Below are 144,179 nucleotides of genomic sequence, written 5' to 3'. Positions count from 1 at the left end.
GTGCATCTTCTTCTCTATTTTCTGGATCCATTTAGGATATCCAAGAGTGTAACAAAACCTAGCACCCTCAGTGGTGCCTTTCCTTGCCCTCTGGCCTAAAGAAATGCATTATCATGCTTCTTATTCATCTGGAGCCCTGTTGTCTTCCACCCCTGCAATCTCTGATCACAAAAAAACAACTTTAATTCACTTTACCCAACAGTGAACAGATCAGTTCCGAAGGACTCAGCTACTTCACATTTCAATCACATTGTCAGCTAGTATTGCAAACATGCTGAAAGATTTTTTGCTTAATTGGATGTGAGCTTTAAATACATCAGGGTTACATTGTACTGAGAGAAAAGTGTCCCTAAGAAACAACACTCAGGTTCTAAAGCATGTCAAATTTCTTGGCAGCGCTTGGCATCAGCAGCTTAAGAATGATCAATTGTTTGATGCTTTTTAGACAAACAAAACTTATTTAGGAAGAAAAACCTGCTGGAATCTCACATTTCTGTTGAGTTCTGGGATGCACCTGCTTCTTCTTCTTCTTCTTTACTTCATAGTTTTTTTAATGCAGCTACTATTTTTTATTGTGAAATAATTGGGCATTAACCTTGAACCCAGACAACTTCTTGGAAGCCAAAGAAACAATATAAAGTTGTTTGTACATGGAATAATAATGCAGAGAAGAGGAATAATACAAGTTGGTGCAAAGTAACAAGTAAACAAAGTTGTAGGTCCTTGAAAATGTGTCTATGTGATATGGTGCCTAATGTTGCCTATTTAAACAAAGTATATCATTCATCTCTTTCACTTTCACTACTTTTCTATCATATATGAACTCTCTTCCTTATGGCAAGTTGAGCCTTTGCCAACACCTGATGCCCTGCCTCCAATCTTTTTGTGATGTAGGCTTAAAAACACATAAAACGCAGCCTGAAATTTTCAAAAAAGCCAAAGATTTACACACTTCAAAAGGGTCTGAGGCCTAGAAAAATCTCAAATAGGAGAGGGGGGACTTCCAAACCCTTGACCCATTCAAATAAAATCTTATTATTTAAAAAAATGTAACAAAATTCAAATACAGTCGGGTCTCCATATTTACAGGATCTGTATTCGCAGATGGCATCATCACTTCCTCAGTCTTTAGATGACAACTTCCAAACCAAACAAAACTGTATGAAAAAGCCAGGAACAGGACACCAAAAAAAAACTATAATTATTTAGGATAGTGATAACTGTAATCCAAATGAACGGGTTTGCTGCAGCTGTGAAAGTGATATAGTAAAAGACACACACAATAAGCACAATCCTTCCGGCTTTTTACAGCTTCCTTTTTGAAGACAACACCTCGTCTTCTTTTTCCCAGAAGCCCCAGAGTGATTCTGAGGCTGCTGGGAACTTAAGTCCTCTTCATGTGCGCTGCTTCAGAATGAATTAAAATAAAAGAAGAGTCACCTTCTTAACACAATGTTTCTGCAATGTAAAAATACACCAACCTTACAAACAGAAATGTCAGCCTTGAAATCTTTCCTCATCTACAGGAACAGAAATACCTACAGTAAACAACTAACCTTGTGTTTTCCTCCATTTGTTTAAATTGCATATGTGTAATTATTAAGAGTATTAAGTTGCGCTTTTTTTTTTTTTGTAAAATCTATACAAGTATGTAAACTTACAAACCTAATAAAAATACCATACCAGTTTCTAAGGCTGCATAATCCTGTATAGGGTCGTGGGGGACTGAAGTCTATCCCACCAAACGTCGGGCACACCTATTAGAAATATTTATAAACAATTAATCTATTAACTATGAATTTAAATGTATTTTATATGACATTAAAGATCATGCTTGTCTTTTTTAAATACTTAACACTAGTTGGATTTGCTTTGTAATAAAAGCACTGGACACTTAAAAAGAATTTTGGCACCTTGAAGGCAAACCCCTTATATCTGAAGGTCAAAAATAAAGAAGGCAAAAAATGTATAGGGTCTTTTCAGACAGTAGTCAGAACATTGACTGGCACAACGATGGCAGTTCTGCCCCTTAAGAAGAAGTCAGTCTGGATGGGGTGGGGCCAGGAGACTACAACCCAGAAGTGGTGCCAGAAGGAGGGAAAGCATTAGGTGCCAGTGAAAACCCAGTGCTCGGGGTGGAATTACAACTACATGAGTTGTCTCCCAAACACAGGTGTATGACACCTTCTGTGAAAAACATTTAAAATTAAGTGACAATCATAATGTTTACAGATTTTAGTTTTCATTGACACATAATCCCCACAGATATGAAAAGTTTATTGTAATTAAAATATTAGTTTCAAGGAAAAAAAAAATACAGTATAAACACTAAAGAGAATTAGAAGGGGATCCAATGATAACCTAAACAAACCCACAAAAAACAAGAGCAAAAGGCAAGAATAAAAATTAAAAGGTTCAAACCAGAAAAATGGTTAAAAGAATTACTAGACCAGGGGCCTCATGCATAACGCCGAGTGTAGAATTCGCACTATAACATGGCGTAAGCACAAAAGCCGAAATGTGCTTACGTACAGAAATATCCACATGCAGGAATCTGTGCGTACTCCAAGTTCCACGTTCTTCGGCACCATAAATCCAGGTCAGCATGAAAAGTAACGCTTGTGCATGCGCGTGCTGTCCCGCACAAATTTCTCCCTTTGAATATGCAAATCAATATAAATAGCCCTTAAGCTCAGCGTTATGTGAAAAGACAATGGGAAAAGCACAGGGGAAAATATAAGAATTTCAGTGAATACCAACTGGAGGCAAAGGAAAAACATACTATTTGTTGATTTTAACAGTGGTATAATCAACAAAAGGAAGCTGATCAAGTGACATAGCATGTTGGAGAAACTCGAAAGTTCAAGTTCCTAAAGTCACACAGTGCCAAAATGAAAAAAAAGTCACATATCAAAGTCATCGTGGAAAGGCGAGTTGTAGCCCACCGTCTGAGCTTATTAGGGTACAGACAAAAAAAAAATAGGCACACAGTGGGAAAAAAGCACGAAATGTCAACTTTAATCTTGAAATTTCCACTTTAATCACGTAGTTTATTTTGTCATTAAAATAGAACATCATAAACTTCATCTTAAATTCATTTAATTTACTAGTTTCTCAAATCCCATCGTGACATAAAGTAGCACATTAAATGCTTTGTTTTGTATTTGATCTTCAATGTGCTCTATGTGTGTGAATCACTACGTGCTTCCGTTCTTTCTCTTTCTCCGACAGGACACAGAATCCATTACATTTGTGATATTACAGCTCTCTAAATAATTAAAATACTGAGATGTATATGTAATATATTTTTTATGATGATTGGAATGAAAGCATGTTATTAAACATGGGAACACGTTGGCGCAGCGATTGTTCGTGTCTCACACAAGATGCTGCTGCGTCATGCGCGACCTTCGATGAAATAATTTATTGTAGCAGTACTGTCTCTTTCAAATGTACTAACCTGCAATTCCTGTCCTTACTTTTCTTTCTCCAAATACCCAATCACCACTCAATCAGCTCTGTAATAGACTTTAAGCCATCTGTAAGCTTACAATGATGATTCTTCAAAACTTTTAAGGAACATTGAAATATCTTCATAGTACGTGTTTAATTATTCTATCCATCTATCCTTCCAGTATCGCACCAGCCTCAGCAAATATACAGCGCACAAGGCAGGAACAATACGTAAACTTGCTAGCGCTGCGGCACCGTGTCCTCAAATGTTTAATTATTAACAATACAGATTATTTAAATGAAGTTAAAGTTTTATCTGTATAATATAATCAACATATTTTGCTGCATTTCATCTTAAAAATGATATCGTCATCATATGTAAATACGCGCTTTATAAAGTGGCGCAGGTTGTGCAATATTATAACTGTAGTGCAAGTTTACAGCGGGGTAATTATACTTATAAGTACAAACAGGGATGAAACTGTTTCTGAACCGCGAGGTCCGTACAGGAAAGGCTTTGAAACGTTTTGCCATGGCTTTGGCAGTGTGTGCTTGATGCTGTATACCGATAATTCTCTTTCCGATCAGCTGCTGCTGTGATTCCCCACTCAGATACAGTCATATAAATACTCTGAGTGGTGCAGTAAGAGTAATATAGAAAAAGATTATCCGCTGTGGCAACCCTTAAAGGGAGCAGCTGAAAGAAGAAAAAGAAGATGGTGCAGTGAGAGTAACAACGCTAAAGCAGTTATGGTATTTGGAATACTATGGCTATTCCCTGGGCCAATATATTGTTACAGGTAATCTACAATCAGATGCATTACACTAATAAACAATAAGCAGGTAGGTCCAGTTTATTTATAAAGCCGCGTCAGAAATGTGGTTCTAAGAAATAAAGGGTAACCACACAGGAACAGTAGCACTGCTACTGCCGCCAGTCTGCAAAACCGAGCGGAGAACTTGAGTACGACAGGGTATGAGGTACTGTGGAAAAGTGCGTGGCTTTACGCCAAATATAGGTTTTATACATCGCGATTTGAATGTGGAAACGTTCTTATGCAACATTTCTATGCGTATGCACCGTTTATGCATGAGGCCCCAGGATAGGGAAGATGAATAACACAAGCAAAGGTTAGCTAATGACCCCACCATTAAATTGTGGCCAGTCAGGACATTACATAGTCCTTAGCTAAGGTCTGTGTTATGGTGCTGAGACCCTTGAGCTCAACTGACAGACTCGCAAAATAATAAATAAATAAGCAAATTTAAAAAGCAAAAGAAAAATTACAAAATGATTAATTAACAAGAAGTTTAATGAAAATCAATTACATAGAAAAATAAAGAAATTAACATTTTAATTAAACAAAATAAATAAATAATTTACAAAAATAAATAAATGAGCAGAAATAAAAGTAACTAACACATAGGATGTAGCTATCATAACAACATGATAAGGTCAGTTGTCCAAGGTGGACAGGAAAAATTAAACAAAGAAAAAACTCCAGATAAGCTTAAGAAGAAAAAAAATCTGTAGGGTTTCAATGCCAAAAGACCACCCAGCCCCAATATTCAGACTTACAAAAATGTTCTTAATTAGTTTGTTTACATTTTTTTTCAAGCTTAGTCTTAGAGGATTCAACGCATTGGGTGTCATGTCCGGTTAGGGTTTCATTCAAACATCAAGGTTGGCTGCGCAGTACTTTGATCAGAGAAAAGTAAAGATTAGTAAAGACTGCAAGTTCATTGAAGAGAATGATAATTCTATGCATATCGAGTTTATTAAGGGTAGGAATAAACTGTAGCTATTGTGGACTATGGCCGACAGCTTATCCCGGCCAATACCCCCAAGCCGCCAGGTGGAGCCCTTCCTGCAGTGTGGAGATGCCCCGAATTCCAGCAGGGCATCATAGACCTTGGAGTTTTCCTTCACAGCCCTGCTGGATACCATGGGGGCCACCAGAGGATGCTGCAGGGAGGCTCAAGGATTTGTATTCTCTGTATAGCCCGGAAGTACTTCCCTGTCATGAGGACAGAAGAAATACTTCCGGGCTGAAGACAAAGAGGAGTTTTCACCTGAACCGGAAGTGATGAGTAATAACATGGACTGAGGGATCAGAAGCACTTCCGGGTCAAGGACTATAAAGGACTGTGAGAAATCCCAGCGTGTTAAGCTGAGTTGGGAGGAAAGGTGACAACGCGTCTGGGAGTGAAGGATTGGATTATTAATTATTGTATTGTTATTGTTTATGAGTATTGTGGAATGGAGGGTGCTTTGTGCACTTTATTGCATTAATAAATCCAGCATTTTGACTTTTATCTGGTGTCTTGCATCTGGTTTGAGGGTTCAAGGGGAGGACAGCGCCCCCTATCTGTCACACTATGAAAAAGACAAATTAAAAAAGTGGTATTTAGGAGTTTTTTTTGTTTAATTATCTAACGTGGTAGCCTTGCATATCTTCATAGATAAAGTATTCCAGATTTTTGATGCATACCAGCAAAAGGCTGTCTCATAGCTTCTTTCATGCTTGGCTCTTGGAATAATAAGCAGACGGCTATTAGAAGATCTAAAGTTACGACTCAGAATGTAGGGCTAGGCACTCCAAAACATAGAAAGGAGCTAGATTATCTACTGTTAGTATTTACTAATAAATACTGTTATTAGTATTTTAAAATCAATTCTAAAAGACACAGGTAACCAATGTAACAATGCTAAAACTGGTGAGATGTGCTCAGATTTACATTTTCTGGCTGATTCATGCAGGTGCATTCTGGACTAACTGCTACTGATTGATATCTCTCTTAGATAGTCTAATTAGGAGAGTGTTACAGAAATCTAGCCAACTAATTTCTCAGCATCTTGGAATGTTACAGGAGGTCTAACTTTTGTAATGTCCTTTATATAGGAAAATGCAATCTTAGTAATATGGTTAATGTGTCTTAAAGTTTAGGTCAGAGTACTTGATTGCACCTAAATTCTCCATTTCCACCTTGAAGTTTATTTATAATACCCTAATTAATTCCATTTTTACTAACTATTAAGATTTCAGGTTTTTTTTTTTTCATTAATTTAACTTAAGGACATTACTACTCATCAATTTAGAAATTGGGCATTGGGGTCAGGCAGCACAGAGTGTCAGGGTCATTGAGTGCTAAAAATAGGCAAAGCTGTGTGTCCTCTGCATAGCTGTAGAAGTATGCCTGTTTTGACCTAATCTGATATAATGGGAGCATATACAGTAGATTAAAAACAACAGATGGCATAGAATAGATCCTTTGTGGTACTCCTTATACAATACGGTGGATCCTTGAACTACAATCACCACCACTAACAAAAAAATTCCTATCTGTTAAATAAGACTGAAGCCAATTTCAGACATTGACCAAGAGAACAGGCAGACATGGAGATCATAGCAGATGCTTTTTGCATAATATGCAAATGATTCTAAAAAGTGGTCACACACTAATGAAATTATGGGTCCGTCATTTAAAATGCATCGATAGCAGAAATCTTTAAGCAACTAAAGCATATTGCTTATGTAAATGATGATTCATCATGAAGGAAGTTGAAGAAAAACATGTTGGACTGTGATAGAAGGACTCTTTCCATGCTTATTGTCTGTGCAACCCACCAATTAATTTTTTCTCTGAACTTTTATTTACTTTATAGTACCAGAAAGACATGATCTACTCTAGTTATTGCATTTATGTGTGTGTGCGTGTTTCTTTTTATTGACTTTATAAAGGTTTGAGTGCTAGGTTGAAATTGTAGTTTGGGGTGAAACAAAGGGATTGATAAAAAAAGATTGACAGAGGACTGATATTCATTAGACTTTAGCACATTCTTCCTATACCAAAGCCTTAGTCGGAACAGTCAAAATCCTTATGACTATTGTGACCAACATCCACTGTTGTGTCTTCCATTTCAAGTCCAATGAGAGTATGGATCCCAAAAGTGTGAAGATTTCCACAACTGAAACATAAATATTAACTATTTGAGAGAAGACAGTATTAGGGGTCTCCTCCTAAAGTTCACTATAATTTCAAAGTTTGTAGTGAGTTTAGCTCCAGATTGTTCTTACCACACCAAAAGACCAGCTTCTCAACCTCCTGTCTATATGCAGACTCATCACCATTTCTGTTGAGTTCGATGATGGTTGTGTTATCCACATATTTGAGGAGGTTGACAGAGGGGTCCTTGGAGGTGTAGTCATTGGTGTAGCGGAAGAAGAGCATTGGGCAGAGCACACATCTCTGGGAGAAATAGTGCTGATTGTATGGGGGCTAGAGGTGAGATTCCCCTGTTTCATCTGCTGTTTCCTGTTTGCCAGGAAATTACTACTCAACTGAAGATTGAGTCAGGGACAGAATAAAGGGTCAGTTTAGAATGGAGGAGTTCCAGGATGACTGTGTAAAATTTTGAACTGAAGTCCATGTACAGAATTCTTGCATAGGCCTCTGGGTTGTCAAGGTTTTGCAGATTGTAGTGCAGTCCCACATTAACTGCATCACCCATTGACTTGTTTGCTCGGTAGTCAAACTGAAAGGGGTCCACAGTCCAAAAGAAGAACTATGATGTCCTTCAGGTAAGCTAACACCTGTCTCTCAAATATGTTGATGGTACTACTCTCAAAAAAACTAAATCTACAATTTTAGCAATGTGTGCTGTGATAGAAAGAGTGAAGTAACAATCTATAGAATTAAATAATGTGTTTCTTTAACAGTGAAAAATACCTTCTAATTAGGAAACTGGTGGCAGCAAAAGCATTGACCCAACAGGAACTTTCAATGAGTTTGAGAACTATGAGTTAGAGGGTCGTCTATTGCCTTTATTTGCATCTCCATATTGTATGGTTGCTGGTTAAGGACTACCAAACAATATGGGGATCCAGGCACTAAAAAGCAGATCAGTTAAAATTAAGGTAGAGGAAGGATTTTCCATCAGAGGCAGTAATTGGCTACTAATTAATAAAATGGCTAGAACAAAACCTGCAGCCACTATGGATCTGAAACTGAAACCTCTGGTCCAGAAAAAAAGAGAAATACACAAACTGACCTTAAGTTTTGGGTTTTATAGTGAGTCCAAATGGCTGCTGTAGGTGCTGCTTCCTATCAAGCATGCAATAATTAGCATTAAGATGAAACACTGTCCATGTTGACAGAATGCTCAGTGTATAACTCAGTTTGATTCATACCACTGTCCTTAAAGTCATTATTTACCAAAGGCATTTAAAATGAGACAAATTATTGAATGAATACCATATATGTGAACAACATATTTTTACATTACTTTGAGATTTTCATAAATAGCAAGCTACCTTCAAAATGCATGTGTTTGAAATTGGCTGTTTTAGGCGTGAGATTTATTCATCATAAAAGATATACTTGTAAATTTAAAGTTAGATCTGTGAACGGATGAATGACTGGAAATGGAAAGTTAGAACCACACATTTGATGAGATGCCAATCCACCACAAGCAGATAAAAAAAACAATCTGAAAGAGAACTTAGAGCAGCTAATAGCCTTAAACTGGAAATATGCAGAATAAAACATATGCAATCAAGGGGAAAACACATCCTGCCTTCATTTTCTGAGTTAAGGATGAAATTGTGGTGCACTGAGCCATACAGATGAACAAGTGCTTTAATATATTTACCAGTCAAATGAGTTTATTCCTAAATCACGTCTGTCCTAGCAGACCAATCATTAGAGGGGGCAGTTTTTATTACATGGGGAGACAATATCACTCTGAGAGCATGGAACTGAGAAAATTGAAGTGGTAGGTCAAAAAAAGCAATCCATAACACCTCCATAAAGTGTCCTGTAACATGCAGGTGGATGTCCAGCTCCCTGGCAATTGCCTGGCTGATTGACTGAAAGCTTGCAACAAGAAAAGACAACAAACAAGAAACACATTTGCATACAGCTGGCAACCATTGAGGACTAATACTCTTATTTCCAACTCCAAGCCTACTCTTTTATATAAAGGAGATACTTTTACATTTAATTTAATTGTATATTCTGTGATACATGTAGCATACTACAAAATCTAACGTGCTAAAGATCCCAGAAGATAAGCCCCTCAGGTTAGAAGGCACTCAAGACACAACTGGGGAGAGCTGCCTAATCAAAGTAGAGTCGACCATAATGATGGGAGTGGAGTAAAGCCTGATGCTTCAGGACCTTTATTTCGTGATGTGGTACAACTCGAAATGAGAAGAACCATGAAGTGCTGCCAACATTAATTAATAATTGGAACTTGGAATGTAAGAAGCATGAATTTGAGCAAACTGGAAATTGTCAAATGTGAAATTAAATGCATAAGTAAGCTGAGAGGACTGGTTTCAGCCATTTTGAATCTAATAATCATATGATCTATTATGGGAAATGGGGATTTGAAGAGGAATGGTGTAGCATTTAAAGTCAAAAAGAACATCACAAGATCTACCATGAAGTACAGTAATACAGTCAATGACAAGATTATATCCATACATCTACAAAGAAGACTGGTTAACACGACTATTATACAAATCTATGCACCAACCACTAAAGCCAAAGATAAAAAAATTAAAGATTTGCAGTCAGGATTTATTTTTTCATAATTAATGATGATAGGAATGCAAAAGTTGGAGATGAAGAAGAAGAATCAGTTGTTGGAAAATATGGACATGGAGACAGAAATGATGCAAACAAACAACGTATTCATTGCACGCATCTTTTTTCAACAACAAAAATGACTACTATACACATAGATTTCAAAGCATAGAAATCAGTTTGACTTCACCTATGGAAAGAAATGATGGAGAATCCCAATATCAAAAGACAGAATAAGACCAGGTGAAAATTGTGTTATAACTGCTCATATGCAAGTTCAAGTTAAAATTGCAGAAACTGAAAACAAATCCACAACAGCCAAAGTATGACCTTCAGCATATACCACCTGAATTCAGAGATCACTTTGAAAATAGATTTCATGCGTTGTACACAAACAATCGAAGACCAGACAAGTCATGGAATGACATGAAGGACATGACAGAAGCAAAAAGTCATTAAAAACAAAGACTGGAAGGGAATAAGAAAGAAAAGAGTAAAGTGGATATCAGTGGAGATCTTAACAATTGCTCTTGAATATAGGGAGGCTAAAGCAGAAGGAAGAAAGTAGAAAGTTAAAGACCTGAAAAGAATATTTCAAGAAGATAAAGTAAGGCATTACAACGAAATGTGTAAAGAATTGGAGTTGGAAAATAAGAAAGGAAGAACACACTCGTCATTTATCAAGCTAAAAGTACTTAAAAATAAATTCAAACGTCAAGCTGCAATAGCGAAGGGTTCCATGAAGGAAATAATAAATGATGCAGAAGGCATCAAAATAAGATGTAATGAATATAGAGAGCCATTATACCCAAAAGAATTGACTGATGTTCAACCATTTTAGGAGGTAGATTATGATCAGGGGCCTCATGCATAACATAGTGTGTAGAACTCACACTATAACATGACGTAAGCACAAAAGCCAAAATGTGCTTACACACAGAAAAATCCAGATGCAGGAATCTGTGCATTTGCCAACTTTCACGTTCTTCCGCTAAATAAATCCCGGTCAGCATGAAAAGTAACGCTCGTGCATGCGCGTGCTCTCCCGCCCCAACTCCTCCCAGAATTACACCTCTTTGAATATGCAAATCAATATAAATAGCCCTTAAGCTCAGCCTTCTGTGAAAAGACAATTGGAAAAGCACGGGGGAAAATATAAGAATATCAGCGAATACCAAGTGGTGGCAAAGGAAAAACATACTATTTGTTGATTTAAACCGTGGTATGATCAACAAAAGGAAGTTGATCGAGTGGCATAGCGTGTTGGATAAACTTCAAAGCTCAAGTTCACAAAGTCGCACAGTGCCGGAAATAAAAAAGAAGTTGTCAGATATCAAAGTCGCTGTGAAAAATCGAGTCGTAGCCCACCATCTGAGTGTCATATGAAAGCTTATTAGAGAACAGAGAAAAAAAAGTTACACAGTGGGAAAAAGCACAAAATGTCACTTCAATCTTGAAATTTCCACTTTAATCATGTAGTTTATTTTGTTATTAAAGTAGAACATCATAAACTTCATTTTAAAATCGTTTAATTAACCAGTTTCTCAAATCACTTCATAATTAAAGTAGGACGTTAAATGCTTTCTTTTATGTGTGATCTTCTATGTGCTCTATGTGTGTGAATCACTACGTGCATCTTAAACAGGCTCTTTTCCTCCGACAGGACACAGAATCCATTACATTAGTGATATTACAGCCCTCTGAATAACTAAAATACTTAGATGTAATCATTTTTATGATGATAGGAGTTAAAGCACATTACTAAACATGGGTTTCACGGCGCAGTGATTGTGCGCGACCTTCAATGAAATTATTTATTGCAGCAGTACTCATGGGCGGCTCTAGGCTCGTGGTGGCCCTGGGCAGAGAAAGAATCGGTGGCCCCTTTGCCCGCCAATGACAATATGGTATCTTATGCACGGCGGATGGCCACGTCCATTGCAGACACTGCATAGCCACCTCGTGCTCATGACACAAGTGTTTAAGTTTTGTCGAAATTTGCCGCTGCATTTTTAGCTGTGTCGTTATTTTCTCTTTCTGTTTTATATTCAATATATATTGGCGTGGCCGCCACTGCAGTACTGTCTCTTTCAAATGTACTAACCTCCAATTCCTGTCCTTTGTTTTCTTTCTCCAAGTAACCGATCACCATACAATCAGCTCTGTAATAGACATTAAGCCATCTGTAAGCTAAGAGCGCCGATTCTTCAAAATGTTTAAGGAACATTGAAATATCTTCGTAGTACATGTTTAATTATTCTATCCTTCATGCCAGTCCCAGTGAAGCATACAGTGCAAGGCAGGAACAACCTTTAATGATTAACAATATAGATTATTTAAATGAAGTTAGAGTTTTATCTGTATAATATAATAAACATATTTTGCTGCATTTCATCTTAAAAATGATATCGTCATCATATGTAAATACGCGCTTTATAAAGTGGCTCAGGTTGTGCAATATTATAACTGTAGTGCAAGTTTACAATGAGGTAATTCTACTTATAAGTACAGATAGTTCTACAAGGAGCACTTGATTGAGTGCGTTTAGAGCTCTTGGGATGAAACTCTTTCTGAACCGCGACGTCCATACAGGAAAGGTTTGAAGCATTTACCGTGTGAGAAACAGTTCAAATAGGAAGCATGGCTGAGGCAGCTTGTGCTTTATGCTGTATACCAATAATACTCTTTCCGATCAGCTGCTCCGAGTGGTGCAGTGAGAGTAATATGGAAAAAGATGATCTGCTGTGGCAACCCCTAACGGGAGCAGCTGAAAGAAGTAAAAGAATGTGCAGTGAGAGTAATAACGCTAAAGCAGCTATGGTATTTGGAATAGTTTGACCATTTCGTGGACCATTATTTTGTTACTGGTTAATTACAATCAGATGCACTAAACTAATAAACAATATGCATTTAATTTCAGTGTATTTATAAAACTGCATCAGGAAAAGAAAGGATAACCACACAGGAACAGTAGCACTGCTTTGACGCTGGGTGCCACCAGTCTGCAAAACCGAGCGGAGAACTTGCGTACGACAGGGTTGGAGCTACCATGAAAATGTACCTGGCTTTATGCCAAGTTTAGGTTTTATACATCGCGATATGAACGTGGAAACGTTCTTACACAACATTTCTGTGCGTACGCACCGTTTATACATGAGGCCCCAGGAGTCAATGGTACTGAAGACATTGTTCAAACCACACTGAAGACATTGGCGAAAAACAAGGCTGTGGGAATCAATGGAATATCAATTGAAATACTCCAACATACAGAAGGAGCTCTGGAAGTGCTTACTAATCTATGCCAAGAAATATGGAGAACAACTACCTGGCCAACCAACTGGAAGAGTTCCGTATTTGTGCCCATTCTAAACAAAGGTGATCCCATAGAATGTGAGAATTATCAAACAATACCTCTAATATCACATGCAAGTAGAATCTTGCTGCAGATAATTCAAATGCGGTTGCAGCAATACATTGACAGGGAGCTGCCATAGGTCCAGGTTGGTTTTAGAAGAGGACATGGAAGGAGAGATATCATTCCTGACATCAGATTGATCTTGTTGAAAAACAGAGAATATTGGAAAGATGTTCACCTGTGTTTTATTGACAATGCAAATGCATTTGATTGTGTAGATAATAACGAGTTATAGTCAACATTGAGAAAAATTGGAATTACAGAACATTTAACTATGCTCATGTGGACACTGAATATAGACCAAGAGGCAGCTGTCCAAACAGAACTGGAAAATACTGAATGGTTTAAAATCTGGAAAGGTGTGTGTCAAGGTTGTATCCTTTCACCATAATGGACTGCCAAGCGAACAAACAGGTCTGTCATGGAGGAAGTACAACTGGAATGCTCCTTAGAGGCAAGGATGGTGAGACTCAGTCTCATGTACTTTCGACATGTTGTCAGAAGGGATCACCCCCTAGAAAAGAACATCACGATTGATGAGTTGAAAGAACACCAAAAGAAAAGAAAGTCCTCTACGAGGGGTTCAAACGCCAGAAATTGGCACAGCAACGGGCAGTTTTTCATTCTATCATACATAGGGTTGCTATGAGTCTGAATCGACTCAATGGCACTTAACAGTAACAAATAAGTTCACATAATGACTAAATGTAATAAAGTATCATTTAGTACATGAAGGCTCACTCCCCATTGATTTTAATTGAATTAAAACAATCCACACCTGAAGAATCAATGAAAACCAATTCAAAATGAGAGTGAGTCTGTTTACACATCCAAGCTTCTGCGTGCTTGTTTCAAAGTAGATAAACTAAGTAAAGAAGCACATTTAATGGTTTTCTATGTGGGAGAAACAATTGGAACATTTTAAAATGATTTAATTAGTGGCTGTCATATGTTGTCACATATAGATTATCTTACATTTGGTTAATAAGGTCTGGCATAAAAAGGAGTGAGATATTAACTTTCTTTAAGATACAGAGTGCCCATTAAATCACTTGTCACTTAATAAGTTTAAATACAGGGTCATGAACAAAGCTGTAGAGTCCTCTAACTGAAGATTATAGAAAAACAAGGCCTTGACATTACAGTACTTATGGTATTTTTATCTCCTTGTACTCTTGATGCACTTTAGTTATCATTTAATTACTTATTCTAAAAAAATGTGCATCTGGCTTCCTTTTTAAAAAGATAAGCTGTTCTTCCCAGAGGCTAAATCAGTAGGTACTTAGATGTATTTTAACACTGCTGCTTCAATATTAATAATAAAAAAAAAATTGTAGAGAACTCTTTCTAATCACACATTAGCCAAAATGAAACTTTCTACACATCTGAATAGTACCAAGGATTCAAAGACCCAATGTGTGACATTTTACATCCCAGAATCACAAATAATTATATCAATTGAAAAATTGGTCACTAGACTTTTATTCATTAACTTAGTAAATAAAATTGTTTTTCGATTTTATTTAAAGTACACTTGTATCTCACCTTTTTGTCATTAATAGGTAATGTACAGTACTTGCAGTGTCTGTTTTTAGCAAGACAGTTTTTAAGTGGTAAACTCTACAATAGCCTGCGGAATGAACAATAATCACTTTGGGACGACAAGCTGCAATTTGCCTCATTTACCAGTTTGTGGCTCACATGGACTCTGGGATTGTCTTACACAGAACAGTCCCATGACATCCAGTGAAGAGTAATGTTGATAGACACTGCTTTAATCCTATTTATTTTGTATGTTTTCTGTTTGTATTTTATCTGAGTCTACACTCCTTTTTTCATTGTAATCTAAGTGTACACCTCATATTATAATCATAGATTAGAATAATCAGTAAGTCTGTAACTCAAAAATGAGAGTGCCATTTTTTCCAAGGGAACTGGAAAAAAGCAGATATGTTTCTTTAAGTACCTAGTGAATTAAGTGAATGTAACTTTATGAGTTATGGAGTTCCATATGTGCCTTTTGACATAAAGAATGGCCTGTCTGAGAGATAACAGAGACTTCAAATGGAGGGACTCCATTCCTTCTGGAAGACCATCAATGTGGACATTGAAGATGCTGTCCGTGCATTAGCCCCACTGCAGATCTAAAAGCTATTCAATGACACTTCTTCACTAGCACAAATGTTACCTTTATTTTTACAGAAAGTATTTTTTTTAGCTTTTTGTCTTTGAAGCAAGTGTGTATTTTTATTAGGGCTTTGTGTCTACACTAATATTTACTATTTCAATCATTTATTTAATTGATTTTTTTCTGCTGTTGTTATTCTGTTCTTAATAAATACTGTCTTACCTTTACATGTCTATAGTTTGCATGTTTTGTGTGTTTGAAGTAATAAAAGTGATCCACTTGGTGTGGAAAGATGACCACATTCATTCTGAGATGGTTAGCAAGCTGAGGCAGAGGGTAGACGTCCCCAACAGAGAGCAGCACTATGACCTAGCCCAGATTAAGGCAACCACAGGTTCCTAAGTGACATAATAAACAGAGCTCCATAACATGGAATTGAATATACTTTTAACAACACAGCATCGGATGTTTCATGCAGCACAGTAATTACCACTTTTGTTCTCTGCATTTGGATATTTGATTGCTTTGATAAGTGGGAAGGTGGGTCCCTGTGGAAAAATTTGCTGAGCAAACATTCAACCATTTGACTGTTTAATTAATTGCGGGATGGGGGTCATGTTGTGTCTGCTGAAAACGCCCCTTCCCAACTTGCTACCAAGGGCCCATATACATGCACTCAGAATGATCTGATGGTAGGGTCGTCCCTGGAACTATGGAAGTAGTGTATTGTTGGTTGGTAAAAGGCTTTAATCAAGATGAATCATTCTCCATGTGTCAAGGTTATCCTTGAAGGCCAAGTTATTCACCTTTAGCATTTAGGTTATATCTGGGACACCTGTGTGTTGTTTACACCAAAATTAGTAAGTCCTACTATGAAGTACTGAGGGGTGATAGGCAACATACATACATAGTGCTTAAGTGGATAAAGTCTGTGTGTGTGCATCATTCCGTGTGTTAATCTTAGGGTGTGAGTGTAGGCCAGTCCATAATCAACTTGGCGAGTTAGACAGACCCCACAATAATACAAACTTCCTAGCAATAAATAAGATACATTTTAGATATATCTGTAAAGCTAGCCAGCCTTAGAAAAAAAAAGGTGTGCTTGGTGAAGTTTTTTTTTGTGCATTTTTTTTATCAATACTCTGTAGAAGCCATTTTGTGTCTTGGTTTTAAATGTGGTCAGCATGATTTTCTGTCTATATTTTCTCATGTTGCTTATATTCCATTGGAATCACTGTGTCTTCAAGCAGCATGTTTCTGAGAACCGAATCAAAGATGTTAAAACATTTGCAATCGTTATTTTGACTAAGTCTCTTGGATCTGGTTGTTTTCACTCTGGCATATGATTTTGATTGCTCAAAAAACATTTCTATTTTGTTTCCTGTACCACATAATCAATGAGGGTTCCCAGACACACATTTGGTATTAGTCAAAGACTGAGTCTACATCACAATGAGAGGCCTACCTGCATATGCAATGGATGACACATATGCAGGAGCAGGAGCATAGTTACTGTTTTAAGATCACACAGAAAGGATGATCTGATACAAAATTCTGCTTATACATTTTGCTAATATGACTTGTAATATTTAAACTGTCTTTTATTTTAGCATGTTATTTTTGGATTATTTAGATATAGCTTTTAAATGATCAAACTGTGTGACCAGGGATTATAAGAGAAATTCAACATTGTCAGTATTGACACTGCTATTGTGGGCTGCATCAGGAGTGGGCAGGAGGAGGAGTACAGAAAGTTAATCAAAGACTTTGTTAAATGGTGCGACTCAAACCACTTACACCTTAACACCAGCAAGACCAAGGAGCTGGTGGTGGATTTTAGGAGGCCCAGGCCCCTCATGGACCCTGTGATCATCAGAGGTGACTGTGTGCAGAGGGTGCAGACCCATTAAATATCTGGGAGTGCAGCTGGATGACAAATTGGACTGGACTGCCAATACTGATGCTCTATGTAAGAAAGCTCAGAGCAGACTATACTTTCTGAGAAGGTTGGCATCCTTCAACATCTGCAGTAAAATGCTGCAGATGTTCTACCAGACGGTTGTGGCGAGTGCCCTCTTCTACGCGGTGGTGTGCTGGGGTGGCAGCATAAAGATGAAAGAAGACTCACGCCTGGACAAACTTGTTAAGAAGGCAGGCTCCATTGTAGGATTAAAGTTGGACAGTTTAACATCTGTGGCAGAGCGACGGGCACTAAGCAAACTCCTGTCAATCATGAAGAATCCACTGCATCCACTTAACAGTGTCATCTCCAGACAGAGGAGTAGCTTCAGTGACAGACTTTTGTCACTGTCCTGTTCCACTGACAGACTGAGGAGATCGTTCCTCCCCCACACTATGCGACTCTTCAATTCCACCCGGGGGAGTAAATGCGAACATTAAATTTATTTTAATTCTTTTCATTTTTATTTCTATTTAATTTAATATTGTTTCTTTGTATCAGTATACTGCTGCTGGATTATGTGAATTTCACCTTGGGATTAATAAAGTATCTATCTATCTATCTATCTATCTATCTATCTATCTATCTATCTATCTATCTATCTATCTATCTATCTATCTATCTATCTATCTATCTATCTATCTATCATAACCTGAACAGTAGGCAGGTGCAAATGAGCTCATTAGATCAAGAGGAGCAAAGAGGTGAAATAGCGGCTTGGGACATTGTTGTTAATTTGTCTGTTATTAGTAGATTAAAATAACCTAACTAAAAAGAAGCCAGACAATGGGAATTTATCTGTAATCCCATTTCGTCTGATGCAACATCTGACATAAAGTAGCCATCAAAGGTAAATTATAAAAGAAATAATTTTTCAAAGCATAGAGTGAGACATTACAACTGAAAAAGAAAACAACTTTATTTGCTATCTACCATCTCAGTGCTTGAAAGCATCACAGCTAGATTAGGAAGACAAAGCTATAAACACAGAGCTTGCTGCGGGACCATGATTTGAATCATTCAGTTTGCATGATTTTCATACCTAACATTTGCAAACAAACATAAGTACTGATTGAAATAAAATCTACATGCTACATTGCTGAAGTTGTCTTGTTGTTTACTGACATTTAGCAATGACTGATGAGTGTTAATATAATAAAATTTGTTAATCAAGGTTAAGTTCTTTCAGGGAAAGTTAGTGCAGACTGAAATAACTTGGTAAGGAAAGGTTTTCAAGCAAGCCTTTGGCTCCTGTTAGAGTATTTGCACATTATTTTCAAAGGTAGTTATCTGGAAATGGAGAATCACATCCGTGAATCCTGGTTAGGAGTGTAATTCTTGGCCTTTGCTAGAGTATGCTGAAGTGTAGCCTTTTCAGGGGACGCAATCTGAAAACTAACTGATACATCCATGAATACTGGCAGATATGTGGGTTGTGAGTTGAGTGGCTTCTGACCCCTGTGAAAGTAACAAAGGTGTAGTGTGTATCAAGCAAAAGGTCTATTAAGCAAAAGGTGTAGTGTGTTTGGTTAAGTTCACTGTGTCAGTGATGAGAACTGAATGACATGTCAGTTTTAAATAGGTTAAGGATTTAGGCATTTCCAGTACTGATTTGTCTACCAAAACAAAAAGAATCTTATAGGCTAATGTGCCTTTTGTGAATACTTTTTCATGATAAAACAAAGTGGAAATGTGTCATTAACATATACAGTATATTTACTGACACATACACACTGATTTTTAGATATCTTTTCAACATTCTTGATCACAGTTATACACGTTGTGGAAACCGTACCCCCAACACAGACAGACCGACACCAGGATGTACAAAACACGCTCCTTTATTTATTTTTCTTTATTGCACCACAATGCCTTCTCTCACCAACTCTTTCCTTTCTTCCTCTTTCACCAACTCTTTCCTTTCTTCTTCTTCTTTCTCTTCTTCTTTCCCTCTTTCTTTCTCTCTCTTTCTCTTTGACCTCCTCCTCCTCACAAGCTTCGTCTCCTTCCTCCCAACTCTGGCTCATTGTCTGGAAGGAGGCGGCCCCTTTTATCAGGACCCGGATGAGCCCCAGGTGCTCCCCTTGACATCACTTCCTGGTGTGGCGGAAGTGTCAGGAAAGCCCCTGGAAGCACTCCAGGTCTTCTTGGAACTGTTTCCGGGAGCACTTCCTGGTGTGGCGGAAATGCTGCCATCCAGGACTCCCCAACTGACCGGGCTCCCCCTGGCGGTGGCCACGTCCTCTCACGGGCATCCCAGCTCCGTCTCTGTGGCCCCCAAATAGACCCGGGCGGCTGCCCTCTCGTAGCCGAGGAGAAGTATTGTCCCCGTTGGGGACTGTCCAGGCGTCCCGGCCGGGCAGTGTCCCCGTACATCTGTGACAACGTCTATCCTTTCAATTGCTCAAAAAATAGAAGCTGAAGATGAAAGCTTTAGAATAGGGATGTAGAAAGCTGCCTGCCATTTTCAATATATAAGCAGCTACCCTTTATTCTCAGTTTCTATCAATTAACCATTGAATTGATTTAGACAAAACTTTCAACCATTTTTTAAGCAAAGTGGACATTGCTGCCATGTTTTTTTTGGCTACCAATTGTGTTTTTGCATCTGCATATGCTGGAATATTTCTTAACCAGCCAATCTACTTCTTCTTGTATGCTTTTAATTTGGAAAAACTGCAGAAGTATTGACACACTGATCTATTATGCCCAAATATATTTTTTTATATTTTTATATCATGGTTTATAAGCAGATAAATGCTGTATTTGTCTTAGTTTACTTCCTAGATGCTTAATTTTATTTAAATTTTCCACTATTATACTGACATTTTTAGGATGATGGCACCTTTTGTCAATTCAGTAAATCATTGACAAATTTTGTTGACATATTTCAGTAACTATAGTTTATCACAGAGGTAAGCAAATACAAAGACACAATATGATAGCATATTTAGCATTATATCTTTTATCATAAGTACCACCGTAAGTCAAACACCACATATTATTTTCTGTCTATCTGTCCACTTTCTGAACCTGCTTATCCAGAGCAGAGTCATGGAGAAGCTGGAGGCTGTTCTACAATCATCGGGTGCAAGGTGGGAACAATCACAGGACAAGGCATCAGCCCATCACAGATTACAGATTATATTATATTATATTATATCATAGGTTCCCAACCTTTCTTGGGTCAGAGCCCACTTTTTCAACAAATGATTCGATAGCAACGGGTGAACTATACTATTCTATATATTGAAAAACAAGGAGAGATTTTTAAAATTATTTTATTAGAAGATATTAACAATATTGGTGTATCGCTCAAAGTAAAATTAAACAATATATGTTATTAAAAAAATAAATATAATATTATTAGTGAGAGGGCTGAGCTTGGTGTGATGACACTAATTTTCAATGTTTGGTGCCATTTTTGTCATCAGCAATCTTAAATCACCGCATTCCACTATTGACAGTCTGTTTCTTTTCTTTGTTAATAGATCGTTGACCATACTAAATCCTCTGATAAATATGATGATGGGGGACTTGTAGATCGCCTAATTCGTGTTGCCGTCAAGGAAAAGTAGTGTTTCAACCCAATGAAGAGGCATATCTGCGAGAATTAAAAAAATGTTGTTTGGTGAAAGTTTAATCAACTTTCCTACTTTAGAAAACTACTCTTAACTTTACCAGGATTTAGGAGAGCTGCCAGACAGATGTGTTCAGGTAGAGATCAGCATGAACATTCCGGCAAAAGCAGAATGTTTTGGAAACATTGGTGAATAATGAACTCATAAAAAGATAGGGGCAGAACAATATTCATAACAAATCTTGTACATCATGTGATCACTCCAGCTACAAGAAGCAGCCACGCACCATCAGACAGAGTAGGTAATGTTACATTTTTTGGACATGGGGAAAATGCAGCTCTTGTAATAGTAATGAACTGCGTATGTCAATACCAACCATTTCTAGAATTTTGCATCAGACACTGATTGCTCATACAACACGTGGGGTTAATAGCAGATTTATATATTTCCCCACCATTCAACATGAGATAATGTTAACGCAAGCTTTATTCTTGCAAATCGTTGGTTTTTCTGGAGTTGTTGTTGTGGTACACACATAAAGATCATTGCCGTAAGTGTGAATGAGCACGTATATTTTAATTGCAAGTGATATCACAGTATCAACACAAAGGAGGTCATGGATTCAAACTGTATTATTCTTGACATTGTGAAGGAGCAACAATTACATGCAGCTTAACACAATATCCTACCTTACTATGTTTTACTTCTTCTTCTGCTTCTTCTTCCTCTCCTACTACTTCAAATATTACAAGGGAAAATCAAAAAGTAAAGGCAATTTGAACATTATACTGTAAACACAACAGATAGAAGCTGACACAATACAACATGCTTGTGATGACTTATGGATAGCTCAAACACACAGAGCAGCACTCTGCTGTTAGACTAGTCAAAGCCAAGGTCAAATTAACATAGACATTCAGCTATGGGATGACATCATTGTTGACCCAGTCCCATATCAAAAATGACTACAATGGGCATGTGATCGTCAGAACTGGACCATGGAACAATGGAAGAAGGTGGCCTGTTCTCATAGGTCATATTTTATTTTAGATCACGTGGATGGCTGGGAATTTAAAGTTGTTTATCTGGGGAAGAAATGGCAGCAGGATGCACTATGGGAAGTAGTTAATCTGGCAGAGACAGCATGATGGGCTGTGCAATGTTCTACTGGAAAACCTTGGGTCCTGGCATTATTGTTAATGATACTTTTTTATATACCACCTACCTAAAGATTGTTGGAGACCACATACACACCTTCATGACAATGGTATTCCCTGATGCCAAGGCCTTTTTTTGGCAGGGTTAGAGGAATGTAACAAGTACTTGAAGGTGTTGAAATGGTCTCCAAATTTCCCTGATCCCAATCCAATCGAGTATATGTGGAATGTGATGGAAAATAAGTCTGATCCATGGAGTCCCCACCTCACCACTTACAATTGAACTGATATGTTGCTAATGTCTTTGTGCCAGAAACTACAGGACACCTTTAGAGGTCTTGTGGAGTCCATGCCCTGTTGGGCCAAAGTTGTTCTGGTGGCACAAGGGGAAACTACACAATTTTAGGCAAGTGGGCTTAATGTTGTGGCAGATCAGTACAGTATGTTCCATTTCCAAAAAAGTTCAGACAATGTGTAAAATGTAAATCAGAACAGAATGTGATCATTTGCAAATAATTTATTGCTGATATCAAAATCAAAATAAGCTTGCATTTTTCATAAAACAATGAATTTTATCAATTTTAACATTTGACATGTTGCCTTTGTTCTGTTTTCAAAGAAATGTAGGGTTTACATGATTTGCAGATCATCACATTCTGTTTTGATTTACATTTTACACAGCAACCCAACTCTTTTGGCAATGGTCTACTAACGCTCTACTAAAGGTCTACTAAAACCATATTAAAATGCAATTGGTAAATATCCATCTTTCCATTATCCAACCCACTACATCCTAACTACAGGGTCGCGGGGGTCTGCCAGAGCCAAACCCAGCCAACACAGGGCGCAAGGCAGGACAATTGGTAAATAAGCATGTCAAAATCACAAATCTGTCTTAATGTCTTTAAATCATTGGACAGAAGTACAAGTCAATATTTAGCTGTTCTGCTCAGTGCTTTTTACATAAAATTCCACAAAGATGAGAAACACAATGATGTCGCGTGCGAAATGGCCCTGTCCCAACTTTATAATGGCCGACCCCTTACCCAGCCAGCAGCCACACTACCAGGACCTGTGGCCTGGATGAATTACAGAGAAACTTACCTATACCAAGCCGTACCTCTGACAATTCATATTTTCCCTCTTCCCCAATCGATGGTTTAAAGACTAGTAAACAAAGGCAGGTATGTAAAAAATGTAGAAATATACTAAATGAAGTGCAATGACAAAAACAATAATACAAATGCCCGACGTAAAATAAATCTATGTATATATATATATATACCTCCACCAAACCCGCAAAGTGAAAACACTACATATATAATAACAAAAAACCTCCCTTGCCCCTGCAAACGTATAACAAACACAAAACTCAAATAATACTGAATACTGAATAATTTGAATGTCGATGGTGTGTAATTGAGTCCAGTTAAATCACTGACCAGAATATGGATGACTGATCAAAAATAGATGCGTTCGAATCTCCCGGAAAAAATAGAACAACCTCACCGTGCTTCCTCGGTGAATGGCGGATAATAATGTCCAACCCCAGTTTTTCTGGCGATGATGGGCTATTGTGATTCCGGCTGAATGAAAAGCAACTGAAACAAGGCGCGATGTAAAGTGGCAGAAAATGATGAGCGGTTGTTGGAAAATGAAATCTCCATCTTTCTCCTTTGTCCTCTTCTTTCCCTCCTGATGGTTTAAATAATGATGAGCCAGATGGAACTGGTAAAATCCTGGTCCTGACGTGTCCAGGGGGTCGCTGCCTCCCCGCAACACCCTTCCCAGTTTCTTATTACGGGGATGACATTTAAACAGATACACATTAGTTTAAATGGGGTGCTGAGACGAGACGCGACTTGGTGCAAACACAAATCAACCAACAATACCTATGTGGCCCCGCTACAACTTTTTTGTGACGTGTTGCTGTCATCAAATTCAAAATAACCTTATCTTTTTCTTTAAATGGTACATTTTCTCAGTTTAAACATTTGATATGTTTTCAATGTTCTATTGTGAATAAAATATTCGTTTATGACATCTGCCAATCATTGTATTCTGTTTTTATTTACATTTTACTCAGCGTCCCAACTCTTTTGGAATTGGGGTTGTATTTTAATTATTAGGGATGTGCAGTTTGGGATCAAGAAGTATTTTAGTGCTTTGTTGTGGTGCACTATCTTGGTATTCTTCTTGTCTCTGACCTTCAAGTGTTGATCCCAAATTTCACATTTACAATTTTGACTTAGTATTGGAATTTTCATTAACTCAGGTACTATAAAAACCAGAAGTAAAGTCTAACTTAACTAATAGGTTAAGTCAAACTTAGTAAGGACACATACAGTATCTAAATTAGTAATCTTTCAAATTATTTTTTAATTATTTTCCCAGCTGAATCACGACACTGAGCTATACTATACTAACTGATTTTTCCAAAGCTACATGTCTTCAATTTAGAGTTTATCTTAACCCTCTACATTTTCATCCATCCATCCATTTTCTAACCAGCTATATCCTAACTGCAAGGTCATGGGGGTCTGCTGGAGCCAATCCCAGCCAGCACAGGGTGCAAGGCAGGAAATAAACCCTGGGCAGGGCGCCAGCCCACTGCAGTACATTTTTATTTACCTCTACATTTTTGTTTATTGTAATGGTCAGATTTCAAATTCTCCTTGAACCCATCACAGAGAAGCTGTACCTCAGCCATGGCAGAAAAGCAGGAGTTTACAGTCAGTTGAACATTATATGAAGCAATTGTATTTTTACCAGTGAATTTTCACTTCATTTACTTGAATCAACTGGTCTATAACCAATATGTAATGAGTGCTCTTTCTGGGTTACACTGACAATTTTTTCCATGCCATTACCTTGGTAATTTTACACTTCAGCAATGAAGCTGTGCTTAAACTAATCACTGTATGAGGATCCCATTTCATGTCTTTCTGATATTTCTACCTCACTAAGACTTTGTGCCACTGTCTTTTTCTTCTTTTTGTTTTTGGCAGATTTTTTTCATATTGGTTTGTATGTTCAGTTCTTGTGAATTTTGGTCAGTGATGACAGCAGTCATGGCATGAATGTTAGTAAGAATAAAGAGCACCCAGCAGACCCTGCTCTTTTTTACTTGTTTTGATACTTTGTGTATGTGTACATACTGTATACGTTTTAAGTAAATAATTGAAGCACTTGTATGTACTGTATACATTTTAAATATATTATTTAAACATCTTATACATGTCTCTACAAAAGGTTGCTATCTTTCACTGAAATCACCACTGCAGTGAAAGTCAGCTGCCTTAAGTAAAAGCATCAACTGGCCTTCCATTAGCTATAACAAGTCAATATGTCCAAAGAAAAGCTGCGCTTTACAATACTAGACCAATGGCATTGTTTGGGGTCTCTGTATTTTAGAGTACCACCAACCTTTCACCATTCCAAAGAATTCATTGTCAGGCATAGGTAACCAAGATTATACACAATAATAAATGGTTGAAACAATACATTTGGGCCATAAAGAAAGACGTAATTTACATTTAAGGGTAACATTACAGTGGATGCCTTAAATATCTTATTAACATTTAAACTTTTTAAAAAAGGGTTAAGTACACTAGTTGTTTTTTTTTAAATTGTATGAGAATTACATCTATAAAAAGAGGTATCGTGTTTCATGTGGACATTTTTAATCACCCCCGAAAAAGGCAGAATTCCCAACATCATTGTAACAAACTGCCTTTTTTGTAAATAAAAAAAAATGTTAAATTCATTTTTAAAGAGAAAAGGAAAAAACCAAATGAGAAAAGTGCAAAATCAGAAAGAGAGTTAGGTCCCCAGCCTGCCGGCACCCACCCAACCTCACCCGTACCCATCTGGAGAAGGCTCAAGAAAAAACTCTGCAAACGGCATGCCAACCTACGTAACCTGAATAGAACAAAATAAAGGATTTTTAATAAGTGCAATTCCTTTTTCTAAAGAAGATATAGTGGATGGAGAAGAGAAATTAATTTAAGCGGCCAAAAATTATGTAAGAAATACAGCAAGTTAAAAAATAAGTTCTTCCAGGCACTTATTTAATCAAACAGCCTTTTTAAAAACTGAGTTAGGTGGCTTCCATCTTTGTGAAATACAGGATTTGTTAATGATTAGATGTATGCTTCAGTCAGCTTTAACCAGCCAGATAAGTGACTTTCAGGTAGGGATGGTGACAGCTGGGGAGACAGCAGACAGCATGGAATAATATATGCAGGAAGTGTTGGCAGCCTGACCTGAATGCTTTGTGAACACAGACCCAAGCATGCTATGGAGATTCCAGAGTAATTATGGCTTGAAAATCAATCAATCAAAGATGAAATACCTGCAAAAGAAGCAATTGACATAATTGCTCAGTGATTTCGTTTAGTGAGGCAAATAAAAGCTTGGCCTAGAGCAACTCCACTGTGGCAAGAACCTCCAAGTGCCACATGCTCTTGTGCCAGGCAGGACATGTGAAGTTTACTGGGTGAAGTGGCATCAGTTTGATGAAGATGTAGATGAAATCCTGAAGATAACGTAATATCTGTCGGAGGTGTTGACAAATGGCTCCAGACCACATTAACAATAATAGTTAGCCTTTCTTCTGGGACATTTGAGGCCAAGAAGAGGAAAACAACCAGGACAGAATACGCCAGGAGTAGGACAGCCACAAAAATGTATCCGTTGAGTCAAGAACTGTGCCTAAAGCAGCATTTTAAAAGTGCAAATGCTGAGAGATAAATAGCTCTGGCTGAGCTCAGGAACATTTTAAGGAAGGAACTTGTTACACTTTGAAGAGTCTAGTGGTAGAAAAGGAGAAGGGAGGAGGGTGCTAGGAAGTGAGCTATTTTATGCCTCTAACTCCTTTGGATTTACAAAGAGGCTGCAGAGGACTAGTGGACAGTTGTTTTGCCCAAAGGAAGAAGCTGTTAAATATCTCCAGGCCAACTATTGTAACACAGAGAGATGAGAGTGACAGGTACTGCAGTGCTTTATTTACATCACCAAGTCCCACTGATAAGTTCAGTAACAAAGATCCCAATTGAAAGGAGGTTTAAGAAGTAGTCAGTGCAGCATTTTGCAGGCTCAGCTTCTGGACCAAACAGAGTGCCCTATAAAATGTAAGGAGGTGTCTAAGGGTTCACTGCCATCTCTGGAAGGTCTAAAAGTAATCTGGCACAGTGGCAAGTTGTCATACCAGTGAAGAGCTTCTGAAGGGGCCTTGACCCAGAAGGAGGAGGAAACCCACAACTTTGGTTAGATTGAAATCATCTCACTGTTCATTGTGAATGGTAAGACATTTTTTCAATATTGTTTCCCAGTATCTGACAGCATATCTCCTCAAAAATAAGTACATTGTTTTTTTGTGTAGAGTGCTGAACATAACAGGATGATTGGAAAATGCAAGAATTGTCACCCAGCTCATTGGAGAAGAAGGGGAAGAGCGAGACCTGAGGGTGCTTTGACTGGACCTTGTCAATACTTTAGGCTCAAAACCCCATAATCTACTGGAGGAAGCTTTAGACAAGCACAATGCTCCAAGTAGGATCAGGGATATACATATTTGGGAAGTTTCCATCACTGAGGGAATGGTTTTGGAGTGGCAGAGATGGAGAAGGGCATCATAATTGGCAGCACCATCTCTGTAACCCACATAATCTTATCCATAAATATGTCTGTGAAGACAGCAGAGGTGGAGTGTAAAAGCACCCTTTTGAAGTCAGGGTCCGGCAATCAACAATAACAGCATTCATGGATGACCTGGCTGTGATTATTACGTTATTGCCAGAGGTCTGATGGATTCAGCGGGGGTTTTTGAGCCTTGTTGTATGTGAAAGAATGAGATTCAAACCAGCTAAATCAATATCCCTGGTGTTGAAGAGAGGCAAGGTTAGAGATGCATTGTCCTTTGACATCAATGGAGCACCAATTCCATCAGTCACAGAGAAACCTCTGAAGAGCCTTGGAAAAGTGTATCCTTAGAAGACACAGTCTCTATCAGTGGTGGATAAGTCAGGTCTGTTGGGCAAGTTTAAAGCTTGGATTTATCAGCAAGGCATTTTACCATGCACCATCTGACTACTGCTGATATCTGAGGTTCGTTAGTGACTGTGGGGGGTTCAAGAGGAGGATAATCCAATAACTTTGCAGGTGGTTGGGTCTTTTCCAAGGCCTCAGCAGCATCAACTTGTACAGGAACATAGCCAAGCTCCCCTTCAGCAGCAGAAGTGATGAATTTATGGTGGCTTGTGCATGGGAGATGTTTCAGTACAATGACACCAGCAGTTCTAAAGGTTCTGATGACAGAATCAAGGTGAGAATGGGGAGTTAGTGAAGAATTCAGGAAACAGTGGAGCTCATTCTCCAAAGTTTAGAAAACAACACCCCAAGATATTTTGTTCCTGGCATGGTCTGTCTATGATGTTCTTTCTAGCCCATCCAACCTCTACATGTGGAGGGAGGCAGAAATACCAGCATGGCCATTGTGTCAAAGAAGAGGGGCACTAGAGCATATCCTTAGCAGATGCAAGCACTAGAAAATGGGTGCTATTAGTGACACCATGATGAGGTGCTCAAGGAGTCAGTTAAAACCATCTCTCCAGCCACTATTAACATCATGCTCCTCTATGCTCCAGATATGGTAAGTGCATGTCAGAAGACAATGTTAAAAAACTGGAAATCACCTCCACTAATGACATCACCCATTATATGCAGAAATGAAAGTTCAGTAAATCAGGAAGGGTAGTCGCTGTAAAGACCCGCACAAACCACTCCAGAAATGTCATTCTTTCCAGTGCTGTATGAATTTTTAATATAGAATATCACAGATAATAAAAATTCCAGAAGTGTAGAGTTTTTATATGTGTCATGTAAACATTTAGGTATTAAACTTCTAAAAGTAATTAGCAAGTTATCTGTTTTTCAAATGATGTAAATATTTTAGAATTTCAGTGCAGGTTTGTCTCTATTTGTTAGTTTTATATTCATTTCATTCTGTTATGGAATGAAACCGAAAAAGCAAATTTCATGTTATCCTACGCAAAACGACTAAATAAAAACCCTGAACCTAGAACTTTGGATAAAGAAATCTGCTAAGAAAATAAATGTAAAATACACTAAAAGGGGGTGTCACGCATGCATGTCTGTGGATCACCCTCAAGGCTCCTCTAAGGTTTGTGATACCGCACTGGGATGAGCAGGGGGCTGTTGCTAATCATGTCCTCTGCTATTCCTCATACAGCTGTGATAGAACACCCAGTGAGGACACCTCACCTATAAATCATGGGGTTGACCTCAGGAGGCATTACTCTGTGAACAGAGCATGACAGATCTCCTACGCAATTGACCTAACCAAAGAGCAACATGATGCCCAACTGGGACTAATTTTTGCTTAATTTGTTTTGTTGTCTCTACGCCATTGTATTTTTGTTCTTCATTTAAGAAGTAAACCGGGATGACAGAATTGGCACCCCAACATTTCTTTGTTTGGTACTTGGACTTTTTTACTCATCCACAAGGATGAGTAGCAACCAATGAGAAACTGAATTAGCAGGAACTGCAGCTGTAGATCTAAAATGGAACAATACCTTACTATTGCAGCTTTTTCTTCCTTTACTTAAAAGATACTCAGACAAATACGGGAATACATTAGCATTACCTGTTACAAAAGTCACCAACTAATAATTAATGATGAATTTGAAAATTAAATGTTTGAAATAACATCATTCTAGACAAAAATGTTTAAGTGCCTTTCAGACAACCTTGGTGTCACAATCCCTCCTAACTCATTAATAGCTGTGCTTGGTGTTCTTCCAGATGGGTTTAAAGCGGAGATGGACAAACTGTGATTGCCTTCACTACACTATTGGCACGCAGACTTATTTTGCTAAACTGGAAGAATCCTAACTCTCCTCTTTTAAGTCAGTGGGTAACTGTTGTTTTATACTATTTGAAATTGGAAAAAATTAAATTCTCAGTTAGAGTATCTGTGCAGAAATTTTTCAAAACCTGGCAAGATCTAATTAATAATATTTTAGAATAAGTTCCTAAAGCACTGAGGAAATAGATTCTCTTCCCATTTTCTTTCATTTTTTTTATTTGTCTATTAAGCTCATCAATTTATGTATTTTGATCAGCTTTAAGTTTTTCTCTGTTGGCCATGCTCACTTTCTCAGGGGTGGGGGTTGGGTTGATTTGTTTTCAATCCTATTTTTTGTAAAAATTGATTTATCTGTATAGAATGATTACAATTAAATCAATAAAATTAAAAAAATAAATAAATAACTGGAAGAAAAAAAATATTGTTCCTCTGCGTACGTTTTTCTGTTTTTTAAGGTAACACATTTTTTAACACAGTGTGTCTTTTGCTTAACTTTGAGAGTTTATTCTTATAATAAAGTTTTCTGTCTCTCCTCCTGTGCCAGTAGGAGTTTTCTTTACAAACAGCTATTTTTGGTAATTTCCATAATCTTCCTTTTAAAGTGTGGAGAGCGCGCTGGCAGGTTGTTCTGTGAAGTCATGCTGGGTATGCTTCTGCTTCTTCTTCTACCTCCACTCTCTTCCACACCTGCACTCTTTGCTCCACTATGCCAACCTTGCTGTTAGTACAGGCTATAGGGACCTTTGCCATCAGAATCAGCTGGCCTTTTGGCTGCAGTGAATGTCTTGTTTTTTTGGGATTGTTATTAGAAATATGTTTTACATTTGAGGCAGCTAATGATACTGCAAAATGTGCATGTTGTGAAGTGATAAGCAAATCCAACTGTTGTGTTGCTTCGGTCCACCTGCTGAGTCTTTTTCAGAATGTCACATTAGTCAGTGTGAGATGTGAAGAGAGAGACTGCTGTCAGAAAGGAGGAGCAGAACCTATCACAGATGCATGCGAGGCTCCAGCACTGACATCCCCACACCTTTGTGCCCTGACTTACAACACAGTTACTACATGACCATCGCCACATGACAAAAGAATAATTTTTTAAGAAACCAAGGATTACTTCAGCATGTGCGTGCATTTGCCTATGCATATTATTCTCTACACCCCATTTCCTTATTATGCGTGCTTTTGGGCTCTTGACAATAAAATATACAAGAGATCTGTTCACTTGACAGCCTCATGTTATAGAACGTGCAATGAAAAAACTTACAATACATTTTTACCTGTTTCTTAGAGATCTGTTTTTTCCCTACCTAGAATAACTTAAAATTTAAAGATATCAATAAAGTATGAAACTAAAACTCATCGTTAATAAATGATTCTTTTGTAACATATGCTAATTTTTATTAATAAATGTGTTATAAGCAATTCCAGTTAAATATTACCATATATACTTGCAGATAAGTTCTCCTGCGGATTAGTTGGGGCTTGATTTTACTGTATAATTTCTGGTATTTTATAATGTCGGTCGTATAAGTGGAATGTGGAAAACTCACACTATTGGTCCAAGAAATGATGATATGCTAACGCCCACCTGAGAGAGTTACTGCGGAGCACACTGCCTTTTTTTTCTATGTATTATGCCTATGTGGCCACACGGTATTACCCAAACTATTCTGAAATGACGTTTGCACTGATTTGTGTTTTTTGTATCTCACACCCTCATACACCTTTATCGTAAGACCATCCCTTATCTACAATGGAGCGTTCGATCAGAAGAAAATATGAAGCTTGTTTTAAATTAAAAGTTGTTGAAGTTGCAAAAGAAATTGGTAACTATGCTCGATTGTCTGAGAAACTGATGCGAGATTGGAGGAAACAAGAAATGTAAAAAAAGAAAAAAATTAAGTGTTGCATTTTTGAATGGTCGTAGAAGTTGAGTTCTGATTTTATGATCGATTTTTCGTGTTTCAAGACCCGACTTATAGGTGAATATATACGGCACTTTAGTTTTCCATGCAATGGATGTATACATTAGGTATGCTGTGAGGATATTTCCACTATTTTAGGGAACCTTCTAATGAAATCCTAACATACTCCACATGCTCTGCTGTAGAAGTTATGGTCCCCCAACCCTAGTTTGCTCCTTGGGAATGCACAATCAGTCAATGAAACAGGCAGGAGGAAGCTTGGTCTTTTATTCTTTGAAGAGGTAACAGCTCAAACACATATACACCAGAGTGGCAGTGAGTAAATGTTACCAAGAGGAACTAATGCTGTGTTCCTATAACACTTTATCTATTACATGATATTTCCAAAAAATTAATTGTATCAGCAAAAAACCTTTACTGTGATTGGTTACATTTTGTTGCTAACTGGATATGGCAGAATAGAATTAACTTGTATGGTCCTAACTGCCCCAGGTCCACTAAGTTTACTGGTAGTCCATCAGCTCCAAAGAACAAGATGTATGTAACTTTAAGCAGTTTGGCACAGACTGGCTTAATAGTTGTTGCACAGTTGGTTTATTTCAGGAGAACGCAGTTAACTACAAATTCCCTGTCTGTCTAGCAGAAAATTCACTAAACCACAAGTGTCACAACAAGTGCACTAGAGAACCACTTTTGCTACTTTAAACTATTTTAAAGCTGCTTAGTTTTGCCACATCCCTAAATCCTTAAAACATAACATTTAATGCAAACTTATTTGCTACAGCCAACTTAAATGTTCTTTGCTACTCTTATCCAAACATTTCTTTAATACTCAAGCTCAATTGCAACATAACATTCTTATATCTCATTAAAGGGTCATTATATTTCATACTTATTCATTAGTATATGCTTAGTAGGACAGAAGATTTGGCACTAATCCAGGAAATAATAAAGTCAGTTCAACCTTTAGACTCTACATCTTCATCTCATGCTGGATGCACACCAAGCCAGGGTTCAAATTATTTTCCACAGTACTAATTTGCTTAAACTATAGGAACAGATGTTTTAAGTTGATCTTCTAAGAGAGCAGAAGCTGTTGCTTTGGGTTCAGCTTAGAACAGGCTAGTATGGTGCTGCAGTCTAAGTTCAATGGCAAAGTTTGATGCAATTAAGCATTAATGCAGGAATCTGTACATTCAGAATCAAACCATTATTTCTATCATATAGCGACACTAACTAGTTGCATCAGCCTGGGGATGAGACACCAATAGTACAAGCTGGCATTATATCATTCAAATAAGCTAGTTGCTGAAGGTTGGGAGCATGTACCGATAGCATGTTGCCATACCCACCACACAACAAACCACCTGGATTGGGACCTGAGTGCAGCGGGTGACACCTCAGCACCCCACTGAAACAGTGTAAGGTTTTTTTTTTTTTACTGTGGCCAGAGTGCCAGTCCTGCCACCAACCCCCAAGTTTTCCCTGTAAGTTGGAGGACCTCCTTGCAGGGCTGGATGCAGGTTAACGTCATACCCAGGACAAAGCAACTGCAGGTAAAGGGCCTTGCTCAAGGGCCCAATGGAGTGGAATCATTTGTGGGGGGATTTGAACCGCCAGCCTTCTAATTGCCAATGCAGATTCCTAGCCTCAGAGCCACCATTCCACCCAGCTGCAGAAGAGCCTACAAAAATGACAAGCCTGCCAAAGTGATATATTAAATATTGCAATTAATGCGACAACAGTGAGCAGTCTTTCTAAGGACAGTAAGCTGCCTAAAAGAGCAATCAATGTAAAGGAGTGAGAATCCATTGCTTAAGCACTGGTGCAGCACTACAATGGTGTCAGGAACTGGGACGAGAAGAACAGCTACAGTCTGATTTAACAAGGCACCAAATGATGAGGAGAACAAAAATAGACTTGTTGGGCTCCTCTGAGCAGTTGCTGGTGAGTTTTGTGACTGACATCCAGGATCTGCAATGCCAGTTTCAACATCATGACAGGAAGGACAAAAAGATGAGAGACTGATAACTCTGCAGCTCCATCTTTGCTTCTATATCTGCTAAGGTCCATTGGTCTGGATGTGCAACTGCTGGCAGAGCTTCGGATTCATTGACCTGGGGAAAAGTATGGTAGATCAAGTTCACCTCAGGTGTGCACTATGAGGAAGGGCTGAAAAAAGGGAAAAAAATGAGGAAGATCATAAATGTGTTACAGAGCAGCCATGGAGGAGAGGCTCATAGCTGAGATTCTGTCCTGGAACCTCATTTGCAGAAACAGTTTAGTGAAGGATGACAGCTAAAGGATCTGCAGCTGTACACGGGTAGGTTCACCTGCCCACACATGATGGACAGATCACCTCACCAGAGTGCTGCAGTTACCAGCCCTGCTGCATCACAACTCAGTTCAGCACTTAACATCCCTGTTGCACTGCCTGACAACACAGCACTCAACAGTTCCAAAGACTACAGCGTGGAAGTAAACCTTGAGGAAGACATGAATAGTTCAATCAATCAGTCTTTATTCAGTCACAGATGAGTACATGGATTCATGCTTTGCAATTGGCTTTTAATATTCATTTTCTTCCATCCCCCTTACTTATGAAACAGCATCTAAGCATTTCATCAATTCGGCCAACCGTTTCTTTTTTGTGTACGTGTCAAGAGGGGCTCCAAAGAAGGAAAAGTCATCTTTCCAGGTGTCTAACAGATGCATTCCTTAAGAAGGAAGTTGTCTTATGTCAGTTTACTGCAACCCGTCTTATGGGAGACGTTTGTATGAATAACCTACCGTTATAGCAAAACAGCTTTTAACATTTAATAGCTTGCAAGCAGTTACATTTTCTTTCACAACAGCAACAACAAGCTGTAGTTCTAACAAAAATGACCTAACTAAAAGAGCAATGTAAAGAGAGAGAGAACCCATTGGGCCAGCTCCGGCAAAGATCAGCATGACATTATAATATTTTAATTATACTTATATCTCAGCTAGCTTATACTTTTTTTGTTTCCAAGGGGAAATTACAATTTTAAAGAATCTCAAAAAAAAAGAAAAATAAATGAATATAATAAAATCAATCATCAATCCCGCCTCCCTCCACTCCTAACATGCATAAAACCCTCTGGCATGGATAACAGTGAGCTGCTGCTATCAATAATGGGCTTGTAGGTGACAGCAACATGAGGTCAGACCTGTTCAGATTGTGCCACAGGTTTATATTTAAAGTCATTAATATTTGGATAGAGCGGGTCCAGCTTGTAGCGTCCACAAATGGAATTTGCTTAATAAACTCCTGATTCCTTTTTTGAACTCCCAGTGTTCAGAATGATTCATCATTAAAACATCAGCACAAAGTGAATCATTTTTGACTCAGCCAGGATGATGCAATTTTCTTTCTGGAGCAGTGACATGGACAAAAAGTCTTGATCATGCATTTTAGTTTGAATTGTAGTATGCTTCCTTTTTCAAAATTGCACATTAGCAAAAAGCTCCAGCCCCTCTCCTGCTTTATCCTCTCAGTCTGATGAAACCCATCCAGCATTAAAAAGATATCAGAAATAAAAGGTGTTAAGTGAGTTGTCCTCAGTACCCAAAATTTCACAGTACCTGAACTTGCAATAACTCAGTATGAGATATAACAGTTCAAACAATATATATGAAAACAATAGAACATTTCTCATCATATGAAGTCAGGCTAGGTCTAAATCCTTTCCTCCAGATGAGCTTGTTACTTGTATCCTTTACCTCTGGATATTTACCCTTTCACTGTTTTCATTTTTGGATGGGCAGAACCTCCGATAAGGTATTGTCACGCTTGGGTCACAGATTTGCACAGAGACACAGGAGGTCGTAGAAACAAGAAGGATTTTTTTTATTCAAACACTGCAAACAGACATTTGTCTCTTCAAACTTGCTCCTTGACAGAGGTGACAGTTTCGTCTATCAATTAAAGGTAAGCGTGCATATCTTCTTTTTCAAAGGAGTACGTGTCAGGAGCAGGGGCAGTCTAAGAGAGAGAGAAAGCAAAAACAAATCAATAGCAAAACTGACAGGCGCTGCACAAGGCTTTTAAGTAAGCGTACCGCGCGAGGGTTTTATTACACGTTATAGCGCAAGTGAGAAGGGTAAGGAGCAGTGTGAAGGTAGACTGTATTTCAGGGGTATTCCCAGGGGCATCTGTGTCCTCTTGAGGTGTGATCACCCCTCCAGCTCACACCCTCCCGCTCAGCTTTATTCACATTCTCGTGAATCAAGCGACTCTCTGTACCAGGTTCAGGTTCATGTAGTCGAGATAATGCGTCTGCGTTGACGTGTTCAGAACCTGGTCGATGTTTTACTGTGAAACTGTAAGGTTGTAAGCCCAGAAACCATCTCATGAGGCGAGAGTTTGTATCTTTCTGTCGGTATAACCATTGAAGTGGAGCATGATCAGTTACCAAAGTGAAGTTTCGTCCCCACAAGTAATAGCGAAGTACTTCTACAGCCCACCTAATTGCCAAGCATTCTTTCTCAATTGTAGAATAATTACGTTCCCTAGGAAGTAATTTCCTACTCAAATATGTGATTGGATGTTGTTCCTCATCAAAAATCTGTGACAGGACTGCACGAATACCAAATGCACTTGCCTCTGTTTGCAAGACAAAATCTTTTGTGAAATCTGGGTTCCTTAGAACCAGGTAAGAATACAATGCTTTTTTTAAATCGCTGAAAGAACGTTCGCAATTTTCCTGTCCACAAGATAGGTCGGCTTTTCCTGCCTCTAGTAAGTTCTGTAAGAGGAGCAGCTCTATGTGCAAAATTTGGAATGAACCTTCTGTAGTAACCAGCAAGCCCCAGAAAAGCGTGTACCTGTTTCTGTGTTTTTAGTTTCGGGTAAGCAAGCATTTCTTCTATTTTCCTTAATTGTGGCCTAAGTAAACCCTTGCCCATAGAATAACCTAAGTAATGAGTCTCAGACATGCCCAGTTTTCATTTCTTAGTGTTAGCAGTGAGGCCAGCCTGTCTCAAGCTTTCAAGAACAGCTTGAAGCCGCTCTGTGTATTTGCCAATCATTGCTGAAAATCACAACATCGTCAAGGTATGCCCCGGAATATTCAGAATGAGGACGCAGGATCTGATCCATCATACCCTGAAAAGTTAGAGGTGCACCGTGAAGACCAAACGGGAGTCTTGTGAATTCATAAAGTCCATCAGGAGTCGCGAATGCTGTTTTCTCACAACTGCTAGCCTCTAAAGGCACCTGCCAATAACCTTTCGTGAGATCTAGCGTGGAGATATAGCTCGCCTAACCCAGTTTTTCCAACAGTTCATCGAAATGGGGCATTGGATAAGCATTGAATTTAGAGACCTTATTCAAGCATCTGAAATCGATACAGAAGCAAACTGAACCATCTTGCTTTGGGACTAATACGACTGGGCTGCACCAGTCACTTTTAGTTTGACGAATTACACCTAATGTCAGCATCTTTTTTACCTCTTCGCATACAATATTTTGTCGCGCTTCCAGATTCTGGAACAGTCGCATCTGTACGCGAACACCAGGTTCAGTGGTAATTTTATGTTTTGTAATGTTAGTCTTGCCTGGTAAGTCTGAAAAGACATCAGTGTTCTGTTCTATCAAAGAGCGTGTCAGTAAGATCGTTACCAATGGCAACATTGGTCTGAGAAACAGCAGCCAAGTAAATGTTAACCTCTTGTCAGTCGTGCCATTCCTTCAAGAGATTAATGTGTAACACCTGGAATGGTTTGCGCCGGCCTGGTATTCTAACCTTGTAATTTACCAGACTCATATGCTCCTCAATAATGGCAGGGCCTTGCCATTCAGCTAAGAATTTGTGTGGGTCGAACGGAACCAATACCAAAACACGATCACCAGGTTTGAATTCACGGAGCTTACTGTGTAGTAAAGAGGCTTCTGAGTTTCCTGTTCTCGTTGTTGATGCTCCTCAGCAATAGAGGAAAGCATAGAAATTCTGTCTTGCAATTAAATTACGCGATCTGCAAAGCTTGCTCCTTGAGCTGTTGTCTCGTTTCCTATCCATTCCTCTCGTACAACATCCAGGATGCCTTGCAGCCACCTGCCAAATAACAACTCGAACGGACTCAAGCCAGTAGACGCCTGTGGTGATTCCCGCACCGCGTACAAAACAAAAGGCAGGACAGAGTCCCAGGTTGTGGGATCATTATGAGCAACTTGTCTGATCATCTGTTTCAAAGTTTTGTTAAATCGCTCAGTCAAACCATTCGTTTGTGGATGGTAAACAGTGGTATTCAATTTCTTAATAGCAAAGCTGTCACACAATTGTTTCATCACGCGAGAAGTAAAAGGTGTGCCTTGATCAGTTAAGATTCCTCTAGGGATACCAGCACGAGTAAAAATATCATACAGAGCTTTGGCTATAGCTGAGGAGTTGGCCTTTTTCGGGGCAATAACCTCAGGATATCGTGTTGCATAGTCAACCAACACCAGCAAATATTGGTACCCATTCTTAGTCTTAGGTAAAGGGGCCACCATATCTAATCCCACCCGCTGAAAGGGAACTTCGAAAATGGGCATAGGACAAAAGGGGGCCCCGAGGAGGCTTATGAGCGGAGACGATCTGGCAGTCAGGACATGAAGTACAAAACCGTTCAACATCTTTTCCTATATTCAGCCAATAAAATCGTTTTGATAACCTCTCCCTGGTTTTGTCAGCACTGAGGTGCCCTCCCAAGATGTGAGAGTGTGCCAGATGCAAAAGAGTTTCCCTATGTACTTCAGGTACAACCAGCTGTTCAATAAATTCTCCCTTTAAATGGTTTGAGATCACTCTGAAAAGGCAACCGCCCTTTTTTATAAAGTGTGGGGTTTTCACGTCCCCGGAATCACGCTCTTGGTAATAAGAGTCATTGGCAGAGCGAGCTTGTTTAAATGCATATTCTAATGAGCTATCAGTATGCTGCAAACACACAAAATCTGATTGTTCGTTAATGCTCGGTTTTTTTAGTTCGGAGGCATTTGCAATCAGAGAAGATGTAGAAGGACCAGCCTGCCATTCTGGAAAATTGTCGGGGATGACCTCCGTCTCACTGGAGAGATCGGGTTCAATATCTAAATTGGGCTCTAGATTTTCCCCAGCCGCTACCTGTTCTTCATCTTGGTTTTCTTCTTCTACACTAAGTTCAATAGTGGACTGAACTACTGGTCCCCGACATTTATTAAGTAGTCTAGGAAAAAGGGCATTTTCCGTCCTATGAGTAATAGCCATGGGCACAAGTCTGAAACGGCAGACCAAACTTTAAAGTGGTGACCCCTATAAGTTAAAGGAAGAAGTAATGTCTGATAATCTTTAACATCACCATGTACACAGCAGATTTTTACAGTCCCACAGTCTCTAAGGCATCGTTCATCAAGACAGTCTCGTCTCACGATACAAAGGTCACTTCCCAAGTCTAACAATGCTGAGATTTCTCTGCCCACCAATTTCACTGGGATTAACAATCCATCTTTTCCATCCGAAGAATATGTAATATTTGAGCAACAAACCTCGGCCAGCTAGAGACAAGTGACATTCTCTTGCCAAATGGCCTAGTTGATCACAACGGAAACATCTACGGTCGGCTCCACTTCCGAAATATCCTCTGTGACGTCCACGGTTTCCTTGGCCTGCTGTTGCCGTTTCCCCAGAGATAGGCATCTCTTTTAAGACTGGATTCCCCAGAGGCCTACCTGACTCCATTCGATTTTCCAGTCCTGCAGCTTGTCAGTGTTGTTGTCGTCGATCGAAGTGATGAGAATGTCCTGGACGTTCGTTCACAAGTTGTAAAGCAGCACCAAATCCACCACTCTTTCTTCAAGTGGATTGTAAACCCTCCATTCATCTGTACATAATCGTTAATGATTCAATATCATGACGCAGAAATTCATCTTGAATGACTGTAGGTATACCGTTCAGTAGTATATTCATTACTACTTTTCTACAACTCGTTCCATCACGTCTCCTTCAAACCAGCAGTGCACTTTATGTATTAAATCTTGAATTTGCGCACGGATTGGGCCATCCATGTTCAGTTTCCAGTCATTTAGTGTGAAACCTTTAGCCAAAAAAGTCACAGTCTTACGTAACACAACTTGTTCCTTCAGGAACACATAATCGGCAAGCTTATCTCTAGGCACATTTCTTAAAGAATAAAGAGCATCTCCAGATAAAAAGAGTGTGATTATAACGGCCCACTGTCGTTTGTCCCACCCCAGCACGGTTGCGAATTGCTCGAAGGCTATTAGGGACATCTCTGGGTCATCGTTAGGGCCCATCTTCGTCAGCACATTCTTTGCATTTTCAGGAAGTGGTGGTAGAGGGATGTAAAGTCGACGGTTATAAATTGGAACAGTCGAATCAGGAATATATCGTCAACGGTTATTCAGATCAGGAATAGAAGGCATGTCATCCTCCGGATCGTAAGTAAGTGGAACATTGAGCCAAACGAAATAACTCTTCTGCGAGCTTCTGTAAAGGCTTCTGCATTGTAGTAGCTAGGTGGTGATGGTAAGTGAAGCTATCCACTCACTTGTCAGCTAATCCCTTATCAGCTTTGACTTCAAAACTGGCTGAAAGGACAAAGAAGTATAAAGCTTGACATAAGATGCATGCATATTGACAACAGTCTGTTCTCCTGTTCAGTCGGTCTCTAAGGCTCCAGAAAGTGCCGCTGCTGAGGAGAAAATCCTGCATTGTCCATTTTTTAAAGAAGGCAGGCACCTCTTCACCTAATGACTACAGAGCAGTGACACATCTCACATCATGAAGACCTTTGAGAGATCCTAGTCTATATAAATCCTCTTGTGGTAGACCACCACACTGCAGTTTGCATATCAGACAAAGATTGGAGTGGATGATGCAATCATCTGTCTGCTCCACAAGGCTTACTCTCACCTGGACAAAGCTGGCAGAATTGTGAGGGCTATGTTTTTTGATCTCTCCAGCACCTTCAATGCCATCTTGCCATCCCTGTTAAGGGGAAACTCCAAGGTAGGTAGGTGAATGAGGCTATGGTGTCCTGAATAATGGACTATCTGTCAGGCTGACCACAGTTTGTGAGACTTAAGCACCGTGTTTCCGATGTGGACATGAGTAACAATGGAGCACCGCAAAGAACATTCCTGTCTCCTTTTCTCTTTACTCTGTACACTTCCAACTATAAATATAACACCATGCCATGTCACTTGCAGAAATTCTCAGACAATTCTGCACTTATGGGATGTATTTATAAATTGGATGAGATAGAGCATAGGAGTCAGGTGAAGATCTTTGCTTAATGGTGCAAAGAGAATTATTTGCACCTAACATCAGCAAAACCAAAGAACTGTTAATTGACTTTCAATGCTTTAAAGAGCATCTACGTCTGGTCACTATTCAAACAGATGATCTAGAGGTGAACCACTCCTACAAGTACTTGGGGGTCCAACAACAATATTTATGTATACAGCACATTTTCATACAAATGATGTAGCTGAAAGTGATTTACCAGGATGAAGAAAGAGAAACAAGACAAAATATAAAAATAAAATTACGCAATACGAATTAACATAGAATAACGGTAAAGACCAATGGCCAGGGAGGACAGAAAAAAAAAAAAACTCCAGATGGCTGGAGAAAAAAAAAAACAAAATCTGCAGGGGTTCCATTCCATCAATGTAGGGACAGCATGGTGCTTTGATTGGGTGGTGGCGGTGCAGATCGCCACCACAGAAAACTGGAAAAAGAACGGCAGAGAAAGCAGGGGTTAGTACAGATTTCATAGCCACCATGAATGATAATGATAATTAAATGCATACACAGAATATCAGGGTTAAACTAAAATGTAGCTATGAGAAAGCCATGTTAAATAGTATGTTTTTATAATACATTTTTAGCAATTTTTTTAAGTGCTCCAACATATTAGCCTGGCGAATTTCTGTTGGTAAGCTATTCCAGATTTTAGGTGCATAGGGACTGGGACTGGCAAGTCAGAAGTTTTCTTTTCTTTCTTTTTCTTTTTCTGGTGTGTGTTAAGAACATAGCATTGTGTATATTTATTTATTTACTTACTTATCTATCTATGTATGTATGTATTTATTGATTTAAAGTGCTTCCGTAAAAAGCCAAATTTATGCCTGGAGGCAAATAAAGTTCAAAAGTTCTAATTTTAAATCAGGTGGAAAACCTGCAAAACAAAGTCTGACTTTTTAAGCTTACAAAGGGAAACCATATTTCTTATATGCTGACATTAGGCAGACTTTTGTCAGGTTTTTCTAGCATATTATACGTTATGTTTCTGGTCTTTGTTGAGAAATTATTCCAACAGAACGTACAATAAAAGTCACATGCAAACAATTTATTGGGTAAATTTGCATTGACAATTGGCATTTTTGTGCAATATATTATTTACACAACAAAATTCCTTCAACATGTGTAAATTTGTAAATGAAGAAGAGCTTTATTTTTATCTTTATTTTGATGCATAGTAAAGGAATAAACAATAAAGCATGAGAAAATGACATTTAAGTACTGGAAAATGAACAACAGTTGAAGGGTGAGTAGAATGTGCTACTGAAAATGCTAAGTCTTAATGTGTTTATAACATCTGTTTATCTGTAAATATAGTTTCTTTATTGCTTCTCAACTTATTATCATAAAAACTTGTTTCATTCAGTTGCTGCACAGTACCTTAGAATGATGTCTCATTGACATCTAAGGTTATAGCTCAAATGTGTTTTTTTATTTCTTGAGTTAAGAAATAATAAAGTAAAACATTTCTTCATGCCATATCAATTTGTTAATATAAATGTTTGCGGGGGGGATTAAAGTCAGCAGGAATTCTTTAATTTTTGAAGGTTTGGCTCTATGTGCTTAATGCAAGCATCTGTTCTCCCAGTATTCAGTTTACATTTTTATTGCCTTCCTGCAGTCTTTTTTCTTATCTCTAAGCCTTGCTGATTTCATATATTACTAACTGAGCATTGGTGCCTTCCCCAGAATAAAAGAACACATAAGGATTTAAAAAAAAAGCTTATCAAAAATGTGAGCACAGAGAAGTCATTTAAATCTAAATGGAAATCACCAGTATCTATGTGAGTTACAGTGTATACAAATGGTTTTACATTAGATTCAATTTTTTTGTTGTATAATTTAATTTTCTTTTAACTATTAACTTCCCATGCTATCCAACTGGCAATTTTTCTCTACTGGTTTTACTGCTGGCTGTCAAGACAATGGATACAAATCCAGCTCACTGTGACTCTTCATTTTACTGGAAACCCAGTCTACATACAAAGGAGCATCACTAAGCGAGTGACACCCTGTTAATGAATGTTAAAAGGTTTGAATAGATTGTCATGCATGCGAATCGGAGGATCTTAATGGCTCTGTCTAGGTATGTAATAACCCGCCATGACAAGTGGGGGACACTAACGCTGTCTTCTTCTTCTCTCACTGCAGCACCAAAGAAAATGCCTAGTAAAGGCACCTGACTTTGTCCTTTCCAGTGCCCCATCCGTAAGAACTCAGAAGAAGGTGCTATTCTGGCAAGAGTGACCCACCGGACGAAGCTCAGGAGCAAACTGACCCTAATCCACAGCTAGAAGCCGAGCTTTACTTTTGTACCTGGAAGCCCAGAGGCAAGGGCAATAATGCTTAAGCAATGTATTCTTTTGTTTAATTTTGTTATTTATTAAACGGGACTACCTGAGAGACATCCCAAATTTTCTTTTGGCAGCCTGTCATTCCTACACTCAGCCACAATGAAGCTACAAAATTTTGTGTAAAAAGAACACAATGCTATAAGACACCTTAAGACAGAAAAAACAATTGCAAACAATTATCTGAATACAGTCTCCTTTATGATCAGTTAACAGCCTTTATGGCTGCTAAAAGAATTTGTGGTTTCCGTATATGCTTGTGGATAACTCAGGCTTGATTTTAACATATAATTTCCGGCATTTTATAACGTCGGTTATATAAGTCAAATGCGGAAAACTCACGCTATTGGTCCAAGAGATTATGATATTCTAACGTTCACCTGAGAGAGTAACCACAGAGCACACTACCTTTTTTTCTATATATTGTGCCTACGTGACCACACGGTAATACCTGAACTATTCCAAAGTGACGTTTGCACTGTTTTGTGTTTTTTTGCATCTCACACCCTCATACACCTTTATCGTAAGAGCATCTCTTATCTACGATAAAGCATTTGATCAGAAGAAATACTGAATGAAGTTGATTTTAAATTAAAAGTTGTTGAAGTAGCAAAAGAAATTGGTAACTGCGCTGCTGCAATAAAATTTGATCTGTCTGAGAAACTGGTGCAAGATTGGAAGAAGCAAAAAGATGTAAAAAAAAAAAAAAAATTACGTGTCATATTTTTGAACTGGTGTATAAGTTGTGGTCAGATTTTATGATCAATTTTTCAGGTTTCAAGACCCGACTTATATGCAAGTATACACAGTAAATACTAGGTTTATTGGTGATTTACCAAAATGACAAAAAACAAAAAACAATTGTGGTGGATGGCCGGGGCCCTGGTCCAGCCAGGATGCCCCTATAATGGAAGGTCCGGAGGGAGAGCATATCCAGACCATTAACTCCCCAAGAGCGCTAGAGGGAAGCCCACCTGGCATGCAGCAGTGCCACAAGTTTGGAGCATGATTTGGAGAACTGCTGAGCTCTTGTTTGCAGCACTTCCGCCACACCAGGAAGTTCTGCCGGAAGTAAGTCAACAAGCACCTGGAGCACCTACCGGGTGCCTTATAAAAAGAGCCAGCAGCCACTATTCCGAGGGCCAGGAGTGGAGGCAAAAAGGGCTATGCTTTGTTGATTTATACTGTGCTATTTGTTCTGGACATTGTGTTCTTGTGGAGAGCAAAGGAAGTGCCCCGACATTTAAATAGAGGTGTGTGCTGGGTGGGAATTTGTGTCTTAGTCTGTCTGTGTCTGGGTTAGGGCATCTGTACATGCCCTGAGCTTCACACCATTTAATAAACAGTTCACAATATATTCTTATGTACGTCTACCTTAATGGTCCTTCTCTCACTGTCGATCTTTCAGTTTATATTTCATCTGTTCATTTTCAGAATCTGCGCATTCTTTTACAGAGTGAAAGGGAACTTCAAAGAAAAGGCAGTAACTGAATAATCCACCATGGATGAGATATCAGCAGTGCCTGTGCACTCGGTGAGGTGACAAGGCAATCATCTCAGGTGGCAGTTTGTTAAAAGCTTTATTTTCGTGCACATTTTTTAATATTGTGAGATAACAATACAAATAAAGTTATTTGTGAACCTTAACAATTATGTATCTTGGAGCAAGGTAGAAAAAAGTGACGATGTTTGACTTTGCAATCCACTGCAATTAAGTGTGTCTGTATTCTATTTTGCAAGTGATTCAAAACCAATTATTACCGTGTACTGATATCTATCCTAAATCTGAAAAATGAATAGCAATTAGACAGATGGGGTCTAATAAACAAACATGAATGCTAACTACATGATGACATTAAATTCTTTACTGTGCGCAACATTTGTGAATTGCGCATGGAATCATCTCCGATGAAACTCTCTCTGAAAAATGCAAGTTTGAGGCGTGACATTGCAGAAAAAAATGGCAAGTGGGTTGTATTGGCCAGCTTTCTTTCTGTTTTTTCCCTTATGAATTTCACATTTCTGTAAAAACATCAAATCTAGTTTCTATTTCACATGATTGAAAATCCTGCCAGTAGCTTACAATTATGGTGCTGACAATAAATCTAATTTTATTAAGCAGCTCCATGTACTGTAACCATATAAATTATATTTATGCTCTTGAAATAATCTAAAATACTCCAATATAATTACTAAATTCAATTAAACCGAAGTATAAAGTTTATCACTAATCATTTACCCATGATACCTGTTTCCGTATCTTCACTTGTTTATGCAAATAAGGCATTATCACCAGCCAATCAATTCATCCCATCAGTTTTTACAGATAGGGAGAATTTTCTAGTGTGCCAGGAACAGAAGCAAATGTGACAAGCATAATTATCAAGTCTTTGATTTTGGTGCACTACAGGGGATAGGATTTGTGCAGTTTAACCAGGGGCAAAGCTATTGGGGGTTCCCCAGGGGAGTTTTAGGAACCACAGGTGCATTTCCCAAAGGGTGAAAGGCACAATAACAGCTGTGGGCACTTCCAAGGGGAGTGAGCGGTGCAATTCAAGTGCTGTACAGCACAGCCTTAAAAGGAATACAAGTTCTGTGTACAGTAACCTTTTTCACAAAATACGTCACCAGGTGGAGACTGAAATCCTGCTGCTGTTTGTTGTTGCGGTTGTTTAATAGCTGATACAGGTGTTCTGTTGGTGCTACTGTGAACAAAGTTATTTAAAATATTGAATAATTTTACCTTCAGGCTATGTGGAAAAGGTGTATATGAAACATAAATAAATATTGTGTTTAAACTTATGTTCCATCCCCAAGATATCTTATTATGTATACTGCATATGCACATATTCAAAAATCTGAATATATCCAAAATAGTTCTGGTCCCAGGCATTTTGGGATAGGGACACTCAACCCGTGCATATACAATATATTTACAGTGGAACCTCGGTTCACAACCATTATTCGTTCCAAAACTCTGGTCGTAAACTGATTTGGTCGTGAACCAAAGTAATTTCCCTCATAGGATTGTATGTAAATACAATTAATCCATTCTAGACCATACAAACTGTATGTAAATATATATTTTTAAAAGATTTTTAAGCACAAATATAGTTAATCATACCATAGAATGCACAGTGTAATAGTAAACTAAATGTAAAAACATCGAATAACACTGAGAAAGCCTTGAACAACAGAGAAAACTAACACTGTAAGAGTTTGCGCTATAGCGCTACGAAACGCTCACTAAAAACCACTTTTTTAAAGAGTTTTAAGCACAGGGGAAAAAATTATCATTTGAAAATAATTTAATAAACCACCATGAAAAGTAACATTGCAACAATGCACGCTATGAACCAATCGCTGTAAACAGAAGTGAAGTGGAGGTTAAAATCCAATAGAAAAAAGTCTTCATTAAATACGAGGTTAAAACAATGCTCGGATTTCTCTTTAAAAGCAAGCCTGGTGCATTCTTTAACTGCCTTCTCGGCCTTATGCGTCCAGCCGTCTCTCTCTCTCTCACGCGTGTCTGTGTGTGTATGTGTCTCTCTCACACGCGTCTGTGTGTGTGTCTCTCTCTCGCGAGCATCTGTATGTGTGTATCTCTCTCACGCTCATCTGTGTGTGTGTGTTTCTCTCGCACTCATGTCTGTGTGTGTGTATGTCTCTTGCACGCGTCTGTGTGTATGTATGTCTCTCGAACGTGTCTGTGTGTGTGTGTGTGTCTCTCTCGCTCATGCGTCTGTGTGTGTGCGTCTCTCTCGCACGCGCGTGTGTCTGTGTTTGTGTCTCTCTCTCTCTTTCTCTCTCTCTCTCTCTGCACAGGGAATGCACATAGAGAGACTGAACATGTGCGGAAATCATCAGCGCTTACAAACCGAAAGGGAAACTGGCTTGTTCGTATATCAAGTCTGTGGTCGTGAACAGATGCAAAAGTTTTACAAACTTTTTGGTCGTAAACCGATTTGGACATGTTCCGAGACGTTCGTGAACCGAGGTTCCACTGTATTATATATGGACTGTTAAAAAAGAATTAATGACGTAAAATGCGATTTATTATTAAAATATTTTACTCTTTATTATATGCATTATACATACAAATACTTTCATGACTTTCTAATCCTTATTTGTGCTGGTGGTTTAAAATCGCTATGTAGTATGTAAAGTCAGGAGCACACTATACCATACCATACCATACCATATTTATTTGTTGAGCGCTTAAAAACACAGCATTACAACTGACCAAAGCGCTGTACAGTTACAACAAGCAGGACTAAAAGCAAAATATTAAAAATAAACATTAAGAGAGAATTAAAACAGAGATACTAAAAACAGGTCAAGGGACCAAATAAAATAGAGAAAATAGCAAAAGGCAAGTGGAAAATGAAACAGGTTAAGAATTAAAAGCCAATGTGAAGAAGTGCGTTTTTAGGCGAGATTTGAATTTGGCGACTGAAGCGGCTTGCCTAACCACTAAGGGCAGGGAGTTCCAGAGCCTGGGTGCACAGACGGAGAAAGCCCTTTCACCACGAGCTTTAAAACGTGCCTTGGGAATGGTTAGGAGCAGCTGATCTGCGGATCTAAGAACACGAGGGGAATTGTGACAATGGAGCAAGACACTCAAATAGGCGGGGGCTAGACCGTTTAATGCCTTATAGGTTAGGAGGAGAATCTTAAAATCGATTCTGAATCTAACCGGCAGCCAGTGTAGGGTTTTCAAAATCGGTGAAATGTGTTGGATTCTGCTACTTCCAGTTAGAAGCCTATGGCTAAGTCTAGAAGGTTTTGCATATTTTCTTGCATTACTTTGAACATCTTTAATTTAGAACTGGCATTTTTTTTAACTGATGATTTTAACATTATGGAATACCCCTTTTTTAACCTATTTTTTTAATTACTACATCTTTTCCATTTTTCTCTTGCTGACAAAAAGAGCATGTGTCATGTGATTTGTCTACTTAAGATATCTATATCCTTAGTGAAAATATTATATATAATTTATTGTATATTCCATGATACCAGAGTATTATTTCAGTGTTCAGCCAAGTGTCCTACACTGTGAATTCAAAGCACCAGAGACCTAATAAATTTCAAAAGCACTTCCAAATATCCCATTAAAAATCCTGGCTAGACACAAAACTTCGCTTCACAGAATCTTTATAAAAAATAAAAAGGCCTATTCACACTCAGAAGTGCAAAAGAAAGCTCACTCTGTGAGAGTACAAAAAGAAAAATGGAAATACCTATAACACAAAAGTAATTCAAAGTGCGTTAGAGGTGAAGTAAAAAAACAGAGCAGTATGGTCAAAATCACAAAAATTCACATCAAGCACAGTAAAAGGTATAGGAACTCATCAACTCCAGTGCACTTTCACAATAAACCACTAGGAACTCTGGGAGACCCTTCAGATTTATGGAATGGAGGGCAGTTCATGGTGGTGGCCCCTGTGGTAATTTACTTGTGAGGCATTACCAATTTAAAGAAAACACTCCAATAATAGTACAAGAGCAACTTACACATAGTAAAAACAACTGCTTACCTTCTTAATTCATTGAAGTGTGGGGCGTGTTTCTATGAGGATTTTAACTTTGGCTTTGCCAGGTTCGCACTGTGAGGTGCAGGCCACATTGAAGAAAGCCTTCAAAACATCCATCCTCAAAGAGGGCGTCTGTTATATTGACATCTGTTTTAACATTTGGATAGTGAACTGTGTAACCCTTTTTCGATTAAAAAAATAAATGTAACTTTAAAGGAACTAAAGCAGTTATTCATAAACTACTGAACCTGTCCAAGAGCCTGCATTTGGTACTGAAGAGCCACTCACACATTTTCTTCTCACTGGTCTTCATGTGTCTTTATTTGTAATAGTTTTTTTTACCCCATTCTAGCCTGATTCCACTATCCTGACAATACCTCTTTAAATGTACTCTTTACCCTCACTTTCTTCCAAGAGTGATGCATGCCAGCTAGATCTTGTGTACCTGACTAAATCAGGACTTAATTTCTATTATTTTTTTTTAACTTGTTAATTTATTTGCTATTAACCCCAAGGCCCTTGGTTAAATATTTACTTACTTTCTCATGGAGTCTGTTTAATCTGCTTGCACTTCTTCTGTGCTCACTACACTAAAACCCCTTCTTCAAACACAAGCTTATTTGCGCCTGTTCAGGTGAATAATAGCAAAAAATTAACGCTCTCTAAAAGGACAACAGCTATAATAAATACTGCATTACCCCTTATTGGCAACACAAATTAAAGTTTTAGGAGGAAATGTTGTAAATTAGTTAAGCTTGCACAAGAAATAATACAGACAAAGTACTCAGCTCTCAACCCAGCACTTTGTTGACAGACCATAATGTCAGTAGGTTGCGGTCCATTCAGCAGGCTCCCATAAATCATATTTGGGATTTGTGAAGAAATTAAATTACCCAGAAAAAAAATCAGTAAGACATGGATAGAACATGAACACTTTCATGCATATTTTGATATAAACCCAGCTTGCTGGACCTGTATTACCTGTCCTTATATAATATATGACTGTTTCAACAACGTCCCACTATACATTTATTTGTTCAGGATAATCCCAATAGAACACATTTAAGAACACTTAATACATTTCAAACAACATCTAATGATGGAAACAACATGAATGGAATTGTACAGTTCAGAACAGTAAAATAAAAGACCTAATTGTATTCAGTGCACAATTTTAACTAGAGGTATGGAGTTACTGAAAAACATATTCTGACTTCCACGCTAGAAGCCGAAAAAATTTGACTCTGACTCCAACATTAGTACAATACAATACAATTTATTTTTGTATAGCCCAAAATCACACAAGAAGTGCCGAAATGGGCTTTAACAGGCCCTGCCACTTGACAGCCCCCCATGCCTCTATTCTCTAAGAAGACAAGGAAAAACTCCCAAAATAAACCCTTGTAGGGAAAAAATGGAAGAAACCTTGAGAAAGGCAGTTCAAAGAGAGACCCCTTTCCAGGTAGGTTGGTCGTGCAGTGGGTGTCAAAAAGAAGGGGGTTAATACAATACAATACACAGATCAGAACAAATCCTCAATACAGTATAAAAATAAAAATTTTACAAGTACAGACCAGAATTTAACAGTACATGATATCACATAATATGATTTGGATTTGTTTAGAGACCTGGGGCCTCATGCATAACGCCGTGCGTAGAATTCGCCCTATAACATGATGTAAGCATAAAAGCCGAAATGTGCTTGCGCACAGAAAAATCCAGATGCAGGAATCTGTGCATTCGCCAACTTTTGCGTTCTTCCGCTACATAAATCCTGGTCAGCATGAAAAGTAACGCTCGTGCACAGCAGGTTGGGCGTGCAATGGGTGTCAAAAAGAATAATAATTTTAATATAAGACAAAACAGATAGAGACAACTGGAAAACAGTGCAGTCAGACTGAGGACTGTTGTATACTATTTTTGTCTGTCAAAGTCAGCATGAAACTATATCCTCTTTGCCTTTTTTGGCATTGCATGATTCACCTGAGTGGGGGACCAGCACGTGGAGAAAACAGTATAAAGCCTTGGAAAGTGGACAAGTACCTTTGAAGCCAACAGACTGATGGGAGACCAGACCAGAATTTAACAGTAGATGATATCACATAATATGATTTGGATTTGTTTAGAGTCCTGGGGCCTCATGCATAACGCCGTGCGTAGAATTCACACTATAACATGACGTAAGCACAAAAGCTGAAATGTGCTTACGCACAGAAAAATCCAGATGCAAGATTCTGTGCGTTCGCCAACTTCCGCGTTCTTCCGCAACATAAATCCTGGTCAGTATGAAAAGTAACGCTTGTGCACGTGCCTCCTGTCCCACCCCAACTCCTCCCAGAATTATACCTCTTTGAATAAGCAAATCAATATAAATAGCCCTTAAGCTCAGCATTCTGTGAAAAGACAAAGGGAAAAGCAAGAGGGAAAATGGAAGAATTTCAGCAAATACCAAATGGAGGGAAGGAAAAACGTACTATTTGTTGGTTTAAACAGTGGTGTAAATAACAAAAGGAAGCTGATCGAGTGACATAGTGTGTCGAAGAATCTTGAAAGCTCAATTTCACAAAGTCGCACAGTGCCGAAATAAAAAAGAAGTTGTCAGATATCAAAGTCACCGTGAATAGGCGATTCGTAGCCCACCGTGTGAGTGTCATATGAAAGCTTATTAGGGTATAGAGAAAAAAAAGGCACACAGTTGGGAAAAAGCACGAAATGTCAACTTTAGAAAATTCTCTAGAAATTTCCACTTTAATCACGTAGTTTGTTTTGTCATTAAAGTAGAACATCATAAACTTCATCTTAAAATCATTTAATTAACTAATTTCTCAAATCACATCGTAAGTAAAGTAGCACGTTAAATGCTTTGTTTTGTATGTGTTCTTCTGTGTGCTCTATGTGTGAATCACTACATGCTTCTTAAACTGGCTTTCTCTACCTGTGACAGGACACAGAATCCATTACATTCGTGATATTACAGCTCTCTGAATAACTAAAATACTTAGATGTATACGTGATATCATTTTCATGATGATAGGAGTTAAAGCATGTTATTAAACATGGGTTACACGGCGCAGTGATTGTGCACAACCTTCGATGAAATAATTTGATTGCAGCAGTACTCAGGGGCGGCTATAGGCTCGTGGCAGCCCTGGGCAGAGAAAGAATCGGTGGCCCATTCGCCCGCCAATGTCAATATAGTATCTTATGGACGGCGGATGGCCACATCCGTTGCGGACACTGCATAGCCGCCTTGTGCTCATGACACAAGTGTTTAATTCTTGTCAAAATTTGCCGCTGCGTTTTTAGCTGTGTCGTTATTTTCTCTTTCTCTATTATATTCAATATATATTGGCGTGGCAGCCCCAGGGATTTGGCGGCCCTACAGTACTGTCTATTTCAAACGTACTAACCTCCAATTCCTGTCCTTCCTTTTCTTTCTCCTAGTAACCAATCGCCACACAATCAGCTCTGTAATAGACGTTAAGCCATTTGTAAGCTTAGAACGCCGATTCTTCAAAACTTTTAAGGAACATTTGAATATCTTCGTAGTACATGTTTAATTATTCTATCCAGTCCCAGTGATGCATTCAGTGCAAGGCAGGAACAACCTTTAATTATTAACAATATAGATTATTTAAATGAAGTTAAAGTTTTTTCTGTATAATATAATTATATCATAATCATATTTTGCTGCATTTCATCGTAAAAATTATATCGTCATCATATGTAAATATGCACTTTATAAAGTGGCTCAGGTTTTGCAATATTATAACTGTAGTGCAAGTTTACAGTGAGGCAATTCTACTTATAAGTACAAATAGTTCTAAAAGGAGCATTTGATTAAGTGCGTTTAGAGCTCTTGGGATGAAACTCTTTCTGAACTGCGAGGTCTGTACAGGAAAGGTTTGAAGCTTTTGCTGTGTGAGAAACAGTTCAAATAGGAAGCATGACTGAGGCAGCATGAGCTTGATGCTGTATACCAATAATTCTCTTTCCGATCAGCTGCTCCGAGTGGTGCATTGAGAGTAATATGGACAAAGATGATCTGCTGTGGCAACCCCTAATGGGAGCAGCTGAAAGAAGTAAAATAAGGTGCAGTGAGAGTAACAACACTAAAGCAGCTATGGTATTTGGAATAGTTTGATCATTCCGTGGACCATTATATTGTTACTGGTTAATTACAATCAGGTGCATTAAACTAATAAACAATATGCAGTTAATTTCAGTGTATTTATAAAGCCGTGTCAAGAAAAGAAAGGATAACCACACAGAAACAGTAGCACTGCTGACGCTGGGTGCTGCCAGTCTGCAAAACTGAGCAAAGAACTTGCGTACGACAGGGTATGAGGTACCATGGAAATGTGCGTGGCTTTACGGCAAGTTTAGGTTTTATACATCGCGATTTGAACGTGGAAACATTCTTACGCAACATTTCTGTGTGTACTCACCGTTTATACATGAGGCCCCTGGAGACCTCAGCCATCAAGATGCCTCCCCCATTTGGCCATTCCACAGCAGAAACATTGCTTGGCTAGCCAATCCGATGAAAGGACCTCTCTACCCCACGATTCCTGCGATCCTCCATCAGGGATGAGTTTACCTTTGGTAGGCAAAACAACTTGGCAGGTGGGCCGTGGCACTGAGTGCCACATTTGAGTACCAAGAAGAGAAACAGAATAGGTGAGGGTTAGTAACAAATTACAACTATCATGTTACTTATGTTTTAGTTCTAAAGACTAACAACAGAGATGCAGTCTGTACAGTTAATCAGCAGCTCTAGTCAGGATATTCTGAACTGAAGTAGTGAGTCTTCAGCCGGGATTTAAAAGCTGAGACTGAAGGGGCATCTCTTATAGTAGCTGGCAGACCATTCCACAGTTTAGGGGCCCTGTAACTAAAAGCTCGACCTCCCACTGTTATTTTATTAATCCTTGGAATCATAAGCAGACCGGCATCTTGAGATCTTAATGTGCGCTCAGGTTTGTAAGTTATGATAAGTTCAGACAAGTAAGCCGGACCTTGGCCATTTAATGCTTTATATGTTAACAGGAGGATTTTGAAATCTGCCCTAAGCTTCACCAGGAGCAAGTGTAAGGAGTTAAGAACTGAAGTTATATGTTCATAATTTTTTGTTCTTGTAATAATTCTTGCAGCAGCATTTTGGATTAACTGGAGGCTGTATAAAAAACAGTTTAAACATCCAGTGAACACCGCATTGCAGTAGTCAATACTACTAGAAATAAATGCATGAATTAATTTCTCAGAATCCTGTTTATTTAGGAAGCGCCTTAATTTCCCAAACTTTTTAAGATGGAAGAAACATGATTTGGACAACTTTGTAATATGCACTTTAAATGACATGCTAGTGTCAAAGATAATGCCTAGTTTGTGGACTGATTCAGTAAAATTAATAGTGATTCCAACTGAGTTAAATAATGACAAAATATTGTTGTGATCAGCGTTATTCCCTCCAACAATTAACATCTCTTTTTTAACTGTGTTTAAAGACAAGTAGTTCTCATCCATCCACTCATTTAATTGACTAATACAACTAATTAAAGACAAATCGGAGAGACTTCATTTGATCTAAATGAAAAGGTATAAATGGTTGTCATCTGCATACGAGTGAAAATTAACATTTTGTTTCCTAATGATAGATCCCAGTGGAAGCATGTAAAGTGAAAACTGTAAAGGTCCCAGTACTGAGTCTTGCGGGACACCATATCCCACTTCTGTGTATAATGATGGAGTACTGTCAGTACATTAGTACATTGTAAGTTTACCAATCTGTAATGGCTGGTTGGTAATTATTGATTTGTAGTATTGTAAATTATGATACATGCCCTCATCTTGGGTCCTGGCAAATGAAGACGTTTGTGTGTGTGTTATCATGTTATCAGATCACCTGTGACGTGCACCAAACACGAGAGGTACCAACTAACCTCTTAAGTTCTTTTCTTAATGATAGATAGGAAAAAATGTTAAAACCAGCTATGTAAGTGTTATTTGTAACCTCTTACCTATCTCCCTGTCTTTATTGTACCTCACTTATAAAACTCCCAGTACCTCTAATTGCAGGCTGCTCGCTGTCTGGGACTGTCTTTTATCTTCACTCCTTTATTCAACCCAGTTTAGCGCCAATAGAGAAGTTCACAAAGCATCCTACGAGCCCTTAAGGGAGCACAGCTAGACAATCAATGATCAATCCCGCACTAAGCAATACTAGTAATTAGTAATTGGGCAGAGACGTTGATTTTAAGCTTTTAATTAAAATTATATTTATTTACATAATAACTAATAAGCAAACAGTAATAAAATTAATTATACAAGCTGTGTGAGTCAATGCCATTTTCATTCAGTCCCAGATGACATTTTCCAGTTGGTATATCTTTATATATATAAAATCCAATGTCTGTCTGTCTGTATGTCTGTCCACTTTTCACGAGAGAACTACATAATGGATTTAGATCAGGTTTTTTTCTATAATTTGCTTGAACATTCCGGTTGATTTTGCAACTTCTCTCTTTGCGATGTGTGTCATAGTTTCCTTGCGTTACTGATTTATTTGAGTGAATCTGAGATACATGCAGCAGGCTGATGAGAGGGGGGCATGGCCCTCCTAACTCACGCTCCAGCCTCGGGGCATGTACCTTACCTAGCGAATGAGAGAACTACTTCATGGATTTAGATTGTTTCTATAATTTGCTTGAACATTCCAGTTGACTTTACGACTCTGTCATCACGTTATCTCTATATACAGTAATACCTCGCTATATCGCGCTTCGACTTTCGCGGCTTCACTCTATCTTTTATATGAAAGCATAACTAAATATATAACGCGGATTTTTCGCTGCTTCGGGTTCTGCAGACAATGTGTCTTTTTACTTCCTGTACATGCTTCCTCAGTTGGTTTGCCCAGTTGATTTCATACAAGGGACGCTATTGGCGGATGACTGAGAAGCTAACCAATCAGAGCACGCAGTTAAGTTCTCCTGACTGAGAAGCTAACCAATCAGAGCACGCAGTTAAGTTCCTGCGTGCTGAATGCAGTGTTAACCAGGAAGTCTCATCTCGCTTATTCAGCATTAACGTGTTTCGCTGTGTAAAGAGTTGTGCTCTTTTGTGTTTATCTTTGTGCATAGTCAAGCCCTTCATTATGGTTCCAAAACGATCTGCTACTGCTTCAGGGGCCGTGCCCAAGCACAAACGGAAGATGTTAACGATTGCCGAAAAGGTAAACGTTTTGGATTTGTTGAAGGCTACGATTCTTTTTATTTAAAAAGTAGGAAAGGAATATAAGATCAACGGCCGCAGTGTCCTTTTAACCATGGTGCAAAACGAGTTGTAAGTGGATGTAATAAGGCAGTAGTCTGGATGGAATCTGCTTTAGGGATTTGGATTGAAGACTGCCAGGAGAAGAACAACGGCAGTGCTACACAATCGCCTGAAGTGGCTCCTTTACAAGGGCTGTAACACTCTCCTTTGTTGTGCAGTAAAATTAAACTCATTGTTATCGGACAAGTCATCCTGTCATTGTTGGTGAGTAACCATAATTAATTTTCTACTTACAGGACTTAGTACATGTACGTACGTTTAGTGTCACTGGGCACACATTTACTGTATACTATTTTTCTTGCATTGTACGTATTTATTGCTGGTGGCCTGTCTATCATAATGGCTGTAACATATGCGATATCAGAGACACTCAATATCTTTAAAATAATATTTAGGTTTTACTGTATATAAACAGTGTGTTTATATACATAATTTCAATGAATCTTACCTAATATCTAAGAGAATACAAAGGGATTATGCTGTATAACTCTGCGGGGAATATTTATAAACAGTGTGGGAGAGTTTATAAGAGCTTAAAATATATAAAAATAACCATACAAACATATGGTTTCTACTTCACGGATTTTCACCTATCGCGGGGGGGTCTGGAACGAGGAGGGATTACTGTATAATCTTCATTTGGATCTTGATCTTTGTTTGTCTGCGAATGAATTAGAAGAATATGCACTAGATGGCAGTAGAGAGACAGCTAAAACATAGGCATTGCATTAAGAATCTCCTCCAGGCTTATACTACTGAAGTCTGTAATACTCCAGTCACACCTTAAAACACAGACATTCAAACTAAACAAATTGTTGTGCTTTAAATTAACTAAAGAGATCTTCATTTAGATCTTGATCTTTGTTTGTCCGCGAATTCCACGCATGCGTAGACCACCTTCCAGTTTAGTACGTTGTTGTTACTCACGGATGTCAATAATGTGCCAGAATAACGAAAGGGGTGGTGGGTAGTGTTACGCTGGTTAGCTCCTGAGGCCTGGTTAGAGAATGAGATTGCCGAAGATAAAAGGTCCGTGCCTGCGTAACATATGAATGACAGAAAGACAGTGGGTAAAATGAATGACAACGTAACAGCACGTTCCGGAAATTATTATTGTTACGTTGTAGTTGGCGAGTGCTGCACATCTCACAGTTCTGCTTACATGTCAGTGAAGTGATCCCTATTTATGCTTTAAAGAGCCTGGATACCTATGTGTCCCCCTTTTATAACCATTGCTTCCGTGTATATTGCCTTACTCTTTGGATTGCCACAAAGCAACCTGCGAGATTGGAGAAAGGTTGAGAAGACATCGTGAGAGGAAACGATAGCGTCATGAAAACAAGGCGGACTGTGAACGGACAGAAGCAGAAATGCTCCTATACCACCACATAATTACTATTTGGACAGCGATTCTGAGTAGGCCATTCCAATCGAATTAATATCCAAGGGTTTTTTTTTTTTAATTTTGTTTCCCTTATAAAAAATCATAATTCTGTGCGACAAAGGGCCCAGTTCACAACTGGCAGCCGCGTTTAAACAGGGAGCCCTTCACAGACAACTTTAACACGCACAACGTAGTTGGGGGCACATGGCTAGTGTATCATAGTTTGCTTGTGGTACCGATTTATTTGCGTGAATCCAAGAGACATGCATTGGACTGATGGGAGGTGGGCAGGACCCTAATCACTCATGCTCCAGCCTTGGAGGGTATCTTACATCCACTTAGTTAGTGAACGAGAGAACTACTTCATGGATTTAGATTTTTTCTGTAATTTCTTTGAACATTTTGGTTGATTTTGCAACTTCTCTCATCGAGCTAAGAATCATAGTTTGCTTGCAGGAGTGATATATTTGCGCTAATCTAAGACACAGGCTGGTGTCCTAGGGTAGGGGAAAGCATGACATCAGGAGTAGGGAGCTGGGCAAGGCCCTCCTCACTGTCGTTTTCCACTACTATGTTGGCGGAGCCATGGGGCACAGCTAGTCTTTCGTAAAAAGAGAAAAGAAAAATTTCTTCCCAGAAAAGAGCTCATTGGAAAGTGTCCAGCAGCTAAGCAGATAGCAAGCTCCATTTAACTACTTTTGGCTCCTCTCAAAGTGTCAAAAAGGCAGCAAATGAACCAAACACTTTATTTTTGCAACAAAGTACCAACTGAACTAAAGCTAAACTAAACATTGAACTGAAAACTGAATATTTTGGAAAAGGTTCTGATAAAAGACAGACCCTCTTTCCATAGCTTTCTCACCCAAATTAAATTCACACAGCTAGCTTACTGTCTTATAGCAAAGCAGCTAACATTTTTACAGTTTCTCAAAACACAAGAAAGTTATTGCACATGTCCAAAGTCGATTCTCATGTGAATTACAAGCTGTACTAGGCTTCCAACAGACTGGCTTTAAAGCTTTTCCAGAACACATTTCACTCCTGTCCATTTTGACAAGTCTTTCAGGCTTCAACCGATTACCTGAAATCCGTCAGATTAAAAGGTTAAAGCAACCCCCAGACAATGTGTTAGAGGCACTGGGATTGGGCCTGGGATCCTGTGGAGTTCATTGTAACATGTGTGTGTATCGGACTTTTTCACTCTCATGCAAGTGAGGAATTTGCAGTAAACATCAAGAAGGCCTACATATACAATAGGTTTTGTCAAATTTGCAATAAAACAGCAAAATCTAAATTTGTCACTTTGAATATGAACAAAACCCATTATATTATAAGAATTGTATCTTATGTGTATAAAATCCAGTTACAATGACATTCTTTTATACTATCATTTTCTGACCTTCTGATATTCAGAGCTTATTGAGAAAAATGATCTGGTACAACCAAAATAAGCCAGTAATAAAGATGATGAAATCAGTCATTTTGTCAATCAGGTTTTAAACTGTTTTAGATTCAAATGGAATAGAGGGGAGCTCTCTGAGCTCTGTTTCATACTCCCCAGCCAAACCAAACTGTATTTCAGAAAGAAGCAAGATGATAACATTAAGTAAAGAAAAAAACAGTAAATTGTGTTGAATTTTCATCTCTATGATTTTGTAGTTGGTGACAGCTATGTGCAACCTGCTTCATATTTGATTGACATGGCAGATTCATTTTAATTAAAATTAAAAGAGAAAGCATTTCTTAAAAGATTTTAAATCAGATTTTGTTTATTTGGGGGCTTCAGATGAGTTAATTAGAATACAAAGTAGTGGGTGGGAGCAGTCAAAGTATCTTTGGGATCTGTTTGTAATTTTGGACTCTCTTGCACTGCGGTCCTTAGGGTAATTAGAATGGAGTTACATAAGACTCTTACTTGCCACATGTCTTTTCGGTGCTGATAGGTAGTTTAGTTATGTGCCTTTGGCCTGCAGCTTACCTTGAGTTGGTTCTTTAGTATTTCTGAAATTCTAAAATGATATTGTTTAGTATGGATTAACTGGTCTTAGATTTTTGACATGGTTCTTGATTTTTGTAATAGCTCCATATAATATACTTGGAGCATTTGTTTTTTTTTCGATTTATAAGAGTTTCAAGATCTGTGGCTTTGACCTTCATTTCTCTTTGTTTGAGTTAATGTTTGGGATATCTTTTTGATTCAGCTAATTTCCTAATACCTTCTTCCTGCTTTGTTTGAGAGTTTTTTTTAAAGATATTTTTTCTTTTGTCGGTTCTTATTAATGTATATTCTTTGTTGATTCTGTTTGATAATTCTAATAGTTTCTGTTTATTCTATTACTGTCCAATAAATAGATTAGAATATGTAATCTTGGTTTTGGTGTTGGGGAGGAATTTCTTATAGTATTATCCTCCTACTTTTGCTAAAATCATAATAATTAAGAGGATCACAAAACAGATAAAATCATATGCTCAGAAACATGCATTGGTAAAGGTAAAAGCATGAGTAAGGCTGAGCCCAAGTTATGTAGAAAAAAACAAAAGTATATATTTGTCCATATGAATATTTTAGCATTACTTATTAAAATAAATAAAATGTTAATTTGGCTAGAAGTAGTGAGTATCAGTTTAACTAATCTCTGCCCTCTGGTGCTCAGACGCCTCAAGTCATCAGCTCTGCTCTGTCATCCTTCTCTCCCAAGACTGTAATTAACAGCCACTTTAAATTAACTTTAAGTCAATTAGCTAATTAAGTGCTGCTCCCAAATGGAGGCTGCGATCTCGCAGTTGCCACCATCGAACACTCACATATGGCCTTTCCATCAGGCGCAGATCTTACTTCTGTTTTTATTTCACACTACTCTAAGCAGAGGAACTATAGGATAGATATACAGCTAGATAGTAAAGCAAGTGGTGAAGATATCATCTTTAAAGGCGAAAGACTATGCATGTGCCATGGAATGCCCTGGACCCCACCAATGACCATATTTTTGCTTTTCTTTTCTGTTCAAATTTAAATGCAAATACATGTACAGAGTCAGGATATGGTATGAACTTTACCCATGACCATTCTTTTATGTTAAAAATTGGCCTGGGTTCCAGAAGATTTGGTTTAAACTCTCTTTTAAGTATAATTTTCACATGCACTAAAAGATTCATTCATATATATATATATATATATATATATATATTCATATATATATATATATATATATATATATATATATATATATATATATATATATATAGTAACAAAGGCGCTATACCAGCGCCTGACCTGATACAGACAGATGCAGGTGCCACACTAATAAAACAACAGCAAGCTTCATCCTCCTTCTCCTGACTCTGGCCACAGGAGTAGTGGCTGCTGGCTCCTTTTATAATGCACCCATAAGTGCTCCAGGTGCTTGATGAATTCATTTCCGGCAGCACTTCCGGGTGTGGCGGAAGGACTGTCCATAAGGGCTCAGCAACTCCAGCTGCAACACCCCCTGGTGGCGCCTACAGATCCCAACAGGGTTGCACCAAACTACAACTCCCATGAAACCCTGCGGGAGTCCTAGTCACCGCTGCAGTCCAGGGGGGTTGCCATCGGGAGATAACGTTCCAGTCATGCTTGTTTCCCTGGTCCTCCCAGTATGGAGGCATCTCAGCCGGGCAAGGGCCAAGGCCACAAGCTACAATATATATATATAGATAGATAGTACTTAGATGGACTTGAAAAGAGGCAGGAAGTCCCCTGCCTGTACAGAGATCGGGGCACAAGATGCTGTATAAGGAAAGGGTATGCTGGCATCCTGGCAGGATCCATTGAAGGAACACTACCTGGCTGGGAGGCCAACTTAAAGGAAGAACAGGTTCCCCTGAACTGCCAGATGCAACATCCCTGGGGACTAGTACACCCATGGACAACCGTAGGACATGCTGAGAGTTGTAGTGTCATGGAGAAGCTTTGTGGGTGCTCCTCGGTGCCACCAGGGGGTGTTATTGCGAACTATGCTTTGTGGCCATTGGGACTTCTGACTGACACAGAAGTGCTTCCAGCAGGCTATGCCCTGGCAATGGAACTACTCCCGGGTTCAAGATAAAAGGGATAAAATAAAATTCAAGTGAACCTGATTTGGGATGAAGGAGGTCAAATCTTGCTGGAAGGAGCTAAGGAGGCAGTGAAAAATATATAGAGAGAAGAAAACAGAGAGACAAAGTATTGCACTGTGCTGCCTTGGACTATGATTGTGGTTATTCCCACGAATAAAACTGTTTTGTTCATTTTTATACTTATGTCCGAGCCTTCACTCTCCGTACACTTTATTGTGTTTTACATTTCATTTTAAATACATAAAGTTGCCATGTTTACCCATCAAACTACACTGAATAACCCATAATGACAATAAGAAAACATGTTTTCAAAAGGTTTGTAGATCTATCAAAAACCAAAAACTGAAATCTCTCATTCATATAAGCATTTAGTACTTTGTAGAAGCCCCTTTTTGTGGATAAGTCTCCACAAGCTTTGCACACCTGGATTTGGGCAGTTTATCTCATTCTTCCTGGCAGATCCTCCCAAGCTCCTTTAAACTGGATTGAAAACTTTCGCAAGTATCTCCCAAAGTCACTTCAGCATTGTACTGACTGTATGCTTCAATCATTGTCATGATGAAATATGAACTGTCACCCTAGTTTGAGGTCACATGCTGTATGGCTCAGTTTTCGTGAAGGACCTCTCTGTATTTGACTGCTTTTATTCTTCCCTCAACTCTGTCCTGTCTTCCGTTCCCTGCCCCTGAGTAGCACCCCCATAGCACAATGCTGCTGCCATCACCCTGATCACCATAGGGATGGCTTTAGGCAAGTGATGAGCAGTGCCTTCACCAGATATAGAGTTCTTAGAGTTCTACAGAAAAGGTAAAATTTTGTCTAATCAGAGCAGAGAATCTTTTTCCTCATTTTTTCAGAGTCCTTTAAGTGCCGTTTGGCAAACTGCAAGCTGGAGTTACCCGATGTACCATAATATCTGATTAATTTGTATACACAGGTATATGTGTGCCTTTCTAAACTATGTCCAATTAATTCACTTTCACATAGGCGGACTCCAATCGGAGTCTAGACATGTCTCAAGGATGATTAAAGCATATAGAAAGCACCAGAGCACAATTTGGAGAGCCACAGCAAATGGCCGATTACAGTGGAACCTCGGTTTGCGAGCATAATTTGTTCCGGAAACGTGCTCGCAGTCCAAAGCACTTGTATATCAAAGTGAATTTCCCCATAAGAAATAATGTAAACTCAGATGATTCGTTCCACAACCCAAAACTATTCATATAAAAATGATAAATACAAAATATAAAGTAAAAATACATAAAACTTTATTTATAAAAATTAACCTGCACTTTACCTTTGAAAAGAATCATGGCTGGTGTGAGTGAGTTTCCAAATTCTTGTAGGATTTCACCCAACGGGACGACATGCGGAAGAGCGCCCCAAATCAATCGCAGTCTCCTAGCGCTGTAGCACTTCGCTGTAAAAAGCAAATCCAGAAAGATCGCAGACATGCTATAAGCGCCTGCCGTCAGTGGGTGATACAAAGAACAAGGAACATTATAAATGCGCAGGACACAGTACTACTTGGCCATGACCCTGCCTGACTGCTGTGTCTGTGTATAGGAGAGTGGCAGATCCTGCTACAATAAAAAACCGCGCTGTTGCTGTTTCAAGCTGAATAAAGCTGGTGGTGCAAGACGGGGACTCGCATGTCACAGCACACACACACACACACACACACACACACAGTCACAACGCTGTAATAAACAGTATATGCTCGTACGGATGTTGACCATATGAGTGAGGCATGCTGACTCAGACGGAAAATAGGAGACGATTGCCCACAATCCTGCAGCGAGAGAGAGAGAGAGAGAGAGAAGTACCATGAGCTCAGTTGTGATTACATGACGCTCAGCAGACAAAACATATACATACTACTCGTATTGCAAGACGTCGCTCGTTTATCAAGTCAAAAGTTATTAAAAATTTTAGCTCATCTTGCAAAACACTCGTAAACCAAGTTACTCACAAACCGAGGCTCCACTGTACTTATATAAATAAGAGTTTCCAGTTTTTGATGTCCAATAAATTTATGGGTTATTAAGTGTATAATGCTGGGGAAAAACGGAATATTGATTGATTTAAAGCAATACTCACGTAGGCTTTGGCATTTAAACAATACTCAATTGGTACATATTACCCAAAGTTGCCAAAAAAGTATCACCACATCATTACACCACCACCAGCCTGAATAGTTGCTATAAGGCAGGATGGATCCATTGGCTTCACGTTGTTGACACCAAATTCTTTGCAGACAAGAATAGCACATGGTGTGGTCTCCTGCTGCTGTAGCCCATCTGTTTTGTGCATTCAAAGATGCTCTTCTGCATACCTCGGTTGTAACAAGTGGTTATTTGAGTTACTGTTGCCTTTCTATCATCTCAAACCTGTTTGGCCATTCTTCTCTGACCTCTGATATCAACAAGGCATTTTCACTCAGAGAACTGCCACTCACTGGATATTTTTCAGACCATTCTCTGTAAAACATGGCGATGGTTGTGCATGAAAATCCCAGCAGAACAGCAGTTTCTTGAATAATTTGACCAGCCTGTCTGGTAACAACAATCACGTCATGTTCAAAGTCACTCCTTTCTTCCCCATTCTGATGCTTGTTTTGAACTTCAGCAGGATGTCTTGACAATGCCTATATACCTAAATGTGTTGAGTTTCTGCCATGTGATTTAGTCAGTCAGTCAGTCAGTCTTCCAATCTTCCAACCTGCTATATCCTAACACAGGATCATGGGGGTCTGCTGGAGCCAATTCCAGCCAGCACAGGGCACAAGGCAGGAACAAATTCCCAGGGAGGGCACCAGTCCACTGCAGGGCACACACACACACACACCCACACACCAAGCACACACTAGGGACAATTTAGGATCGCTAATGCACCTAACCTGCATGTCTTTGGACTGTGGGAGGAAACTGGAGCACCCGGAGGAAACCCACGCAGACACGGGAAGAACATGCAAACTCCACGCAGGGAGAACCTGGGAAGCGAACCTGGGTCTCCTAACTGCGAGGCAGCAGTGCTACCACTGCTCCACCGTGCTGCCTGCCATGTGATTTAGCAGCCACAAATCCTCAACTCCCTCTGTTAATCAGGGTATTCATCAGGGCTCATTTCTTGGCCTGTTGCTTTTATCTCTTTGCAGTGAGATTATTAAACAGTATGGTCTAGGATTTCATTGCTATATGGGTAATACTCAAATCTATGTGCATAGATTGGTTATAATGTTTATGTATCTTCTTATATAATATGCTACCGTGGCTGTCCATTTGTTTGTCCAGGATTTTAAATCACCTGTAGCTGACAAACTGTTTGACCTACTGATTTGAAATTTGTACAGATATACTATGTGACCTCTTTTGTCTTTCGGGGTGATGATTTTTATTACTCTTTTTATTTTATTTTATTATAGAATTAACTCTCAGCAATGGGTGTACGGGCGCCGTTCTCATTCCCTATCACCTTTGCCATCACTTCCCCTACCTCTTCATACCTTAAATCATTCTTAATGCAGATTGAACTTTTAAGTGCCAGCTTAAGTGAAAAATTAAGAAATACGTACTAAGTAATTGCAACACAAACATGACTTAATCAGTTTAAACGTGAAAAGATGATAGCGGAAGAACAAAAAAAGCGGGCTGCTAGAGTGGAGAAAACAAGAGCTGCAGCGAGCACATCAACCTCTGAGCAAACAAATTCTAAATGTACAGAGTATGAAAACTATAGTCAGGTGTATTCACCTCAAGTTATTGTGCAGTATATCATTGCTGGTATATATATATATATATATATATAAAATCCAACATCTGTCTGACTGTCTGTCCGCTTTTCAAGAGAGAATAACTTAACAGATTTAGATCTGGTTTTTTTTGCATAATTTACTTGAACATTCCAGTTGATTTTGCGACATATCTCATTGCGCTAAGTGTCATAGTTTGCTTGCGGTAACTATTTATTTGTGCAAATCTGAGAGACATGGAACGTGCTGAGGGGAGGGGTCAGGGCCCTCTTCACTCATGTGCCAGCCTCAGGCGTAGCTTACTTCCGCTTAGCTAGCGAAAGAGAGAACTACTTAACGGATTTAGACCGGATTTTTTTGTATAATTTGTTTGAACATTCCAGTTGATTTTGCGACTTCTCTCATCATGCTAAGAATCACAATTCACTTGCAGGAGTTATATATTCGTGCTAATCAGAGGCTGCGTGCTGAGGGGAGGGGGGTGCGTGACGTCAGGAGTGGGGAGCCTGGCAGGGCCCTCCTCACTTTCCTGTTTCACTACTATATATATATAAAATGTGCATGTGGCTGTGAAACAATTTTAATATTTTGGTAACAGGAAATGCCCTGCTTGCTATTACACTGCTGGAAATCCATTGCTTTCATAGCACATGTGCAATTAACCCTCAAAGTTGTTTTACCATGGCCACTTCTTCAAATTAATATTGAAGTAAACACTCAATTTTGACATAAAGGTTTGGCTATGGCTAAGTGTTGTGATGAACAGATACATAAACTAGGAAAATGTACATAACAATACACAAGCCCCAGTGAGCACTGTTGGTGGCATTATCATTAAATGGAAGCCACATTAGATAATCAGACACTCCCTAGAAAAGTTCAAAACAATCTGCACAGACAAGACGGAAGCTTGTCTAATAATCCAAATGGAGGCAAAAAATCACGTTAAAGGGGCTACAGAGTTCAGTAGCTGAGACTGGTGTAAAAGTGTGATAGTCAGTTGATGACACTGAAGAAGTAAGCATTCAAAAAACACCATGGGAAAGCAAAAAAGCATGAGAGTGACTTATTTGCAATGTGAAAAAAGATTCTGTGGTTAGACAGGACTAAGATAAAGCTTTTTTGGCCAAGGCTCATAGTGATAGGTATGGTGCAATGTGGCACTGTCCACATCTTAAAAAAAAGACCATACCTACAGTAGGCGGTTTTTCATCAGTCAGGACTGTGCATCTCATTAAAACAGAAGAAGGAATAGTGAATATAATCAAATACTGCAAGAGAACCTGTTTGAGTCTTCTAAAAACTGAAGCGTGGGTAAAAGTTTCTCTTTCAAAAGGACAATGAACCTAAACACAAGACCACAGTAACCACAGACGGGCTTAAGTACAAAAAGATGATTGTCCTACAATAGCCCATTAAAGCCCTGATCTCAGTTCAACGAAGTACTTGTGGCACTATTTAAGATATGGAGTCCAAAAGAAACATCTGACCATATCTAAACAAAGTGGAGCAACAGTCTCCAGAAGAATGGGCCAAAATCGCTCGAAAGCACTGAGCAAAGCTGGGACCGTTTTAATCCAAAAGATTTAAAGCTGAAAAAGAGAGGACAAGAAAATATTAAAGTGTGGGGATTAAATATTTGTACAACACAATATTTCATTTTTTCCTGAAGATTAGTTTCTAATGTAAGAATTATCACATTGAAAATCAAACATTGCATATCATTGCATGGAAATAAAAATACCGCAGAGAACAAACTAAGCATAGGATTTGTTATGCAGTAAAATTAGAAAATCAGAGAAATGGAACATTATGTTGATTTCTTTGTTTCTTTATGCATAAATACATGGTGTTTTGAGAATAATGTTTTTTTATAAACACAATGTAACTCATGTGAGTGTAGTTAAGTTTAGGACTATATTGTCTCATGAAATAGAAATCAAATTTCTAAAACTCAGACACACTAGCTATTAAATCCTATATTGTAAGCAGGTGCGTTTCATTTTTGCTTTTCACACTGTTGCCTGATAAAGACTCCACAGGAACAGAATTTGACTACTGGAAATTGCAAAGCAGATAAATCACAGAATAACCCCAAGCACTGAATATGACATTCCACAAAAGCTTAGTAATGCATTCTAATCTAAACCTTAAAAAGCATTTCGCAGCAAAATATCCAAATGCCCACTTATAAAAAGTTGACATCCATACAAAAAAAGCTACTGCAGCACAAAATATATCCTCCATTTTAATGTACCTAAACAAAATCCCCATTTGATATTTTGGACTTACAAGAAAACTTACCCTTTAATCTAATGTTATTAGTTATAAGTAAAAGGTGCATATCATTTCAGTTACATTGAAATAATGCCTATCAATCTCATGATTGTCACTTCCTAACTGTGCAACAAAAATAAAAAAAATACTTTTTTTCTTGCCTGTTAGATCACCGGGTGCTTCTGCTGAACACCAGAGATGACAAAACAAAGCCCATAAAATCAGAATTCTTTGTCATAAATAAGCAAAAGTCCAAATCCATAGTTCACAGAGAAAACATTGGGTCTCAAGACAAAGACGATGATTGCAATACCCAGCAGGACAATTGGGCAAACAAACAGACAAAGGCAGCACTTGGATGGTGATCTGCATGAATTGTCACACTTGAGTCACAGATTTGCACAGAAAACAGAGGAGGTTGTAGAGACAGGAACCTTATCAAACACTGCAAACAAACATATGTCTCTTTCAAAAGTTTAAACGTGCTCCTTGACAGGTGAGACAGTTCCGTCTCACAATTAAAAGTATGCAAACATATCTTCCTCTTCAAAGGAGTGTGCATCAGGAGCAGGGAATGTCAGAGAGAGAGAGAGAGAAGCAAAACAATTCAAAACAAGCAAGTAAGGGAGCAATGTAAAGGTAGTCTGTCAGCATTTTAGGAGGGGTTTTCCCAGGAGCGTCTGTATCCTCTAGGGGTGCAATCAGCCCCTCAGCTCACAGAATAAACAAATGAAAGATCTCAGAGACAGATATTTCCCAGGTTCTCTACTCAGCCCAGGGGTTTTGATCTACTAAGATTAAAAAGAATAACAGTATTCTTTGTTTGACTTTTCTTTTTAAAATGTTGTTATGTGAAGTTTTTATTCTTTAGTTTCTTCTTCTTCATTCTCTTTTCAGAGTGACAAAGTTTCTTCTATTCTCTTCTGGAGCTCTGGCTTGAACAAATAATACAGAGATGTAACTCTTTGCAAATGTTTGATTCGGCAGAAGACGTGCAGACTTTCCACAACAGCTTAACACTAGAATTCCTGAAGCCTACGAAAAAACTCATAATTCCAGCCCACCTTAAATCCTTTCGCACCTCTCCATCAGCGTCTTTTGTTTTGTAACACAAGCAGCAAGCAGACTGCTGTCCCATCACCCGCCTTGACGGAGCTCAACTCATGGGCAAAAATTTGTCCCAGATCAAGCCAAGTCTCCTTATCTGTATGTGATGTGCCTGGAGTTGTATACAGTAAATAATACCGTATATCATTATTTGGAATACATGCATTTCATGTCTACAAAGATCTGGGTAAATGTAGGATAAAAGGAAACGTGAGAAACGTGTTCATTTGATATTAGGACTAAAGTCACACATTATACACTTCATGTCATTATTAGTATAACATGGAAAAGGTTTCTGCTTTAGATATGTGTTCAGAGTTTTTGCATTTCTCACATTTCCTTTTATCCTACACTTACCCTGACCTTTGTAGACACGGAACACACATGAAATGCGTGTATTCCAAATAACGTTATACTGTATTATTTACCCTGTACAACTCCAGGCACCACACCTCACACGCAGATAAGGAACCTTGGGCTGAGCTCCATCAAGGCGGGTGATGGGACAGCAGGCTGCTTGTGCTGATCGACACATTTACAAAACCAAAGATGCTGATAGAGAGGTGTGAAGGGATTTAAGGTGGGCCAGGACTACAAGTTTTTTTCGCAGGCTTCAGGAATCCTAGTGATAAAGGCATAAATGACCACTTGGAAATTATTCTGGAAAATGTTTTGTTCTTCTCACAAAATGAAACATAATGAATAATTCAATAAAGATATCACCAACTGCTGTCTTGCAGCATGATGGGAAGGCTCTGTCTGCCCACTACAGAATAAAAGACATAAAACCCCAGGCAGGGAAAGACCTCATTTGTTGGAGAAGCAATGACTTATTAATATTTATATTAATGTGAGACATCAGACTTCAATCAGTTGATTCAGCAACAAATTAAGATAAATTCAGAAGTTTCTTTCTTTCTAGGTAAATGAGCCAACCAAAACCAAGCTGGCATCCTTGCTGTCACACTTTCTACACAAGTCAAAGTTCTTTATTAACAAATCCATTATCATCCATGATCATTATTGTCTCGAGGCTCATTATGACCTAACATGGTTTTCTTGTGATGGAGAAAAAAATCTGAAGTCATAAGCACAATTGTAGAATAAATGTCAGAAATACACATCTCGACCAACTCAGCGCAATGCCACTCCGTGGACTGATTAACAAGACTATAGGCATGTGATACCTAGCATCATAGTTGACAACTACACCCTACTCCCATGCTACAGACCAATTTTAGGAATTTTTGGGACCCCCCCCCATATACTGCACATTAAAAAAGAGTCTCACAGTATCCTGTTTTGACTTTGAGACACTCCCAGTACATTAGTGGAAGTGCCCTACTGCCAATTGAAAGATTTGGTCTCATAGTGGGTCTCAAATTCAAGTTGCCATGCCCCTTTTTGGTTAAAACCTTGGTTGCCACCTACAGTATGTCGATATAACAATACATATATTTGATTTTGCATAAATAAATTAAAGTAACAGGTAAGCAGTGGTAGGCATGGACCTGCAATGATATAAAAAAATAAATAAATAAGAGAAATCTTTTTCTTGCCTCTGCAAGTAAGAAGTCCCAAAGTTTCTAAAGCTGCAGTGCTTCTTAACTGGATTTACAGCTAAGCTGCACAAGTTAAGTAAGCAAATCCTTTTTAGAAATGCATATCAGCAATCAATCCAAGTTTGTTTAGCAATCAGTCCTCATTGTTGCCAAGTGAAGCCGCTTTTCATTTCAAGTTGAAACTTCTGGATCTTTTGGTAGAAAAAAATTGTTTAATGAGAAAGTTAATCGATGAAGGTTAATTAAGTGCTTCTTTGTAAAATTTGATGTTCGTGGTAACAGTAGGCTATTATGTGGAAATACAATAGGTTTTTGGATTGTACATAATGAAAACTGGTTTTCTTCAGTTAAACTTTCTGGCAAAAGTTGGAAGCAACCCCATCTCAGACTGAAAGACACTTGATGTGAATAACAATCCAGAGCCCCACTGTCAAAAGGTACTGCAACAATGTCAATCAAATTCAAAGTACTTCTTATATAGCACTTTTTATAGAGAGGCCTGGGTTAAGGTGCATTCTACTAATTCAGAAACAAGAAACTGTGAAAAACTATTATGATTTATTTCAGAGCCGCAGAGATGCAAGCAAAGTCAAGGAGATGAACTTTAGAACAGTACAACATATCGAGGAGATGAACACAAAAAGGTTATTTAAATAGCATGTCAAAGCCAAAATAAGAACTTGAAATCAAAGGGTAAATGAATGCTTTTGCTAGAAGACCATCTTTGGATTAAATTTGTATCTTCAAATGCCTCATTAAGTAGGCTGTCATCTTTTAATAGTGGAAATGTTATTATGACATGCTCAGCAAAACATTAGCACCGCTTGACTGTCAATGAAAGCCGATTCTGCAAACAATGTAGTGGTGCCAATGTCAAAAAAGGCACAAATTGGCAGCAGTCTGGGAAAATTATAAACAAAATAGCACTGCAATGACTTCATCAGCACAACTTGAAAATAAAATCACATGCACAAATAATCAACTATTTTACTTAAAAAAAAAAAAAACTACCATGAGAGGATTAAAAATTAATTCCTAGCAGAATTCATCTACTCATTCTCTTAAGGCCATCTCAGAATAGCTGAAAGTGAAGTCTATCCAAGGACTATCTGGTGTAATGCACAAAATACTATAGGTCTGGCTGATGCAGATGCCCCAGAGGACAGTTGGACTCAAGTGCCGGAATGAGTTAATCATAACATAAAAGTTGTAAATATTTTATAGGGATAAAAAAAACAGTAATTTCCAAAATACAGAATTTGTCTCTGCAGGTTTTCCTGATAATGAAAAAAGCTCCTTATTATTTGCTGTAATTATGTATTACTTCCTAAATTAAGCATAGAAAGATTAAGTATTTCTGAGCACAAAAAAACAAATAGTAATTTTTTTAATTTAGATAACATAATTACAGAAGCTACTTCATTATCCCCTGGCTTCAGCTTTTGAGTGTTTTCCATACAATGGACTTAAAGTGCAGAACATAAAAATCTATATATATATAATTCATTAAGGCAAGACACCCATGGAAAGCACGGCGGAAGGGGCGTGGATTCACTAAGCTGCCGACAAGTAAGACGCCCATTGCGTACTCAGGAAGGAGCCACGCCCACCAACTCTAAGACCATTGGATACGACGACAACTCGCAGAACCACGCCCACCAACTCGGACGCGATGACACAGGAATAACTGCGTCATTTATGTTCGTCTGTTGTAGAGTCCACATGTACCTCTGAGCGACGTTGACTGTTCATAGAGGCATGTTTCTCGCGGAAGTGAATCGCTATATGTAGCGTGTAAAACAGTTTGCGAGGGGTATCCCATGGGATCCTTAAAACAATCCTTTAAAACTGCGGTTATAACACAATGAAGGAAGCAGTCTTTAAAAACCAATAAGCTCTGTGCCTCTGTTTCATTACCGTCTCACCTGCTTCACCAATGCAGGCCCTGCGACAGTCGAGACGCTCTCTCAGCAGCTGACCTTTTCTGTGCCTGACCGGTTCACACAGAGGCAAAACAAGAGAAAGCCGCACACACACACAGGCAGCGCCAGAGACAGACAGAGGCACACACACAGGCAGCTGGTGGGTGGCTCTCCGTGAGTTTCTCTTGCGAGCGGACACATGACCAGGCGATGTGTATGCTTCGAGAACAATGGTGGACGCGGCACGACTATCTAAGAACAGGCATGTTTGTCACGGATGTATATCGCTGTATGCGCCGTGTAAAACAGTTTGTTTGTCGCGGATGTGAATCGCTGTATGCAGCGTGTAAAACAGTTTCCGAGGGGTTTCCCATGGTCTTACAGTTGGTGGGCGGGTCTCTGTTGGTTGCTCTTGCGAGCAGGCACATGACCAGGCAGTGTGTATGCTTCGAGAGCGTGGGTGGACGCGACAGCACCATCTAAGAAGACTCATATTTGTCGCGGATGTGAATTGCTGTATGCAGCGTGTAAAACAGTTTGTCGCTAATGTGAATCGCTGTATGCAGCGTGTAAAATACTGTATTGTATGTTGCCCTCTCCAGAGTTACATCTTTTCATTCACCTACAGTCGTATCCTCAAAACCAACCCCATTTGGACAACTGTGTTTTTCAGGAGGTGTTCACCCATCAATACATAATTATGCGGCGTATGCTACACCGCGGTTGGCTAGTCTTTTAAAATCTGCAAAAATAAATTTTAAAAACATAATAACAAATTGAAAATGCAAAAACAAAAAGAAATGTCTAAGAAAATAAACAAGTATCAATACAAATTTGACCACAATTTTTTTTTAAATTCTAAAACACAAAATAAATTTAAAGTATAAGAACAGGTCATAAAACAGTAAAAACAAATTAAAAATGCAAAAAAATAGTTGGAAAACATGAAAATAAATTGAAAACGCAAATGCAAATCAGAGACAACAAACAGAAACAAAGGGAGCAGGAAACAAATAAATCAACAAGTGTGGCAAAAAAAATTGTAAGCGAAAAGAGGAGCACACAAACCAATTCAAAGAGGGGGAAAAAACAAGAGCTGAAAGTGCATCACGATTCAATCACAGGTTTTCAACAAGTAATGTGGTGGAAGCAAGAGCATTGACAGATAAGAGAAATCTCTTGTATTTTTAGGTATTTTTTATATCATTTGACAAAAAATATAATGTTTCTTAACTCTGAGCATTCTCAGCAGCAGACCCATCTTGGGTTTCATTAGTAAAGGGGTTTACATCCAGTAGAAATTTGATACTTCTAACTTAAGTATGGCAGAATGAATATGGTGCCACAAAAGTGTCAAAATCTTACGATCTGGTGCTAAAATAAAAAGTTGCAAATTTAAGTCCCAAAATTTGTAGTAATGTTACAACTCTTCCTCCTTTCAGTCTAAAATCTGGCAGTAAACAATAAACCACATTTTTAAAAAATCTGTTTTGACACGGGTCACTGATGATTGCTTTTGGTTGGCTGTATGAGTGTCCTGCAACACTCTGGCATCACATCAATAGCAGCTTGCCAACACGCTGTCAGCGTTACATTATGGTGTTCTACTAGTCAGTACAGAATTTATAAACTTATATTGGCAATACTTTAAACTCTTCTATGGCAGAGAATTCTAAGAATTATGCAAAAATTGTCTGTTTATGTCAAAGCATAAAAAATACTTAAAAAGACAGAAGAGTGATTTAATCTTCTTCGGCCTCACCACTTCAACACACCACACATTAAGACCCTATAATTGATTTGTAACATATTGCCACCTTAGTTCTTTTTTGTTTTCATCTTAAAGCTTTGCTGGCATTTCTGGTAGTTTTTAAAAACTGGTAAAACTGTGAAGAGCAGACCTTAAAGACTTGTGATATAAAAAAAAAACCTGTCACACAGTAAAGCCAATATCTGGCTTGTTTCTTAAACTTCTATCACATTCTAAATATGAAAATGAAATATGGCCATGTATAGGAGCAAAGTACCAGAACCACACTGGATCTAGAACCGAGAAAATTAGAAGTGTTGCATCAGACTGTTAAGGGAGACTTCACAAAGTTAACAGTTGTTCCCTGTTTCATTCGCACATAAAACACAGTAAGCACGATACATTTCAGGTCCTCACCTGTACACACTAAATGGTGTGATATAAATCCATCCATCAAGTTCATTTCCTGAACACCTTAATCATAATCTGATTGTAGAAAGTCAGATCTCCATCATCATTCATTGGAAGGCCAGGACCAGTTCTTGTGAGGAATAACTCGCTCTCAAATGCACATCCATTCAAACCTGACTAAAGGTCACCAATTCAACAATGTTAATGTGAACAGTGAATAATAAAAGTAATAAAAATGCCAAACTACTTAAAGGATTTTCCAATGAACTCTACATTGTGCATATTATATCAGTAGCATATATACTAGTGCAATAAAAAGAATGCTAAAATCAGGCATTTTTTAACAAAGTGCTTCAGGATTAAGTTGAAGCTTCGCCACCAAGTGAAAATATTGACAGACAAATGTTTGTAACAGTTTTCCAGAAGAGTGTTCAAAGTGAAGAAAACGTTTTTTTGTCAAAATACCATCCATCTATCTTGTGAACCCGCTTTATCTGGAGCAGTGTTGCCTTTTTATCTATTTTTTGGAGTTCTTGCTTTTATCACACCATTTGTTGAAAAGCTGAGACTGATTTGTGATGTGCCTTCAGCTCTTACATTTTTCCCACTTCAATTTGATTTGTGCACTGCTCTTTTCGTTTGCATGCTTCCCAATTTATTTGTACTTTCAAACTTTTGTTTGCATCCTGCTCTTTTTACATTTGTTGTTTCTGATTTGTATTTGCATTATCAATTCATCTGCCTGTTTTCCAACTTGTTCTGGCATTTTAAATTTGTCTTATGTTGCCTGGCTTAATTTTTTTGTAAGTGCCATGCACGACAGACAGGTATCCCAACCGAAATGGAGATGGGGTTCTTGCCAGGGCCAGATGCCATTATGGAAGTGTGGTATAGCGGGTCCACAGCTCAGATCAAAGGCCACTTCTTAAATGAATAATCACCGCAATCACAGCTTAGAGTGGGGGCACGGTAGTGTGGCCAGACTGGTTCCCGGGTGAATTCGTGATGTGGACGGTCCTCGCTGAAGTGCACAGGTGAGGAGTAGTCTGCATCCGTAATCGTTGCTGGGAGCTGCTAATTGCCACACTTGATCCACGTCGCCGTAATATTTAATAAAAGTGCGAGGCAGATGAAAAGGAAGGAAAAAAGAGAGAGAAGAGAGAGACAGAGAAGGAACGGAGGTTAATGGGGAAGAAGGCGGCAGGAAGGAGAAAGCCAGTGGGTGAGAGTGAGAGCAAGTTGGACGATAATGCAGCTGGTAGGAGAGCCCCGGAGGAGTGTTTGTCCCACTATCGGAGGCGGCAGATTGAAGTGGTCACTCCAGCTGAGCAGTTTGGAGGAGCTAGAGTGACCGGTAGAGGGGTCGACTGGCCGCTGAAGGAGGTAGAGTCATGGGGGCTTTAGGCATGTTGAGCCCCAGCATGAGCACCGTAGCCGCTGGGGAAGGAAACCAATTCTTGGTCTGGCTGGAGCCCGACGTAGCCGGGGATCAGAGGGCTACCACACCAGTATTGAAGGGAGCTGCATTTGCTGGTAGGGCGACTCCCCTGTTGTGGGGCCCGAATGGGAGAAGCAGGTCAGCCGCCAGTAGAAGAACGCACCTGGCTTTAGTTTAGGTGTTTTTAACCTCCACCACTTCACTCGTTTTTATTGGATTATTTATTTTGACCTTTGACAGACACTGCACTTATTTATTTGGACACTTTGTTTTTGATTTTGTTGATTTTTAATAAAAGCACTTTGCACTTTTTGCACCATCCCCTTGCTTTGTTGTGTCTCACTGTCCAGCTCATCGGTGACATTACCAACAGTGTCGGGTTTGAAAGCTCCCAGAAGTAAGATATGAGCATGGAGCAGAACCTGCATTGTCACAGGAAGGACTGCAGGACTGGAGACACAACTCGACCGGAATGACCTATAGTCTTCGACCCAGCTAGAATCAGACTGTACTAAATGTAATGGGTGAATATGGATTCCGGAAACAGTTCATACTCCTACATCTAAGGTGACAGTGTTCCTCAAGGCTGATACAATCATGACACTGGCAGGGTATCATGGGAATTGGAATGTGGAAGTGCAGCCCTGTCAGAGTCCTTGGGTGCTGCCAGAGGATGCTGTTGGGAAGGACAATACTGGTTTTCACATGACCCAGAAGTTCTCCTGATATACAGCACAGTGACACAGGAAGCAGCCCTGGGTGTTGCTTGAAAAGGAGTCTGTCACCTCAAACGGGTGCGTCAGAGTTGGGAGGCTGCAGATGACACTCTTGGAAGAAGGAAGGAAGAAGAAATCGACAGAATATTACATTGGTTATTGATCTTTGTATGAGTGATAATTGTAAAGGTGTCGAAAATAAAAATCTGTGTCTACGGTTTGGGGCCCAGAAGCACCTGCAGTGGTTACATTATGCTTCTTTTTTAAAGCAAACCATCAGACAGTCAAAGGCCTGCTTATAATGTAAACTCACTATTAATGACAAGTATAAGCAGAAAAGTAAATACATAATTAATAATAATCAAACAAGTGAAAACAGTTGAAAATAAATATTGAATAGACGAAAAAGTGAAAAAATGGTATATTATAGTGACATTACAGAACAAAAATTAAATAAATAAGCCTATACAGTATATACACATTCAGGTTGAGCATCCAAATCCAAAACTGAAACTGCCATTGTTCAGTTATGAACATAGCATAGATTTCAGGTTGAAAAACTGACATCCACTGTATGTTCATGAAAGCACGAACTGTAAAATAGTCCTCAAAAGCAGGACTGCCATTAAGAGAGCTGATAACAAAAACCCTTAGGAGATGCTGATTTCATTATTCAAAATAACTAAATCAGTAAATGTGTCTAATGACACCAGGAAATGCAATGGCAAGGCTGCACAGCATCCACCTTTTGATTGCCAGTCTAAACGTAGTAAAATAAAATTAGAGTAAAATTACTCTCTATTTTAAAATGCAAACTGCCATATTATAATATAACCACAGCTATTTAACATATACCAATAGACTACAATGCTTCTTTAAACTCTATTTACTGTTGCTATGCCATACAGTGATGCAATAGTCAAAATGATAGAAAGATATTGTAGTAGACTGAAGCACTTCTCAAACGCATGGACTCAAGTAGCAGCAGTGGTCTACACTATGAGTGTGCATGTCCGTCAATTCTGTCGCAGTGCTCATTGTTCTTCTTCTTCTGGCTGCTCCCGTTAGGGGTTGCCACAGTGAATCATCTTGTTCCATATCTTCCTGTCCTATGCATCTTGTTCTGTTACACCCACCACCCTAATGTCTTCTCTCACCACATCCATAAATATTCTCTTCGGCCTGGCAGCTCCATCCTTAACATCCTTCTCCCTATATACTCAGCATCTCTCCTCTGCACATGTCCAAACCAACACAATCTCGCCTCTCTGACTGTATCCGTAGGAGGCATTAGCTCCCTGGAAATAAGTCTTATGTAACCTAAATCTATTGTGGAACTGGACCTGGACACAGACAGATGGACAACAGTTTAGCACCCATCACACTTATTTAATATATACAATATTTACAATAAAGGCAGTTTACACCCAGTGCCTCCAGCAAAGAATCCCCAAAGTCCAGGTCTCACAGTCACACATGCCTTTCTTCTGGTGGCCCCTTTTATCACACCCCGGATGGGCTCCAGCTGCTTCCCGGCATTCCTCCGCGGACACGCCCCAGTGTGGTGGAAGTGCCAGCTGCGCACCCGGAAGCCCTCCGAGTGTCCCCATTCTTCTTCCCCCCAGCACTTCCTGGTGTGGCGTAAGTGCTGGGCTCCAGGGTTCTCCTGGCATTGGGGCGCCCCCTGGCGGTGACCACGGGCCCCTACAGGGTTGAGCTTCAAAGCTCTGCACCCGTGGCCTGCAAAGCAACCAGGGCGGTCGCCCCCTCAAGGTCTGGAGGAGGCGCAAGCTGGGTACCACCCCCAGCCGCGTGCCACACTAGTTAAAGAAAATATGCTGGTTCGGTGAATTCCTCAAATGAATACTTAAATCTTTTTTGTGCTTGTCCTAATTAAACACGTTTAATTTAATTGTGCTGTCAATTTCCAGAACAAAGTCCTTCAGCTGGGAAAAATAAGAATTAAGGAGTGTGAGATTGCTGCCTAATTGTGCATCAGGGTCTGGAGAGCCGCACCTCATTTCCAGCTTAACAGGAGGAGCTGTTTCATGGGAGATAAGAGGCAGCTTCATTCTGTACTGCCATTGCTGTGAAGAAATTCAGCTGTCATAGCTCATGTTAAACTTGCAGCCATAATACAATACATGTGTTTTTGAATTATAGTTTCTACCTTTAAGTGAGAGAGCCACCATAGTTTGTGTGGCTTCCTCATGGATTTAGTATCCTGGTTTTGAGTCCCGTGCCTGATTGTTGTCTGTATGGAGTTCTCCCTGTGTCCGGGTAATTTGTATTAATTGATGATTGTCAACTGGCCCTGTGGGTATTTACATGAGTGGCTGTTGTGGAGTACTGGTGCCCCGTCCAGAATTTCCTGCCTTGCACCTGATGCTGCCAGGAATAAAACTAGCCCCCTGCAATCATGAATTGGATTAAACCTGTTTCAGTATGTAATGTTATTCAATGACTTGTCTTTAAATGTGTCATTCCCTGACTGGTAAAATTTTGAGCTGAGGCCATAAGTTTCATTTGGGTAGCAGAACTACTGCATTATTAATATAGGGTCATTATGGTGTAATTAGTGTCACATTCACAAGAAAAGAATTACTTGTATGTGCTAATCAACATGCAATAGGTGGCCCCTCCTTGGAGCCCTGAATAGTAATTATAACTGCCTTACATCATTAGAAGGAGATGACACACAGGACAGTGAAGTCACCAATACCAATCAGCCATCTTCGTGATGCAGAGAAAGTTAAATATTTTAGTTCCGGGTGTAAGGGCCTGCAGGGAAGAAGAACATCTAATCATATCAAGGGATTCATAACTTCACAGATAGGTAATGGATAATCTTCGCCGGGCATCTGCACCAAAGACTAAATCAAGAGGTGCACTTCCAGTGAGCCCATGGAGGAGACATGGACGACTACAATAATGTGGAAGTTCTGTAATTTTTATTCTTTGGATGTATGCTCATGTAATGAGTTAACCTTTAATTTTTCAATTTATTTTCATTTGCTAGCAATATGATTATCATTTACGACTGAACAAAATCACTGTTGAACTGGGGTTAAGTGACTCTCATTATAAACATTGTGCTTGTGTACTTGTTTTTAGCGGTGCTGCTATGAGGTTGATTTTTACCTTGTGTTTTAAATAGTTATGATTTTTCTGCATTTCATTGTATTAAATATTTTACAAATCATGTCTGTTTTGTTTTGTGGGAAGTTTTAAAAGTGTTGGAAAAGTTTACAGCTCTCCATGGCTCAAGGTGTAATTTATAATGAAATAATTAATTATTTTTATATATCGCTTTCTTAACCCACTCAAAGCGTTTCACACAGACTGTAGGGAATCACAACAGCCACCACCAATGTGTAGCATCCTTTAGGATGATGTGACATCAGCCATTCTTCTGTCAGTATGCTCACCACATATTAGCAATTATATTATATTATATTATATTATATTATTGTAAAAGGGTGAAAGAGATAGCCAATTAGAGACAGGGGATAATTAGGGGTCAGAATTACCAGATATGATGGGTAAATTAGCCAAGACATTTAAAAACATCATATTCATCATTAACCATGATGGGGTAGGTGCCTAAGCTGCTCAGTGCTTTTACTAAAAACAGTCAAACCAAACCAAAGAATCAGCATCCATAGTACAGTGCTTCAAACAGTCAATAAATAAATAATCCATTAAACAAACAGTGAACGGTGTAGAGGGTAAAATCCAATAAATGAACATTCCCTTAAAAACACTGTGTTTCATTGGTTCAGTGTACTTTCAAATAATATATATATATATATCTATACTAATAAAAGGCAAAGCCCTCACTCACTCATTCACTCACTCACTCACTCACTCACTCACACATCACCACTTCTCCAACTTCCCGTGTAGGTAGAAGGCTGAAATTTAGCAGGCTTATTCGTTACAGCTTACTTACAAATGTTAAGCAGGTTTCATTTTGAAAATTTACATGTAACGGTCATAACAGTCGATAACGGTCGACAACATCCGCCATGTTTAACTTTCTTATTTATGGCCCCATCTTCATGAAATTTGGTAGGCGGCTTCCCAGTGTTAACCGAAACCGATGTACGTACTTATTTCGATGGTATGACGCCACTGTCGGCCGCCATATTGAACTTTCAAACGTCACTAATTCTCCAACTTCCCGTGTAGGTAGAAGGCTGAAATTTGGCAGGCTCATTCCTTACAGTTTACTTACAAAAGTTAAGCAGGTTTCATTTCGAAATTCTACGCATAACGGTCATAACGGTTGACAACGTCCGCCATGTTGAACTTTCTTATTTATGGCCCCCTCTTTACGAAATTTGGTAGGCGGCTTCCCTGCCCTAACCGAAACCAATGTACGTACTTATTTCGGTGGAATGAAGCCACTGTCAGCTGCCATATTGAAATTTCTAACGTCACTAATTCTCCAACTTCCCATGTAGGTAGAAGGCTGAAATTTGGCAGGCTCATTCCTTACAGCTTACTTACAAAAGTTAAGCAGGTTTCATTTCGAAATTCTACGCATAACAGTCATAATGGTCGACAACGTCCGCCATGTTGAACTTTCTTATTTATGGCCCCCTCTTTACGAAATTTGGTAGGCGGCTTCCCTGCCCTAACCGAAACCAATGTACGTACTTATTTCGGTGGAATGAAGCCACTGTCAGCTGCCATATTGAAATTTCTAACGTCACTAATTCTCCAACTTCCCATGTAGGTAGAAGGCTGAAATTTGGCAGGCTCATTCCTTACAGCTTACTTACAAAAGTTAAGCAGGTTTCATTTCGAAATTCTACGCATAACAGTCATAATGGTCGACAACGTCCGCCATGTTGAACTTTCTTATTTATGTGCCCATCTTCACGAAATTTGGTAGGTGGCTTCCCTGCGCTAACCAAAACCAATGTACGCACTTATTTCAGCGGGTTCCCAACGTTAACTGAATCCTACTTACATACATATATACGTCCATAGCCTGCAGCTCGGTCACCGTGGGAGGCGGTGTTGGGTCCCCCATCCCAATGCCTCCCACGTTGTTGGCTGCCTGCCTATATAAGGCCGTCCGTCGCTTCGGTCTCTACATTCCCTTCCTTGCTTCGCCACAGGATTCACATCTCCCTGTTGATAACTACAGCCTTTTTATTTCATCCACGGCTTCTCCACTGTTTTATTGTTCGTTTATTATGATTATAGTTATTGTGTAGGTATTTTAGACTTACTTTACATTATTCAGGTACCCATTTCCTTTATCATTCCAACCGTACCCCCATTAACATGTCTATCGAGGTGATCACCATCGATCAAAGAACTGTCACTTACCGAGTGGTTTCCATGCCCGGAGATGGCACCTACCTTTTCCATTCTGTTTGTTACATATTGCATGGCCATATCAAGCTCACTCTTGATATCCGGAGGAACATTGTGTCTTATGTATTGAATGACTGGGACAGGTTCAAGGTGTGGACTGATGATGGTACAGGAGATAATTATACTACACAGGAGCACTAGAAGAGTGAAATGCTTAAGCCCTTCACCTATGGTTCTGCATGTGAGTTGATGGCTGCCGCTGAATTGTTCGGTTGTCGCTTTCAAGTGTACCGAAATGGCCAAATATTTTACATCTTTTGACAACCGCCAATACCTCTTAAACATCTTAGATTCAGAGGTGACGATTTCAGTTGTGGACACTTTGATGTTTATGAATGTTTAAACTCTCAAAAGCTGGATGTGAAGTTATCGATGAAACCGGTTGTATGCTTACAACGCTTGACAGATGCCGAATGTCACTTCAACACAAGTCCTGCAAATACTGTCGTAATTGAAACAAACCATGAAACTCAAACCGATTATGACAGCAGCAATCCAAGCTGTGAGATTTGAAACAAGATTACCGTTCACATGGCCAACTGTACATTGCATGCTCAAGAGTAAGCTCAGCGCACAGCTTGGTCATATTACAACCGGAGGGCCGAACTCACAATGTGGTATACAAAGAGATCCTTAACAAATAATTCTTGGTATATTTTCCCTCAGTTTAAAAAGGTTTAATTTTCTTCTTAATAAAAATTTTAAGGCAGTACTTCGCCACTGCGAAGCGCGGGTATTTTGCTAGTTAAAATATAAACATAGGCAGGCACCCTATTGGAAATATATACTTAAAAAACACACCATTGTGACCAAATGCTATGTAAGAATCACAAGGAAATTAGGTGAAGATTCCATGGACAGCTAATTTTCATAATCTGCAGAGAAAAAAAAATCACCTTTCTCATCTGGCTGATTAAAAAAAAATCATTCCTGAACCCTCAGATTGAGAACTTCAGCTAGTCACGGTTATCATGTTGAACACAAAGAGAGTGTCACCATTAGAAATTTTAGGTTTAAAGTATCAAGGACTTCAGTGGCCACACTTCATTTTAAAATGAAGACTTCTATTACTTTCATTTGATTTTGTATGGCATAAGTGAGGTTTGGCAGACTTTTTTGGAGAATTATTTATTTCCATTTTTCTGTATCCTGCCCCTGTATTATTTTATTACAGTTCATAATAAATTTCTCCATAATTATTGTCAGACTATAAAACATAATTATTATGAGTCTGTGTATAATATTATTTTGTGTCTATGAATCTCTTTATGCTTTGTGAATCCTGACAAATAAAGAATTTACAAAAACCAGCTGTGAGCTTAATGTCAATTGGTAATGCGTTACTGGAGTGCATCATTTTCCTTAAAATCTTCTTTTATCCCAAACCATTTTGTACGTTTTAAATTAATACTTTGCTGTAAGAAGTCAACAAGTAATTAAACAGTGTACTAGGAGACTGACATTCAGGCCTTATTTCATGTTTGTTCCCAGAATGCCGCTGACTCCTTCCAAAATGCTCTCAATAGGTATTTGTCCTTTTTCAACAGGAGGCCTTTAATTGAACCCTTGCAGTGAATGTAAATGATTGTTCTTTTCACAAAAAGGCGGTTTACTTTTGAATATCAGAATTTGTAATGAATGAGCAGCAGTGTTGTATGGAGAATAGTTCAAGGCAGTGCCTGTCACTTTGAATCATGTAGATAATACTTTTGTAAAGTACATCCTGTGTAAGAAAAGATTAAATAAGTACGAGTAATCATCCATGTTTGGGCGCACACAACTTTCTGTGCTTGCTTTCATTTGATTTTAAAAACTTAATTAACGCTTTATGTCCCACAAGTCTTAAAATTGAATAGTGAAAGACACAGTGTTGTCCAAAAGGTCAAGATGTCATTATGCATTCATTCATTATATTTTGGAGGCAAATTATGCACTGCTGAGCACCAACACAGTATTTCTACATAAGTGAGAGCCAGAAAAATTGTATTGCTGTTCATTATAACAATAAGCACCTAGTTATGTTGGACACTGTGACAAGCCATGTCACGAAGTAATTTCTGCATAAAGATTTTATAGTTATTTGTAGCATGGTAATAAAAATATAAATAGTTATTGTTTGTAAAAGCACTTACCTGTTTGTAGCACCAATGTGGGACAACACAATGGAAGGGCAAAGTTGCAGTGACGTTTGGATCCATGGGTGCTATCGGGTCATTCGAAGAACTATGAATGAATCACTTCTATGCCTCTGGGCTTGAACCACTGCAATGACAAAGTGTTCATCTGACGCTACGAAGGAACGTGAAGATATAAGACTCTTAGCTTAGTTAGTGAGTTGCTGGCATATACATGCAAATGAAGAGTTCATAGACAAATAGATAGAATTTTATTTGCCCCCCAGGGAACAAATCAGAAAACTTCTGCAAGTGAGGTGACGTTGTGTTTTGGTTGGATGTGTGCAGATTGAACAGAAAAGGAGACAGAACTGTTCCTTGTGGTGCTCCTGTGTGTCCTGACTCGGCTGGCAAAACAGGTAAGTAGTTTCTTGAGAAAACTGGAAGATATAAGCAAAAGGCAAAATTAACGAAAACAAAAAAAAAACAAAGTGACCGAAACCCAGATTAAAGACAAAATTCACAGTCAGATATCAGAGAAATGATAACATGAGAAGTCAAACAAATGTAAGTAAGGCTTTATCCACAGATCCGATAAGGCTCATGACTCTGTAGACCACTCCACTAAAAACAAGGGATGTGACCCTGACAACAGTACACAAAATGGCTTCCCTAATAGGAAAAGGCTACAAAGCCTCAATCCTCCATATTAGAAATACAGTGCTGGAGTCTCACCAGCTGTGGTCTGCCTGAAAAATAGTACTTCATCCAGGACACCATAGGCTCATTCGCCTGCATATCTCTGAGCTTACCCATTAACAAAGATGGCTGGATGGTACTGAAGGCACTGGAGGGTGAAGCCAGCCTTCTCCAGTTGAGAATATGACTTGTGGAGGAGATAGTTAATTGCATCTTCCACTCCAATCTTTGTCCAACAAGCAAACTGAAGTGGGTCCAGATCATCTACCACAAGTGATCTCAAACAGACCATGACCAGCCACTCAAAGGTTTTCATGATATTAGACATAAGTGCCACTGGTCTGAAGACATTAGCTGAAGAGGGGCCTGCCTTCTTTAGAATAATGCAGTACATTTTCCACAGCAGCAGCACTTTCTTGCAGAAGAAAAAGACGCTTACAGAGCTAAAGTAGAAAATAAACTCACCCAAAATAATATGAAAGATATTTGAAATGATAGACTGAATAGGTGAAAGATGACACCACAAAGCTAGTCAACACAGATCTTAAGAAGTAGAGGACTGACTCGATCCTTGCCCCTGGCTTTCATTGAAAATCCATTAAAAATGTGTTCAGGATGTTAGCATTGTCCATATCCTCTTGGGGCACATGATTCTTGGATGGAGAGAGTCTAGTAATTATGACCAGTCCATTCCAAACATCTGTAAGCTCATTTTTCTTCTCTCAGTATTTTCTTCAGCACCCGCTGGGCACTCTTTAGAGTCTCTTTGTCAGAGTAATTGGTATAAATAGTTAAATGAGTAACAAGAAAACACATACATGTAGAAAAAGTTGAGTAAGATGTAGAAAACTTGCATCTCATCAGATAATGACACCCGGTAGACATCTCAATGTCATCCATGACTAGTATCTCTCAGAAGACGTTCATAAGGATCCATTAGAAAGGCTATCCATATAAATCTACAGCCTAAAACAACAGGTGTGATCTTTTGATCAGTCCTTGGGTTACCACAGTGCTCTGGGTGAAGCAGTTAAGAAAAAGTGTTTAGTTTTGTATAAATTAGTAGATCCAATTGTATATATTTTTGGTGGCGTTAATCTGTGGGTTGGGTAGTGTACATTGTTTCTTGTCATTGTTTTTTTCATGCCTTTTCTCCACTTTTTGATGAAACCTTTGTGAACTGTGTTAATGGGAGGAAGAAGAAGAAACTTTTTTTGCCTTTATTATTTATCTCAGCACTTTTAACTTGGAGCCGCTATATTATTGTATACAGCACCTGCAATTATTTTGCTTGTTTTTATAATGTTCTTTGAGTGAGTGGTATATATAATTGCAAGACATTGCTTTTGTAAAATATTCATGGAACATCTGGAGTAAAATTAGAAGCTGTGCCTTTGAACAGTTTTTTGTCTGTGTTTCAATTTTCTCACCTACTGGTTGTTTGGTTACAACTCCCAATGCCCAGAATCTGAATTTTTGCAAAGATGCCATTGCATGGGGCATCACATACAAAAGCCCTTGTATTGGATGTCTTTGATCATATGAACATAAATTTTCACAAGAATTAGTCTTTGAGCCCAGCACAGGCAGTGAATTCCAGTTCCTGCAGTTTGGCAATTCAGAGTCGAGCTGAGATGGTGAATATGCCCCACAGTGCAGCTTGGTAAATTAACTAATGAACTCATGGAACACTCAGAGCTGTAATAGCTGTAACATGAAGGAACTTAATTAACCTCTATAGGTATATTAAGGTTCCATTTACTCATTCATCCACTGTATTGCCAGTCTCAAAGCCTTTTAAATTTAATTTAGGGTTTAGGGGTGCCTGCTTAAGCACCAGTCACACAGGGCCAATTTAGAAACCCACCATACATGCACGTCTTTGGAGGTGTAAGAGGAAAACCAAATTATCTAAACAAAAACCAATACAGACACCAGGAGATAAGCAAACTTCACACAGATAGAAACAGAACACAAGAGTTGAATAGGGAATTGTATTGGTAAGGCAGCAAACCCTAATCACTGTTAGCCAGCACAATTAATTAGGACTGCAGTGCAAAGGCAGGTGCATTGAAAGAGTGCTGGTCTATTACAAATCCCACTTACACACATGCACACAATCATACTTACAGTTACTGATGGCCTGTTTGGATTTCCAGTTAACCTAATGCACACACATCTTTGGGAATGTGGGAAAAAGGACCACACAAACATAAAGAGGACAGAAAAGCTAAACATGGATAATAAGTAAGCACAGAACTTGAACCCAGGGTGCTGGATCTATGATGAAGCAGCACTAACCACAGTGACATCACTAACCACAGTGATACAATGACAAGAGTAGGCTTTATTATTTATTGTACCCCTAATACCTGGTACTCAGACTCTGTCATTTTAAGAGGCATTGCTTCCTTAACATGCATCACAGAAAAATTAATGGAAGGAATTATTAAGGATAAGATTGAGCAACACATGGCAAGTACAGGAGTTTTTCTGAAGAGTTAGTGTGGGTTCAAAAATGGAAGGTCATATTTTACTAACATGCTGAAATTCTATTAAACAGCCACAGAAAGGTAGAATCAGATTGGAGCTTACAAGATTATTTATCTGGACTTTCAGAAAGCATTGATAAGGTGCCACATGAGAGGCTGGGCATCAAACTAAAAGAAGTGGGAGTTCAGGGTGATGTTTTCAGATGGGTGCTTAGACACAGGAAGCAGAGGGTTATGGTGTGAGGAACCTCATCAGAATTGGCCGATGTTAAGAGTGGTGTTCAACAGGGGTCAGTGCTAGGGCCACTGGTATTTTTAATATATATACTGTAAGTAATTTTGATAGGAATATAAGTAACATTTGCAGATGATATCAATCATGGCTTGGCTGATAACCCACAATACGTTGAATCATTACAGAGGGACTTGGACTGCATACAGGCTTGGGCAGATTTGTGGAAGATAAAGTTTAATGTCAATAAATGTAAAGTATTACATATAGAAACTAAAAATGTTAGGTTTGAATACATAATGAGAGGTCTGAAAATCAAGAGTACACCTTATAAGAAGGATTTAAGACTTATAGTGGACTCTACACTATTAACTTCCAGACAGTGTTCAGAAGCTATTAACCTCCTTAGCATTAGACCGGAGTGTTACTCAGGCTGTGAAAACCGTGCTAAAAGTGTAGGGCAACTGTACAGATTCATTTTGTATAAGCGTTAGAACCAAGAATCACTCAGGCTGTAAAAGTGCTGTAAGTGCTGCTGTTCTTTGGAGAAATTATGCCTGAGTGCAGATTTTCACTAATAATGAAATATCTGCACTTTACCAACAATGACAACTTTGATGAGAATACCTATCCAGCACCAAAACTGAGGAAAATGTGGGAGATACTGCATATCAGGCCATTGTAACAAACTTTCTGAGCGTTTACATTCCTGACCATGACGTCAGCATCAATGAAAGCAGACTGTCATGGATACAGTACATCACATTAAAAAGAGCAAGATTTGGCGTAAAGTTTTCTGAGCTTTGTAAATCTAAAATGGGATACATTTGGAATTCGGTTCTGTACACAGAGAAAGGGACAATATTTGATCTGAAATACAATCAGTACGGCATTGCTATGTCATCAATGCTGACTTTGATAGAGGCTCTGCTGGATCAAGGTTACTGTGTAACCATGGGTAATTCTGATACTTCGCCAGAGCTATTTTGACATCTTCACAAAGACTGACGCATATGGAACAGGGTGTCCCAACCGTCATGGCATGCCTGAAGACTTTGGCAGAACTAAATTACAGAGAGATTCTCTAGTAGCTCGGCAAAAGTATAAAGTACTTACACTGAAATGGATTAACAAAAAAGATGTTTGTCTTCTTAGCACTGTACATACTGTAGTGCAGCTACAGTCACGGTACAGGCAAAAGGCAACAAGCAGATTACAAAGCCTTGTGGTCGAATACAATGCGAAGCATAGATTGTGTGGATCAAGAATTGACTTTCTATCCTGCTATGCAGGGTAGGCAACAAAAGAAATACTACAAAAAGATATTTCATCATCTGGTGGAACATTGCATTTGGTATGCATTCATCTTATACAAACAAAAATCTGGCAAAACTGCATCTCATGCAAACTTTACATGTTAGTTTCTAGAACAAATCATTGCCATACATTCACCATTCACACTGCCGCTAAAGAGATGCGGTCGACCCAGCACATCATGGATCAATCCGGAGCATCTTACTAGTAGACATTTTATTGATTATATACCTCCAACAGATAAAAACAGAATCCAACTTGTACCTGTGCAGTAAAATGTTCAAAAACTGATAAATCTAGACAGAAAATTCAGAAAGAAAAACGCTATTATTGTCCCGACTGTGTTGTTGGATTTTGTCTTTCACCATGCTTTAAAATTTACCCCACAAAGGACTCATTTTGAGATTATATACTACTAGCCAACCCGCGGCGTACCATACGCCGCATAATCAGGCCAGTTTTTTAATGATTTTTAAGCACAGGGAAAAAAGTAACATTTGAAAAATCAGTAATGTAATAAATTAGCAAGAAAAGCAACATTGTAACAATGCACGGAACGAACCAACACACAATCTTCCGTGACTGAAAACTGGCGGACCTTCCTCGCACCTCCTCCTCCTGCCACACGGAGGGATGGGGGTGCACAGAGAGGAGGTTGGAACGGGAGGAGAGGAGAAGGACGTCCATTCAGCTCCGTTCATCATGCTATTCTGCTGATTTCTCATTCAGTATGCACTGCCCGCTCATGTGCCCACCTCCAACTCGTCACTTGAGTCGTCGTCTTTATGCAGTCCAGATGTACGTGTGACTGACGTAGACTTTTCATTGCTCTGTGCGGATATGGCTGCTTTTCTATATATAATCCACTAAGACACCCGGCCACGGTAGTAGCGAGGTGGGAGGGGGGCATTTACAAAGGGTTGGGACGTAAGCAGTAGGAGCGTATGAGTCGCACTTATTGGGAATTCCATGGTTTGCAGCCCGAATGGAGTTCAACGGCTTACCCACGCCGTGTAGACACACGCTCAATGTCTATATGCATAATTATTTATTGAATGCTAAACACTTCTGGTTAGACGCGGTTGTCTAAAATGGGTTGGTGTGAGAATACAACAATAAGCGAATGAAAAGATGGAACTCTGGAGAGAGCAAAATACAACACAATAGTGAACGCGCGGCATAACAAACGGCATAATTATTTATTGATGGTTGAACACTTCTGGAAAGACACAGTTGTCTAAAAAGGGAGGGTTTAAGGATACAACAGAAAGTGAATGAAAAGATGGAACTCTAGACCTTTCATTGCTCTGTGCGGTTTTGGCTGCCTTTGAATATATTTCCCACCAAGACACCTGACCACGGTAGTAGCGAGGGGGGGGGGGGGTGTGAACAAAGTGCAGGAACATCTAAGAAGATGCATGTTTGTCGCGGATGCAAATTGCTGTATGTACTGTGTAAAACAGTTTGCTATGGAGCACGCGGTTGTGCGTCGTGACCGAAAAGTCGCTTTTTAAAGACTGCTTAGTTTTAAAGGATTTTTTTAAGGATCCCATGGAATAACCCTCGCAAACCGTTTCAGACACTACATATGGCAATTCATCTCCGCGAGAAACATGCATCTATGAACAGTCGACGTAGCTCGGAGGTGCATGACATGCACATGACATTAACCTGACCTGCACTGCATGTGGCCTCTACGACAGACGAATATAAATGACGCCATTTTTTCTGTGTTGTCGCGCCCGAGTTGGTGGGCGTGGCCCTGCGAGTCATCATCATATCCAATGGGCTTGGAGTTGGTAGGCGTGGCTCCTTCCTGCGTGCACCATAGGTGTCTCACTTGTCGGCGGCTTAGTGAATTCACGCCCCTTCTGGCGTGCTTTCCATGGTTGTCTTGCCTTAGTGAATTATATATATAAATTTTGGCATCATTAGTAGTAGTATCATTACTGTTATTATTATTCTTGTTATTATTGTTCATTTCATATTATTATTTTTATCATTACTATTAATATTTTTATCAATATTGTACTTTTGAGATTTAATAAAAATGTCATTTTTCGGGCCAAAAAAATGCAATGCTTTTTACATGATTTTTGGGAATAAAATGCAACGCTAAGAAAGTTAATAAAGCTAGCAGAATGTTAGGTTATATAGTATGATGTGTGGAGTACAAGTCCAAGGAGGTTATTCTCAAGCTTTATAATGCATTGGTGAGGCCTCATCTGGAGTGTTGTGTGCAGTTTTGGTCTCCAGGCTACAAAAAGGACATAACAGCCCTGGAAAGGTTCCAGAGAAGGCTGATTCCAGGGTTACAGGGGTTGAATTATGAGGAAAGATTAAAAGAGCCGAGGCTATACAGTTTAAAGCAAAAGAAGATTAAAAGGTGATATGATTGAAGTGTTTAAAATTATGAAGGGAATTAGTACAGTGGATCAAGACTGTCATTTTAAAAGGAGTTCATCAAGAATACACAGGGACACAGCTGGAAACTTGTTAAGGGTAAATTTCGCACAAACATTAGGATGTTTTTATTTACACAGAGAACCATAGATACTTGGAATAAGCTACCAAGTAGTGTGGTAGACAGTAAGGGACTTTCAAAACTAGACGATGTTTTTTGGAAGAATTAAATGGACAGAACTGGCAAGCTTTGTTGAGCCAAATGGCCTGTTCTCGTTTAAATTGTTCTAATGTTCAAATTTCTAATGTTCTAATGTCTCCTGTCTGAGTTTTGATGACACCAGTTACATGATGTGAAAAAAATCATTCCCATTTTTGTGAATACTTTTGATCTTGGAAGATGACTCTCAGTGTGTTCCATAAGCCTCTACTCTGGAAAAATGGGAAAAAAGTAATTCAGATAAACCAAAGTACCAAGTAACTTTTCATGTTTTTCATGGACATTTTAATATTGTTTTCTGTTATGCTGCATTGGTCCCTGCTGGCCCATACTGAATCCCTTTGTTTATTCCATTGTCCATGACAACATGAAGTTAATAATTTTTCTTGGGAATAAATATAAATAACAAGGGGGACTTATGGCTTGGTTCTATATTTAATTTTTTCTGTCTTTGTTTTTACTCTTTTTCAAATTTGCATTTTCCAATTAGGGGTTTTTAGCACTACAGAATTAATTTCTTCACTTATATTTCATATGAGAAAAATATTTGACATTGCTGATTTTGGTTTGCATATTTTCTCACACTTTCTTGCTTTTCAAGAGTGCCAGCATTTTCTAAGCTCTTTGTATATTATTGTTAGAATGGTTGCCATGATGGGTCATTTTTAGGTGAAGTATTACTTCAAGAACTACTACATTACAATTCTCGATACTTTTTTGTGTTGTTTATACATTTGACTTTGGAAAATTTAAATGTTTGTGTATAAGAATATTAAGTGAAAACTTTATTAATATACATTGAAGCAAAAATTATACTTATATTAAAGAAATTGACAAAAATAGTAAAGAATGAAAACCATTTTAGCAGTCAAAGGATATCCAGCCTAGACATTCATTGTTTTTCATACCCACCTTGCTCCTCCAGCTGCTGTACCACAAGTAGGATACAAATTAAATAAATGAGACATAATGTCATGACATGTCTGGGATGCCAGTATATCAAATACTCAGCCAGGGAACACCACAATATTCTTTTAAGACCCCAGGTTGCTAGTTGGTAGTAGTGGTATTCTCATGTTAAGAACTAGGATCACGGGGAGGTTTCCAGGAATAGCAGTCTTTGACTGAAGTCTCTGTTAATCTGAATGTGAGCCAGAAGTGCTTCCTCTAAAAAATGGACTGGGACTGGAAGTGCACCCTGGTGTAAGGTTATAAGGAGCTCCATCCTCTCAGTTAGCTGAGCATAGAGGTGATAGAGAAGCAGAGGCCTTGGCTTGCCTGGTGAGGAAGAAGAGGAGTCTATTGGACAGAGGAAACCTGGGAAGTAGAAAGGTGCAACTTAGATATAGACTCTGGTAGCTTGCCTGCACAAGTATGGAGAAGGGCCAGTAGGGCAGAGTCTTTGTTATTTTGTTCACTCTTTTATTGTGTAAACGTCTCCTTCCCTTTTTGTATGTGTTTAGATGGTTAACACTAGAATCCCTGAAGCCTACGAAAATATGCCGGATCACCTTAATTTCCCTCACACCTCGACAGCAGCGTCTTTGTTTTGCAAATGTGTCAATCAGCACAACCAGTAATCAGCTTGCTATCCCATACCCCACAGACTCATCTGAAATTAAGTCAGATGCAAAATTCTCAGAATTGGGAGTACGTTGTCTGGAATTGTATAGGGTAGATTATATATCACTAGCAAAATACCCACGCTTCGCAGCAGAGAAGTAGTGTGTTAAAGAAGTTATGAAAAAGAAAAGGAAACATTTTAAAAATAACATAACATGATTGTCAATGTAATAGTTTTGTCACTGTTATAAGTGTTGCTGTCATCAAGGATTTGATTCTTTCAATCAGGTTTGTATTTGGAGGATGTGTTGTGTTCAAGTTATATTCCTTGTTTGTCAACTGTTATAAAAATAACAGGTTTCACTCATCGAAGTCTTCACTACCCAAATCGGTACTCGTGAATCTAAGATGTTTAACAGGCATTCCCGGTATTAATTTATGGATTTGCCTGCGAATATTTAGCGGTAGCGTGTCTAACTTAATTTAACCTTTCTCAGTCCTGCAAAGTCAGTTCACGTGAGCCGCTCGGAGTACATTCATCGAAGCTTCTCAGCTGTGCTTGTGCAATGTCCATGGCTTTATTTAATGTTAGCTCAGACCTAGCATACCAGAAATTTAAACTCTGTTACAGCAATTTTAACTCTGTTGCAAAGTGATCAAAAGTCTCGTTTAAACCCTGCGTCTTCTCATTAAACTTTTATCTCGCGAATATTGTATTCGTCGTGGGCATGACAAATGCCAGCGGCAGCCTGTCTATGAACTTAATTTAAACTTTAGGTTTACACCGTGCTTTGTTTCCGAAGTAGCTGCACTCATGAATATGCTTGTATGCGTCACTCGCTTCATATTCTTTTGCTGCCTTCTCAATTATGCAATGTGTTTTTTGAACAGGTTCCATTCATCGAAGTGATCACTACCCAAATCGGTACTCGTGAATCTAAGATGTTTAACAAGCATTCCCGGTATTAAGTTGTGGATTTGCCTGCGAATATTTAGTGGCAGCGTGTCTATGAACGTAATTTAAACTTAAGCTTTAAACCTTGCTTTCCTATTGATATGTGTACAAAGGCTTGTTCGGCGTCAGAGGGTTTCCGCAGTAGTTCACGTGAGCCGCTCGGAGTACATGCATCGAAGCTTCTTAGCTGTGCTTGTGCTATCTCGTGCATTCTCGCGATGTCCACGGCTTTATTTAATATTAGCTCAGACCCGGCACTTAAAAGCTGTATCTCGCGAATATCATATTCGTCTTAGGCATGACAAACGCCAGCAGCAACGTGTGTATGAACCTAATTTAAAGTTAAGCTTTACACCCTGCCTTCCTATTCGTTTGCATAAGCACAGTCCTTCACCAGCAATTTTAACTCCGTTACAGCAATTTTAACTCTGTTACAAAGTGATCAAAAGTCTCGTTTATACCCTGCGTCTTCTCATTAAACTTGTATCTCGCGAATATCGTATTCGTCGTAGGCATGACAAACCGAAGCGGCAGCCTGTCTATGAACTTAATTTAAACTTTGGGTTTACACTGTGCTTTATTTCCGAAGTAGCTGCACTTATGAATATGCTTGTATGCGTCACTCGCTTCATATTGTTTTGCTGCCTTCTCAATTGTGCATTTTTTGAACAGGTTTCGAAGTGATCACTACCCAAATTGGTACTCGTGAATCTAAGATGTTTAACAGGCATTCCCGGTATTAAGTTGTGGATTTGCCTGCGAATATTTAGCGACAGCGTGTCTATGAATGTAATTTAAACTTAAGCTTTACACCTTGCTTTTCTATTAATATGTGTACAAAGGCTTGCCGCAGTAGCTGCACTTATGAATATGCTAAGCACAGTCCTTCACCCGCGAATATTTACCTTATAGGTTCAGGCACTCAATTACGTGGGAGGCGTGATTATGCGGGACGCAACTCTGCCTAACACGGCGACCGAGCTGCAGGCTATGGCTATGGCCGTATATATGGACGAAAGTAAGTTCCAGTTATGACCATTACGAGTACAATTTCGAAATGAAACCTGCCTACCTTTTGTAAGTAAGCTGTAAGAAATGAGCCTGCAAAATTTCAGCCTTCCACCTATACGGGAAGTTGGAGAATTAGCGATGAGTCAGTCAGTCAGTCAGTGAGGGCTTTGCCTTTTATTAGTATAGATTATTAGGAATACAATGATCTCTATAAATGTAGGATGACAGGAAATGCAAGGCATGAAATGTTGAACACATAACTAAAACAGAAACTTTTTTATATATATAGTAAAAATTGACAAAATTTAGGCATGAAATGTATAATGTGTGAAGACAGAAGTCCAAATATCAAATAGACACTTTCATTAAAGGTTGTCACACACGTGCATTTAGGAGGCAATCAACAGGTCCTGAGGTTAGTGAATAGTTACAAGATGGGGGGTTTTATGATGGTGCTAATGCCTCTCTTTCTAATCCTACAGAACTAAAGAAGAGAAATAATTCTCACATACCTGCATCAGACACTTTCCCATTCACTACCGCACCTGTGGCTACCTTTGATGATATCACCTTCCGGTCTCGCCATGATGACGTCACTTCCGGCTCCCTTGGATGACGTCACTTCCGGCTCCCTTGGATGACGTCACTTACGGTCCTGCCATGATGATGCTACTTCTGGTCCCGCCATGATGATGTCACTTCTGGCTCCAGTGAATGACGTCATTTCCTGCTATTACCATTCCCTGTAGCTATCTTTGTCAAGATATAAAACTCCATGTCGATGTTGAATGTCTGATATCTTTGATAGTCATCTTGACCATATTCTGTGCGCAACAGTATAAAGGGCCAATCCCCAAACCTTCATAATAGTTTTTGTGACTTATTTCATCACAAAGTATAAAAAAAACAAGTGCACTTTGATTCAAGAATATAACCTAAGAAAAAGAAATTGTTCAGTTTACATTTTACTGGCAATATGTTAAAACTGAATCCCAACAATCAATCGATACAAGGAAGATATGTCCATTTGACTGGTATAGAGGTAATGCCTCATAATCAAGAGGTTGTGGGTGTGATCCTGGGTTCTACTGTGTTTTGAGTAGTGAGCTGCTATTATTATTACTATTACAGTATACAATAAAAACATACATTTGATATGGAGGATGGTATCAGGCAGCGTTCTGCTAAACCACACATTTGTAAAACAAAAGCAGACTATTAGGGCAGTGATAAGGACCTACAAGCTCCTTGGCGTATGTCAGGAAAACTTAAGAAAGTCAGGGACAACAAAAAAAATCTTAAGCTTCAGGGATTCTAGTATTAATAAAATACCCTTACTAACCTTTATCTGGACTGTTTTAATGTCTATTGGAATAAGTTGGGGTCCTCTATGGAAGTTCCCCAACTGGTTAGAATGCTTAGCAAAGAATGCAGTAAAACTTTGCAGCATTACAACTGGTGCTGCTTTCTGCTCAGACAGGCTATGACCAAGTATGGAAGTGTACATGTATGTGTACAAGTATAATGAAATTCTTACTTGCATGTCTCACACAAACTAGTGTTAGCAATACAATCCTAACAACAGACAAAAACAGATAATAAATCACTGATACAGCATTATACTGCAAATTGAATACAGAATACATACAATACATAAATACCACTGGAGTGTGCTCAGGAAACCAGAGTAAGAAATTTCATTATATTCTCCCTCTCAGTAAAAGGGAGTATGTTATTAAAACAAATTTATAAAACAGACAAGGTATTATATCGGTGCTCTATATAAATATAAGAAACAAAATTTAGCCTTACATTTAGCTCAATTTTTATAGCAACCCATGGCACAATAAATTATACACCATAACTGATCATAATGAGAATTTATGAATTTATCCCTGGGAAGCTTGGTAGTACATTGGTTAGCAATGCTGCCTCATAGCTCAGGTTACATTTTGACCTCAGAGAAAATATTTTTTTAGCATATCGAATGTGACTGCATTCATAGTAATAGTATTGTTTTAATTAATATGACATGCTCGTTAATAATAAACCATTATAAACTAACTTATCAATTGAAAACACCAAGAATTCATAATCGATTCCAATATGTACAGAAATGTGCAGACAGTACTCCAACATTATACACAGAAGTTCAATATGGTGTCCCGCAGGGCTCAGTACTGGGACCTTTACTGTTTTCACTTTACATGCTTCCACTGGGATCTCCCATTAGGAAACATAATGTTAATTTTCACTCGTATGCAGATGACACCCAGTTATACCTTTCATTTAAATCAAATGAAGTTTCTCCGATGTTGTCTTTAATTAGTTGTGTTAGTGAATTAAAGGAATGGATGAATGAGAACTACTTGTCTTTAAATACAGATAAAACAGAGATGTTAATTGTTGGAGGGAATGACGCTGATCACAGCAATATTTTGTCGTCATTTAACTCAGTTGGAATCCCAATTAATTTTACTGAATCAGCCCGCAATCTAGGAGTTATCTTTGATTCTAACATGTCATTTAAAGCACATATTACAAAGTCATCCAAAACATGTTTTCTCCATCTTAAAAATGTTAGGAAATTAAGGCGCTTTCTAAATAAACAGGATTGTGAGAAATTAATTTATGCATTTATCTCTAGTAGGATTGACTACGCAATGTGGTGTTCATTGGCTGTTCAAACTGTTCTCTATACAGCCTCCAGTTAATCCAAAATGCGGCTGCAAGAATTATTACAAGAACAAGAAAATATGAACAATTAACTCCAGTTCTTAAATCTTTACACTGGCTCCCAGTTAAGTTTAGGGAAGATTTCAAAATCCTCCTTTTAACATATAAAGCATTAAATGGCCAAGGTCCTGCTTACTTGTCTGAACTTATCATGACTTACAAACCTGAGCGCACATTAAGATCTCAAGATGCCGGTCTGCTTAGGATTCCAAGGATTAATAAAATAACAGTGGGAGGTCGAGCTTTCAGTTACAGGGAACCTAAACTGTGGAATGGTCTGTCTGCTACTATAAGAGATGCCCCTTCGGTGTCAGCCTTTAAATCCCGGCTGAAGACTCACTACTTCAGTTTAGCATATCCTGACTAGAGCTGCTGATTAACTGTACAGACTGCATCTCTGTTGTTAGTCATTAGCACTAAAACATAAGTAACATGATAGTTATAACTGGATACTAACCCTCACTTATTCTGTTTCTTTTCTCTGTACCCAAATGTGGCAATTGGTGCCACGGCCCACCTGCCAAGTTGTTTGCCTGCCTATGGTAAAGTCATCCCTGATGGAGGATCACAGGAATCATAGGATAGAGGGGTCCTTTCATCGGAGCAACGTTTCAGCCGTGGCATGGCCAAATGGGGAGGCAGCTTGATGGATGAGGTCTCCAGGACTCTAAAAATATCCAAACCTAATTATGTCATATCATCTACTGTTAAACCGTACTTCTAAAATTTGTATTATTATGCTGTATTAAGGAATTGTTCTGTTCTGTGTATTGTATTGTATTGACCCCCTACCTTTGACACCCACTGCACGACCAACCTACCTGGAAAGGGGTCTTTCTTTGAACTGCCTTTCCTGAGGTTTCTTCCATTTTTCCCTACAAGGTTTTTATTGGGAGTTTTTCCTTGTCTTCTCAGAGAGTCAAGGCTGGGGGGCTGTCAAGAGGCAGGGCCTGTTAAAGCCCATTGCGGCACTTCCTGTGTGATTTTGGGCTATTCAAAAATAAACTGTATTGTATTGTATTGTATAATACACATTTTTTTAACTTATGTCATTCATCGCCATCAAGGAAAGAATTGTCAAGGAAAGGATTTTTTGGCATATTTAATGTTGCTGCATTCTTAGTTACAGTGCCACTTAAATTAATTTGATATGATCACTACAGCATGGTAAAACATTAAGAGCTATACTGCCTATTGAAAATTATATATAACAATGAAAATTTTTCACCATTTGTCACACTTGTTCTTTTTTGTCAATGACAGCAAAAAGGAAAATATATAGTATTGATCAAGTCTTACATCTTGTTCATCTGGTGAAAGGACCAACAATTAAATAAAACTCCAAAAATTTCCAACCAATTCCATAATGCACTATTCATCCTATCAGCTTTACACATAAAGTCACACATACCCAATATTTTCTTTTATAAATGTTATTGATTTTATTGTAATCATTCCATACAAATAGATCAATTTTTACAAAAAAATAGGACTGAAAACAAATCAACCCCCACCCCTGAGAAAGAGAGCATGGCCAACGGACTAAAACTTAAAAAGAGTAAAAATGAATAAATTGATGAGTTTATTAGACGGATACAGATAAATGGAGAAAAAAAAAGAAATGGGGAGAGAATCTACTTCTTCAGTGCTTTAAAAGCTTATTCTAAAATATTATTGATAAGATCCTGCCAGGTTTTGAAAAAGTTCTGCACAGATCCTCTAAGTGAGAATTTGATTATTTCCAATTTCAAATAAAACGGCAGTTACCCACTGACTTAAAAGAGGAGAGTTAGGATTCTTCCAGTTTAGCAAAATAAGTTTGCGTGCCAATAGTGTAGTGAAGGCAATAACACTTTGTTTGTCCTTCTCCACTTTAAGCCCATCTGGAAGAACACCAAACACAGCTGTTAGTGGATTAGGAGGGATTGTGACACCAAGGCTGTCTAAAAGGCACGTAAATATTTTTGTCCAGAATGATGTTAATTTGGTGCAGGCCCAAAACATGTGAGGCTGGAGCTTGATTGCAGCATTCACAGGTACGATCTTGCCCTGGAAACATTTTAGATAATTTTAAGTGAGACAGATGTGCTCGATATAACATTTTGAGTTGAATAATTGAATGCTTTGCGCATATTGAGCTCAAGTGAATTCTCTGCACTGCTACCTTCCTCTCCTTTTCTGATATGTTGAGTAAGACATCCTTTTTCCATTGTCCTCTTGGATCTTTGAAAGGGAGGGACTGTAAATTATTTTTGTATACTTTCAGAAATGCAGTCTGAGTCCTCGAGACTGCGCAATATTTTTTCCAGTATAGAGGAAGGTGGGAGATGGGGAAAATCATGCAGGTTCTGTTTGACAAAGTTTCTGATTTGAAGATAGTGAAAGAAATGTGTTACATTCCAAATTTAATTTTCCAGCAATTGTTCATAGGATTTAAAGATGTTGTCTATAAAAAGACAATTTACAGACTAGCGTGGAGAGTCGCTCACGTACTGAAGAGTCTGTAGCTGCAGGTGGAAGCTGCCGTCACTGTACTTTGTATGTAAGATCGAATGTTATTTCCCTATTTACCTTTATTTATTACTTATTTCCTACAGTGTAAAGTCACAAGTAGAGTGCAGAGCTTCCCATGTACATATACAAAGTACAGCGATGGCAAAAGTGCGGCGTGCATTCTTGCTTCAATGAAGAACTGTTGTCATGATCTGAGTTCACCTCTGTTATAGCACGTCTATGTGAAAACAGCAGTGTCAAATTGTAGGGGATCATCAACACGACTAAGAGAATAAAACTGAATTAAAAAAAAAAAACAAAGCTAACCTTTACAAATATCATACATTTACACCAGCTTTTACTGAGTGGAATCAAATGTATGTTTTTATTCTAAAATAGTAAGAATAACAGCAGCTCACTTCTCAAAATGGACTCGTTCAGGGTCGAAGCTGTAGAGTTTTGATTACCAATCAACAGTTGATACCGTTGCACCACCGAAATGGTTGTAGCAAATGCGTGTCAATGTCGCACACTAACACAGGTTCTTTTTCTGCAGTTATATTCTTGAATAGAAGCGCACTGGTTCTGTTATATTTGAACCTTTTGCAAAAGTGTTTATTTGATATATGGACTTCAGGCTTCACGCATTATACACTTCATGTCTACATTTTGTCAATCATTACTAAAACATGAAAAGCGTTTCTGTTTTAATGATGTATTTACAGTAATCCCTCCTTGATCTCGGGGGTTGCATTCCAGAACCCCCCGCGATAGATAGAAACCATATGTTTGTATGGTTATTTTTATATATTTTAAGCCCTTATAAACTCTCCCACACTGTTTATAAATATTCCCCGCACAGTTATACAGCATAAACCCTTTGTATTCTCTTAGATATTAGGTAAGATTCATTGAAATTATGTATGTAAACACACTGTTTATATACTGTACAGTAAAACCTAAATATTACTTTAAAGATATCGAGTGTCTCTGATATCACATATGTTACAGCCATTACGATAGACAGGCCACCAGCAATAAATACATACAATGCAAGAAAAATAGTATACAGTAAATGTGTGTACAGTGAAACTAAACGTACGTACATGTACTAAGTACTGTAAGTAGAAAATGAATTATGGTTACTCACCAACAATGACACAATGACTTGTCCGATAATGATGAGTTTAGTTTTACTGCACAACAAAGGAGAGCGTTACAGCTCTTCTAAAGGAGCCTCTTCAGGCGACCGTGTAACACCACCGTTGTTCTTCTTCCGGCAGTCTTCAATCCAAATCCCTAAAGCAAATTCCATCCAGACAACTGCCTTATTACATCCACTCCATTAAATGCTTTCACCAGGATAGATTTACCTGAATTACATAGTATAATCTCTCAACTGAAATCCTCCACCTGCGTCCTTGATCCAATACCAACCAGGTTTTTCAAAGAAATATCAGGCGTTCTAATTGACAATATTCTGGACATAGTAAATTCGTCATTAGATACGGGGGTCTTTCCAGACTGTCTTAAGACTGCTGTAGTTAAACCCCTTCTTAAGAAACATAATCTTGACCCCTCTGCCTTTGAAAATTTTAGACCCATTTCTAACCTACCCTTCTTAAGTAAAATTTTAGAGAAGGCAGTCATTATGCAGTTAAATGACCACCTAAATAAACATGCTATTCTTGATACTTTTCAGTCAGGCTTCAGAACAAATCACAGTACAGAAACTGCACTTGTTAAAGTAGTAAATGACTTGTGGGTAAATGCAGACAGAGGCCATTTATCTGTTCTCATCCTCTTAGATCTGAGTGCTGCATTTGACACCATTGATCATAATATTCTTAGAAATCGCCTTAGTCAATGGGTGGGCCTCTCTGGCAGTGTCTTAAATTGGTTTGAATCCTACCTGGCAGGGAGAAAATTCTTTGTGAGTTGTGGTAATCAAATCTCAAAGACACATGATATCCGATATGGTGTTCCACAAGGCTCTATCCTGGGTCCGCTGTTATTCTCAATCTATATGCTTCCGTTAGGTCAGATTATCTCAGGTTACAATGTGAGCTACCACAGCTATGCTGATGACACACAGCTGTACTTATCTATAGCACCTGATGACTCCGACTCTTTCGATACACTAACACAATGTCTTACTGGTATTTCTGAATGGATGAATAGTAATTTTCTCAAACTAAATAAAAGAAAACTGAAATTTTGGTAATTGGCAATAATGGATTCAGCGAGGTTATCAGAAATAAACTTAATGCACTAGGATTAAAAGTTAAGACGGAAGTAAAAATTTAGGGGTAACCGTTGACTGTAATCTGAATTTTAAATCGCATATTCATCAGACCACTAGGACAGCATTTTTTCATTTAAGAAACATAGCTAAAGTTAGACCTCTTATATCATTGAAAGATGCTGAGAAATTAATTCACGCTTTTGTTTTCAGTAGACTAGATTACTGTAACGCACTCCTCTCAGGACTACCCAAAAAAGACATAAATCATTTGCAACGAGTGCAGAATGCAGCTGCTAGAATCCTAACTGGGAAAAGAAAATCCGAACACATTTCTCCAGTTTTGATGTCACTACACTGGTTGCCTGTGTCATTCAGGATTGACTTTAAAATACTGCTTATGGTTTATAAAGCCTTAAATAATCTCGCTCCATCTTATATATCGGAATGCCTGACACGTTATATTCCAAATCGTAACCTTAGATCTTCAAATGAGTGTCTCCTTATAATTCCAAAAGCTAAACTTAAAAGAAGTGGTGAGGCGGCCTTCTGCTGCTATGCACCTAAAATCTGGAATAGCCTGCCAATAGGAATTCGCCAGGCAAATACAGTAGAGCACTTTAAAACACTGCTGAAAACACATTACTTTAACATGGCCTTTTTATAACTTCACTTTAACTTAATACTGATACTCTGTATGTTCAATTCTTCATAATAACTATTCATGGTGGCTCTAAAATCCGTACTGACCCCTACTCTCTTCTGTTTCTTTTTCCGGTTTCTTTGTGGTGGCGGCCTGCGCCACCACCACCTACTCAAAGCATCATGATGCTCCAACATTGATGGACTGAAAGCCAGAAGTCTACGTGACCATCATCATCAGGTCCTTCCATGAAAATATGATGATTTATGTTAGGTAGAATGCCCAGAGGGGACTGGGCGGTCTCTTGGTCTGGAACCCCTACAGATTTTATTTTTTTCTCCAGCCTTTGGAGTTTTTTGTTTTTCTGTCCACCCTGGCCATCGGACCTTACTCTTATTCTATGTTAATTAATGTTGACTTATGTTTATCTTTTATTGTGTCTTCTATTTCTCTATTCATTTTGTAAAGCACTTTGAGCTACATTTTTTTTGTATGAATATGTGCTATATAAATAAATGTTGATTGATTGATTGATTGACTTACAACTCGTTTTGCACCCTGGTTAAAAGGACACTGCGGCCTTAGATCTCATATTCCTTTCCTTCTTTTTAAATAAAAAGAATCGTAGCCTCATTGATGCCGTAATGGCGTCCTACAGCGGTGTAGCTTTTCCCTTCCTTCAACATTTCCAAAACTTTTACCTTTTTCGGCAACATCTTCCGTTGGCGCTTGGGCACGGCCCCTAAAGCAGTAGCAGGAGCGGATCATTTTGGAGCGATAAAGAAGAGCTTGACTATGCACAAAGATAAACACAAAAGAGCACAAAAGTTAACTCTTTACACAGTGAAACATGTTGATGAACATGATGAATGAGTGAGTCGAAACTTCCTGGTTAACGTCGCGGAATCGAATTCAGCGCTTCGTCGCTGAGCCATTCAGCACACAGGAACTTAACTGCGTGATCTGATTGGTTAGCTTCTCAGCCATCCGCCAATAGCGTCCCTTGTATGAAATCAACTGTGCAAACCAATTGAGGAAGAATATACAGGAAGTAAAAAGACCCATTGTCCGCAAAACCCGCGAAGCAGCGAAAAATCCGTGTTATATATTTAGATATGCTTACATATAAAATCCGCGATAGAGTGAAGCTGTGAAAGTCTAAGCACGATATAGCGAGGGATTACTGTACATAGAATGTACACGCGGAACACAATTCATGTGTTCCAAATAACTTGACAGTATTTATAAAAGGTGTCATTTTGCTTGACTTCTCACTCTTTACTACTCTAAGCAACTGAAACAGGGAAACAGACTTCAGCTGAGAAAACTGTGTGAGGTGGGGGGATGTGATAGCAGGCTGCTTGCTGTCTGCTGCTAATCGATACATTTACAGGACAAAAGACGCTGAGGTTGAGGTGCGAAGCGATTTAAGGTGGGACGGATCTACAAGTTTTTTTGTAGGCTCTGGTAATACTAGTGTTAAAATAGTCTGAGCAAATGTTATTAATACAAACTGAAGCTTCTGGATTGGTATACAGTAGTTTGATCCATGCACAAATGTTAGGGCCAAACCCAAATTTCTCTAATCTTTAAATGTCCCTTTTGAGCCCTGATAAATGTTTTTTTTCTTGAGGCTGCTTAAATATCATAAGTGCATGCGTAATCGTGGATCACTCAATTCTGTTCTGAGTTAACGAGATACACTTAGCATTTGTAAAAACTGATTGAGCCTTGATTACAAGATAACGCTTATTCAAGTGAGAATTATTCAGATAAGTCTTTTATTCAGATAAGTCTTAATACCATAACTGTGATTCATGGAACACCCCAATCTGATCTTATCTTTTGTTTATTATTAGATACCAGTAATATTGTTTTTCATCAACATTTATTATTTTATCTCTGTAGGATTTTGAATCTTTATGCATCAATATATCCTTTGTGTCCATTCATAACTTTAGGACCTCCTGATGATATACAGTGGTGTGAAAAACTATTTGCCCCTTCCTGATTTCTTATTCTTTTGCATGTTTGTCACACAAAATGTTTCTGATCATCAAACACATTTAACCATTAGTCAAATATAACACAAGTAAACACAAAATGCAGTTTTTAAATGATGGTTTTTATTATTTAGGGAGAAAAACAAATCCAAACCTACATGGCCCTGTGTGAAAAAGTAACTGCCCCCTGAACCTAATAACTGGTTGGGCCACCCTTAGCAGCAATAACTGCAATCAAGCGTTTGCGATAACTTGCAATGAGTCTTTTACAGTGCTCTGGAGTAATTTTGGCCCACTCATCTTTGCATAATTGTTGTAATTCAGCTTTTTTTGAGGGTTTTCTAGCATGAACCGTCTTTTTAAGGTCATGCCATAGCATCTCAATTGGATTCAGGTCAGGACTTTGACTAGGCCACTCCAAAGTCTTCATTTTGTTTTTCTTCAGCCATTCAGAGGTGCATTTGCTGGTGCGTTTTGGGTCATTGTCCTGTTGCAGCACCCAAGATTGCTTCAGCTTGAGTTGACGAACAGATGGCCGGACATTCTCCTTCAGGATTTTTTTGTAGACAGTAGAATTCATGGTTCCATCTATTACAGCAAGCCTTCCAGGTCCTGAAGCAGCAAAACAACCCCAGACCATCACACTACCACCACCATATTTTACTGTTGGTATGATGTTCTTTTTCTGAAATGCTGTGTTCCTTTTACGCCAGATGTAACGGGACATTTGCCTTCCAAAAAGTTAAACTTTTGTCTCATCAGTCCAAAAGGTATTTTCCCAAATGTCTTGGCAATCATTGAGATGTTTCTTAGCAAAATTGAGACGAGCCCTAATGTTCTTTTTGCTTAACAGTGGTTTGCGTCTTGGAAATCTGCCATGCAGGCCATTTTTGCCCAGTCTCTTTCTTATGGTGGAGTCGTGAACACTGACCTTAATTGAGGCAAGTGAGGCCTGCAGTTCTTTAGACGTTGTCCTGGGGTCTTTTGTGACCTCTCGGATGAGTCGTCTCTGCGCTCTTGGGGTAATTTTGGTCGGCCGGCCACTCCTGGTTCTCATTTGTTCCTGAATTTCTTTGGATCTTGGCATGATGTCTAGCTTTTGAGGTGCTTTTGGTCTACTTCTCTGTGTCAGGCAGCTCCTATTTAAGTGATTTCTTGATTGAAACAGGTGTGCCAGTAATCAGGCCTGGGGGTGGCTACGGAAATTGAACTCAGGTGTGATACACCACAGTTAGGTTATTTTTAAACAAGGGGGCAATTACTTTTTCACACAGGGCCATGTAGGTTTGGATTATTTTTCTCCCTAAACAATAAAAACCATAATTTAAAAACTGCATTTTGTGTTTACTTGTGTTATATTTGACTAATGGTTAACTGTGTTTGATGATCACAAACATTATGTGCGACAAACATGCAAAAGAATAAGAAATCAGGAAGGTGGCAAATAGTTTTTCACACCACTGTAAGCAGGAAAATAACAATAGAAGTTGAATATCCACTTTCCAGAGGTTCATTTGCAGTAGTATTGATAGGAATTGATGCAGCCAGATTATACTTCTAAAATAAAAAAATACTGTATATACAGTATATATATATATATATATATATATATAATCCTATTATGTAGATGATCATCAAATCTTAAACAGTAGCCTACAGTAACGTCTAAAGTCATCTGATATCAAGCATCATATCACTAAGGATTCACTCATCCAAATGTTTATTTCAAAGACCCAAAGTAGCAGACAGGAAATGACAGATTTTCTATCTGATCTGAAATTTGTAGATATCAACAATAAGTAGGAAGACCAAGAATTTTATCACCATACTAAGCAACAATGTACCGAAATTAAAAATTAAAGTGAATGGGCTGGCACTGAATCCTTGAAAAAAGTTGACATTTGTAGTTTGCAGTACAACAAAAGGCACTGAATGTCCTTTATTGACAATGTTTGATTGGAACCAAATTTAATCTTTCGAGCAAAACAAAGGTCTTAAATAAGAAATGCTCTACTAAGATCAATTAATTAAAATGTTGTTAGAATCTGTGACTAAGAGCCATGCCGCTTGATAAAACTTGAACATCTGATTATTATTACAGCATTGCTACTGTAAAAAGACTATAATATGCATAATACAAATTGTATATATATATATATATATATATATATATATATATATATATATAGTATATAAAGAGTCACACGTGCGCTTTGGAGGCAGCTAAAGGGCTTGAGTAAGGGCACTTCCGAAGCATGCCAGGATGTGGCAGAGTGCCCTGTAGACCATTCACGGGAGATCCCACCTGGCTCTTTTGACGTCACTTCCGGGACCGAGCCTATGGAAGAAGACCTTGCCAGCCCCAGCCCCTGTGAGGTCATGTCCGGACTCGAACCAATGGCTGAAGACCATGAGCCCGATCCATATGATCTCACTTCCTGTCTTCCCCTTTAAAAACCTGCACCTTTTCCCTAGTCCCTCAGTTCTGTTTTGGACTTGGTTTTGTGCACATCAGTGCTGTATTTGCTGATCATTACTTTTGCAGCCAGGATACCAGATTATACGGATGGCTGCCCCAAACCTTTATATGACTCTGTCTTGTATTTATTGTGACGCTATAGCCTCACCGTAATGCTGATACCTGGTGGATTAAATGGATATGGGGCAGGACTATCAAAGTTAAGTGTGAACAATTATATCAGCAAGTTTACTACGGGGGAAAGATTTTATTTTTTTTCTTTTTCATTTAGGATTTTTCGGCTTACCCTCCGGTTGTTTAGTTTATTTTCTAGATGTTTTACCATATGGTTCTATTGCAAGTGTTGCGCGTAATCGATTGGGCTTTTTTTTTTTCCCGTTTAACAAGGGCACAGACGCTAAATGCAGTCACAGGTGCCTGGGAAGATCAAACGACAGCTATAGGGGGAGTCCAACTTGCGTTAGTAGTGTACATGTATCGTAATCTCTAAGTTTGTTTATTAGTAACCTCGAGGTTAGGTATAAATGTGGTGTTTTGTTGTTTATTGTTTTATTATGTAGATGTTGTCGGCTATTTTTGATTTGTACTAGCAGTGTACGATTTCCCCCGGCAGGACTTAAATGGTTCCTTCCTATGATTAGGTAAGCTGATCCTGGCAATGGAAAAGGCTTTAAATACTATTGTGGCCGCAAGAACAGGAAAAAGGGGAAAAGGGAGAAAAAGTAGGTAGTGCAAGGCACGCCAGCCTAAGAGGTGCCTAGTGGCTGAGCTGTTGGTTGCTGTAAAGAAGTGGGTTAAGCTCCTGAGTACCAAAAAATAACGACTCCTGAGATTTTTTTTTGGAGGAGTTGTACTGGTGATCTGGACTGAAACAGAGTCTAGTTTTTGGTATTTTAAGGCTGCCCTGGACTTTTCATGAACGGGAATTGATTATATTAGGGTAAGAGCCTTGGTGTTTCCCAATTTCTATTTTTTGTCTTTTTTTTTTTCTTTCTTTATAAATTGATTATGTCTTATCACTGGATTATTTATACATTTTTGTCCATTTTTTTTTTTTTTTTGTACTTTTTTTCCTTCAACAACTTTAATAATTTTTTTTATTGTGGTATAAATAAATTACCTTCTGTTTTGAACATCTGCCTCTCTTGTGCCTCTCTTGTTACTCCCTCAGTCCTGGTCGGTCCCAAACTACTAGCAGGCCATCTGCTTTAGTAGATGGCTTGTAAAATTTATGACAATATATATATATATATATATATACAGTAATCACTCCTCGATCGGGGTTATGTTCCAGAACCCCCGATAGACTAAAAATCCGAAGTAGAAACCATATGTTTGTGTAGTTATTTTTATATATTTTAAGCCCTTATAAACTCTCACACACTGTTAACATTATTAGAGCCCTCTAGACATGAAATAACACCCTTTAGTCAAAAGTTTAAACTGTCCTCCATGACAAGACAGAGATGACATTTCTTTCTCACGATTAAAAGAATGCAAATAGATCTTCTTCTCTTCAGGAGCAGAGAATTTCAGAGGGAGAGAGAGAGAGAGCGCTCGCAAAGAAAAGCAAACAATCAAAAAATCAATACATGTGCTTTTAAGTTTACCGGCATTTTTTAGAGGAGCGTCAGTATCTTCTAAGCAAACAGCCTCTGTGCAAACAGCCCCTCTGCTCACATCTCCTCCGTCAGGCAGAGAACGCAGAGAGAGAGAGCGAGATTAAAGCAACAATCAAAAATCAATACGTGTGCTTTTGTGCTTTTAAATATGCGAGCACCGCAATAAAGCGGCATTTTTTAGAGGAGCGTCAGTATCTTTTAAGCAAACAGCCTCTGTGCAAAAAGCCCCTCCGTCAGGCGCAGAGAATGTCAGAGATGGTGAGAGAGAGGCAGAGACAAGCAAACAATCAAGCTCCGCGCGGGATGCATATCTTATAGCATTGAGGAGTTTTAGTTAAAATGTAATACATACTCTGATTGGGTAGCTTCTAAGCCATCCGCCAATAGCGTCCCTTGTATGAAATCAACAGGGCAAACAAACTGAGGAAGCGTGTAGCATAAATTAAAAGACCCACTGTCTGCAGAAATCCGCAAACCAGCGAAAAATCTGTGATATATATTTAGATGTGCTTACATTTAAAATCCGCGATAGAGTGAAACCGTGAAAGTCAAAGCGCGATATAGCGAGGGATTACTGTATATATATATATATATATATATATATATACCAGTATGCTCAGAGGTTGATGCGCTTGCTACTTCCTGAGCAGCTCTTCTTTTCTCCACCCTAGTGGCCCGCTTCTTTTCTTCTTTCATTAGTACCTTTTTCCTTTAAAACTGATTACGTTTATGTTGCAATTACTCAGTACGTTTTCTTTTATTTATCACTTACGCTGGCACTTAAGTGTTCAATCTGCCTCAAGAATGTTTTAAGATATGAAGAGGTAGGGGAAGTGACGGCAAAAGTGGTAGGGATGAGAACGGTGCCTGTACACATGCTTGGCACGGTCACCCTGCTGGCTGCTACCAAGAGTTAATTCTACAATAAAATAAAATAAAAAGATGAATCACCTTGTAGGTCCGTCAACATTCCCGAAGAAAGTGGATATTAGACGCCAAATAGTATATGTGCACCAAATTTCAGGTCCATAGGCCAAATGGTTTGCGAGCTACAGGTGATTTAAAATCCTGGACAGACAAATGGACAGCCACGGTAGAGTATTATACTGTACATAAAGATATATATATCAAATTTTGATCAACTCTGCAATAAACAGTGTTCCATATATGTATGATTTCAGCCACAGCCTTCTGATCCATTATGGTGGTGATACAGAAGGAGTCGGGTGGCAGGGTCTCTCTGTTATACCATACGTCACCATTTAAGCAATACATGTATGCATTATCTTTATCCTAAAGTACATAGTGTCTAAATGCTTTTTAGAAGAGTTTGCTGTGGTGTCTACCTTTTATGTCACTATCAAAATGTGGGGAGAAACACCATATGCTACACAATACAACTGTCTGCAGAAAAAACAAGCCAGCATGACAGTCTTGCCAGCAAATACAAGGGTGTTCATGCTTGAATTTAGCATTGTTAGGACTTTTTCAGAAACATTTGTCAGCATGAAGTGGAAATGCACACTGCCAATGGTTAAATGACAGGGAGTCTTCAGGAGAAAAAAAAAGAATGATGGAAACAAGTGTGACAGGTCTGACTGTACCACTTACTTCAACTAATATCTGCGTTTGACAACAATGATTTCAACCATGTTGAGTGAATCACAGTAATTCATTTGCAAAAGACTTAAAGTACTGTGCAGTCTTCAAACAGAAGTCAGGGTCTGGTATGATAAACGGATCATTTATACTTCTAATGAAAGGTGTTTTAGTGCTATGCCCTTTACTCAACATAGAGTTGAAGTTTTCATTAATATTACAGCAGTCTATGGGTTCTAGAATGCAATAATTAGTTTTCTGATCATCTTTTAATTAGCTTCAATATTAGCTGGTGAAGACTTGCAGGAACTGTCACCGTAAGGAAAGAAGCATTAACAGCATTGTGTACAGTAGGCAAATACTCTGTTTAATGGGGCAAAAAGAATTGAATTATATACAGAAGTAGCCAGTGTTTAAAGGTGGCAGCTCAGAACCTGAACTGCAAAACTCTACATGATAGGAAGAGGGCCATGAGGATAAGGAATAGACCTTGATAGGAATGATATTGTGCCATTAGCTGCCAAACATATATTGACTAGGCTGCAAATGCTGGTGGGCAGAACAGTTTCAGCCCTATTTGCATCTCAGAGGTAGTGGCTTATCACACCTGCACCCAATCAAACAGGAAAGGTGAAAAGGAGCCAGTGTCAGGAAATGGAAAGACAAAGGACAGAGAGAAGGAAGAAAAACAGAAGAAGGGAACTGAGGTTAAAATGAGAGAAAAAGTGAGTAGGCCTAAAAATGATCTTAGGTCTCCAATATGTTTAGGTTCTGGAGCTTCAAGAATGGCACTCACCTTTTCTTTCGTTGGGTACAAGCCATCCTTGACAATTTAATTTAATTTTAATTTAATGCCCCAAATACTCCACACTTTCTTGCATAAAACTACACTTTGCCTGTTTCACTCTAATTCCATATTGTTCCAGCTTTGACAACACTGCATCCAAAATCTGTAAATGCTGCTGCACTGTTGTAGCAGTATAAACCCTTATGGGTGTTCACCACCAGGTATTGTTTTGACTTCTCATCCAGCTCTAACTGTTGGTAAGCATGCAACAAATCTAATTTGGTAAACAGCCTACCCCCAGCAAGAGTAGCAAACAAATATTCTGCTGTAGGCAGTGGGTACTGTTCCTCTTCTATACCTTGATTTACTGTAATTTTATAGTCACCACATATTCTGAGTGACTGATCACTTTTTGGTACCACTACAATTGGGGCAGCCCAATTGCTTCTTTCAATTTTAGAAATTATTCCAGCCTTCTCTAATCTATCCAGTTCAAGTTCAATAGCTTGTTTAAGTGAATATGGCACAGGCCTTGCTTTATGAAACTTAGGACTAATATTCGGCTTCATTTTAACTTGTGCTTTGAAATTTTTGATTGTCCCTAACCCTACTTCAAATATCTTTTTGTGTTTAACCAAAACCTCCTTTAGTGACAGTGGTTCAAGACTTTTAATTTGAAAAAGACTGGCCCAGTCTAATTTAAGAACTTTCAACCAATTTGCCCCAGCAGTGCTGCCTTACTACCTTTAGCAACAACCACCGGAAGCACTGCTGACTGCTCTTTGTATTTTACTTCCATATCTGTCTTACCTATCAGCTAAATTCTCTCTCTTAAATATGTTCTTAAATCCATAAACGTTTGTTCATAATAAACGTTTTACACCATGTCTCTTATAGAAACAGTGGCTCCAGTATCCACTTGCATTACTATGTTTTTTTCTTCCAGCATCACTTCTACTTGTATTTCTTCAACTTTTTCACTAACTGTGAACACTGTGCAGACTTCTAAGTCACTTTTACTAAGATCAATTTCTTCCTCTTTAGAAAACAAACAGTTTGCTGCACCTTTATTCTCGGTTTGTTTCTGCACACGCGGGCCCAAAGACCTGTTTTAGAGCAGGAGAAGCATTTTTCGTTTTTGAACTTACACATCTGAACATCATGCATGCCCCCACAGCGATAACATTTGTTGCCCTTATTAAAGTCCTTTCCTCCCCTTCCATAGAAACTTGATGCCATTTTCTTTTTAAATGACATGGGATAATATTCTTTTTGAGAAGACTGTTCTCCCAAGTGATACACCTTCCGCACCAACTCCGTTTGCAAAGTGGAATTGCAAGCAAGTTCCTTCGCATTTTTAGCAGCAAGTTCCATAGCCAGCACCGTTTTACAAGCCTTATGAAAAGTTAAGTCACTTGAGACAAAAGTTCTTTCTGTATTTCTTCACAGTGTATTCCACATACTAACTTATCTTGCAGCGCTTCTTTCAGAAAAGTCCCGAAATTATAAGTCACTCACATCTGTTTTAAGGCCACAACATATTCAGTAATACTTTCCTCTTCGCACTGGTTTCGTTTATAAAAACGGAACCGCTCCGCTCTAATCAAAGGCTGCGGTTTGTAATGTGCTAACAGCGCCTCTTTCAGCTCCGCGTATATCTTTGTACTTGGAGTAGCTGGCACGACTAAATTCTTTAACAAGCCGTAAGTCTTTGCGACTATAATAGACATAAAAGCACAGACCTTCTTATCCTCTGGCATGTCGTTTGCTGTCATCCAGAGCTCCAGCCGTTCCAGGTAAGAATTGAAGACCTCCTTGGATTCTTCGTATTCCGATATTTTTCCTATTTGAGCCATTGTTGCTTTTGCGTTGAGTTCGCTGGACCCGTCTCATTGCCAATTTGTTATATACAGTAATCCCTCACTATATCGCGTTTCGACTTTCGCGGCTTCACTCTATCGCGGATTTTATATGTAAGCATAACTAAATATATAATGCAGATTTTTCGCTGCTTCACGGGTTCTACGGACAATGGGTCTTTTTACTTCCTGTACATGCTTTCTCAGTTGGTTTGCCCAGTTGATTTCATACAAGGAATGCTATTGGCGGATGGCTGAGAAGCTAACCAATCAGAGCACGCAGTTAAGTTCCTGTGTGCTGAATGCGGTGTTAACCAGGAAGTCTCGTCTTGCTCATTCAGCATCAACGTGTTTCGCTGTGTAAAAAGTTAACTTTTGTGTTCTTTTGTGTTTATCTTTGTGCATAGTCAAGCCCTTCATTAAGGCTCCAAAACGATCTGCTCCTGCTACTGCTTCAGGGTCTGTGCCCAAGTGCCAACTGAAGATGTTAACGATTGCCGAAAAGGTAAACGTTTTGGATTTGTTGAAGGAAGGGAAAAGCTACACCGCTGTAGGACGCCATTACAGCATCAATGAGGCTACGATTCTTTTTATTTAAAAAGTAGGAAAGGAATATAAGATCTATGGCCGCAGTGTCCTTTTAACCAGGGTGCAAAACGAGTTGTAAGTGGATGTGATAAGGCAGTAGTCTGGATGGAATCTGCTTTAGGGATTTGGATTGAAGAAGAATAACAGCGGTGCTACACAGTCGCCTGAAGTGGCTCCTTTAGAAGGGCTGTAACGCTCTCCTTTGTTGTGCAGTAAAATTAAACTCATCGTTATCGGACAAGTCATCGTGTCATTGTTGGTGAGTAACCATAATTAATTTTCTACTTACAGTACTTAGTACATGTACATACGTTTAGTGTCACTATACACACATTTACTGTATACAATTTTTCTTCCATTGTACGTATTTATTGCTGATGGCCTGTCTATCGTAATGGCTGTAACATATGTGATATCGGAGGCACTCGATATCTTTAAAATAATATTTAGGTTTTACTGTATATAAACAGTGTGTTTACAGACATAATTTCAATGAATCTTACCTAATATCTAAGAGAATACAAAGGGATTATGCTGTATAACTGTGCAGGGAATATTTATAAACAGTGTGGGAGAGTTTATAAGGGCTTAAAATATATAAAAATAACCATACAAACATATGGTTTCTACTTCGCGGATTTTCACCTATCGCGGGGGGTCTGGAACGCAACCCCCGCGATCGAGAAGGGATTACTGTATTCATATTTTCTGTATACGTTCTAACACAAATAAATTCCACAGGGTGATGAACAACAGGAACACTTTATTTTACAAACTGAACCAACCGCAAACGCCATTACCCTTCTCACACACGCTGCTCTAAAACTCCACCCCCTGATTTATATTACACATGCGCACACAACCATTTCCTTTACCATATAATAACATTTACAAATGAAGCTGTATACATAACAAGCCAGTGCACATCCCGTGAAGCGACTATGATGCCTCACTTTCTCTCTCTCTCATGGAAACACTCTCTCCGGTAAGTGCTTTACCCTTTTAACACTTTACTAAACCACTACGGCCTCTTTTTCACATTGGCAACTCATAGCACTACTTTGCCCTTTCTCCTTTTTCTAGGCAGCTGGCTGCCCACATGCTTAGTCTGACGGTTGTAGCACTCTGAAAAAAGAGACGTGTGCACCACAAGCAATATTTCCATGCCACTCTGTCAAGGTAAATGTGCCATTTTCCTAACAGCTATTTAAAAACAATAAGTGGGTTATTAACAGCTTCAATTGTGATTGACTTCTAATTTCCTCACCACAGATCTGTCTACATCACCACAAGAAGACAGTACACTCACTGTATTCATTTGATAACTTACACCTCTGGCTTGTGGACTGGCCAAATGAATTCAGTGACTTACATATGTTCCTTCCTAGTTTACCATTCTGAACTAGTAGCCTGTCATAACTTTTTTTTTATAAAATAATCAAACTGCTGTTTCGTCTAGGACTCCAGATAATATCCATGTGTTCAGATGCAGTGTTATCTTCATTGTGGCTTTCACAATTTTCTGCATTCACACCATAATGAATAGAGACAGGGTATAATTATTTCTGCTGTTTAAGATAATATATCAGCTTGGCTCTGCTACTTCCAGCCTCTTTATTTTTTGAAAGTATGTTTCAGTATGCTGAAGTTCACAGAATGTGGCTACATAAATACTGAATAGTTCTATTTAGCAAATAATTAACTATTCCCATCATTGGTACCATTTTGTCAAAACATTTTGGTGAGATAAAAATCATAGGCTACAACAATAGATAATAATCCAACAAAACAACAATAATAATAATAATAATAATAATAATAATAATAATAATAATAATAATAAGCCAAAAACTGGCTGAACATAGGAGACACAGAGGTCGCAAAATAAACTAAAACAACTGTAGACTTATTGTGCATTTATTGGATGGTGACAATGTATAAACTGGAATCATAGGTACATGTTTAAGGCTAATTATTATCATTCAATACATGATCAGATAATTGTATTTATGAAATTGCCTTTATTGTGACTGGAACTTTAGTTTAAACTAGGGCTGGAAATCAATTACACAAATAACTAATTAATCACATAAATATATATAATTTATCATGATTAATCGCATTTAACATTAAAGCACGTATAAACTTCATGTCTACATTGTGTCAATTATTACTAAAATATGAAAAATGTTTCTATTTTAACAATGTGTTTATATAGATTGTTGTAGACACGGAACTCACATGAAATGTATTTATTCCAAATCACAATATATTATTTACCCTCTACAACTTCAGGAACTTCACTCCAAGATAAACACTGAGCACTGAGAAACATTTTTGTGACTTGAGCTGTGGCAGTGGGTGGGGGGATGGGACAGCAGACTGCTTGTGCTGATCGACACATTTAAAACACAAAATACACTGACAGAGAGGTGCAAAGGGATTTAAGGTGGGCTGGGATTACAAGTTTTTTTGTAGGCTTTGTTAATTATAGTGTTAAAGAGTCCGATCGAGTCATCGATCAGCTACAGGAAAATGGGATATAACTATAGGAGGAGAAGGTGGTGAAAACAGTAGAGGGATAAAATTATTATATAATACTATAAAAAAACAAAAATACAAACCGTCCTGTAAATAAATATAAATTATGACATAGTAAAGGATAATTTTGTTGTTTTAAATATTGTAATTAAATAGCACGTTAATTACTTCAGAACTACAATTAGGCATGGTATTCAGATTATGAGAGACAGTTTCGCTGTTTAGCTCACAGTACGAGGGTGAAAAAATCAACATCACTTGACTTAAACATAGTCAAAGTTAGAGGTATTCTATCGATCAAAATGGCTACAGTTCCGAAAGGAAAAAGAATTATGAGAAATTGAGGTGCAATGCTCTGTCCATTGTCCCATGCTAATTAAAACATATTTGCATGTTGAGAACTTGAAAATGAAAATGCAAAGTGGAAAATGAAAATGCAATCAGTGGCAGATGGCAACAGTGCTTATTTGCATTTTACTTTTCATTTTTGCAGCTTCATTGCTGTTTAGGCTGTAAATGAAATTGCAAATGATGTTATTTCATTTTATTTGTAATTTTTTGCAGCATTCTTCCGGGTAGACATTGAAAAATCAATGGGAAAAGAGAGATTTCATTTTAATTTTATAATTAAAATTTTCATTTCATTTTGCATAAAATATCTGTGGGTGGCGCAGTGGTAGCGCTGCTGCCTCGCAGTTAGGAGACCCGGGTTCGCTTCCCGGGTCCTCCCTGCGTGGAGTTTGCATGTTCTCCCCGTGTCTGCGTGGGTTTCCTCCGGGCACTCCGGTTTCCTCCCACAATCCAAAGACATGAAGGTTAGGTGGATTGGCGATTCTAAATTGGCCCTAGTGTGTGCTTGGTGTGTGGGTGTGTTTGTGTGTGTCCTGCGGTGGGTTGGCACCCTGCCCAGGATTGGTTCCTGCCTTGTGCCCTGTGTTGGCTGGGATTGGCTCCAGCAGACCCCCGTGACCCTGTATTCGGATTCAGCGGGTTAGGAAATGGATGGTTGGATGGATAAAATATCTGACTGAATAATAAAAGCAGACAAGAAATTGGGGAAAAAATATTTTTATCTAAACATTTGTATTCCAAAATACAAGTCATACACAGAAAAGCATTATATAAAGAGGACAAATCCAAAAGAGCAAAAAACTAGGCAGGGTCAGCAAAATGAGAACAAAATTGCTAGATTAAACTTAAAATCCAAATGCAAAGAAAAAAATCACAGAATACTATAATGCACATGATACTATTAGACCAATACCAAAAACAAGTATAGAGGTGCAAAACAATTTACATACCATGCATAAAGGAGAACTACATCCAACCTCCTCCAATTAATTAAGCCTCAGGACTCCTTCATGGAGCTGTTATTTATTAAGTATTGCAGAGCAACAGAGACAGGTAAGAGCCAAGACAAATAATAGGCAAAGGAGAGAGCTAAGGACAGAGCTGCACCCAATCCCAGACATAAAGGAAGGGCTAGGGGTGTTCTTGAAAGTAACAGAATGAAACTGAGATGTGCAACAGAATAATATGAAATAAATTCCTCCATTGAAAAAGGGGAAGGGCAGTAAGGCATGATAAGAATCGAGTCCTCCTGTCTGACAGATGGCAACAAGAATTTTTACCTTTTGCATTTGCTTCTGCTGTACATTACGTTGGACAGGCCACTTGGAGTTATTCAGCCCTTGTGATTTTAGGTATGGGGGAAACACCTTGGACCAGTAGAGGGGGTTTTAGCAGGACAGACCACATGAGTTCCAGAAGTGGTCTCTGTTTGCAGAGTGAAAGTTTCATTTGGCCAGGCCTTTGACAAGTTTGAAGTCAGAAGATGAATCAGGGCAAGGGCTAGAATGGCAGGAGAGTGGTAAAAGTTTGAAGGGAAATTGTTATTAAGTGGCGCAGTGGTAGTGCTGTTGCCTCGGAGTTAGGAGACCTGGGTTTGCTTCCCAGGTCCTCCCTGCATAGAGTTTGCATTTCTCCACGTATCAGCGTGGGTTTCCTCCGGGTGCTCTGGTTTCCTCCCACCATCCAAAGACATGCAGGTTAGGTGCATTGGAGATCCTAAATTGTCCCTAGTGTGTGCTTGGTGTGTGGGTGTGTGTGCCCTGCGGTGGGCTGGCGCCCTGCCCAGGGATTTAAAAAAAAAAAGGGAATTTGTCATAAAAGTTCTGAAATTATTTATATGATACCGAGTTGGGTAAGTGGACTTCCATTCAAAGTGTGTCCGGTAAATAAGGCCTAGAAAGGAAACAGTTGTTTGTTGCTTTTTTTGTTAGTTTACATTTTGCTGTGTTTACTTACAATATTTGTCCATCATTTTAGTTATTTAGTTCTAATAATTCTTTCAATTGTTATTTTTTGTCTTCTCCTAAACACTATTTTGGGTTCAGTGATGGTTTGCTAATATCACCTGCTTCAACATGAGGGTTTTGAAAAGCTATTACCTTCTCAAATGCTACAAGAGGCACTTTCTATAGAACAGCCAATTCTTATCCCTACAAAGCCTAGTAATAGCTAAAGAAAAGGTTTCTAAATTGCTATACTCAGCAACCTTAATGCAAATAAGTTAAATCTTATTATAAGAAAAAAGGATTTTACTTATTAAAGGTATAAAATCTGAATATACATTATCTCATCTCATTTTGTGAACATATATTTTATTATCATATTTTTATTAGATAAAAAACTGCTAAAAGCAGGAATATTTATTTGTAAAATACTGAATTTTTGCTGAGTATGAAGTCAGAGAGGTGCCCGAGTGGTTAAAGCACCAATAGGATGGTGCAGGCAAGGTTAAATTCCAAATCAGATTTCCTGGAGTGATACAAAGAGTTACATTGGCAGCAGTGTGAAAATTCAGGTGCTGCTAGGACACTGCTTGACATACATATGAGCTTTGTGCCTCAGAAAGGCATTAGGAAGGGGTACCAACATGAGAGAGAGAGAGTGAGAGTTGCAGCATGGATTGAAGCATGCAACAATACCCTGGGTCACAAGGGAGTTGGTGATTCAGCATTGGTGCTTGGAACTCTGGTTATAAGGACATTTAGACTAGTGAGTAAATGGGAAAGTTGTCACCTCCTACTGTCTTTAAGAGGACACAGTCTGAAAAAGGAGCAGATGGACCCTTGCTGTTCTTCTGATGGAGTAGGCAGATGGAATTCCCCTTAAAGAAAACTAAAGTGTCTGTTGTTAGAGACACCTGGAACTACCAGAGTGAAATCTAGTTTGGTGTCCCTAAAGCAATTGTAGGTCTTCCCTTGACCTGTACAGTGCTTCTAGAGTTTGGGAATCTGATTAGATAGTGAGGAGATACTAAATTGGAGATGAAATGTTTACCAGACATACAAAATCATAGTCAGTGCAATCAAGGAGACTAATAAAAACTAATTCTTAAAGCCAAAAGATAATCCAAAAATCCAACATGATACATCATCCCTTTTTATATTCACTTGAAAAGGAGCAGATTTGGGCCATAAAGGGATGTGTGTGTTTGCCAAAAAAGGCAGGATTGAGCCATGAATTCTTGGTGCTTAGGCCAAACTTCACATCACTTATGACCAGGCAATATTTTCCCAATCTTCTACCACATACCCATTGTAGCCTCATGTTCTTAGCTGACAGGAGTGGACCCTGGTGTCCCTCTACTGCTGTTGACCATTTGATTCAAAGTCTGATGCAATATGCATTCCAAGGTTTCCTTCTGCACACAATGCTTTAAAACACTTTAATTTGATTATTTATTGTAAAAGCAGAGAAACCTTTCTGTAATGTGACTCAAATTAAAGTAAAATTTGCCCATGAGAAAACTACTTAAGTAGCAGTATCTGATATTATGTATATTTAAGTATGATACATTGAGGTAAATGTAGGATTTCTCTCTGTCTTATATATACTGTAGTTAAAAAAGTTATTACAAACTTAATTCATGCTACCTTCTTTTTGCATCTGTGTCATATCACAACCACTAAAGAAGAAGCCAAGTAACTGGAATTTAAAGTAGTGGCTTTCATTAGAAGGGGAATTCAGTGGGGAGGGCGCTAATAGGAGAGGTGTACAGGCTTCGCCCGCTTAAAGGAGGAACTCATCTGGTCCGGAAAACCCCTTTATAAAGTGAAACTTTCTTAACATGAAAAAGTAAATTCCAGTTTAAACAGAAAACCTTTTTAAAAGTAGAATTACCAGAACCTACGAGAAAACTTGTAAATCTGGCCCACCTTAAATCCGTTCGCACCGCTCCATCACCGTCTATTGTCCTGTAAATGTGCCGATTAAGACAAGCAGCAACCAGCCTGCTATTCCATCCCCCACCGTCGCAGAACGTTCACTAAGTTCTCCCAGCTTATGCCTTGTTTGATTATCTGGGAGTGAACTTCTGGAGTTTTAGAGTGGAAATAATAGATTGTTATTTGGAGCACATGTATTTCATGTGTGTTCCGTTTCTACAGTAATCCAGTTGTAGCCCGTCTACTCTAACTGTGTGTAGAAAGGGGCCCTGAGTTCTTTACTCCAATGCCTAAATTATTATGATTTTAATTACTTTAATATTTTGAGTCTCGGGTCACTATGAACAAAACATTATTAATTAAGTGTAGCAATACACTGGTCAGGTAATAACAAATAAATAAAGGTAGATTAAGTTACCTGTTACATTTGTTCCCATACCAATTGTTTATACTAAACAAACTTAAAAAAAAAAAACCACCAAGAAACAGGGTTATAAAACAATGATAAACTCCCCGTTTAATTATAAACCAACAAAACACAATAAACTGGAAATAATTAAGAACTATATTAACACTATTAATAATAAAAACACATTCACTCATGTCACTCTATTTAAAACAAAACGTTCCAGGCCTGATTCGTGGCCAAAAACCTATCGGTCCCTTCACTCCAACAGGAGCAAAAAACAAAATAAAAAAAATACCCTACTTGGCAATGTGGTTATCAGTCCAGCAAATCCTTCCGACCTCTCCGCCTCTGTCCGAGAGCAGGGAACCGCTGCTGAGCTAATCCGAAAGTGTCTCCAAATAAATGAACGTCCACCAGAAGCGTGTTGAGCTGCGTTAGCTACTGCCTCTTCACCTTGCTACTTCCCCTCGCTGAATTAACAAGTGGTTTATTTGCCAGATAGACACTGCGAACGTCTAATCGAAATTCTCTGTCTAAATCAGCAGTTCATATTCCAGTAAATTATCGTGCTGATAATTTGTCTCCCCAAACTTTCTGGTACACCAACTCGGCATCTCGCTTTCTCTTTCTCCTCGCTCTCCGTTTTTTTTTTTCTCTCGCGGTTCTTCCACCACCTTCCATTTTTTCTACCCATCCGGTTATCAAAATAAAAGTCTGCATAACCAGGTAACGAACTGCTATACTAAAATGAACAGTTTAAAACACAACATTTACATTTTTTACATTAGAACATTAGAACATTAGAACAATCTAGACGAGAACAGGCCATTCAGCCCAACAAAGCTCGCCAGTCCTATCCACTTGTTTCCTCCAAGAAAAAATCAAGTCGAGTTTTGAAAGTCCCTAAAGTCTTACTGTCTACCACACTACTTGGTAGCTTATTCCAAGTGTCTATCGTTCTTTGTGTAAAGAAAAACTTCCTAATGTTTTTCCGAAATTTACCCTTAACAAGTTTCCAACTGTGTCCCCGTGTTCTTGATGAGCTCATTTTAAAATACCAGTCTCGATCCACTGTACTAATTCCCTTCATAATTTTAAACACTTCAATCACGTCACCTCTTAATCTTCTTTTGCTTAAACTGTAAAGGCTCAGCTCTTTTAATCTTTCTTCATAAATCAACCCCTGTAGACCTGGAATCAGCCTAGTCGCTCTTCTCTGGATCTTTTCTAGTGCTGCTATGTCCTTTTTGTAGCCTGGAGACCAAAACTGCACACAGTACTCAAGATGAGGCCTCACCAGTGCATTATAAAGGTTGAGTATAACCTCCTTGGACTTGTACTCCACAGATCGTGCAATATAACCTAACATTCTGTTAGCCTTCTTAATGGCTTCTGAACACTGTTGGGAAGTTGATAGCTTGGAGTCCACTATTACTCCTAAATCCTTCTCATAAAGTGTACTCTCGATTTTCCGACCACCCATTGTGTATTCAAACCTAATATTTTTACTTCCTATGTGTAATACTTTACATTTACTGACATTAAATTTCATTTGCCACAAATCTGCCCAAGCCTGTATGCTATCCAAGTCCTTCTGTAATGATATAACGGATTCCAAATTATCTGCTAATCCACCTATCTTGGTATCATCTGCAAACTTAACCAGCTTGTTACTTATATTCCTATCTAAATCATTTATATATATTAAAAATAGCAATGGCCCTAGCACTGACCCCTGTGGAACACCATTCTTAACATCGGCCAGTTCTGATGAGGTTCCTCGCACCATCACCCTCTGCTTCCTGTGTTTGAGCCAATTCTGCACCCATCTAAAAACATCACCCTGAACTCCCACTTCTTTTAACTTGATGCCCAACCTCTCATGTGGCACCTCAAATGCTTTCTGAAAGTCCAGATAAATAATATCATAAGCTCCACTTTGATCGTATCCTTTTGTTGCCTCCTCTACAATTTCTAAATCCCTCAGTACCTCCTTAGTAGTTGCGTTTACCTCTGGGAGGTTATCCACTTGCTCACTTGTAAACACCTCAGAAAAATGTAAGTTTAGGGCATCTGCTATTTCATTGTCTGTATCTTTTAATTCCCCTTTACTATTCCTGATGAACTTGACCTCCTCCTTGACTGTTCTTTTACTACTAAAATACTGAAAGAATCTCTTGGGGTCTTCTTTCGCCTTATCTGCTATATTCCTCTCCAACTGTCTTTTAGCCTCTCTGATATCCTTCTTAATGGTTGCCCTCATGTTCTCATACGCTACGGTTCTCTTTGCAGTCATTAGTCTTATATGCCTTATACAGCAGTTTTTTCCTTTGCAACTTCTTTTTTAAATCTTTATTAATCCATCGTGGAGTTTTTTTTAGTTTCCTATTACTTCCAAATTTAGGTATGTATCTGTCCTGCATTACATGTAAAACATTTTTAAACCTGTTCCACTGCTCCTCGACTGTCTCCACATTTAAAAGCTTATCCCAGTCTATCCTACTTAGACTTTGTCGCATCTGCTCAAAATTAGCCCTACTAAAGTTCAACTTAACAATTTTAGTCTTTGCATCTGTACTCTTACAAAATACTGAGAATTGTATTACATTATGGTCACTTGACCCTAGTGGTTCAATCACCTCTACACCCTCAATTCTATCCTGATTATTACAGAATACTAAATCCAGATAGGCTTCACCCCTTGTTGGTGCTTTAACATGCTGTGTTAAAAAAAGTCGCTGATTACTTCTAAAAACTCCTTATCCCAGTTAATATTTGGATAATTAAAGTCCCCCATGACTATAATATCCCCCTGTAAACTTGCCTTTTTAATATTACTAAAAGATGTGTGTTGAAATTACTGTCTGAATTGGGTGGTCTATAACACACTCCTAAAATGAGACCTTTTTCCCTAATATTTTCCAGGCGAAGCCACATGTCCTCACTAAGATGGGGCTCATCATCCAACTGAAGATGACTTACATTTAATTCCTGTTTGGCATAAACAGCAACCCCACCTCCTTTTCTGTTCTGTCTATCCTTCCTAAAAATGTGTATCCCTCTATGTTACACTCATCCCCATCTTTGTTATTTAGCCAGGTTTCCGTTATTGCTATAATATCATAATTATGCTCTGCTACATACAACTCCAACTCACTTACCTTATTTTTGATACTTCTAGCATTAAGGCAAGCTATTTTTAATGTGTTAATCCTTCTATCTTTACGTGTTTGCTTAAAATTTACATTACTATGCATTTTTATTTCTACACCATTGTTTGTTCTTCCATGTATAGATCTAAATCTGGCCTGTCCTAAACTCCCTGCCCCCCCATTCCCTAGTTTAAACAATCCTCGACTAGCCTACACATACGCCTCCCCAATACATTGGTGCCCCTCCGTTCAGATGTAACCCGTCCACGGGAACAGGTCCCATCTGTTCCAAAAGGAGTCCCAATGCCCCATAAACCTATACCCTTCTACCCTGCACCAAGATTTGAGCCACGCGTTAAGCCTTCTAATCTCCTCAATCTTACCTGGACTGGGCGTGGCACAGGCAGAACTTCGGAGAAGACTACCTTGTCAGTTCTGCTCCTCAGCTTGGTACCTAACTCTTTGAATTTGGATCGCAGAACTGACAGACTACCCTTATGTATGTCATTTGTTCCAACGTGGACAATGACAACTGGATCCACCCCGCTCTGGCCAAGAGCCTATCCACCCTTCCAGGAGGTCTCCCACCTGTGCTCCCGGAAGGCAACACACCGTGCAGACTCTCTCTCTCTGGAGCACACCTGCGCTTCAATCCCCCTAATGATTGAGTCCCCAACTATCACTACCTCTCTCTTTTTGGGAACTGGTTTTGAGGTGGCCCGTTGGGGCTCCTCAACCCTGCCTACCACCTCAGAATTATCAGAGTCACCGTCCAGCTCCGCCAGGACATGATAACGTTAGACACTTCTAATTCTGGGGTTGATGCCCCCGGACAGTGTGCACCCTTTACCTTACGCCTTGTGACCGTGACCCACCTATTCCTACCTGTCTGGTCTCGAATCTCCTCCAGCGCCACCTTAGGGGTGCACACTATCTCTAAAGGACACCTGGGCCAAGTCCGCCAATTCTCTATTACAACGCAGGTCAGCCAACTCCTCCTCCAGTTCAGCACCCTGAGCTCGAGGTGCTGGATCAGCTGGCATCTCTTGCAGATGTAGCCCTCATAGACAACTGGCTCTTCCAAACCATCATCTAAAAAGTCCAACATCCAACAGGACTTGCATTGCACTGGCCTCATTATTAAAATTTGATTTGGGATTACTAAGCTGCCTTAACTATTTTTTTTTCTTAAAATTAAATTTCTTCTTCTTTCAGCTGCTCCTTAACTTAAATGGTAACACTAAGATCTGCTACAGATATTTTACACCTTTTCCCCCTTAAGCTCCTGTACTGTTCTCCCTCTCAGCTGCCTGCTATTTGCCTTTCTATGAGGTTAACTTTACTTTTCTCTGTCTCTTCTCCTAACTTTGCTCTTCTTACTTATAAGCTCTTCACTGCACTGTTTGTATTCCCCGTATTAATGAACCAATACGCTGTCGCCCACTTAACTGTTCTGCCTCTGGACCGCTAAGGACTGTTTAATCTAAAATAAACAAATAAATAAAACTTTACTACCTTATTTGCTCCTACTGCTCCTTGTGCCTGATGGTCTTAACGCAGGCCGCTTACCTGCGCACTACTGAGTTTCCACCTTTTACTGCTTTGAAGTCAGCCGCGGCCTTTTTTTCTTTTCCTTTAAACTAAGGAATCGCTGTTACGACGACGCAGTTATTTATTTACAAATGCCGATTATCAGTTACTGCTGCTTTCTACCCTGCCTCCTCGATGCTAATTCAAATACAGATAACAAGAAAAAGAACAAGTACAAATAACTTTTCCAAGCGCACTTCCAAACACCCAGCTACTTTTGCTCTTGTGCGGGCGAAATAAAAGCAAAAAAAAACCCTTCTAAAGGGAAAAAAAAAGCTTTAAAAGTTTTTAAGAGCAAAATGTATTTTTTTTATTTAAATCTCACACCACAGAACAAACCAACAACTTTCAACAGACTCTATCGTTTGCAAAGCACACGTGACTCTCCCAGTAACCCAGTTACATCAGTAACTTATTTACATAAATCAGTTAGTTAGTTAAGCACATTTTTACTTGGGCTACACAGTGTAAACACATTGTTAAAACAGAATGTTTTTCATATTTTAGTAGTAAATGTTACAAAATGTAGGCAGAAGCTATAGGATGTGTGAAGCCTGAAGTCCAAAGATCAAAATAGACACTTTCACAAAAGGTTCAAGGATGATACAAAAAGTTCTGTGGCGTAGCAGTAAGATTTGCTGACTTGTAATCAAGGGGACACCGGTTCGATCCCCACTGCCTCCTATATTTGCTGTTTTCAGTATTGAGCTGCTCTTATTGTTAATATTATATAGTACACACACTTTTTTTTCACTTTTATTCTCTCACTCACGATCACGATATATACTACTGCCCTAGGGATCTGACGCTGTTAGTTTTTATTTGAAATTGGGAATAACTGTAGATGTGAGTAGTGTTTTGAGGCAATAGAACTGGACATTCTCTGATCTGGAGGGATAAAAGCTGACATACAAACGCTGGTGAATCTGCCTTCTTCGTATCTCATCGTTGCTTTATTTTTTTATTCAGTTTATTGAGTGCTCCTGCTCACGCAGAATTAGTATGCACCTTATGGTGTATGATGTCAAAAAAAACACAGACGTAGGTATACAGTAATCCCTCCTCGATCGCGGGGGTTGCGTTCCAGAACCCCCCGCGATAGGTGAAAATCCGCGAAGTAGAAACCATATGTTTGTATGGTTATTTTAATATATTTTAAGCCCTTATAAACTCTCCCACACTGTTAACATTATTAGAGCCCTCTAGACATGAAATAACACCCTTTATTCAAAAGTTTAAACTGTGCTCCATGACAAGACAGAGATGACAGTTCTTTCTCACAATAAAAGAATGCAAACATATCTTCTCTTCAAAGGAGCGCTGTCAGGAGCAGAGAATGTCAGAGAGAGAGAGAGTGACAGAAAAGCAAACAATCAAAAAATCAATAAGTGCTGTTGGGCTTCTAAGTATGCGCACCGCGATAAAGCAGCCGCAACAGAAGGGAGCAATGTGAAGGTAGTCTTTCAGCATTTTTAGAGTAGCGTCCGTATCTTCTAGGCAAACAGCCCCTCTGCTCACACCCCCTCCGTCAGGAGCAGAGAACGTCAGAGAGACTCAGAGCAAACAATCAAGCACCGCTCGGGAAGCACATTGCATATCAGTGAGGAGTTTTATTTAATATGTAATACATGCTCTGATTGGGTAGCTTCTAAGCCATCCGCCAATAGCGTCCCTTGTATGAAATCAACTGGGCAAACAAACTGAGGAAGCATGTACCATAAATTAAAAGACCCATTGTCAGCAGAAATCCGCAAACCAGCGAAAAATCCGCGATATATATTTAGATATCCTTACATTTAAAATCCTCCATAGAGTGAAGCCGCGAAAGTCGAAGCACGATATAATGAGGGATCACTATATATGATATTTTGAAGAAATCATTTTATGACCTAAATAGTACCAATCAGAAAACATCATTGCACTAATGCAATATTATTTAAAAATGAACAACGTCAGATCGGGTGTAAATTTACGCTGGTACTGTTACTTAGAGTCAGATCAGGAAAGGCTGGGGTTGTCATTGAGAGAATAACATTGAAAAAAAGCTAACTTTTACAAATACCATAAATTTAAACCCAATGTCTCATATATTTGTCTCTTTCTTTTTTTTCTCCATGCTGCAAGAACCGTCTTTCCTACATCTACGATGTGTGTACCTGTTGCAATGCGCACACTTCTCTCTATCTTCATTGTTTTCTTGGGCTTTTCCAACTATTTGATGATCTGTTTTGGAGCTGTGTTGTCCAGGATAATGTAAGGAAACATGGAAGCAACACATGTGAAAAGGTTTGTGAACCATAGAACGTGAACGCACAAATACAACTTGCTGCAGCCTGCAGATTAGCTTCACACCATTCAGGATACTGCCGTAATGACTGTGTCTAACCACAGCAGCATTGGGTATGCAAGTAATTGAGATTGGGATTGGGTGTCACCAACATTTAGTCCCACCCTAAACATCCAAATCCACCCAGTTCTACAGGCTTCTGCAATGTGGACTGGGAGTAACTGTGCAATTAATCATTTGAAAATCATCCCAGAATTTTAATATATGCAAATTTATATTAGCAGGGGAAGGTTGTCTTATATATAAATGTCTACGTGTGGAAGTATGTGTGTCTGTCCAGCCCGGAAGTGAGAGGTGGAGTCAGGCTAAGGGCTGCACCTCTGAGGATATGCAAGCGAGGCCAGCACATCAGCAAAACAAAACATTCGAAGAGAGAGTTACTCACTTATCTGCTATTATAGAAGCGTGGCGAGCACATCAGCAAAATGGTATCCCTTTCACTTTTCCTCCTGCCGGTAATGCACAAGCAAGGCGAGCATGTTGGCAAAATGAAACCTCCTAGGAGAGAGATGCCCAGAGTAGTTCCTTTCAATTACCTGACATCTCTACATTTCAATTTTTTTCTAACGATTTCAGTAGTTTCTATGACCCCATGCTTTTTATAGCATGGGCTTGCACAGCTAGTATTATAAATAATTAATTGTATATAATTAATTGACTAAAATATTATGCATATTTATGTAGGTCATTTTTTTCTACTATAATATTGCAGTAATGAATATGTCTAAGAAAATATATCAGAGTAAATTTAGCCAGAAAATTTACTTTGAATGAAGTAGAAATATCCTCAAAACATACTGAAATAGAGTGATGATGTTTCTCTAATTGGTTACTATACCATATTATTCAATACTCCTTCCTGCAATCTCTCATTAATAATGTGTTTTCACTCGCAGAACCATCACTCAGTGGAAATTCTTTGTTTCTTCACACCATTCTCTATAATCTTTGCTGACTGCAGTGTGTGAAAATCCCATGTGGCAGCAGTTAATGATCAATGTCATATGTATTGTACATTCTAATAGTTGGTAAAAGAACAAATAAGCAAATTTATGAAATATGCCTCAGTTTAAAATGTGATTTCATGGGGACAATTAATATATACCATGATTGGAAAGAAATTACTTTGTCTTGAAAAGCATTAAACTTATCTTTTAAAGAATAGCAGAGGAGTTGAAATTTAGAATACCAGGAGATTCTTATTCCCACATAAAGAGAGAGCTTCAGAACTATGCTGCAAAATTTCAGAAAAGTGTAAAGGCTGGCATTAAAACATTCACGCATTAAATGTTGTTAACTGTGGTTTGGCTAGAAAAGTGCTTTGCAGCCTTTAAGTAAAATGTCTTGCTGAAGTACACCTTGAGCCAAAATTGGAATACTGAATCCTGGATTAGACTCCATATATCAGGAAAAAAATTCAGAGTATAGGTAGATGATTTATTCTAATTCTGAAGACTTTAAAATTTTAAGAAAGACCAAAGAAGACTTGAAAGAGGGCTTTAAAAGTATAAAGACCGTACCATAGAAAAAGTTTGTGAAAATTAACAGATTAAGAGGATGACTTCTGTTCCTATAAAATCAGTTGTTTGATAATGAAATGTAGGCAACTAGTCACTAAAGCTCAAGGCCAGTTTGTCAGTTACCCTCTAACAAGTCAGGGTTTGTCTTGTAGACAGTCAATTAACCTACTGATGTAAATGTACTTGTAATTTTGAAATCACTTTAGGTACGTAATTAACTTAATAAATAAATATTCATCAAAGGAATAATTTGGAGGCTGTTGCTAAAATGAAGGTGGCCTAGTCTATCAGCAGCCATACTACCTGCACAACAAGTCATCCATCAAAAGCTAAGGTTTTGTACCCGTCCAAAATCTGGATGGAAAAATTTCTGGGGATAGGTGGGGCTGCTGCTGGAAGAGGCGTTGATGAGGTCAGCAGGGGCGCTTACACTCTTGTCTATGGGGGGATCCCAATGCAGTGATGTTGGCACTTTGCTGTAATATGGTGTCGTCCTTCAGATAAGGCATAAACTGAGGTCCTGACTCTCTGTAGTCTTTAAGGAATCCTGGGCATCTGTTTCAAAGAGTAAGGGTGTATCCTAATGTCCTGGCTAAATTGCCCTCTATGGCCTAGTAATTCTGGCCCCCTAATCATCCCCTGTTTCTAATTGGCTATCTCTTTCACCCATTCACCACATAATAGGTAATGTGTGGTGAGTGTACTGTTGCAATAATGGCTGCTGGCCTATCTTTCAGGTGCTACACATTGTTTATGGTTAAAGTGCTTCCTCTCTGTCGATGGTAAGTGCGTTGAGTAGCAAGAAAAGCATCATATAAATATAAAGAATTATTATTATTAATATTATCCAAGTCAGGACAGATTTGCCACTGCAACCCTCACCAGGACAAGTGAATGGTTGCTGAGTTAGTGAGTTAACTTCCTGCAAAGTCACAGTCCTCAGAGGATTTATGTTTTATGCCATTGTCAACATCTAATCAATTTGAGAGGCATTTGGAGCAGACCTGATGCTCCCCTGTGATATGTTCGGTATATTCATTTTTTGTGCCTTTTCGTTTGTATTTTTTTGAAGACCTTTTCTGCTAAATTAGGGATTTTATACCTAGGGAATCCAATTATGACATTCATTTCTCTCTCTCAGCCAGTCTTTAAAACTTAGTAATCTTTATCATCTTCCTGCAACATTTTGGATTACTCATGGGAACCACTATTGTGTGGTAAGAGTGTCAGCAATTTTGTAGGCAACTGTCCCAGTGTTCTGTGGGAGAGCATGACACATGTCATTATCAGTGTAAGCTATAAGTTCTAGCACATGTGATTCTAATGTATTCATGTTTTGGCTAAAAATACTTTTTGTGCGCTTATCTGTGTCTTGTTTAATCTTGATATTATGACTTTCTTTCATTCTGTGGTTTCTGATTTGTGTCTTTTGTTTCTAGTTTGGAGAAATATCGGTATGTCTTTTGTTGTTGACCCCTGCTGAAAATTTTTGACCATGTTTCAATTGATCCAATAATTAAAATCATTTTTACTGTGTCTTGTTGACACAATGTCCTGGATCAAGAAAATAAGATGTCTCGATATTTACCACAACATACTTCTAGAGAAGAATCAGACAGAGAGAGCACTTCAAAGAAGCCTAAGACAGTTTTGGGACAAACTATTGGGCACATATGTCACTGTAATTGCCCTCTTGAAATCCCCTAGTGGTGATGGATCCTTCTGCAAGATAAAGGCAAGTCTAATCTACCCTACTAAACTCATTTATTACAGTGCAGACTGAAACAGATCAACTAACTAATGCAGCAGATGGTGAAAAAGCTGTAAATGAATGGCATTTCTAAAAGTTTTTTTCCACTAAAAGCTTTTTTTCAGTCTTATTCTCTCAGTCACATTCACGCTTTTCCTCGCCCCCCCTTCTGATCTGACTCTAAATAACAGTGCCAGTATAAATTCACACCCGATCTGACGCTCTTCGTTTTCAAATAGTATTGCATTAGTGTGATGATGTTTTCTGATTGATACTATTCAGGTCTTAAAATGATTTCTTCAAAACGTCACATATTTGTCTCTTTTTTTCTGGTGCTGTGTTGACATCGTGCACCAGAAGGCGTGAGCTTATTCAGTGAGGCAGGAGCACACAGGTGGCTGGTTGCTCTGTGCTACAACGTGCTTGACTTGGCAGCAATCAGTGCACATGTACTGTACAAGGCATGCACAGGGGCCACTGAGAAAAGAAGAGTGTTCATGGCTAACCTTGCAGAGTAACTTTGTCGTCACTTCTTACAAGAAAAGGCAATGGATAAAGCAAAAGAGGATGCAGCATCGACAAGCTTCTGTTCCTCCCCAGCCCCTTCATTGTAATAGTAACCACAGCACAGAGAGAAGTGTGTATACATTGCAACAGGTACAAATGTCGTAAATGTAGAAAGAATGGTCCTTAGGTGTGTGGGGACTGTTAAAATGTTAATCTGATGATTGCATATAGCGCAAAACTGACCTCTCTGTACTATTCTTTCCTCTGCATGTCCTGGAGTACAAAAGAAACAGCACAATGCACCAAAAAGTGGACACTGGCAAGATCAAAAAAAAAAAAAACCACGCAGTCACTGTCTACAAGCACAAGAAGGCGTGCAAATGAATATGAATAATATGAATAATGTTGCATCAGTGCCACAATGTTTTCCGAAATGTACTATACATGTCATAAAATGAGTTATTCCAAATATCATATACACCTATATCTCTGTTCATTTGTCAGTGTGACTTTGACATTATGGACCATACTGTTCATACTAATTCAGCATGAGCAGGAACACTCTATAAAACTGAATAAAAAAAATTAAATTGACAGTGAGATACGAAGAAGGCAGATTCACCAGCGTTTGTGTGTCAGCTTTTATTCCTCAAGATCAGAGAATGTCCAGTTCCATTGCCTCAAAACACCACTCTCATCTACAGTTATTCCCAGTTTCGGATAAAAATTAACCGTGTCAGATCTGGTGTGTGTGTGTGTGGGTTGTTGTATCGTGATTGTGACTGAGAGAATTAAAGTGAAAAAAAAGCTAACCTTTTACAAGTACTATAAATTTACACCAGCTGTTACAAATCGGTAAATTTGCCAAGGAGCAAAATTATAAGCACAGCACCACGGACGCTGTCCTGTTGTATTTGCACCTTTTGTGAAAGTGTTTATTTGATATTTGGCCATCAGCCTTCACACATTACACAGTTCATTTCAACATTTTGTTATTTATTATTAAAACATGAAAAATGTTTCTGTTTTAACGATGTGTTTACATAGATTGTTATTGTTGTAGATACAAAACACACAGCAAATTATTTTTCCTTACAATTCTGGGTAGCTCACTCCCAGATAATCAATCAAGGCAGGAACTGGTAGAATGTCTTGCCTGTTCTGTGGCAGTTTGGGGGGGGGGGTGTTATGTTATTAAAGCCACGGGACAACGACTTGTCTTTGAACCTCCACTTTATTAAGTGCGCACACACCTTTTTTTACACTCCATATCCGGGTGCACCTCCCAGAACTGTCCGGTCCACAACAACACATTACCGGAACCTTTGTTGCTATAAGGCATAACATCACATCTTCCCCCCTTTAAAAGATAATGACTTTCCCTTGCAATCTTATGTTGTATCAGTTTGTTCTTGATGCATGGTTCAGGATTCGAACTCTATCACCAGGCTTGAGTTTTCGCAGGATCTTTGCTTTCTTGTCATAGTTTATTTTTTGTTTGTTTTTAAGTTGTTGTTTTTCCTGTTTGACTTTGTTCGCCCCAGCAGGTGTCAACAGGTCCTGGTGAATGAGTAAGTTAGTGCGTATCCTTCAACCCATCAGCATTTGGGCTGGGGACAACCCATTTTGAAGAGGAGCACTCCTGTAAATCATTAGACTCTTGTGGAAGTCGGTCTTTCCATCGTGACTCTTCTTCATGAGAGCTTTCACAATCTTTACAGAACTCTCCGCTAGCCCGTTGGACCTAGGGTAGTTTGGGCTTGATGTGGTGTGTTGAAATCCCCACTCTGCAGCGAAGACATCAAACTCCCTACTGCAAAACTGCGGCCCATTATCAGAGAACACTTCACAGGGAACTCCATGTCTTGCAAAGACTGTCTTCAGACAAGCAATGACAGCTTGGCTGGATGTCGCCTGAAGTGTTGCAACTTCTGGATAGTTTGAGAAATAATCAGTAACTACAATGTGGCTCTTACCATTGCAGTCAAACAAGTCTACCCCAGCCTTTTGATATGGGATGACAAACTTGTTCCCCTTGAAGATGATGTCATCTACTACTGAAAGCTCCGCTCTGCATGACCAGTAATCTTGAATTTGCTTTGGACAGTCACTTTTCTTTCCTGGCCAGCCTTCTAATATGGTCTCTCTAAGTTGTGTCAATGTTCCATCCATATCGGTTGACTTTCTGATTTGTTCAGTTTTCTCTGAGGACACTGGAAGAGAGGTTACAATCATGTCGACATACGCTTGTATGTCCCCACCTTTCCCACTGATAAGACTCTCATGCCTGTCGACAGCCCGAGAAAGTGTATCAGCTGCGAACATGAATTTTCCTGGTGTATAGATCATGTTGACGTCATATTTTTGGAGTCTGATAAGCATTCGTTGGATTCTCATAGGACAGTCATTTAAAGCCTTAGACATTATTGACACCAATGGCTTATGGTCCGTTTCCACTTCAAAGGACTGGCCATAGACATACTGGTGGAACCTTTCACAGGCATACGTAGAAGCTAAAAGTTCCTTCTCGATTTGTGCATAGTTGGTTTCTGCACTCGTCAAGGCCCTTGTTGCATAGGCTACCGGCTGCCAGCTCTCAGCATGTTGCTGCAAAAGCACAGCACCTAGGCCATATTGTGAGGCATCTGCTGAGATTCGTGTGCTCTTGTGCGGGTCATAGTATTGGAGCACTGGCTCCTCTGTGATGATGTGCTTCAATTTTTGAAAGCACATCTCCTGCTCGTGAGCCCACATCCATTCATTCTTTTGCTCGAGGAGACATCTGAGTGGAGCTGAATGCGTTGACAGCTGGGGAATGAATTTGGCCAGGTATGTGACCATTCCGAGGAATCTCCTAACTTCCTCTTTATTTTGAGGCCGTTCCATGTTGACTATTGCTGAAGTTTTTCTTGGGTCTGGCCTGACCCCATCCTCAGACAAAACATCTCCCACGAAAGTTAAGCTCTTGACTGCAAACTCACATTTCTCCTTGTTTAATTTTAGGTTCGACTGTCTTATTAGCTCCAGGACCTGCCTCAGTCTTGCATCATGCTCCTGGCGGTCGGAACCCCACACAATTATGTCATCCATCATCGTCTCTACGCCTGGTAGGTGTTCAAAAATCATGTGGATTGTTTTGTGGTATACTTCAGGTGCTGATAGAATACCATAAGGTAGACGGAGAAAACGATATCTGCCTTCTGGCGTATTGAAGGTACACAGTTTAGAACTTGCTTCATCAAGTTTCAATTGCCAGAATCCAGACGACGCATCAAGCTTACTGAACCACTTTGCTCCAGCGAACTGAGACATAATCTCTTCTCTAGTTGGTAGTTTGAAATGTTCACGTTTTATGGCCCTGTTGAGATGTCTTGGATCAAGACATATTCTCAAAGAGCCATTCTTCTTGAGCACAATGACTAGTGAACTCACCCAGTCTGTTGGTTCATCGATTTTCTTAATGACATCCAGCTTCTCCATGCGAGCTAATTCCTCTTTGAGCTTTTCTCGCAATGCAAATGGAACTTTTCTGCATGCGTGCACTACAGGAGTCACAGCGCCATCTGTATTTATTCTGTGTTCCCCAGGCAGACATCCGAGTCCTTTAAAAACATCCTTGTACTCCTCCATAAATGAAGTTTCATCTGTTTTGCATTGTGATGTCACTACAAACACTCTCCTCAACAAGTCCAGTTTTTCACATGTGCTCAGTCCCAGAATTGGCTGAACGCTCTTTTCCACAATCAGCATTTGTGTCTTTAACAGCTGTCCTTTATGTTTCAGTGTCACTAGGCAGATTCCTTTGACAGGGACATCCTCACCTGTGTATCCTGTTACTTTTATTTTTGTTGAATGTATTTTGTTTTTAACTTTGAGGGTTTCGTAGTCATTCATAGACAACAGGTTAACTTGTGCACCTGTATCTAATTTGAATGGAATTCAAGATCTTGGTATATGTATCCCTCCACATCTACCACACCTGCTTTTTGTGATTTTCTCTCTCTGGTGTCTTTGTTTTGTAGGTTGTTTTTTGTGCTGCTCCTCACTTTTTACTGCGTGTACTGTAACAGTATCCCTTTGCAGTTCTTTGGCTTGTGCACAAGTTATTTCAGCAGCTCTACACATGTTGACAGCTTTCTCTAATGTCAAAGCTGGTTCACGTAGCAGTCTTTCCCTGAGACCATTATCGGGAATCCCACAGATTATTCTGTCTCTCACTAGTGAATCTCTTAAATCTCCGAAGTCACAAGTCTTACTCAGTGTGTGCAGTTCAGCAAGATACTGGTCAAAAGCCATCCCTTGTTTCTGATCAGCAGAGGAAAATTTGTATCTCTCAAACGTGAGAGCAGTCAGTGTTAAATTTGCCTCGTCAAGTTGAAAACTATTATATATATCCAGTGCATCCTCACCTATCACGTGTAGAAAGATTGATGCTTTCAACTTCTCATCATCTCCACCCGCGCCACTGGCAGCAAGATAAATGTTGAATCTCTGCAGTTCATTTCAACATTTTGTTATTTATTATTAAAACATGAAAAATGTTTCTGTTTTAACGATGTGTTTACATAGATTGTTATTGTTGTAGATACAAAACACACAGCAAATTATTTCTCCTTACAATTTTGGGTAGCACACTCCCAGATAATCAATCAAGGCAAGAACTGGTATAACGTCTTGCCTGTTCTGTGGCATTTTGGGGCCGTTGGAGGATGGGGGGGGGTTTTGTTATGTTATTAAAGCCACGGGACAACGACTTGTCTTTGAACCTCCACTTTATTAAGTGCGCACACACCTTTTTTTACACTCCGTATCCGGGTGCACTACCCAGAACTGTCCGGTCCACAACAACACATTACCGGAATCTTTGTTTCTATAAGGCATAACATCACAGGGGGTATGTATAGCAGGCTGCTTGCTGCTTGGGCTCATCAACACATTTAGAAAACAAAAGACGCTGACGAAGAGGTGCGAAGGGACCAGATTCCAGATTTTTTTTTTTTCAGAAGTTTTTTCATAGTCTCTGGTAATTCTAGTGTTAATGCAAGTGCTGCATGCATTCAGCATAATGGGTTCAAATCCCACAATCTATTGTTGATTGGGAGGTGTTGCCATGTTCTCTCCATGGCTACTTGTTTTTTACTCTGTGTATTTGAGTTTTCCTACCATATTCCTGTTATGATGTCTTGTCCAAATAAGGCTTCTCAAGGTCTGAACTTGTACCTTTAAGAACACTAGGCCTTTAAATTCTCAGAATGGAAAAGGGAACGATAAAGTTTCTTGTCCGAGGAACAAACAGATTTGCTGATATTAATAATGACGTTTATTCAGAATGAAGAAAAAGAAAAGTAAAAATCCAAAATGTTTTGGAAATATAGAGAAAAGTTAAGCAAAATGACACCTTTTATTGGCTAACTAAAAAGATTACAATATGCAAGCTTTCGAGGAAACTCAAGCCCCTTCTTCGGGCAAGATGTAATACAGAAACTGGAGTTGCCTGTGTTTATATACACACTAGGACAATAAACAACACTGGTAAATCTTTAAGTGTGAAATCTTAAATGTAAAAAATTATTTAATAGATTCCTTCAGGCCAGGGTTCATTTAACAAGAGAAAGAAGAAAAATGTATGGTCAAAATCGTTGGACAAGATAACTGTCCAACAAAGTCTTTTGAAGTTTCTGATGAGTTTTTCAAAACTATATGGGTCTGTAGACAGGTTGTCTGTGTCAGTCTGAGAGATGCAAACAATCCTCATATCTGCCCATAAAACTCTTGTCTCTATTCAAACCATGTTGTGATGTATTAAATTTTAGCATAAGTTTAACTTACCATTCTTTATTTATGGCAAAATTGGAGGAAGATTTTATGCCAATGTGCATCTTAAAACCAATGTTGTTTCTCCAGAGAATGAATTAAACGTGGCAACACAGATGTTCCTGTAGCAGACCACTTCAACAGCATGGACACTGTAAGAGGGACTTTAAAGTCACAGTGCTTATGGGCAACTTCAAAACACAGCAAGAGAGAAAAGAATGGGAAGTTAAACTCATGCAGCTATTTAACAAATTACAACATGGTTTGAATAGAGACAAGAGTTTTATGGGCAGATATGAGGATTGTTTGCATCTCTCAGACTGACACAGACAATCTGTATACAGACCCATATTGTTTTGAAAAACTCATCAGAAACTTTGTTGGACAGTTATCTTATCCAAAGATCTTGACCATACATTGTTCTTCTCTCTCTTGTTAAATGAACACTAGCCTGAAGGAATCTATTAATTTTTTTACATTTAAGATTTCTCACTTAAAGATTTACCAATGTTGTTTCTTGTCCTAGTGTGTATATAAACACACTGAACTCTAGTTTCTGTATTACATCTTGCCTGAAGAAGGGGCCTGAGTTGCTTCGAAAGCTTGTATATTGTAATCTTTTTAGTTAGCCAATAAAAGGTGTCATTTTGACTTATCTCTACATTCATAATGGCTAACATGGTACAACACCCTAGTACTTGGAAATATAAAGAAAATTAAGCCTCAAAAGCCCAAGTTTGACATCCAAAATTAAAACCAAAGACAAGAGGAAAAGATGGTGTTACTTCTCTATGGCAAACTTACATATGTTTTACTTAAAACATTTAGTTCATTCTATACGTAACGGCACATTCAATATGGTCAATACTTTCAATATGAGATGATATGATTTGAAAACTGTTTGCCCACCATGCCTTACCAAATGCAAAGGCAGATCAAAAACTGGGACTAATATGTTGTCAGAGGGACAGGAAATACAATATTCCATTTCAGTTTAGCTTGGGGGGGATATAATATAATCTCCTGTAGTATATGCATTAATATATAGGCAAACATTTTAACATAACTAAGAAAATACTTCTATCAGTTTAATATAACCTCACTAAATAACAAAGACATATGCTTTTGGCCCTTTTTAGAATTTCTGTTTATTTTTTTTTTATTTTTTGTTAGTAAACTTTCATAGTATGAAGATCACGGTTTGATATATCAGTACAAACTAGAGTTTTCATGGTTTTATCTCTCCTTTAAAGCATTTTTGTTAAGTTTGGGACTTTAGTGCATATTTTAAAGTTTTAGAAGCCATTTATGGGCCTGCTTAGCCTGAAGCCTGCTGGTAGGTTGGCGTGGGTGTATCCCCTCTGGTCTGGCAAGTGAAGGTCTTGGCCTGCTTTATGTTCATTTTGGAGGCCTCAACCTACTTTTGTCACATTCCTAACTCCATGCCTCGACATGATGTTGTTCCCATTACAACAGCAACCCTCTGATATCCAATCGTCATCATAGGGTGTGTCCCCTCATGACCCTGAACTGGATTAAGCAGGCTGGAGTATATTACGTTATGATATGTTTGATGGGGCTTATTTATGATGAGTCATCCATTTACTTCCATTTTACAGTGACAGGTTTAGGTGTGGTTTGAACTCTTTAAAGCCAAGCACTGTCTTCTTTGTTGATGAGAAGCTACAACTTTTTAACAGTTTAATACAGAATTTAGCTACAAAGACTTTTGTGTGTTTATTTCTTTTTTTACTTTTCACAGCTGTACTCCCCAAACATGGTTACTTCTGATGGACACAGCTGCCTATCACATCAAGGGCATACCAGGGATAGGATTTGACACACACCTGCGATGTTTTGGACAGATTCAAATGTGTGCTACTGCCCATAGTCTGGTGTTTGCCAGCAAATGTGAGCATAGTGAATGAAGGCCAAGGCAGAGAAGGTAAACAGTCCAGAGCTTTCAGGAGCCAGGGGATGTGATTAGTGGAAATAAGATTCCATCACTGGGGCTTAAGCATCAGTCAGCAGACGCACAGTAATTGAAATTGGCTCCCTTTGATTTCCAAGATGTAGATGGGTTCTCTTGGGGCTCATTTTACAATTCTAATTCCTTCATTTAAGGCATTTAACTTGCTGTAAAGATACTGCCCCAGCTCCTTTCCTCATTGCACAATTCAACATCTATGCTGACATCTTCCAACCAGATGTAAAATGAGCTGCCTTGTTTATTCATTTTTTTTTTTTTTTACTTTCTTTTTTTTGCCCCCTTCTGCTTCATTTGTGTTGTGACTCCGCCAGGATGGTTTACTGAGTTTCATAAATATTATGATTGCAAAGCGTTTTTATCCGCTGTGGTTTGCAGGAGTGTGATTGATGAAGAGTAGCTGTGAGGTGCTGTTGCCCTGAGGCTGCTCTAATTATCCGAGGACCGTGCTCATCCCCAGAGAGCATTTTGCTACAGAGCATCTTTCAGCTAATTTAAAAAGCAGGCTGCAGAATTGCCTGTCTTGTAAGAGCTTGGGAGAAAACACAACCCTATCAGGTTCAATTTAAAATAAAAGCCAACGGGAAGCAGCTTTCAATGGAAAGGTGACATATACATATTGCAAGTGATTGTCTTAGAGGTAGCGTGGCCGCTTCTCAGGGCAGTGCAGGAGAGCATTTCTGTTATATTTTTGAAATATGCTTGTGTATATGTGGGTATGGTCCCGTTACAGGGAGAAACAACTTGAAAATAAAGACTCAAAATAAATAAATTGTAAATGTATTTTAAATGTACCATAATTAGTTCTAATGGATGACTAACCCATCACCTTTTTGGCTACAACAATTCATTTTCCTCCCTTTATTAATTTTCTAAACCAGTGTTTCCCAACCTGTGGGCCATGGTGACATTGCAGGCGGGCTGTGGCCAACTTCACAGTTTTCTCTGGAGAAAAAATATTGACGATCTTGCTTGATTCATTTAACGTTCTGATGATTACCTGAGACTCCCATACACTTTGATGATTGCACTCGATTCACTGAGGGGGAGTACCACACTTCCCTGCTCAGACAATTACACTAAATCCACAGAGATCCCCCACCAACCAACCACCAGCACATCATAAACACACTGGCATGTCAAAAACATAACGTTTTGTTTTTATCCTTAATACTGGGTACTTCCGCTAGGTAACTTATACAAAATGATTCAATGTTTAGAAATAATGCATAAAAACAGCTCCATCCATTTTCCATCATTACATTCTGAGCCATCATTAGGGAAATTGAACACCTACAGATAAATGTTTCTACTATGCATTAGAGCAGTACATGAAGAGGAGACCTGATCTTGCTGGTAACTGCTTAATATTTAAAATGTGCGTTTATCCACCACATTAAGTGACCAACCTGCCCAAATAGGGTGCCGCATATTGAGTTACATGTCACTGAGTGGAAAGAGGGCAGGACGCTTCAACAATGAGAGAAGGAACAGTTCATTTGATGTAAAGGGGAAAGAATGTGAATGGAGTGAAGTGAATGAGTAAACAGGTTGCAGAAAGCCAACCTGATCATTTGCTGTAATGTCATTTCTGTGTTGAATGAATCAGAGAAACTTGCATATCTGAGGCCAGGTGTTATTCTTGGATGAAAAAAGCCTCAGGTTATCATTCAAGATTCAAGGTAATGAATGATCGATCCAAAAGAGTTTTGAGTAGCTATGAAAGGTATTTGGCCTTGGTTTATTTATTTTTTATTTTTTAGTTTGATTGTTTCCTCATTATATACAAGTGAAGGGGCCAGTGGCTGTTTTGTTTGTGGGGTCACAATGTACTCAAGAAATGACATATGCCTGAGAGTACATGAACGTTTATTTGTGGTATTTCTTATATTGTTATGTAGGTGTGTGAATATGTTTCTAAGGCAAGATTTTACTTAATTTTATATAAATAGTTAATATATTGTAACAGCGCTGACAAGTTGCATCAGCCTGGGGAGAAGTCAGCAATATTATGAGCTGGCAGGCCATCATGCAAATGAGCAGCTTCAGAACCAGCTGCAGGGAAGTCTAAATTGACACTGTGAGTGCACACGTAAAATAAATAAACTTTTTATTTTCTTCACCTGTGGGGCACATCTTTCCCGTGTGCCACAGGCACAACACAGTCCCAAAACACCAAAAACACCACCACACAATTCCTTTCTTCCACCACCACTCCTCCGTCAAGCTTTGTGCTCCTCCTCCCGACTCTGGCCATTGAGTGGTGACTGCTGGCCCCTTTTATAGTCCACCCAGAAGTGCTCCAGGAGGTTGACTGCCGAGTTCCGGCTGCACTTCTGGGTGTGGCAAAAACACCGCCCATAAGGGTTCAGGAGTCCCAGATGCAGCACCCCTTGGCGGCACCTGCAGGACTCAAGAGGGTTGCACCCAACTCCAATTCCCATGAAGCCCTGCAGGAAACAGAGGCACCACTTCAACCCAAGGGGTGGCGATCTAGCGTCCAGGGGGAAGTATTGCACAGTCCATGGCTGCTCCCCCTGAATATATAGCGAAGGGGTGTCCCGGCCAGGCATGGACCCCTGGCTGTCCACCACACTATCTATCTGTCTGTCTGTCTGACTAAAAACAACAAGCCAGCCGCAAAAGAATTACAACTAATGCGGCAATAGCAATCCATCCTTCTAAAGACAGTTAACCATCTAAGAGGGCAATGTAAAGAGTGAGAATCCATTGGCAGTCGATGCTGGCGAGCACAGCAACTACTCAGCGCTACACTGGTGACAGTGTGCAGTAAGGAAAAGACATAGAGTGCCACAGAAATCCAAAATAGACATGCTGGGTTCTTTTGAGGAGTTACTGGAGGGTCTCAAGAATAAAATCCAGGATCTGGATTGCCCTTTGCAATTTAAGTTCATTGAAGGAGGACAGTCAACAGATGCAACTGCAGTGCCACACAATCAGTTCTTCTACCTACCTATAATGGACAGACCACCACATAGAAAAGCAGCAGTAAACACCTCTGCTGCATCACATGATAGCACACCATTCAACAGCCTTGCAAGCACCATCTGACAACAAAGCACTCAAGACCTCTTCTGATGTGTCTTTGTCACCGGTAGCACAATGGAAATGAAGATAGCCTGTTTTTTAAAGAGTTTATGCACTGTTGCAATGAGCTGTAACTTGTTATTGAGGACAGCTACTTTGAATGGAGGGCTATGCAAAGCTACTATTATGTTGCATCAGCCTGGAAGTGAGTCACCAACAGTATGAGATGGCAAACCATCATGTAAATGAGCAGTTTGAGTGTCAGCTGCAGAGGAGCCTATAAAAACAGCAAGTTGTCAAAATAATTACAATTAGTGCAGCAACAGTAAACTCTCCTTCTAAGAACAGCAAACAACCTAAAAGAGTGATGTAAGGAGCAACAATCCAGTGGCACTTGCCACTACAGAGCACTGCCGTTCTGCTCTACAGTGTACAGTATATATTGTCATCTGTTGAGGGCATGAAAGTAAAGAGGAAATGTTGGAGTGCCAACTGGGGCAACCCGTTTACTCAAAATAACAAAGTGACTTAAAGTAAGAAGTGCTCAGTAGCACGGTAAGGAGATAAAAGCAAAATATAGCCATTTGGTTTGGTTTAAAAGACTCAGGTGAGGCTTCAGTGTCAGAGCTCCATAGCATGGGTGGCTCATTTCCTGAACGAGACACCTCCTTCCTTGTTTTTATAGATCCTGGACTGGATGGAACGGGGTCAGATGTCCGAAAAAAGCATTCTTCGCAGACTTGCAGGTAACAAATGAGACAGAAGAGTCATCGATCACATCTCCTGGTGTCCCAG

Source organism: Polypterus senegalus, chromosome 15 (assembly GCF_016835505.1).
Source record: "Polypterus senegalus isolate Bchr_013 chromosome 15, ASM1683550v1, whole genome shotgun sequence".
In the NCBI taxonomy this organism is placed as follows: Eukaryota; Metazoa; Chordata; class Cladistia; order Polypteriformes; family Polypteridae; genus Polypterus; species Polypterus senegalus.
Note: the sequence above shows the minus strand (reverse complement) of the source record.